The 144,179-nt window shown below is 40.3% G+C and overlaps 4 protein-coding genes and 1 long non-coding RNA gene across 15 annotated transcripts; 4 read left to right on the top strand and 1 right to left on the bottom strand.

The window, feature by feature from the left end:
• Positions 1-31,519: 31,519 nt before the first annotated feature.
• On the bottom strand, positions 31,520-38,419 carry LOC120737330. Of its 2 annotated transcripts, XR_005696729.1 has the most exons (4): positions 38,043-38,419; positions 37,737-37,867; positions 35,963-36,025; positions 31,520-31,799 (listed from the first exon to the last, which is right to left on the bottom strand). It is a non-coding gene; the product is annotated as an uncharacterized LOC120737330 (long non-coding RNA). The 2 variants fall into 2 exon arrangements; XR_005696728.1 differs by having other exon boundaries at positions 31,520-36,025.
• Positions 38,138-47,424, top strand: zfp64 (zinc finger protein 64 homolog (mouse)). 5 transcript variants are annotated; one of them, XM_040037964.1, is made up of 7 exons: positions 38,138-38,155; positions 38,821-38,919; positions 39,189-39,252; positions 39,330-39,473; positions 40,518-40,580; positions 40,671-40,922; positions 41,029-47,424. In XM_040037964.1, exons 4-7 carry the CDS (start codon positions 39,395-39,397, stop codon positions 42,438-42,440), a joined length of 1,806 nt encoding a protein of 601 aa, XP_039893898.1. In that variant the 5' UTR covers positions 38,138-38,155; positions 38,821-38,919; positions 39,189-39,252; positions 39,330-39,394; the 3' UTR covers positions 42,441-47,424. The 5 variants fall into 5 exon arrangements, with proteins under 5 accessions (XP_039893898.1, XP_039893895.1, XP_039893896.1 ...); XM_040037961.1 differs by lacking the exon at positions 38,138-38,155 and adding an exon at positions 38,202-38,285 and having other exon boundaries at positions 39,085-39,252; XM_040037962.1 differs by lacking the exon at positions 38,138-38,155 and adding an exon at positions 39,085-39,113 and having other exon boundaries at positions 38,606-38,919.
• Positions 47,425-56,729: 9,305 nt separating this feature from the next.
• Positions 56,730-72,191, top strand: sall4 (spalt-like transcription factor 4). Of its 3 annotated transcripts, XM_040037955.1 has the most exons (5): positions 56,730-56,748; positions 65,066-65,213; positions 67,273-69,705; positions 69,787-70,094; positions 70,205-72,191. In XM_040037955.1, exons 2-5 carry the CDS (start codon positions 65,147-65,149, stop codon positions 70,640-70,642), a joined length of 3,246 nt encoding a protein of 1,081 aa, XP_039893889.1. In that variant the 5' UTR covers positions 56,730-56,748; positions 65,066-65,146; the 3' UTR covers positions 70,643-72,191. The 3 variants fall into 3 exon arrangements, with proteins under 3 accessions (XP_039893889.1, XP_039893890.1, XP_039893888.1); XM_040037956.1 differs by lacking the exon at positions 56,730-56,748 and having other exon boundaries at positions 64,955-65,213; positions 69,790-70,094; XM_040037954.1 differs by lacking the exon at positions 56,730-56,748 and having other exon boundaries at positions 64,955-65,213.
• A 2,444-nt stretch (positions 72,192-74,635) lies between these two features.
• LOC120737363 (probable phospholipid-transporting ATPase IIA) lies at positions 74,636-110,053 on the top strand. The gene is made up of 28 exons (XM_040038004.1): positions 74,636-74,820; positions 77,197-77,341; positions 80,585-80,698; positions 80,896-81,004; positions 82,024-82,082; positions 82,998-83,049; positions 84,036-84,130; positions 84,430-84,510; positions 85,386-85,461; positions 85,910-85,986; positions 86,217-86,377; positions 86,478-86,620; positions 87,223-87,335; positions 88,009-88,218; positions 90,472-90,633; positions 91,211-91,303; positions 91,421-91,504; positions 92,464-92,634; positions 94,046-94,144; positions 96,681-96,770; positions 97,025-97,169; positions 98,730-98,794; positions 100,738-100,893; positions 102,313-102,377; positions 102,582-102,690; positions 102,781-102,838; positions 105,675-105,878; positions 108,305-110,053. The coding sequence occupies exons 1-28, from the start codon at positions 74,753-74,755 to the stop codon at positions 108,439-108,441; spliced, it is 3,141 nt and encodes a 1,046-aa protein (XP_039893938.1). The 5' UTR covers positions 74,636-74,752; the 3' UTR covers positions 108,442-110,053.
• Positions 110,054-116,709: 6,656 nt separating this feature from the next.
• On the top strand, positions 116,710-135,864 carry nfatc2a (nuclear factor of activated T cells 2a). 4 transcript variants are annotated; one of them, XM_040038008.1, is made up of 10 exons: positions 116,710-117,266; positions 118,977-119,898; positions 120,005-120,173; positions 122,515-122,717; positions 122,806-122,978; positions 124,638-124,778; positions 126,625-126,680; positions 126,776-126,935; positions 127,035-127,715; positions 133,946-135,864. In XM_040038008.1, the coding sequence occupies exons 1-10, from the start codon at positions 117,209-117,211 to the stop codon at positions 133,999-134,001; spliced, it is 2,619 nt and encodes an 872-aa protein (XP_039893942.1). In that variant the 5' UTR covers positions 116,710-117,208; the 3' UTR covers positions 134,002-135,864. The 4 variants fall into 4 exon arrangements, with proteins under 4 accessions (XP_039893942.1, XP_039893941.1, XP_039893940.1 ...); XM_040038007.1 differs by lacking the exon at positions 116,710-117,266 and adding an exon at positions 117,319-118,598 and having other exon boundaries at positions 126,776-126,908; XM_040038006.1 differs by lacking the exon at positions 116,710-117,266 and adding an exon at positions 117,320-118,598 and having other exon boundaries at positions 127,035-127,709.
• The last annotated feature ends 8,315 nt before the right edge of the window (positions 135,865-144,179 follow it).

Here is a 144,179-nt window from a genome sequence, read left to right as displayed (position 1 = left end):
TTTTGATTTCTATGATTTAATTGATGTTTATTAAATAATTAATTTTCTTTTTTATTGAAAGATATTTAAGACTTGAAACCAAGTTTTCAGAGGTTTTAAATCCTCCCTACTGGGACATTAAAACCTGACACTCTATCTTGTTGTTTTTGGGTTGGTTTGTTTTTTGTTTTTTGAAAAGTAAAATAAGCTGATCATGATCAGAGGGTAAGGTGAATCAAAAGCACTAGTCATAATAACGTGATCATTATTCTCTTGAAGGGATGCTTGTTTTTCTCTTTTCTCTCAAACAAAGCTTCGTATAATTCACGGGCTTTTCATGTTGCAAACACAGGGAGAGAATTACACACAAACAGCAGGTGAAGTCACAAAAACAAGGCGAACAAAAGCACCATGAAACAATGCTGACAATCCAGAAGTCATTCCTGACCAGGCTCACTCACATGCATGACTCATGTCCAGCATGTCATGTCAAGGCCTGGCATATAACACGCTGGCAGAAAGCCTCACTTGAAGCGATGCATTACATGAGTGTTACGAACAAAAGCAACTTTTACGATTCCGATTATTTAATCTCACACATTTCAGAAAGAGAAAACTACGTATTGGAATCCCTGTTTTTTGGAGGTTTTTTTTGCAATAATATGATCTTTTAGCAACAGGAAATCATTTAAACTAGCATGTATATTTTTTTCTCTTCAGACATTCAGCCCTATAAATAATCAAGGCCTTCTCCGATCCTTGCAAGTAATTATCTGTGTTCTCTGACAGCCACAGGCAGCAGCAAACTGACAGGCCTCCATGAGGGAGATGTTGTGTAAATTTTATGAGTGACAAAGAAGATTAGTAGAGTGACTTTGTACATGTAACTTTGACCTCCTTGGAGCTGTGCATGCAGGAAGGTGAAAGGGAAGGCAGGAGAGGAGACGCCCATGGATCCGCTTCTGTGCGCTTCACAAAAAATCCACATTTGAGATGAACTGCTAATTGATTTGTTGACGAATAAAATGTATTTTCTGAGCAAGATATCACATAAAAAAACACTTTTGACGACACGTCAGTTAGATTTCTTCTGTATCTAGCAAATCTGAAAAGATGTGTATCATTTCCCAAGTTTCCCAAGCGTATTTACATCAGTCTGTTGTCATATTTTGGCAGACGGGGTTTGGATATTGTGTTGAATTTGGGGGAAAGCAATAGTTTTCCACAGATATAGTGATTCTGGAGAGGCACTCATCAGTTAAATAGCAACCTGCCTCAACAATTTCTGTCTCCGAAACTCCCCCTTTATCATACACCTATTGTGTGCTGCTCGAGACAGACAAACCCTAAGCATTCTTTGCTCTGATTTTCCATTGATGGTCTTTCATATAGTGAGTCTGCTCAGAGAGGCTTTGTTCCCTATAATTACAGGGAATGTGATTTCAGCACGAACGTCTGTCTTGCCTCGAGCTCTGTGATTGTCAAGGAGATTTGATGGAGGTATCAAGCACGTGTGAGTGAAGGGGAACATGGTCGTGCCATCACACCCTTGTGTTTACCCCGAGTGTCAGAGGGCTGATGTCACCCTGGGAGAGAACAGAAGAGGCGGGCCTTGGTGAATTCCTCCACGTCTGTCTTTCTGTCTCTCCGGACATGTTATGGGGAAGAGATGATAACAGGGATGTGCGTGGAGTTCAGCGGCCACGCAGCGCTGCAAATCTCCCTGGCCATCTTGCACGGCTCACGCTGTTCAAACAGGTTCCACGCCGGCTTGTGTCTTGTCTTGTCAAGTGGCTGACATTCTGATTTAATCAACATCCACGCCTGCCAGATGAATTAGATCACTATCAAAAATGCACAGGGAGCGCCATGTCCCTCACTTGTCAGAACCAAACTCATCTGCTAATTTATTTATTACATTCTCCATGAGAGGAGCATTATAACACTGTGTGGGCTTAAGGTTGTCTGTCCTTGGTGCTTTGTTAAACTTGGATGAGCCCCAGGGACTTTATAATTCTATCTACAACTCGCATCTACTGAAAACACATAACGGTGGTCTGAAGAAGAAAAAACAAACACGACATTCCTTCCGCCTCTCCTCCGAACATCCGACAGCAATCTGCTCTCAGTGCAAAATGATTCCACTACTATGTTTTAATTTCCACCCTATCTACTTGTTAATAAATCTAAAATGCAGGCACTCCAAATAGAGACCCAGACATTCTTTGTTTTTACGTGATGAACGACTTGGAAATGTTTAGACATCGATGTTGATTGTGCTTCTCATGGAACACCGCGCCTTGTTTTTTAGCTTGCTGCAATGATTAAAATAAATGGGGAGGATGAGTGCACGCAGGCAAAGCAATTGATAGCAGCATGATAATATAGAAACAGCTGAAAGGGACTGATGTGGTGTTCGCTTGATGGTATCAAGGAGAAACTGCTCATTCTCAGAATGGAGATCATTTCTGGAACTATGTACTTTGTGAGAAAATGCTTTCTCTTATATATCACTGAACTCGGGCTTTTTCATTAAATGCGCTATTTTGTTCAATATTTGAAAAGAGCCTGTGCCGGGGCCTGAATGGATTGAATTGATGTTCATTGGACAACTGTATATCAAAGTGATGGCCAAGTCTAAGAAATGACAAAAATCCATTTCATTTCAAGTTTAACAGAATTACTGGGCTTGATGCCGCCTGTGAACAACTACCAGAGAAAGGAGAGAAGTGTGCAGGGATGGTTCAGTGTGTTGCTAATGAAAGTGTATGTTGCATGAATTATCAGTGGGAGGACGGCTGTGGTTTAGCTGAGCTGAAGAGATTCAGATTGAGATGTCCACTCACGGCTCACTGGTTTGATATTTCCATCATCGACAGCAAAGGAGACTCTGACAGTTGGGCTGCACAAAGCCAGCTGTTTTCATGGTTTGAAGCGTCCTGAACGTGCACCCAAGTTGAAGGATTGGTAGGAGATTATTAAACAAAGTGACACCCAGAACACAGGCATCCACAGTTGGAAAATCACTGGGTGTCTCTCTCTCTCTCTCTTTCTCTCCTTTTCCCTCTGCCGTTTGCTTTCTGGCTCTCTAATTTTGGAGCTGCAGCAAAGTGCTCCAGCATGTTTGTGTCAAAAGTTCCAAATTGAAAAGTGTGATAAGGTAGGAGCAACATTAAAAATAGATAAACACACATCTCTGGACTAATCTGAGGGGAAAAAAACAATGAACAAGGTGGGATGAGGATCATATCCCTGCTTATCAAGTGATTCGAGAAAAACAGGGGAGATTGGATCTGTCGTCGGTCCAATAGACTGATGTCCTGAAATGACTCTGCTATGACTAAATTATTCAGAAACATTAACTCAATAGGTCTGCTTTCTATTTAAACAGACAATGCATCAGGTTAGGAGAAGATACATTAAATACACAATATACATTAGTACCTGAGCTGACAATGATATTTTTCTATTCATAATAATGAACGCTATGATAATGCTGAACAGTTTCTTTGATTTTAACAGTATTTGTTTACTAATTATTCACCTAAAATACAAGATATGGGGTCATTTAAGTGGTGGTGAAGCATCGGGGATAGCTGATAAATGTATTCAGTTTAGAACTTTTATAGTTCTGTGCATTGAATTTCACAACTTTACCTCCCACTTGCCTCTTAATGTAATTTAAGTAATGTATCATGAGTTCACATCGGCACAGGTTAGGTGCCTTCAGGTGTTACACTTGAATAGAAATATTTTATTCATTATCATTACTGCGATGCCTTTTGTGTCTTTATTGTTCTCTGGATGTTGTTGAGTTGAACATTCAAACTTTGGTTACAGAATGAACGGTGAAATGGTGTGAAGATGCTGTAATGATCGTTGCAGCTATAAGGCAGCACAAAGTTGTTCCTTCTTTTACTTTATTTGCACTCCAAGTAGCCTTGATGTTGCGGGGGTACAAATATTTTAGTAGAATTTTATATAGAGAGGCTTAATGCTAATTGTTATCAGTTACTGTTCCTCCAGGAATTCTTGATAAACACTTTTATTCTTAATGGGCAGCACAGTTTTCACAAATGGTACAATAGTGGTAACTGGAGACCAATTTAAACATAACAAACAAGTGAAAAAAAGTCAAATAACATGTGCGTGCAACTCTACAAAATAAGACAATAGGAATGTTAAAGATGCACCAACAGCGTAATTCTGGGCAGATGTGAATGTTTGAAACTACAATTTGATCAATAGTTGGTGCTGACACTGATTTTATATGTTTTTGTTTTGTTTAAGTCATTTTTATTTAGCCCATCACTGCAGCTGCCATTAAAGGCATTTAATGCTTTTGTGTGGGATAATTCTTCCTTTGTTTGTGAAGCCCTTCACTATAGAGCAGCACAGTGGTGCAATGGTGATCACTGTCACCTCATAGCAAGAAGGCCTCTGGTTTGAATTCACCAGTCAGCTGTGGCCTTTCTGTATGTGGTCCCATAGAGTTACTCCAGCATGGTTGTCTGTCTTTCTGTGTCATCCCTCTGATAGACTGGTGACTTGTCCAAGGTTTATCCCGCCTTTCACCCTATGATAGCTGGGACAGGCTCCAGCCAACTCGCTCCCTAAATTAGACTAGTGGAATAAAATAGATGTGACCAGCATTTAGAATATGAAATGAAGGCCAGATATCTGACTCTGTATACTGACAGAGAATTAAGAATTATTTAATTACGAATTAAGAAAGTACTTTTTGGCAATTTGATATTGCTTTGTTATTCATCGGTAATCAAACATGCAATATTGTTTCTGTTTATGAAAAATTGCTTCAATCTCTTAAATATCAGGGTGGTGGAGGAGAGTTATGACGAAATATTTCTTTCACTTTACTTATAAAACTGCTTTTGTAAAAATATAAAGAAAAAGAAAGTGAAAGAAACAAAGAAATAACAGTTCTTGCCGTGCGCTAATTGTTTCTGTAACATTTCTTCTTTCAGACTAGCAAAAATTTCAATCTGATGCGCACAATTTCCTTATTTTAACATAAAACTTGAACTTGAAATTTTACAAAAAAAAAAAAAGAAGTTTAAATTAAGGTTATCATTGAAAGACATTTCACTGTAATATTGGTTTATTAAAATTCATACAATTAAATACAGGCTATTTTCTTAAAATGACACTCGGAGCGAGAAGTTCCCAGCAGCATGTAAACATAGATCAGACATTCCAGTTTATTCCTGTCTAATTTTTAAAGGTTTTTGCAGAAGATTTTGTTTATATAGGCCATGAAACAGAGCTTGATTTACAGGGGGGAAAAAAACATGATTTTTTCTGTTATCAAAAATCCATCTGTAAACACTTTTGACTCTAATGAAACTAAATGAATCAAGGATTACAAACCTGGTTTTATCCAATATTCAATATTCTGAAAAAGTAAATGAATTAGCCCAAATTTATAGAGATGTCTCATTTGCATCTTAAAAATTCTAATCTTTACATACTTAATAAACCGGATAACTTTCATGGCGATGAGTAAAATACAACCGATCGTAACATGATTTTTATTATTTATTTATTTTTAAACTTAAACAAAGCAAAGTAGTAAAAGTTTAACTTGTTTGCTTTACATGACAACTAAAAGTTGCAATCATTTGTTTTATACATTAACACAATCACCAGATAGAGGAACTGTACAATGGTAATCACTGCAGTTAACTATATGAGGCCATTCGTGTCTATTGAATAATATCTGGTGTACAGCAGGTGCTGCTTCATTGTTTTCCGTCCAGGCCGAGTTCAGGTCATTCCTGAATGTGATCTGAAAAACGCTCAGTCCTCAGTGATGCCTCATACATGCACTGAAAACAACAAAAAAAAGCTATTTGGCTTCTGTGGATCAGCATTCTTCTCAGGCATGTGTACGGGAGTGAAAATACAATATCGTTTTGGAAGATGCTTGCATTCATCTTAGAATGAGTCTCTCAACCTAAGCCTCACTTTTAGCCACCTCACAGAAAAGAAAGAAAAAAAATCTTGAGGTTTAGGAAGAAATGAAACCCCCAGCGCTGCTCACTCATCTAAGAAACATTAAATGTACGGTTTGTTTACCCGCATGTGCACTTATGAATCCCAAGGGTGCCGCAACCTGTGTATAACTCACCCTTAGGGCCTTGGAGTATTTTTCACTATGAAATGAAATTTTATAGCATGCGAGATTAGCCGACACTAATGCAAGGTCAAAAATAATAGAATCAATAGGCAGGCTTGGCGATGTTAACATTTACAGAAAATAATGGGCTGAAAAGCGCTGTTGAAAACAGAATGAAATGACTCTCTGCAGAATTCTTATTGATGGCTTTTCATTATTTCTAATAATTTGACTTTCTTTTGTGTGCTGTTGCCGGGGGTATGGCCCTTGCTTTGGCACTATGGTTTATCTCTGTATGTGTAGGTGTTTGCGTGTGTGCACTTGCACTCGTGTAAGTGCAGGGGCGTGCATTTGTGCTTTCATGTGTGCACGCACATGTTTTATGGTCAATAAACAGCTATTTTCTGCCAAAGTCTTTCAGCTGCTGGTCAGATCTCTGGTTATAATGTTCCAATAGCAGTTTGGAAGATGAATCTCTGCAGATCAGCCAACTTTGTAGATTTGGGCCTGGTCTCACATTCAGAAATGGACGATGTTTATTGCTTCTGACAACACTCGCTCCTTCAGAGAATGGGCCAACATCAAATGAAGTGTCCAAGATAAACCCAAACGAGTATTCTCTGTGACCTCATGTTTTATAGTCTATTGGAGTAGTTGCACTATCTGCAGCTAATTCAAGTGTGATTACAGGGGGGGTCTGAGATCCCTCTCCAATATAACCCCGCTCGCCGCTATTGTCTTTCCCTCCGACTAATGAAAATAATGGTTATGAATGTTTTTGGTGCACTTTGATTGTCACATCAACTGTTTTTATTGCTGTCATTATGGTTTAACATCGCACTGTTAATTCTGTTAATTAAAAAGCTGATTGCTTTTGCCAGTCTGTGATCTCCATTTGGTGAGTCCATATGGTAGAGATTGCTTGTTGTAAATTTCAATGAAGCCTTATCACAGCGTTGCTATGTATAATCAAGCAGTACAAGTGCTTGAATTGCCTAGAAACCCCCATCATCCTCCCTTGCAACTCTTGTCCACAACTTCACTCAAACTACCATTTTCCTCAAATAGCTTTTGTTTAAAATCACTAGAGAGATTAAAGGGCCATTGTTTGTAAGCTAAGCAAGCGCATTTTAATGCACACAGTACAGTAGATAATATGGGATTGAGATGATGGCATTCCCATGTAAATTTAGGGGTGGCGTTTCCAGTTTAAGAAATGCAATTAAATAGAAGCAATAAGCACATGTAGGAAGCAATCCGGCGTATTTACGCATCAAGAAGCACTTAATATACATTCAAGTCAAATATATGTATGCTCTCTATGCACATGTGCTGCACACATAACAGTTGTTCATAGCTCAGCAGTGATGACCTACTTCAGCTGGATTTTTATTTGTTGTTTGCTTTAGTGAAAAGTCCCTCAGTCCACTCCTCTGTCTGAAAACACACTGGTTAAATCCCTAAAGGATGGATTAGATTTGCTTTTAGGTATCAGCGTCTAAATGTTATGTTCAATATCAAAGCGCAGGCAACCAAACAAATCAACCAAGCCAGAAGATCAGTGTACGCTTCTTTGAGAATTTGCTATAAAATTAAAACAAAAACTGTGTTGACATTAACACAAGTACTTGGTATGTGGTTTGTTTTTACCAGACCAGATATAGTTTTGGGACATGCTGTCAGTGGGATCAAAGCCTTGTTTCCTGTATCTGTCCTAAGTGCAAGTTTGTACACACAGATAAGAGAGCTCAGCTGCACTGGGCACCGCTACAACAAAGTCTGGGATTAAAATGCCACAAACATATCGTCCAATGTATTTGGAAGCTCGATGACAGCAAAATTATTAACTTTAAAAGCAGTCGTGACCACGTTCCCCGCGACCACGCGACACAGAACGTAACCTCGGAGTCCGTGTTGCTACGCCGCCCGACAATCTGACTACATGTATTCCAAACAGAGAAGTTTTCATGATTGATAACAACATAAAACACAGCATTCTGGGTGAGCCACATAAGTCTTGTCATCGCAGGTCTTTGAATTCTTGACAAAGCTTTTTCCAAATGATGTTCTCATGTGCGTGGAATGTCCGTGTTTACAGAAGAGACAGGGAGAGGGTGCACACATGGACGCGTCTGCCCTCATCAAGCCTGCTCGGGAGTGGACGTCTATCAGTTCAGAAGTCAGCGACTTGCACGAGTCACCCATTCTTCATTTAATTCCCTCTGACAGGCCCGGGCTCTGTCTCTTCTCTGCAGTATTTACAGCGGTGGAATCTGTTTATGTCACACAGATGTAAATGTTTATACTTGATGAACACTGGCTGAGTTTTTACAGTCCGAAAAGATGTGTACGGTTTTGAATGTGTGGAAATAGTTTAGCTTAATTTACTGTCATCATTAGGAATGTGAGATCTGTCTCAGACACCAGTTATTGCTTTTAAGCATGGTGCCAGGTTTACATGTTTAATCGTGGTCTGTTTGTAGTGCCAAATCCAGCAGCGTCCTTGTTAGGCTCTCGTTTGCAAATGCCAGCTGATGTGGAATAAATTGGGTGGCTTATGGTTTGTTTTTTTGTTTTATTTTTTTTTATTTCACACGTGGATAACTTTCTCAGCAAGTTCTTCCTGCCGCTACACATAAAAAAAAAATAAAAAAAATCTGTTTTGTGGAATTTTGGAGACAACAAAGTAAATGATGGGCGGTATTTAACGGATAAAATTATACATAATGGAGTATGATGATCATAATGGTGAACTGTACATATTGTTGTTTTTTTGGTGAGGGAGCATAGAGGCAATAGCAGCTTTAGGCAGAGCACTGCAGTCTTAATTTGTTAAAGTCATTGTCCTGAGCTCTTTTCAGAAGGCGAGCTATTTATCATTTAGGCGGCCGTTATTTTTAATGAGTCTGTTATCATTCATTTTAGGGCATCCCACCTTTCCTTGACACGGATAGTATTTCTTTTTATATAGGACATAGGATTTATGTCTCCCTCTCCTATCAGCCTCTCTTCCTCTCTTGCCTGGCTGAGCTGTCGGCTGGATGGCAGTTTGGGAAGGTGCACATACCAGGGCCACAGGGCTCATAGAGCTCAAAGTATATCTTGCTTATACAACAGAAAATATGGACATTATGTGGCCCTATCCTTGCCTGTTATGTTTTTACAGAAGGTGTCAGCTGGTGCTTCAGTAGAGAACATGAGACACTTTTCCATTTTGGAATAAATTTTGGAGGCTGGATTAAAAAATAAAAGTATAATGTGGGAACTGAAACCTTAGAAAGTCAGAAATCAACAACTCTAGACTGCTGAGGGATCCAACAATGGCGTGTTAAATTATAATAAATATACTTACATAAGCTGTACATACAAATCTATTTAAGATCAAATGCTACCTTTTAAGGCTTGACAAATGAAAGAATGATTGTAATTATTTAAATCTACAAAATATGAACAACCAGCACATGTAACATTGAACCTAAGGAGGCATTCAGACATAAAACAATTCTGTCTTTTTCTGCTGGCTTTTTTTCCCCATGTACTGGTGAGATGATAAGATACATTCAAGGAAGTCAAGCTGAAGTAAAACATCAATAAATTTCAAGGCTTATCGGATGTCAAAACACTGCGCTGCAGTTTATAATACTCGAAGACTGGGTTTTATAACTCTGGAAAGTTACTCTGCTGGTAATGTTTTTCTTTTTTTCTTTCAGTCATCTAGCCAAACTGTGGGCTTGCACATATGTGATAAACCAATGGTGTGCTCCAGCAGATGATATTACACTGCACTAGAACCCTGCTGCATCACAGTTTGTTTTTTCTGTGCAGAAATAATATTAGTGTGAATATGATGTGCAAACTATCTGGAGAAATATTCGCTTTCCTGGAGCTATCCAATTTGTCGATTACAAATACATATATTTAGCCATACAGTCATGTTAAATGCATGCAAAAGGCTCACATTTGCATGTGGAAAATTACCACACAAAGATGAGGCATCATAAAATAATAAATCTCTGAAGTAACGCTTATTCTCAACATTTTCTGCTGCTGTTATTTTCCTTGCTAACAGATTGTGCAGGTATGTTTTGAACTGAAGTGCATAAGTGCCTTAAACTTGAATTCTTTCTAATGGCATGCAAGGAACAAAAATAAGTCTGATAGCATGAAAGACAACAGGAAAACTTTTGATCTATGACCTCAGTAAACACTTTCCTGAGAAGTTTATGGTGTCAATTGTGAGTTTTAAAGTGTTACTGAATACGAGATGACACTTGTTTTGCAAGTTATTGCCCCCATTACAGACAAAAAAGAAAATAAAAGTACACTTTGATGTGGACCTTTCTTGCAATTGACAAGTCTCTATGGCATAAGCGTGCAATGTTCCTCGGTTTATCAGTCAGATCGACCGCTCGCTTGTCTCGTCTGGTTTAAGTGAGATGGTGAAGGCCAAAATGCTGAGGTTGAGGCTTCACAACAAGACTTCACAAGGCTAAGGTCTAATCGAAATGATAAGATCAAAAAAACCCTGATGAGGGTGCCTCCACATGGCAAATCTTAGGAATGAAAAATGACTCGAGAACTGATGTGCCAAAAACTACAATTCCTCAAATGGCCACTTAGGCTGGACTTCAAAAAGTTAGCTTGAGCTGCCAAAACGTTCAGCATGGCACTCTTGTTTTGTAAAAATATGCAGAGAAGGAGGAAGTTCTCCTCACTGTTATTTTCATATCAGCCAATGAGCCATCAATTGTCAGTTTGCCAATGAGTTTCTTGGAATTATAACCATGGTGTTTTTTAATGATAGCAGACTCAACCACCCGAAACATATTGTTGAAATTTCACCCTTTTTTCTTAAGACCGCTATCTTAAGGTGTTTGCTGCATATACAAATTATGGAGCAATTTAAAATTATGCTCCTCAACTTCTAGTATCACATCGTCTACTGTACATAACGTCATTAAAGGATGGCTAAAACTCACAAGGGATAAGGTTGTAAATAAATTTGCATGCCACCGAACTACGGGCAGCGCTGCATTAAAAACAGATATGATTGCACCATGGAAAACTCAGACACGGGCTCAGGAACACTTCCAGAAATCACCATTCCATTCACATATGCAAGTTAAAGTGTTATCATGCATCGAAGCACACATCTGTGAACACGATGGATTGATGCAAAGTGGAAAATTGGGATGAGACAAATCAAAATTTGAAATTTGTACAGAAATGCGTACATGGACACAAGGTATATACAGGTTTTAGGGAAATGCTTTCAATTTAAAATCACAGCAAACTGATGTACCCTATTACAAACCCTGCTTAGCGAGTGCTAGCATTAGCTTATGACTCCAAATTGCACTTTTCCTTAACAGTATTCTGATTATGAGACGTATCACTGAAGATGTTTACTAATAAAGACAATTTATAATACCTACCACTAAGTGCCTATTTCTTAAGTACTGTTTTAATTATTACACCAGCCATTGTACTCTTGAACTACTTTTGCAGTTACTCTTGCTTCCTGAGTGCTTGACTCAGTTCCTAAATAAATGTGTCACTGCAGTAGTACTGCACTCCCCACGGTGGATGTACGTACATATACAGTATATATCTTGGTCATGTTAGCAGCAGACACGTGTTTGTATTTGTACATTACTAAGTGTTGGGCTTTGATGTCTGTTCCCTGAAGTGTTGATCTAGGCCATATGTAGAGCTGGCAACAAACTGTAATAGCAGGTGAAAGAATGTGCACTTGGCATCTTTCTCACACTCTCGGAGGCACACACAGGACATTGGCTCAAATTTTCTTGCTATAACAGAAATGACCCGACAGGTTTAGCGCAGCAAGATGTTTTCTGCTCTGCTACACTTTTGGGTGGTGGTATCAGGATGTCCGTTCGGTGCCAACACTCAGTTCCTCCTATGTTGTTACAATGCATGTCTATTTGTAGGACCTCGACAGAATCCATCTTTGCATTCCTGCTTATGAAAGTGTCTTAATCTACCAGACGATGCTTACTGTGAAGGCCCGAGATGTGAAGTGGGATAAAGTAACAGACTGTTTCAGGAGATAGGCAAAGCGCCCTTCGTCGAAAGTTACCGCCAGGCAGCCGGGGGTAATACATCACAGCTTTTGTGAGGACAATGCTACGAAGCCAAATCCAAGTACAGATGCATCATAGTTGCACAGTGAGCATTTTGTTACAAATAATGTTGTCATCAATTTTCATCTTTTGTTTAAACATATTAGTCTTTTGGACAAGATAGGTCATATTTCAGCAGGTTGATAAATTTTCTCCCCTCTCCTCTTCACAGAATGTGCACTTAATTAATTACACAACCTTTAATTGGACAGATTATTCCTAATGGTGGTACAGTGCTAAATGTACAAACTCTGAGAGGGCTCACAAGTAATTATTTTAATGCCACTTTCTCGCCTAGCTGTAATCAGTATATTTCAAATAATTAGTATTTTTCACAGGATAAGGTACAGATGCTCTAAAATAGACAAATTACATTTACATTTGTGTGTTGGATTTCTGTGCAGCTGATGCCTCATCTACTGCATCATTTCCATGTGCCGAGGCTTTACTGTGTTAAGGGGCGTATGATCACCCCTTGATATTTTACGATATCTGGCAGTATTACCTCCTGTTTAATTACCTCGGTAATGTGCATTGATGTACATGATGGATTTTTACGGAAGCCCACTTCTTAACTATCGGATGCGGCGATATGAATGATCGTCACTGCTGCGGTAGTCTTAAGAGATAAATTAATAATTGTGATAGAGGAAGCGGAATACAATTAGCAAATGCATCTGCGGTCAACTAACGAAGATAAAAACGTGCATGCTCGCGTGTTTTTTTGCCACGTAAACTGCAGATATCAACACGTCATTTCACGTTGTTTAAATAAACACACTTAGGCTTTTTGACCTCAGCAAGTCAGCCGAAAGAAGCTCTCCATATTCATTTAACTGAAGATTACACGATATGAGTAGACAAACAATCTTAATTTAGCTATAAGTCGACTAGTATACACAGCGACTGTGGAACAATTTAGGGAGGAAAGAGGAGAATGATGGTGCTGTAAAAACTTCACAGCTTGACTCTGAGATAAGGAAAGAGTGGTTAAACTAATGGCTGAGGCCTGCTTTGAGGGTGCCCAGGCCTCAAAGTCATATAATTCAAAGCATGTATGTCTGCCTTGTGCTCATTACCATGACTGATCATACTGTCTTCCAGTATCCTGCCCGCCTGGCACCCAGGACCTGCAGGTGGTACTTTATCTAATGTCCATGTCAATTTTTCACAGAAATTTTTTGCAGCTAAGCAGTCCGAAATCACAGCTTGGCAAGGAACAAAGAGCAAAAACATTTACTCAAATGAATAGTTGAACAACTGCATACAGCTTCTGTTTTTCTAAGGTGAAGACAAACTGCAAAAACGATGCAGTTGTACAGAGGTCTATCAGTTTATTCTTTTATTGCGAGGAAAAGACTATTTTTTTCGGTTATAGTGGACAGTTTAATACTGTGAAATGTATTCCATGCATTTATATATATATATATATATATATATATATATATATTGGGGGGTTTTTTTGCAGCGAGTGGCCCAGTACCACAGCACTTGTCCATTCTGACAAACCCTGATTTCATTTATCTAAGTGCTAAAATGTCCAAAATTCATGCGTCACTGGCCATCATTTTTCCCTTTTCAGCGTCGAAGCATCTTTTTTTGTTTTTCCCTCGTTCTCCCCCCTCTGTCTCTTGTCCTTCTCTTTTATTGCTTTGTACAGCAAAGCACCATTACTGATCCCTTCCAAAGCACAAACTAAAAATCTATCCCGTTGTCATTTGCTGCACCGTGCCATCTATCATCGGGGGTGCTTGGCAGCGTCTCCATACGAGAGAGGAGGTGCTGGAACAGGAGGCAGAGTCAAGGACTTTCACGCGCAACAAAAAACTTGTCACAATTATTTATGGCTCTTGCTGGGACACATAATAGGACACATCAAACTGCTGTTTTTTTGTGTGATGAGCGCCCTCACATCGCTGGCTCCCTTGTCGAAGTGGGTCACAGGCATCTCTTGCCTTACACATACAATTTCCAAGACAATGGCGGAGCACTTGGGGAAGTGACAGTGACAAATACTGGAGCCCCCACAGAAAGCTGGGCAGGCTGTTACATGAGTGATTGCGCCAATAATCATGCGGAGTCGTCACGTGTCTGTGGAGCAGGAGGGAGATGGGCAGCAGGGGTGGCAGGGGGTGGGAAGAGGCAGAGTGAGTGAGAGAGAGAAAGAGAGAGAGAGAGGGAGTCTATGAGTGTGTGAATAAGACAGGGAGGAGCTGAGGGGGGGGGGCAGCAGGCCTGTGTAGAGAAGTGGCTAACAGGTCCTGGCAAATCATTTTTTATTTCCTTATCATCCATCTCCCACTTCCTCCCCTCAGATGAGTTGCTGCTAAATGACTGTCACTTTGGACGGTGCTGTGATATGTTCTGCTGTAGCGCCCGTAATTGGGAAGGGGTCACCAGTGCCTGTTTCTCTGTGTGACCTTTCTTAAACTCAGCCGCCCAGGGAATTGGGCAGAGCCTCAGATTAAATTACTTCTCCAGCGCCTCGGCCCTTCACCTTAAGTGCTGGCACTTGGCTCCAGTTCATGGGAAAGAAGCCCCTTGTTCTCGCTTCAGCGCTTCAGGCACCGAGCACAGACTTGCCCAGTTTGCCAGCAGGAGCTAACAGGAGAGACACCATCGGACTATAAGGCTTAAATACTGGTATACGATGTCTTACAGATACACTTCCAGATACTGCACTGCACTCAAATTGGATCACACTTCAAGAATTCCTTGTGAGATGTCCTTTTCTTCCTTTTTTTTTTAAAGCCAGATGATATAGGATGTAGCACAATATGCAGGCTAAAGTAATTACTTTGTTTCTTCTATTAGTTTCTGCTTTTGGTAAACAACAACGAAGAGTTAAATGTGAAATCATCATCTCGCTGTCAACAATATACCCCCACCGCCTCTCTCCCGTCACCACTTAAAAAATGGCACATTGACCTGACACAGCAATGTGAGGAGAGAGGCAGCTATTCACTGCTCTGTTAGATATGATATAATGAGACGCCACCGCGCTGAAAGACTGACAGAAGAAAAAACACCACCCAATTGTTCTCCAAACATTGTGGGGACGTCTAAATAAAAATGTCACATTTTGGCTCGCTATCATGCAAATTAATGGCATATCTGGCTGTAAAATAGACATTATGTGAAATCAAATCATCTCAGAAGACATAAAAAAGCTCTGATCAAGTGTTCGTCCTCCCCTTTGAGAGCCTTCAACAGCTCGACTACCTCCTCAATTACTTTGGGTGTCAACAGACAGCTATCTGCAACGAGGGCATGTTTTCCCACATAATGACAACTGATAGCTGGTGTCAGACAGGTTATGCTTTTCAATTTGTGTCTGGCAATAATAACAATTACAGCTCATGCAAGTCCTCATTACCTTACAGTATGAATTCATTTTGCTGTGCATATTTCCCAAAACGCTTATGTCCACACCCGTCAGCTGAGACGGGCAACGGGAAGGACAACACAGGATGGAAAACAAAATGGTAAACTTTGTTATGGTTGACCATTAACTTTAAGCAGGATTAGCCCTGCCAGACCTGCCTCTGATTCATTTTGGCTACTCAAATTGTCCTGCATTTACAGGGTGGGGTCCTGTTCTAGCTACCAATCCAGGAAGATTAATGGTTTAAGGAAAATATGGCAAAATTAAGGCTGCCGGCTGTTCGGTGACACAGATTTTCCCGTTAGTGGAGAAGATCTTATTGCTGTTGAACTAATTATAACATGAGTCTTTATTTCAGCATCTCTGCAGCATGCCAACAACTGCAGTTGTATTCATGCTGAGATGAACAGCAAAATTTTCAAGCTCTTGGCAGTGCAATTTGCACTAAAACAGGTGGTGTGGTGAGGATTTTAGGATCGAAGCACAATCTACCCCAAACAGACAAATATGTGAATGCGATCTAATAACATTTGTAACTCAGTGCTACGCTGTGTGTTTTAGAGTAAAAGGGGCATAAGCAGGATTACGTGGAGAGAGTGTTTCAGAATAAAAGTCCCATTCATTTGTGGCACAGACTCAGATTCATTGAAAAGAAGAAGTACGGCTCAGTTAAGCAATATCATAGATCCAAAACAAATAGTGTGAATTCAGCTTGTTAACAACAACATTTAGTTTTCTTGGAGGGAAAGGCTCTTTAAGTATTCCACTGAAAAACATTTCTGAATTTTTTTTTCTTAAAGAGACCAAACCAAAACTCATGTAATATTCGATTTCTTTAATTTTGACAGATGAATTCTATCTCCTTTGACTCTTGTGGCCTTCAGTCACCCCTAAAAGGAATGCACCAAACCCTCCCTTAATACATCAAATTATAATGTAGCTTTAAAAGTAGGTCATTACAGCAACAGTACATCCGTAAACAGTAAAAGATGGCTGCGTTGAGGGTCAGTGCTTCTGTCACTGAGCTGCGGTAGCTCATTTTCCCAGCCTGGCATCAGCCCTATAAGTCACTGCCCTCAGTCTGCAGACTGCCTTTGCATATACAACAAAGACAGACATTTCTGGACACAATTCAGTGCTCCATGGTACAAGGCCCACCCACTCTGAAGTGCTTGTTTTCCCTTCATGACATGTGCAACGGTATTGTCCATCTGGCAAGAATTTCCCCAAAAAGAAGGAAGAAAAGAAAAGCAGAAGAAACATTAACTTGTTAATGAAGTTTGTATCTTTCAGTCTGTACTTTTAACCTATCTAGCAACTAATCTGAAAACTTTCCCTTACATATAATCTTTTTTAAAAAGCCAATTAAGAGTATACAGCGTTTACAAGTAGCTCTGAGACTGTAGGGACTGCAGTGCCTTGAGATAAAAAAGCGACCATGTTCACATCTTCATTTACTGTTGTAGTATGCTAACATTTTCTAATTAGATCTAAAGCTTTGGGTGTTGGGAACATCATAAACCAAAGAGATGACATTTGACCTGATGATTACACCAGATGTAAAGTTAAGGGATTGCTATATTTACTACAATTCATCATGAGCAGGACACAGAAAGGGATCTGCATCCCAGATGAAACACAGTTAAGATATTTAAGTCTTGAACAGTGTGGTAAACCAGTTAACCAACATCCAAGTGACATTTCCATACGCAGAGCCATTAAGCGTGGCTAAAGAAAGTCACTGTGGGGTGAAGATTACCCAGAAAAAACAGCCTTTATGTGCTTGCTTGTGGTTCTCATTCCCGAAGAAGACAAATGAGACTTTGCTGAGCTCACTGCTTGCCTGGTTGAGTCTACTTGCACAAACCTGGCATGACACTATTCACTCTTCTACGTCACCCCACATGGCTGTAATTTGAGTTTGGTCTATCAGCTTTTAGGATCAGCTTCAGACCAGATCAGGATTAAGAACACAGAGCCAAAGTATAATCACTATAACAAATCTGTCAGACACAGAATTTGTTCAAAACATACTAATGAATAGGTACTGGTATTCATAATGCTTTCGGATATTACTCTTCTTTAATTAAAATTGACAGCAAATATTTTTCCACCAAAGTGGTGCCAGTGCCTAATCTCAAATTACAAAGCTGGAACCACTAATGCTGGTGCCTGTATAATGGGTTTTCTTCCCATAGAAGTAACCCCAGCTTCTGCTTCATAACACATAACCAGCTACACTCTAGCGCCCACCTGCAACCGCAGGGGCTAAAAAAATTAAATCAACGCAGTGGTGCCATAAACTGCAATTCCTCTACTGGCCACATGAGGCCTGCTTCACGGCAAGTCGATCACCAGTTTCAATGTTTTTAAACAATAACTTTTACAGATTGGACCTGTATGAATCATCTCCTCCTTCACGATAACTGTCCAACTCCTCCATATGAATATTGATGAGGCTTAAAGTTAGGGGCAAGGCTGTTTTGATTGACAGTTGTGCCCACATAGGCAGCTGGCTGCTAAGTGTCACCTCTGCAAATTCCATTCACTGGACATCTTGACCTTGTTTATGCTGTTTGTGCTTTATCAACTTATGTTATAAAGCATAAAATGGTTGCATCTTTCAGTTAATAGGAGAGCGGAAAATGAATTTTGATTACTATGACAGTCTCCTGTCTTTTGGAGGGGGTTTGCAACAACTAGTTATTACTGGCAGCCCATCGAAGGCCTGAAGACCAGTGTGCAACCCTGTGGCAAGCACTGGTAGCTGACTGGTTGGTGAGCAGATGTTGGAGGTTACTGGCAGTCAAACAAAGACCATTCACCTTCAAAGAAAAACCTTGTCCTTCTGAAACATGTTGGCTGCAGTGTTAAGGCATGAAAACGTCTACTTTGAAGGCCAACATTCCCTGTTTTTAGATTCTGCTGCACTTTTAAAAGTTCCGCTACTGCTTGGTAAGTAGTTGGCGAGTGCAGACAATTTCCCATGCAACCATGCCAATCTGTTGGTAACCAATAATATTGCAAGAAGGTTTTTGGTGAGCCACACCCTTTAAAACCAACTGCACTTAGCAAAAGCCAAGAGCCTTCAGCAAACACTTGCCAACCACTTGGGGAATATACCTTCCTAGCAAGTACTTGCTGCCAACTGGTCTCCAGGCCTGACAGAGGCTTTTCAGGCAGATGGTACACCAGACAAAGGCTTAACTTTGTTGAGAGCAGGGGTTTAATATATGTTTACAGGTAGTTTTTGTGTGGTGTGACTGGAGGTAAATGCCAGCGTGTTCAACAAGTCTTCCAAAAGATAGCCTCTTCAAAATGTTCATGTTCAAATAATGTTTTGGGGAAGTTAATCTGAAATGATTAGGAATTATTTGAAGTCAGTATTAAGTGATTTAAGTGGTCAGTGCTGTGGAGTGTTCCAGGGATTTAACATATTCCTCCAACGTCTTTCTTAATTCTAGTTGACATCTTCCCGCGGAGGGATTGCATTGCACTGGCATCCGTGTGTGTCTGCTCCTTTTTAAGCACCATCCATGTGTGGCCAGAGCCCCACTTGACAATGACGCAGAGTGATGCCCCCTCAAAAGCAGAGAAAGAGGAAATCTGAGATGAATCACGTCCCATGGAGAGAAAATGTGTTAAATAGTACTTGGACACTGCAGCATGATAATTTTCTATCACAGCAGCCTATAAGTATCTGACAAGCCCTATGCTGACTCGGCAGTCTGTTACAAAATGGCAGGCGTGCCCTTTTATCTCGGTACATGTTTCACGGCAATTGGACAATCAGCCACTGCAGTGAAAATCCATAGTATTGATCGGCCTGTATCTTCTCTATAATTCTCCACCAGGAAATCCCTGATGACAAATTATATCTGCACCAGTTTTTGATTGGTGCTTTGATGTAAGCGATCTCCAAGGGCAGACTGAGGAACTGGTTGAAGCTTTATTAACTGAGTCTAAGCTGGCTCTTCCTCGTCTCACACCTGCCCAAAGCCAGACCTTCTGTCAGTCATATCGCAGGCAGACAGTCAAAACCGCTTCAGTGAGTCGGAATATACAGCTGCACATACAGGCCACCTAGCATCATCACAGAGAGACACGCAGGCCTACCGGTGGGAGGGATAGCTGGCTGTGAAGGTGACTGTCTGCCTCCTGTGTCTAGACTTGAAGAGCACACACACACACACACATATGCCAATACAAGCGTGGCACAATAAATCTTGCATCAGATATCGCACAACTTTTTCCTGTTTATTTCAGGAAAGTCATTCCTGTATTTCATTACAATTTACAACATGTATACTGCATTTTTATAAGTCTATCCCGAGATAGTCACTGCCTTTTATTATGCCTTTGTAAATTGTGCTGCAGTGTTAAGTTTCAATTTACTGTCAGTGTAAGCGGTCATTTCATTCAAGCAGCTCCTATTCTGTTTCCCTTGCATCTGCCATAATGGCACTGCTACAGTGGAGCTAACCGTCTCCTCCAATCTGCTGTTTATGAACGCAACGCAAAGAGGTAGAAAAGGCAGCACAAGACAAATTAAATGTGATAGTGTATTCTATTGATTCTAAACAAACACAGGCCTTTTCTCACTCTCTGCTTTTAGCACTTGACGTGTACAACGAGCCTTATCATTATGCACACTGTACTACTCCCCTTTTTCCTCAGTTGATCACCCTGACCACAATGCATTGCTCAACACCGTGGAGTGCACACATCAAGAGGCCTCTTCTAATCCTGGCGGGGTACTTAGCAGGCATCAAAATTGGCGAAGAACTTTTCCGAAATCCACTGTCATAAATCCGATGATTTTTGAAAGGAGAAGAGGAGAGAGAAAGCCCTTTATTGGAGAGTCGGGTGTGTGTGCTGGGGGGGTGGTGGTGGATAATGTTGGACATAATCCAGCCTCTGACAGAGGAGGAGGGGGAGCCAGCATCGTTTACAGAGAGGCATATGCTCCCTCCCTTCACACAGTCATGAACTACAGCAAAGCAACCTTTTACCAGCCAGTCAGAGAAGGATAATCTTTCCCCTCGTAGCACAATGCAGGAGATTACATGGAGAACATGTCAGTCTGCACTGGATTTGCTAGACACTAGATCTCTTGTCCCTATCGATTTGCAGGCTGCTCATTCATGTTTTCACACGGGTCTCACAGGCAGAGCGGCCAAAGGCATATAGTTAGGAAAGCAGCCATTCTCTCCTTTCTGCTCTCTTACGCTCTTTGTATGATTGGGTGCTTCACATTGTGTGCGTGCGTGCGTGCGCGCGCTTCGGTTTGCACCATCCTTTGCACATACATGCTCGCAACAGTGTCAATGTAACACCTGCTCCCGGTAAATGCGTTTTGTAATCACAGGACAAGTTAACCTCGACACCGCAGACTGCAGATGTTGTAATCCCTGGTGCTATTCTGTCGCTGTTGATTTGCTTCGGCGCAAGCACAATCATCGCCCTCATTTTAGGGGTTATAGTTTTCCCTAAAGCTTTGCATTATTAATCAATTATTACATTGCGCCCCCACCCCAACCCCACACCCACACCCGCTCCCCAACACAAATAACAGAAGCCGCTACGGTTTACACACTGCTGGGCCCAGGTGGTTAGGATATTGACCATTATAAACTGGGCTCCTTCCTGTTTGTTTCAATATGCATCACAGCAATTTAAATTACAAAAGCAAAGCTGTAATCTAAAGCGGCTCGGGGAAGCATAAGCAGTCGGTTTATCAAACACAAACGTGTCTAAACTTCAACAGCATTTTGGCAAGTTATCAAACGTTATTTCATGTTAAATGAACTGTTTCTTATACAGTGCTTTTTACACTTTCTAAAACATGATTCACAAATTCATACAAGTACTTTTTGACCTATGCTTAAGGGCCTTCTATCTAACATCCACACACCGATGGATGGAACAGAGAGCAACTTGACGTTAGTAGCTTGCCCGACGATATTTGGCATGGAAACCGGAGCAGAAGCCAGGGAACTTTGTGATTAGTAAATGACCTGATCTACCTCCTGAGCTATAGCCTCCCCCAATTGATTTCCTCGTCAGCTGTTTGTTTTATATATAATGAAGACATATTATTCTCATTTCCACATTAGCTACTCTTTGTTCTACCAAAACTGTGGCTTTTAGCAGACCCTCTGTTCATCTGCTACCTGAAACAAGCTGTTTTAAGTCCTTCCCCCCTGCCTATAAGACATTGGGTACCTTTTGCAAACAGAAGGTTTGAACCAAAGGTGTGTGGGACTAAGTCAGGGCTGTTTTCCAGGGATATCCAATCTTATCATAGACAGCTAAAAATAAAAATTAAAAACTGTAACAGTCTCTATTTAAGTTGTTAAATCTAAATAGGAAAAAAAGAAAGTGAAAACTAATGAGAGTAAAACAACTAAACTAATGAAAACAACACTATACTGAAAGAGTTCATTTTGTAGAAACTTCACCCGACCAAAGTTTTTGATATAAACTAAAGAAAGTCTTTGGTGTGTCTCTTGGTCCTGAATGACAAAATCCCTGCATCTTTTATGCAACTTTGAGGAGGGCAGATTAAGGCCCACTGCAGTAGACTTTGACAGAAGAGTCCCGTGGACTCACAATGCCCATTTTAAGGAGCAGAAAACAAGAAGTCCTCACTCATGCGTTTCTCAGTGATCAATATGCTAACTCTGGGAATGCTAAAATCGAGGCGGATGCTTGACAAAGATGGATAGATTTGCACCGTCCGTGAAATGTCACTGATTCAGTGGAGGATGTCACCTCAGGATCGCTCGGCTGTGTGATAAGCCTGACACATCAGCTTGGGGTGGAAAGTGGTGTGGCGCCACTCTCTCACTCTCCCTTCCTGTCAGAGCAGACGGATGACAACGACCACCGCTGCACCGAGTCCAGTGGGACCCAGGTAAAAATGAACACAATTAAAAAATGGATGAGTTGCAATCTGTGGAGAAAAGTCAATGTGTGGGGTTTCGGGTGGTTAGCGTCTGAGTGGTCGCAGAAAAGCAAAATCATTAATTCCAAGTGAGGGCTGTCAATCTAGATTTGACAGAAACACTCTGAGCTGAAAAAAGTTTTTTTTCGTATTATTTATTGATTACTTGCATGTCTGAGCACTTCTGTTTACTTGCAAATTGTAATCAAATTTCAGCACGTTAAACTGCTGAATACAACCACCTTGACATACTGTAGCGCGGTAAGTCCACACTCGCTGTGATCTATTCAGACTGACATACATCACTTTCATTTTCAGCACATCAGACACTCCTTGCCAGAGATTTCACTGATAATGGGAACAAAGCTCTGTCATTTTCCATAGATAATGTAATTGCCATAGCGAATGAGGCCATAAAGATGGCAATAAAGGTTTTAATTTTACTGCCTTCTTCTAGAATTTGACCCTTTGTGGTGCCCATATTTCTTCATGCCCCAAGGCAGGTGCTCTGAGACTCTCTATTTGTTCAAGATCAAAGGTCTGTCCAACAACAAGCAGCACTGACAGGCTGCTTTGGCATATGTTGGGCCTTTCTATTGGACCACGGGGAAGGTGAGAGAGCGAGAGGTTTCTGTTTTCTTCATCGCTCTGTCAGAGGGGCACATCTCTGGGGACATTGGGGCAGTTTGTGTGGTCAAAACAAGAGAGTTACACAAGGGGAAAAACAGCAATCAACAGAGTGGTACTTCACGCTGACCCATAGCTTGACCTACTGTCAAATTCTCCACCTTCTTCTGTTCTGCTGCTCCCTTTTGGCTGATTTTGACTGATTGGTTTTGTTTTGTCTTTTGTTGATCCGTCTTCCTCCTTTTCACTTCTAGGTAGCAGGTATCATATCTCATGTGGTATTCCCAAAGACTCTGATTGTAATCCTGTTGCCTTCCGAAGGAAAAACACCAGAATCTGACAGAAGACAAAGCACCATCTAGCCACAGGATCCCGGGTAACTAATAGCTCAGGTCAAAGTCTGTCCTTTTATTTATAATCCTCAACAACATGAAAGATGAAGGGGTAGATTGAGATGCATAACTTCACCCCCTTTTTAAGCAGGAAGCCCACAGACACCAAAAATGATGAAATGCTTTGGCTGAGAGGTAAACTATTAATAGACTCCTCTACCTGAAACTGTCATTGTGATCCCTGCTCTACAGCCCTGCATCCACACCAGGAGCACCTTCCCGGGACCTGTAAAGGGCTGCTGAAAAGGACTATCACATATGCCGCGGTGCACACGGCAGCTACTGTACAGACGGCAGCGCTTATCCAGAGACCAGTATGCTTCATAATTGATAGTAGCGTGCATGTGTCAGTAACTCAGTGGGGTAAAAGCAAAGTGTGGGCATGCAGATATTTTATTTTGTGCTGATTCTGGATGTATAACTGCAAATCTCCACAAAAGCCTACAATGTTGTCGAGTCAAACAGAGGATGACAGTAAAACAAGGACGCAGGCATTTTTCATGGCCAACTAATTAGCTATTTCCCCTAAGAAGAACAATAAGAGCTCTTGTGTGTGTCACTACCGTCTGCTGTGCATCATGAATAAAATGCCCATTTTAAATATTTTGGGGACAACTTTCCGTATGTAAATCAGCCAACAGTAAAGTTATGTCAGAGGAAAAGTCACTGCCGATAGCAACTGCATTCCACAAATGATCATTTATTACCCGACACTATTTTTAAGGTGGGAAATGGCAGCCTCCCTTTGTCAAATCTAACAAGGGAATAGCTTTCAGGTGCTTATACCACTATAACTCATCTCTGTGACCTTTTGAGCAGGAATTAGGGCACTTTCATCCTTGCTCAGGTGCTTGTTGGAGTCCATTAGCATTTTTAAAAAGTGCTACAGAGTATAAAGCAAAACAGGGAATCTTTCATTAATAGACCTAGTGAACTTTAGCATGTTGGGTAAATTATGTAGAATCAGCCGATAAAGGATGGCTACAGCATTGCCGCAGACTTTAAAGCAACATCTTACTAGCATGAACTGGGCGGTTCATGTGACTATATTTCCTAAAACTCTCTCTATTTTTGCAACGTATTTAATATGAAAGCTAAGATCCGTGATACCTTCAAGCGCACGTAGCAATCATGAGTTAATATTTCCTTGCTTCAAATGTTCAGTACCTCTTTTATCATTATTCTCCAATTCAACATGCTCCTCCTTCAGGGAAATTACATAGCCAACCACCTAATCCCAGTCGTGTTGAGTGCTATTCTACGCTAGCAGACCAAATTAAACATCTGACTGAGATTGCTGAGAGAGACAGAACACACAGTCTTCTAACCCATTCTCGATTTTTGAAGCTCCTAAATAATTCATAGATAAAACAAAACACAACAAATACCTTGAGACGTGTGCTACACAGTAAGTTAATCCCACAAAATGAAATAGAACTTTATCTTGGAGCTTAAATTGAAGCAATACTGTGATATTAAAGTGTGAAAGAGAACACAAACACTGCAACAAATTACAAAATACCAGGGGGACCGACAACAGTATTACAGAGGACAGCCAAATACCATTTCATTTTAGAGTGTGGGACATGCGGTTCAATATTATCGTTATTGTCAATAAATTGTAGCATGCAAGCTAGTTTGAGTTATCACTGCCTGTCTCACATATCAAAGCATGGGGTATCTTTGATAATTCGCAATTGTGCGTTGTCAAAAAATATCATGCAAGAGCAGCAGAAGCACTGAGAATAATAAAAGGGGGGGGGGAAAGTTTTGTTTGGGCCAAGCATGAAAAGTACTCCAGAATCCTAATGCACCAGATTGTGTTGAGATGTCATACCTTCTGCCGTCTACTCGTTTTGTATTACCACTTTCCCTGTGATCAAAAGCATTAATCTAAAAAAAGGCGATATCTGAGTGCAAATATCATCTTTATGTGGCCATTACTTATTAATCTTTATGTTCATTCCGGGGCCACTAAGTCATGTCACCTAGATGTCCTCTGAAAGCACAGGGGCCGACAGTATATTGAATTACATGTTCCCCTATTTACTGGAAAAGCAGGTCTTGGAGATAACAAGAAAGGTGATATTTACAGTAGCCTGCAGCAGTGTGATGTGTCCTGCCAAATCACAGCTCAGGTGGGCCAAGTAACTTCTTTGTGCTAGGTGGGAGGATGCGACTATGTTAGACACACTGGCAAGATGCATTTTTAAAGATCGCTCTCATATCAGTGTGTTTAAAAGCAATTCATATAATTGTCTGTGAAGATGAGCAACTAAGGTTTAAGTATCATTTTGATTTTCTCCTGTTTTAGATTGTCTCCTGTAACGTGCAAGTGTAGGACAAGCATGGTTATAAATACCAAAATTAATGATGTCTGAATTCCATTTAGCTACTTTAGTTTCAGGCTCCTTGTATCGTGCACACTGCCTCACTGATAATCTGTCATGGCTCACTGGAACAAAAAAGAGCCAACGCTTTGTTATAGGTAACACCTGTGCTTTTACAAACAGTCATATACTTCAAGTTAAGACATGGTGTCCAGTGAATTTCCTCAAGGATGCCAAGGTTTATGTGGCAATAACCAGACAGTTGTATTAGGTTAATTAACACATTTTCTTTAAGCAGATAGATAGATAGATAGATAGATAGATAGATAGATAGATAGATATTTTAAGTATTTGGTTTTTATAGTCATGCAACATAGTGTATTATCAAGCTCAGCTCAGCTCACAAGTCTGGTCAGTAACATTTTTGGAAAAACTACAGAAGATTAAGCATGGATTACAACCAAAACAATTACTCAATTAGCAGATTAGTTGATCAACAGAAATCAAAACAGCAAGAATTCATTTATTTTCAAATAAATTAGAATTGCCTCCTCACGTCTGTAACTCTGTATGCCTTCCTAGACCAGTAAATTAGCATTTTTCACCCTTTTCTGTATGCTTTTCTAAGCTCACAGGGCTAAGGCTCATATGTAGTCGAGAAATGTGTTAAGTATATTCATCACTGGCCAATTAAGCTGATTCTGACAGAGCCCAAAGTTGAAGCCATGACGGTAAACAATGCAACAAAAGTGAGTGTTGATGCAAGGATGCTACAAATTCTAAAACATGGATGCTTCATAGACATCTTTAATAGAGCAACACTGTAAAGCCAAAATCACCTAGGTGGGCACCTGAGGTTATTGATATTAATTCAGTATATGATCAAATGTGAAATAAATTCACAACCTATCCTTCTTTTAATAAGTAATGGTTATGAATAAGTATTCTTGCACAATATTCTGACGTAACGGTGAATTGACCTTTAACAATTTGAGCGTAAAATGTCATCCCATGTGTGTAAAATGTAGAGCCGACTGATTTATTGGCAGGCCAGTATTACTGGTGAATATTAGCTATTTGCTGATCTATCAGTATCAGCATTTATAACTACCAATATATTAAAATGTGAAAGTACAGGGGAGACAGGAGAAACACCCTTCAATCATAAGTGTGGCTGTTACATGCTTTGTCCACCAGTGGGCACTCTGTAGCATCCCTGTTGACAACAGGTGTTTAAAACGCTACAAACACTCAGCCAATCTGAGAAAAGTCAAAACATAAATGAGCAAATAAATAATTATAAATATAAAATGTCAGGGAAAAAAATAGCGATTTGTCAGGATATCAAATTTTTATATAAATTTTTAAACCACCAAACATCATTATTTATTATTTATTATAATATTTGGAGAGTTATTTGGTAAAATGGTACCACCATTGTTAGAAGATTACTGAGTTATAACCAAAAAAAACATTTTGTCAAGGTGATCTTGACCTTCAAATACCAAATTCCAACCAGTTCATCCTTCAGCCGAAGTTCATGTTTTTGCAAAACAGTTTTTTTCCTGTGACTTTACAAGAATGCTGCCATGATGAGATATCAGCGACCCTGAGATTTGAGTTCATGCATGAGTTTGAGTGAATATTTGAGCAAGGTTGGAAAAGATTATCTTCAGGCATTCAAGAAAGACACATTTCTGTACAACCTAAAAACAGTCATAGGTGTCAAAGTTCAAGCTTCTGATTATGTTACATGAAAGTAAAGTGATAACCATTATGTTCTTTATTTTTGGTTGAACTCAAGTCCACAGGTGTCATTTTTGCCCTATAAAGTTGGTATTTTTCATCATCTTTTAATTAAAAAACATAATGAAGATATTAACCAATTTTGGAGGAAAAACACTTACAGTCCTTTATAAGAAGTTTTTTTTTCACATTTTAATGGTTACGTGAGAACACGTGTTGGGGTAGTGTTACACTACACATTCAGCATGCATAGTGTACTTATCGGCTGACTTCAAAGTTGCAGCTATGCACCTGTTTAATGTTGTAGTTCTTTCCTACCGGCAAATTACACAAAACATAAATCCAGATTTAACTTGTATCTCTCTAACTTTATGTATGAACAACATGACTGATTGGCTTTTATGTACATATGGAGCCAGTTCACAACAATAGTAGTCTCAAGGCACCTAAAGTAAGCAGTAATGGCATATTTTCACTTCATTTCATTTTGTCTGCCTTGAACAAATAACTTCTCAGTTAAAATCATGAGTGTGTCAAGACCATCACAAGTTTCACACTTCATTTTTATCTTATTAGACAAATTTTAGATTTTCAAATTTGTTTATCTGCTGCAAATATCACATCTCAGCATGGCTTTGATCACAATTACAATCAAACTTGTTACATGCAGCCACATATAGATGAAACAGTGCTTTCATGTATTCGAGAAATATGTGTAACCGACACGGCACAACTTCTTTCGGTTCTTTATGGCAATGCCACTGTTATTGTTTAGAAAGCCGCACTTTAATATAAACAGATCACAACGCCATGGAGCCTGCGTCTCCTTACTGCTGCTGCCGACTATATTCTTGCACGAGCTATTTCTACTGTAGTTTAAATCATTATTTATTAATCTGCAAAAGTAGCATATTCAAGTTTAGGTTGGACATGTGTTCCTTGTTAATGTAACTTTTGACACAATAATACATGCCGCACGACTTAATTATTTCTAATGATATGTGCCTGATACAGGCAGTGACATTGTGGCATATGAGCGAGAGCACTTTATGGTTAATAAAGTGTTTTGATCATCATATACAGGACTCGGGGAAACAGGTGCAGATGAAACAACTGGAACACATGGTGGAAGCCAGAAGCTCAGCACACCTGTTCCCTTCCTGCTAAACAGCCTCGCAGTGGATCGTCTCTGGAGCACAAAATAGCTTCCATCTCACACACACAGCACACATTTCTCCAATTCCAATTGCTCAGAGATGGAGAACAGACATTTGTCCCTTTTAGGGCCAATAGCAATAGTGATAAATGAAAGCAGGACTCTTTCTCTATGCTGCTGGAAGATCTTAATGCATTTTCCTCTGGTCTGTGTAGACAGAGCACTCCGCAGGGAGGGAGGGGAGGATAAGTAACTATAGGAGGTGGTAATGGTGTTGGTATCGGCTGGTGTTGTTTGCCCTAGCTGTATTGAAGCGATGGTCCCCGAGGAGCCTGGCACAGGGAGCTGGGTTTGTCAACCTTGTCTGAGGGACTTAATATGAAAACAACACTAATGAGAACCATTTCCATTGCTCTGTTTATTTTCAGAGATGCATTGAGCGGGGCATACGCACGGCTCAGTGATCGCACGTTGCATTGCATTCATTATGGGGCCCTGGATGGGCTACTGATACATTACACACAAACACACTTATAATTGCATTTTTTTATTGTTCAGTGCTACTTTTAATGCTGCACTGAAGCAAAATGGGCTCCATCTGACCAAACACAACCGTAACGTTATGCATCTGGCTGGCATCTTTTATCCTTTTTAGAAACACTTACTAAAAACTAAAAATCTGCCCAGAAAAAAAACCCACTACGTCTGTACATATACTGTCGATTCTATAGTATGTGAGGAGGAATTCTCTTCATCAATAAATGACAAGCTTCAGCAGACAAGTATCATTTCCTCAAGCAAAATGAATCCTCCCGCGTCCATCTATTCACTCACAGACATGCCATTTTGAAAATCTCTCTAAAGTGACATTACTCTAGAGATTGAAACCACTATTTCATTGAGCAGAAAATTGCTATTGAATTTGGGGCTGAATAATTGGAAGCTATGTTCCAATGCAACCCACAGAAAAGGTGGAGTTATGTTTTATTGTCACACTCAAACCAATGACATTCTGAAGCTGAGCAGCACAAATGGTATGGGTATTGTTGGACGGGACATTGCTCTCCTTTGTATATGAGCCATATCAAGCAAGGAGTTGGAAGGCAATTTGGAAAGGATGCAATTCACTTTGAGCTGAAAGAAGGCCATGGATGGCATGAAAAGATATCAGCATTTTAAGGGAAAAAATCTGAGCATTCAGCTGTGTAGTTCTATGTTTGTTAAAGCCTAGACCAAACATTCATTTTCAAACATGTTTGCTGTATTGAAAACCAAAGAGGGCAACATTTTTCATCCAAATATATTTTTTTTCCTTGCAAGAAAATACATTGTAGAGTCTGCAATTATAAAAGCCTGAATTAAATATTTTGATACATAAGCTGCTTCTGATTGCATGTATCTACATCAACAGCAGGGCTCTACTCCTTAAAAAAATAGCACTTGTGATAGCGGCCACTATTTAATAGAAGAATAACTGTTTCTGCTATCCTCTTTGCTGTATTTTGTTTTTAGTTTTGTGGCACTTCCTCTCCCTTCCTGCCCCTCCTTTTATCCAGTGATCGTTTTGTGAACCCTTTACCCTGTCATTGGTTTAGAGACTCCAAATGACTCTCTGTTTCTGCAGAAGACTAATTCATCCCCTTTCCTCCCTCCCTTGGCCACTGGCAATACTGATGACCACCAGAAAGACGCACACACACAAGCGTGAACACTTTTCATACAGCTAGACGTCGGCGCATGCACGTACACACTCACACATACACGCACACACTGATGGCTGCTGTGGTGTGCTGGTGTAATGTGCTTTGTTGTGTGAAGGTATCAATCAGAGGGGAGCAGATTATTAGAGTGTCTGAAAGAGATCAAACAATGTTGCCGTCTGCACCCACACATGGCTGATTTACAGGCAGGCAGATAAAGTACTGCAGCTCTCTGTCAGGGGCTACATGACGGCTCGCCGCGCTCTTAGGATAAATTATTGCAGAGGCCCGCGGTAATGTCTCTCCACCTAGCAACCAGCCGCTCCAGCCGCTGCCAGGGGAGCCCTGCTCGTCTGCCATAATGGCACTGTGTCCGGGGTCAGCAGTTACTGTATCGTTGCAGAGTAGGAGGGATATACACACATGCACGCGCACGCACACACACACATATATATAGAGAGAGAGACACACACACATCCTTGAATGCAAGCGCGTGCAGGTTTGAGCACTGTTTCTCGTTTGTCTCTACACCTGCCATAGGAAGCAATGCCAAAAGACACTCAGGGATGACTACAGGAGGACTGAGTGGACACAGGGGAGGTGCCGATGTCTCGCTGCAATTTTGCAGCAGAGCAACATTTTGAAAAACTGACACCAAGGTTCCAAACAAGACAGCGCTGAGGGGAGGGGGGTGCCATTATCAAAAAATAAAACTTGGCAAAAACATTACAGAAAGCCATTTGTAACACTAAGTCTGATCTCACTTGTGCGATTGGCCAAGAGGCGATTGTATAGACGCGTTATTTCATAGTACGCTCCAACTGCTGCTGTCCTTAGGCTGGCATGTAGGCCGGCACAAAAACAATCACTTTGTGACTGATAAAAGCCTCAGAGGCATATTGACATATACCAGTGACTTTTAGAACAAAACACAGTACCTATTTGATCCACTTTCTGAAACAAGACTACATATTTTGAGCTGTGCTTTAGTAGACAGTGACAAAGATAGATACATATATAGAAATATATATATATACATATATATATATTTATATTTATATAGACAGACAGCAGGAAATTGAAATGAATAAGTCACTAACCTGAAGTGGATTTCACTTACAGATGACACATAACTATTTTATATGTCGCTGAGCTCCTGGCCTTTTATTTATTTCAAGATGGCATTTTTTTTTTCTGAACACCGAGCAAGGTCAGAGTAAGTAAAATTCATCCGAGGAATTGGCAGGAAAGAAACAGGGCTGCAAAAAGAAAGCAGAAAAACTATAGTGAGATGCTAAAAGATAGATGCTGTCGATTGAGTGTAATGAATATTTTAGTGAGGTTTTCTCCATTAGAGCCTTTCAACAGTGTATTTCTATATAAAAAGAGGAGGGAAACTAAGAAATAAAAACACAAACAACTAAAAAATACATTTTTCCTTTTTCTTGAACCATGGCGGTCCACATCAGGAGTTCAGAAACTGGCTTTGGCTAGCCGCTCTGCCATTTCAGTGATGACTGGGTGATCGCCTCCTCCCTGCCCCCTCCCCCGTGTTATCTCGCTCAAAGCAGTGCCATCCCTCCATTGTAATAATGCCGCTTCCCAGCAGCCCTTGGAATGACCTTTCTTTAATTAACTGCATCTTGATGAGCAGATCTACATAGAATGTGAAGGTTAATTAATGAAGTATCACTGCTTAGTCTTAAAACCATCACCTAGCGGATGACAGCCAGCCCACCACTCTCAATTTTACCCCCGATCTCATTAGCGATGTAAGGCCAATGGACAGCTCGGCTCTGGCCAGTGGATCTCAAATAAATTGTATCAAAGATGGGCCCTTTGATATCCTTCATATGGCTACGTAACACCATATTCTGACTCTACACTTTGAATAATATATGAGAAATACTCACAAATACACACTCACATTCTTGCATCACATAATGTGTTCATGTTTTTCTCTGAGGTATGAATCTAGTCAGCAAACGCATAAATAATTCAAATGAAGGTAAAATAATATTTCAATTAAGATCCATGTAATCTGTTTCCTGCAAACAAATACATGATGGATGGTGATGGATAATTCTTGTATTATTGCACAGTTTCATCTTGATAAGCTTTCGGTTTCCGTGTGATTTCATTTCAGGGCACATTTCAGCGTTGCTTATCATCGCAATTTGGAAAGAAGATCCACATTAGCGAATGTTGCCCGACGACTAAAAGTGTCTAAAGCTGGTAAAAGATGGGACGATGATGACTCGGGGTCTACGGTTACAGCGAATTTCCCAAAACTGGCTGCACTCACACAGCTTTTTGTCTATCCATATCCATCTATCACGCGGGAGGATGAGGTGAGCTATCGCCCACGTATGCTGAGCACTCCTAGCGCAGACACTAGGTGGACATGCAAGACTATCCATCACCGTGGAAGCTTGGTTTTGTTGCCGTTGATTACAAGATTTCCCTCCTGGGTATCACCGTCCAGGAAAGCCACCTGGGCTCACTTACCTCCCAACTTGCCCTGGACATTGGAAAAGTGACCCGAAAGTATCCAAGATAAGAGAAGTTTTCTGACCCCTTTCATTCCGAATAAAAGCCTCATTCCAAAGGTGATGATTTCATTCATTCATTGCACCCAATCAAATGGTGCACATTATCCTGCTGTGAACATTATCCTGTTTCTTTCCATGTAACGCTGTTGTCTATTTAGATGCACATGCAAATCTCCATCAGGAGAACCGCTACTGTCTCTGTATGAAAATTCCTCCTGAAAACAGAGAAAAATGATTGAAGCTCCCTCTGTAACCTTGTTCCAGCCCTAAAGTCAAAGCATTAATGCATGACTTGGCGTCGGGTAGCATAAGAAGCACAAAACAGCTTCCACAAAACAGCAGAGTTTGACAGGTGCGTGTTTATCCTTTTTATCCAATATCTGCAGGATAAAGAATAAAATATGACAAATATACTCAGGCCATCTGGATACGGCTAAACAAGCAAAGCTACCAGTCTCTATTTGTGTCTGTTAGCACTACAAAGTTATTGATTCTCACCATTTACCACTACAACCCTTTGACAGCAGACACAAGCTCATATGTTAAAACTGGCATGGCTGACTTCATGACAAGCTAACAAAGAGTGATAACCCCCTGGTGTCTTGTTGCTGTCTGTGGTTTTATGGAACACAAAAACAAAAGAATAACATATAAGCAGAAATCTCTCCACTGCTTTTATATCCGTGCCTAATCTGTATACTGAATGACAATGATTTCCAACCCTCATTTATGGATCGAGTCATGAAGAAAGACGGAGTAAAAATCCCATTTTGTTGCCCTTAAATTGTTAAGATTTTGCCAGAGTAAACTCGATCCCTAATTGGTGTAGCTTTTTGCTACCAGTGATATAGTGTCACACCGTCACTGATGACTGTCAGGTAAACTTTCTATATAGAAGTATTTCTCCGTTGAAGCGTCTATCTGATTTCCCTTTCAGCACCTCGAATGACACCCCGCTAAAAGCTGGCACAATACGCTTCCCGCACACAACGCTGTCACCAAAGACAACTTGGGAGAAGCGAGTGTTTTGAGAGTTTGAAACAAAATAGCTGGTGCAGCATTTCCCCATTTCCGTCTGAAATCCTTGACACCAGAGGATTTACAGTGAAGTGAAGTGAGGTGGGTGCTGTATGGAACGAGCTGTGGGGGCTGCGTTAGCCGGGGTGGGGGGTGGGGGTCCGCACTACATTCGTGCTGACAGGGATCCTCCCTGTAGCGCATGCTTTTTTTCCATTAGTTCCTTACTCACTCTCTTGCCCTCCAGACCCACAGAGTGAGGAAGATTTAAGTGGCCAGTCAAGAGAAATCCCCAAGGTTTGGCAGGTGTGAGGTCTGGCTTCATTATCTACAGACACCTCTGTCCAATTATGAGCCTTGCTCCCTCTGTGACGATGATGATGCTGTGTATGTGACTATAGGTGTGTGTGTGCACGTGCGTATGTGTGTGTGGAGGGCATGAATAAGCCGCCCTCATTGTTATCTGTCTAACTATCAAGATTCTCTCTTCCATTGTGACATCATTGACAATTTCACACAAAAAAATGTATGCACGCGCACTCATACTCACATATCACAACCACGGACACACACGCGCACACAGCCTGCACATGCCTTTTGTTTAGATTTAGCTCCATAGATCGGCCTAAACCTGAAATATTCGGCCCATGGCCTCATTTCCTCCTCTGCTCTACTTGGAAGAAGAAAGCAACACCTGAAAACTACCCGTGCGCTCACAGTAACGGTCACTTCCCACCGAAAATAATTAGGACTCGCGATAAAGAATAACCAAAGGCCCATAATAAATTACACACAACAATCCTGTGATCAAAAGTCTCACTGGTTTTGATACATCTCCATGGTTTCTCCATTTTGCTGACCCACTGGTTCCAAAATGTCAGCTACTACAAACTGGAGCAGTGCCTTGTAAGCTGCTTCAAACAAGCACAGGGGTCTCTTTCTCTGGACTGCTTTTGGACACCCCCTGCTGACACTAAAGTGAAACACAACCTACAGAACCTTCTTTCCAAAGCAGACTGCACTGATAAACATGACAGAACAGATGACAAAAATATCATCTATTTTAAGAGACGTGCACCTTAAAGATGGAGAGAAGAAACCTAATTATTTATTTGCTACTACGGCCACATTTGCATTAATGCATGCTACCACGCTAGATCTTAATACTTGACAATACAGACAATTCTAAACTACATTATTTTTAAAGTGGGGGGGGGTTACATTTTTGTCTTAATTTATATCCCAGCATGTTCCTTGGGATTGCACACACTCCTCCCAGGGCTATGGCCTGCTATTGTCTATGAAGCCACATGTACCCTCTCCTCTCTGGTTTGCATGCACTCATATGCAGCCCTATCATCTGCATCACTTGGCAGATACAAAGAGCAAAGCACTGATTTGCGTGTGAGCATGTGCGCCTTTTGTGTGTAGCACGGCTGCACTTGCTTGCTGTGCAAATGTGTGTGTTTGTGCGCATGCTTGTGTACAGTGTCTTTTTTTTCTTATATGATAAAGTGGGAGTGTCGGAGGCATCTGACGGTTCCCAGACTTTGGCTCTGCTTTATCTGATGCTGAGATGGCAGCTGTTGACCAAAGGAATTCATACATGTGTGTATAATTTGTCTTGTGGCTCAAAACAAACTCGGGACATGGGACATCTTTTAGCCATTCAATTTGACACGACACAAACCAAAGGTCGCCGTGCGTGTTTTGGTTTCCTGAGTTAAGGACTGTCTAGAAATAGAACGGGCAACAAATCTATCTTATTTTCTTGGAACTGTACAAATAACAAATCATTAACATATAAGAACAAATGCGGGTTGAAGCAGGTTGCAGCACAGCTCTGAACTCACCAATTTATTTGCCTCCTCTTAATGATGATAATCTTAGGACTGGCGGCAGCAAATGAGCTTCGCCTGAAAAAAAAAATTGCATGAATTAATAATGAGCAAAATTACTCAAACTCTGCACACCACAACCTGCCGCAGCACGGTGGGCAGTGGGCCCTAAGGTGACAAAGCTGGGTAAATATTTTATGTCTAAATATGATTTTGGGGTCCTGAGTCTTCTGTCTGACAATGCTGCCCTTATCCTTGCAGAACATGGGTAAACCATTAAGCTTAGAGGAGACTTGGAATCCATCGGCAGCTCTTATCTGGATGCAAGCGAGAGAGATCAGGTTTGCGTGCAGCAGTCGGCTTTTGAGGCTTATGTCTGTGAAGTGAGTCGACGGTGTTCTTTGGGTGCCCTCAGGTGGAAGCCTGGTATAATTGCTGTTGACAACCTACAAGTCATTGTGCAATTAAAGCATCTGCCGCTCCTGTGTGGCAGTGGGCTGTGATGCCTTGTGACAGCTCGTAGCCATTAAGCAACTGTAAGCAGCTGGCGTGCCTCGGTGGGGGAAAATAATGTGACAGAGGCACTCCCCCCTATTGTTGCCCTTGTCTCATTGGGGAAAAGAGGGACATTACATCACTCACCAAATACACGGGTGTCTCAATGAATGGGAAAGGGGCATGTCTACAAATTAGGACTGGCACAGCTGGATGTCCAAATGATAGTTTGTTTCTGAATGCAAAAACTGAAAGTGCTTTTATTGTTTTCTAACAAGAGATGGAAGCCTAGGGAAAACACAATCAAGACTATGCAGCGTGCTCAACCAGGAGCTATTGGAAATTAATCAAATAGTGAACTGATTGATTAGTTCAAGTGAAAACAATGACAACAATTAGATAATTCAAAGTTTATGGATTTTTTTTTTCTTTTGTTTTGGGTTTTTTGGGGGGGATGTAAAACAACAAATTTTCATTGGTTTCAACTTGTTACATGTTTTTCTTCTTCATATCACTGAAATTTAATATCTCTGGATCTTAAATTATTTTGAGCAGAAACTGAAACATATAAACTGGGAAAAACTGTGATGAGCACTTCTTGTTACTTTCTGATATTTCAAATCATTAAGTGGAAAAATGAACTGCCCAAATAATAAATGACTACAATTGTTGTTTGGGAATATTTTCACTGCGGTTATTGCAATGTTTCTGAACTTAACGAAGTGACCAAACTGCTCAATCATACGAGAGAAAGAAGAATCCTAAGCTTCGAGTGTGAAAAGTGAAAAAAAAAAACAGATTTACAGTTCTAGATCAAAGTAGGGAGCATTTTGGCCAGTTCTTCACTGCTGGGAGAAGGGCGGGAGGGACATAAGTCTTTTTTTTTTATTACACCACCACTAAATCATTTGGGTGTCACATGTAAATGTGGTCTTTTGATGTACATTTAAGTATACTGAATTTGCGAGGGAGGGGGGGATTTATGTGAATGCAATTTGCACACTCTTTAGTCAGATGCAATTATTTATTTAATTAGCTCATTTTCATGTCTCCATGTCTCCTTCTGAGCTGTGTCATCAAATTTCAAACTGCTAAGAAAACAGTACTTTGTTAATAATATCATCAATACATTTACCATATCACTAACTGAACATTTATGGATTATACGTGACAAATCATAAGTCAAATAGGGTGATAATCAACTAGTCACATTCATGTGGGTAGGCTATGAAAGGCCTTGCAAGTCTAAGTGTGTGTGTTCATGTGTCTAGTGTACTTAAATATGTGTGTGTACCTCCTGTCTGTCTCAAGGATTTGCTGTTTCAGCAGGGAAGGAATCAGTCCTATGCCTTTGCCATGCAGGAAAGTCAGCGTAAGGAAATTCCTGAGCTTCACAGTGGCAATCAGGCAGTTAAGGACCTGCCACTGAAAATGGAGCTGTATGTCAGTCACTTTCATGGCTTATTCACACTAGCACAACTGCTCTGGCATAAAAAAAAAGAGGCATTCTCATTCACTCACACCAACAACCAAGCAAATTGCCCTTACTTGAAAATGGTAGAGCATGTATATTTAAGTAGCCTACCATCTGAAAGCTTACCTTGCACACGAGCAATACTCTATTAAGTCGCTGCAGGCACCACAGCAAGTGCTAAGGCAACATTCTGCTGCCTAGAGTAAACAATAAAGCTAACTGCTGATTTCCGTGCCTACGTAAGTTAGAATTTGACATTTATATGGCCCAACAAATAGTTTCAACATGCATGTAAAAGCCATCGTTGCCTCTCTTTGTGACATTTCTAATAAGTAGTAACCGTTTTGGTGGCTTTCTAGGAACAAAGAGGTAAGCTAATAGCTACTATCCTCTCCAAGTCAACTAATGCAGCTACTCGTTAAACCTTTAAATAATATACTTTCTGTTTTTAAAGAATTTTAAATTTTGAAATCAGATTTAGTTTTGTTCAGCATCTGGAAAGCAGAGCCGGGGGGGCCGGGGGCACCACCACACAATGATGTTGCGTTCAAGTGCTCATAAATACGCAATTTCAGCTTTTAAAATCCCGGTTAAATAGATATTGGTTTATTCTAAATAGGACAGTCAAACACTAAGTCAGATAGCTTTATTAATAGTATTATTTATTGACTTATAAGTTGATTTGGGTGATCAGACTTTGTAGTTTGATTTTCCCACGTTTCTCAAAGCAGCATATGACGACACCAGCAAAGCCTTGTGCGGTTGCCGCAAACCCAACGCAGAATGTCGTAAAACGTGGAGTCGGCAGAGAAGTGAAGTGCTAGTTCTATTGATATGCAAACCGTGGTAGATTTCGCAGTTGGAAATAGGTAGTGATGTTTCATTGGCTACTTTTTGACCCCAGTCGGCATGTTTTAAAACTACAATGGACGAAGCGAGGACACAGAAAATGAGCTGATCTCCAGCAAAACCACCTCGAAAATGGCTGCATACACCGCTGAAGGTAAAACAAAACAGTTGCTAAAATTCATAACTGGAAGACAAATCTATGATATCACGATTTAGCTCCAAATTATTGTAGCTATCTTGTAATTACTTTCACAGATGTACATTATGCAACGTCCTATGAAGTCATTATTTCCTGTTTTGTGTTCTCTGCCATCCGAAGTGGCTGCAGGTCATTCTGTGGTGGTGGAGGTGAGCCCAGATATCCACATCTGTGGCTCCTGCAAAAAGCAGTACAATAATTATAAGGTCTTTCTCGCCCATAAGCAAAATGAATGTTTCCTGTCCACACCTGACACCCCAACCACTACTGCCACATCCACTCTCACAGGTAACATACTCCTCTTTCTGCTTTTGCTGTCCATAATTTGAATGAAAAATTGACTTTGCCTGTCAAATTATTTTCAGACTCCAGCACTGAGTTTATTTTTGAGGAGACCTACCAGACCTGTGTTGTGAGAGGTGTCAAAAAGATGACCAAAGCCCCAAAGACACCTTCCAAAAAACTAAAACCTGCCCTCACTTCAAAGAGACACAGCTGCTGTTTCTCAGGTTGGTGCCTCTTGCTGCTGATGAACACAGATCTTCAATCTCTAACAGGAAGGACTGCACTTCCTGCCACTCAAGCCCCATACCATTAATAGCTGTAAAAAGTATTTGCCTCCTTCACTTTCCTGTTCCATATCATCAAACAAACTTTATTAAGTAAAATACGAAGAAAACCCAAGTATATACAAAATACAGTTTTTAAATGCTAATTTCATTTATTATTTATTAGAATAAAAAAAGCTATCCAAAGCTGCCCTGTGTGAAAAGATAATCAAGCAAAGTAATCCATAAATAACAAAATTACACCCAAGAGTGCATCGATGGAGCATCCAGGGGGTCACAAAAGAACCCATCTAAGCATCTAAGGAACTCTAAGCCTTACTTACCTCAGTTAAAGCTAGTGATCATTATTCAACAATAATAAAGAGACTGTGCAAAAATTGACTTTAGGAAAATATTCTGTGGACTGACGAGACAAAAGTTTAACTTTTTGGCAGGTTTGCATCCTGTCACAGCATTTCATAAACAACATCATACCAACAGTCAAACATGGTGGTATTGTGATGGTCTTGGGCTGCTTTACTCCTTCAGGACCTGGATGACTAGCTATAATTCAAAGAACCATGAATTCTGCTCTCTACTACAAAATCAGTTTGGCTTGTGCAGCAGGACAATAATCCAAAAAACACATTGGCAAGTTCAAAATTCCATTCCAGTTTTGGAAAGTGCTGTAAAACAGCCACCGCTGACACAAAATGCTGTGCATCAGCAAAAAATTGAAAAGAGAGGCAGTAAAGTAGAACTAAAATGTACAAAATGACACAAGTAAAAACAACCATAACAGAGTTTTATAAACGCACCCCCACAAATTTATGGGCACAAAGCATCAACAGAGTGACAAATAGGCAAAAAAAGAAGAAGAAAGAAATCGGCAACTTTTTCACAGCACTGTATTTATTTAGTACAGTGTTGATTGGACTTTTCACAAATGCAGAGGCTGCACACAATTTAAGAAAATGTTTGTTTGTTTTTTTTTACAATCTACAGGTTGCACTTTCAAGACACAGTATGGCCAAAAAGACATGGAGCGACATCTTAAAACTCACACCGGTACGCAAATGCTTTCAAAATATGTTCTTCAGTTGCAAAACCCCTTTAGAGTAAGGTTTAACCCCAGTTGTTTTTCTGTCTGCCATCCAGGTGAGAAGCCATTTGAATGTGAACTGTGCCACAAACGCTTCAGTCGGCGGGACAAGCTGAACATGCACAGCCGCTCGCACACAGGTGAGAAGCCACACAAATGTAAACACTGTCCCTATGCAGCAGCAGACAGCAGCAGCCTGAAGAAGCACCTGCGCATCCACTATGATGAACGGCCATTCAAATGCCAGATCTGTCCTTACGCCAGCCGCAACTCCAGCCAACTTACCGTGCATCTCCGCTCTCACACAGGTAGGTAGCCAAAAAAATCCAAAATTGTCAGCAGCTGTGTGACAGTTGTAGCTTAGAGACTGGTATTAAAACTGGCTTTATTTTGTTTATGTATTTATTTTCTAAGGGGATGCACCTTTTCAGTGCCAACAATGCGATGCAAAGTTCAAAATAAACTCAGACCTGAAGAGGCACATCCGGATTCACTCCGGCGAAAAGCCTTACAAATGTGACTTTTGTGAGTACTGCTGCGCCATGAAAGGAAACCTGAAATCGCACATTCAGATCAAACATGGTACGGAGAACTCCTTTCAGTGCGTGCACTGTGATTTCAAGTGTGCCAACAAGACTGCTCTGCGACAACACTTGAGAGAACACCAACCCACTCAGCCCATTCAGTGTTCCAAGTGCACTTACTCCTGCTCCAGCAAGGGGGCGCTCAAGGTCCACGAGCGGATCCACTCTGAAGACCGCCCTTTCAAATGTGACTTCTGCAACTTTGCCTCTAAGCAGCGCAGCAATCTTGTCATTCACAAGAAGAAGTGTCAGTCGGATAAGCTTGAAAAAGGCAGCGGTGGGAAAGGAGGCAGAGGTGGAGGCAAAAATTTAGGCACCGACTCTCCGAAGCCTGTCAGCTCTCGGTATCGAGCCAAACTAGATGCAGCTCGAGCCTTTTGCTGCGACTCGTGTGACGCTTCGTTTGTGAGGGAGGACTCCCTGCGGAGCCACAAAAAGCAGCATCGGGACACTCAGAGTGTGTTGCAACTCCAGCTCTCTACCCCAGCAGAAGCAGTTAACTTGGTTCCCGTTACCATGTCACAAACCAGCTCTGAGCTCGAAGTTCCGATCCCGTGTAACCCAATGCCTCCTTATAGTAATACACAGCTTAAAATCATTGTATCTCACCCGTTAGGCCAGGATAACCCCTTGCTCTCAACTGGTGGCGATGGCCAGAATAAGAGCAACATGGTCTTGCTTAGCCCAGAAAACCAGGACATGGTAGTTAACTCCATGATCCAGCAGGTCAACCTGCTGGCGCCTGTACAACCACTCGGTTCATCCCAAACCACAGAAGCCACTCTTGAACCCCAGACTGTCCTCCTGACTCAACTCAGCACCGACGATGCCAGCAACCCGCTCCACCAGGCCCTGATGCAAACGGCCATAACCGCTCAGGACTCGAGCAGCAGCACACAGACGTTCATCACCACCTGCTCTGAACTGGAGGGGCTCAATGCTTTGATCCAGGAAGGTGGCACAGAGATTACTGTGGTTACGGAAGGAAACTCTGCTTTGGTGACCACAGCACCTCTGCCTGATGTGGACATGTCCAAACCAGCAGAGATGGTGACGGTTGAGGAGAGTGCCTTACCCTGTGAGGAAAGTGCATTACTGGTGCCAAACATCAGCCTGGGCAGCCAGAATGTGGTCATCCACGGCGTTCCACTTATAGTGTCTCCTCAGCAGAGCACGGTGGATCAGCTCTCCCCTCATGCACTCTATTCCAATTCACACACACTCGAAAGCATCCCACAGTGAACAGCGTTGTGTGTTTCTGAAAGTTAAAAGACAGTAACTGCATCATAAGCTATTTCTCTGCTGATAGTAACTTGTAGATCTAACGGTAACCACTAAAATAGCAAGACTGTTGGCTTTGGAGGTGTCGTTTGTTTAGTCTTAACATTTTAGAATAAAACATCAATTTTAACATTGTTTCATGCACTGTATTTTCAAGTGTTATATTTGCAGGCATCAAAAATTGAAATTAAACCATATTTCAGTTACAATATTTAATTGAAATCAGGTTTAATTTAAAGCAACATCATACAAAAAAAATAAAAGAATAATACCGCAAATTAACAAAATGTGAAAGTGACTGAATGTATTTGTATGATGTATTTTTTATGTTTGTCCATTAGGTGGCAGCAGAGTGATGAGAGTATATAATGAAACTTGCTCTGCTTTATGGAGTATTCAGACTGTAAGTGTACTGCTGCCCCGTAGTATTGATTATACATATTCTGTATGTATAGCTTTTGTTAAAAATAAATATTTTTTTAAAGCCCTCATTCTGAATCTGAAAAAGTAGATGTCAATTGTAGAAAGCATTAGGCTGCATATCAAGGTCTTAGCTTCTAAAAGGCGACTCGCATTCCCGATAGATTTTTCAATAAAGAGCCAGTTTTTTTGCTTGCTGCTTTCTATTATTCTTCCTATTTTTACATTCAGACTTAAGCACTTAGTATTTGCAGAGAGCGGATGCTGCACCTGAATAGGATTCTCCTGTGTAAACACTTGACCATTGATTTCTTTCTGGTCTCTGAGCACTAATGGCTCTGCTGAAGCAGACTCTTACATTTTCTCGCTCAGCATGGCCACAAACTCAGATGAAGTGGTTTGATGGTTTAAAAAACATGTTTGCCAGCAACTGTAGGTTGAGAGAGTTGGTGTCTGTTTTAGACAGGGGACTCTAGCTAGTAAGGGTATTACTGTAGTGTGTGTGCTTTAACATTGAAAATATATGAAAGATGGCTTTTCTATAATATCCCCATACTACTAATTTTCTTGAGAAATGCTGCACTTTTTTATACCATTGTGTTTCTTGAAGGTTGTGTCTTTTTGAAAGTGCTAGCCAAGACTTGTTTGATATGAAATGACTGCTGTGTCTGTCAATAAAGGAGCAGGAGACAGCTACCTTAGCATAAACAGTGGATATGGAAAACAGCTAGCCTAGCTGGGTAAGAAAGCGTAGTTACTTATTTTGTGAATTCTGCTTTGAACTGAAAATTAAGGGTGCTAATTTGAGACATCCTTATGAAAGGGTTAGGCATATTGTTTTAGAGACTTGGGTGTATCCAAACTATGCTAATTGTGTGCTGATTGGTTAGAGTGCTAGCTTTAGCCCACATTTGCTAATAATTGTTTTACGTGTGAATGCAGTATTTGACCTATCAAATTAAAATGCTACACTTATTTTCTGTTCACGCAGGTCCTCAAACAACAAACATGGTAGAAATCTAATCGTTTGAAATATAACCCATTGTATAACCCGGGATAACTTAAAATTTCAACTTCAATTATTTCCAGTGACAGAAAAAAGCTTCCATGGATAACAGTGCTAACTTTTAATAAATATGACGCCACCACCAGATGCCACAGAAACTACTACTAAAATCTTATTCGTAGATGGTGGTTACCATGTTTGGTTTTTGTTTGTGTATTTATGTAACTTAAGCAAGCTCTTTAGATTGTTTGCTGTGCTTTTTCTACTATTTCTCTATTTTCTACCTTGAAATTAAAAGACAGATCAAAATACTCATTTTGGTCCTAAGTAGAAGGGAAAATCTGAAGTTAGGTTCTGTTTCTTGTATGATTTAAGCAACATAAAGCCAGCTTATAGTGAAGAATGTACCACAAAGAGAGCAGCATGCAAACACTAAATCTGCATCAGTTCTGCACTTGGGTTGCATTATGAGTGCCTGCACTCAAACTCAGATTTTTCGAACCACTCTGTGTCACCTCTTCTTCAGGTGGAACTAGGGGGGAAAAAATCCTGAAATTCCATTATGCATGAAGATGAGTGTTATGTGGGAAAACCACAAAGCACTCTGATGTATCTCTTTGATCTATTATCTAACAGACTTCCAGGCCATAATCCTAAGCACCCTTGAGGAGGACAGACCCTTTCTTTCCCCCTTCTCCTCTTCCACATGTGACGTCATAGCTGGGTTAAGTGCCTTTTCTATGGGTTACAATGTCTTAAGAGCCCTACTTGGGGAGAAGGTTTGAAGAGAGTTGATGTTATATTTATTTATTTTATTCTGTTTACATTTTTTGGAAAAATAGTGAATTGGTTACAGTATAAATCATACCCAATTTGGTCTGTAAGCTTGTTTTCATATTTCAAAGCTAACTAGAGTGCATTCTCTTGGCAAATCCTAAAGCTTTGCTTGCTTTTCTTTTTTTGATAAATGCTAGGATGAGTTTAAAATGAAGCTCTTCATACTGTATAGCACTTCTGTGTTCCTTCCTTCCTGTGTTTGAGATGCCAGCCTTTGAATGGGGGCCATAAATGGCTTCCCAAAAAGCAATTTCCACTCACAGCTGCTTAAAGAAATCGTAACTTGTGATGCATTCCTTCTGGACATAAATAGATCCAGAAAGGACCAGGTGATGGAAAGATGGACAACAACCAGAGCAAGATGACACTTTGGCAAAAAACTGCCGGTGCTCTAAATAGTGTGAAAATGGTAGTAAAATAAACCTAAATGAATTGAGTTTGTTCACTTCTGTCATCAGAGGTAGCTATTAATCAGCCACCGAGTCCAAACAGTTTTTCATTCCTTCAGATACAATCTGTCCCTCGGTTCAACAGTGCATCTCTGACCTTTGGTTTGTTTGCACACAATTTGCAATCCCATCAGTAAATGGCATTGAATGCCTTAATGAAATTAACTGATTGGCGAAGTATTGATATGGATTTGTTTTTCCGATGCAGGCATCTTTTGGCTGTGACACTATTGACATCTTAAGTGAATTTTGATTTCTTAGTGCACTGGAGGCTTTTATCTTGTCTGTGTTCAATTCTTTTTGTCTTTCTGATAGAAAGTCATGATGAAAGCGGTATGTGATCAGCCGAGGGACAAAAAGACACCTCAATTTGCTTTTCTGAATGCAATGTGATTATTTGCTGAGACATTATTAGGCTATTGTAGCGTCTACGAGAGGAATCGATAGTATCACTTTAGGGCAAACTCTGGATTTAAAATGACTTTGCCTCTGTGGGTGGTTGTATATTTCACGCTGCATGTTTGTTCTTCTTTAATGAACTCGGGCACAATTCAAAGCTGCTCAAATTTGTTCCTTTGATTCTTGAGTTTTTCACACTCTCTCAAAGCTTTGACACTATTTTGTGGTATTTATTTAGCATTTGAGTGTTTGGGGTGTTGTTTTTGTCTTTTGTCGTCTATCTTGGGCTGTCAGGAAGCATTACTCTGACAGGCCCTTTTGTTGTTGTTACTTTAAGATTGAAAGCAGAGTTTAAAACCAGTCCTCGGGGTGGGGGCAGCAAAATAAGTATAATTTTGAGCCAATAGGCATGGCTGCAGTGGGAGCACAGGAGCCCATAAAAGTCCTTTAGTGGACAAAAGAATGCTACAGTATCTCCTGCTCTTCAACACAGAGCCAGTGCCTTTTAAAATAATGTCTTTTATTCCTCTGTGACAATGTGGGCTTCACCGTTTTGCAGCGATAGCTGCACGTAATCTTGTGAATGCAAATAACCGGCTATCAGCTTTTGTGATTCAGGAACAAAGACATTTAGCTATTGTTTTCCTGTCTTGTTTCTGTGCCGCTAACCCTATACAAATGCATGTTTTAATGATTTTGGCCGTGCACATCAGTGCCATATATTCAAAGGGAAACAAGCACTCAGTTGTTTTCTTTTATTCCATATATGGTTGGATGCAGGTTTTGCTGGGAACCCGAGCCAAGTGTTAGTCTTGGGCCATCAGGTTTGCCTCTGCGCAGATATGGGATTTGTTTTTTTATGCTCGGTTTTGCGACAACCTTTGATCATTCTCATATGTCAGCATGTTGCTTTGTGTGTTCTCTGTCCGCATAGTCTCATAGTTTGCAGAGCAGCACAGTCAGTTTTTGTGTGCTTCAACATTTGTTTTCATCAGACTGCCTTTATATGGTGAATTGATTGTTGTTAAGCATTCCATAATTGCAGTCATAGTAAGTTTGATAATAAGAGTATTTGTACAAGTACTGATGTGTTTATTATAAGGACACACTGGTTGTTAGTCCCTGGTAGGAGTTGCTTTTTACACATGTGGCTTTTGAATCAATACTTATGTGTTAACTGTGAATATTGTCCTCAAAGAAGGAACAAAACTGTTGCATAAGCAAAGAAACCTATTTACAATTTTAGAAATTCCATTGGTTTTCAGCAGATGCCTATGAGCAAGCAAAATATTTTCTCTGTTCACGCATGCCTTATCCTAAAACAACAAACACGATGGAAATCTAATCTTTTGACATACAAGCCATTGTTGTGTGTGCGTGTGCGCGCACATGCTTGTGTATGCGCTTAAGTCTTTGTTTACCATGTGTGCTTTCAGAGTGCTTAATGCGCACAGATACTGCTGCCTCAATAATTCTTACACAATGGGAAACACTGAAGCCTTTTGGTGGATCTGAAACACTTCACCTGAGAAATGTGGGGGTTTTAAAACTGCATCCCCGTCAAAAATCTCCCCAGTTTTTATTCTTTTTGTGTGTTTGATGTATTTTACTTAATTAAAACATTTTCTTTTTAATGAACTGCAGAAATACTTTTATATTTCTAAATCTGTTGTGGTGGCCCTACATACATTTATTGCATCCTACCTATAATTTCTTCAGTGTATCTTGTTTGTGTAATAATCATTGTTGATCATTTACTGCACTGCAGGAGTCACTGACAGACCCATAGAAATGTTTGAGATGCTCAGGAATGGAATGGTGAAGGGTTGAAGGGTAAGATTTAGACTCTTTACTAGTATTAATATTAAAATTAATACGATAGAGAAGAAGACATTTCCAGTTTTACTGTTACTAGTGAAAAAGCTTTGGTGAACTGGGGATGGCCAGCCTTTTTTTAACCTTTAAATAAAGTTGTCTTTGTGCCACCATAATGTCCACCCAACCCCATGGAAAGTCATAGCCTGTCCATATTTGATGTTTGTTTGACCCCATAAGGGCACGAACCTTGGCTGATCCTTCATCTGAGGACAAAGCTTATGTTTGCAGTGACATCATAAATGCCTGCTCAGAGAAAACAATGGCTGATGAATTTAGCTGGAGTCCAGCACACTGGACAGCAGTGACACGGAGACGTTGGCCGAAACTTCCAGTGTCATGGAAATGTTTCAAACAATGACCAACACCTTGGCCAAACATGCAGAGTACTCCCAAAATGAGGGGAGCTGTAGTCTGAAGAGATCAAAATGCTGTGGCTGTTTTAGGGACAGTGGCAGGGAGAGCCTGAGCACGGCTGGGATCATCAGGTTATAACACCAAGTGTTTATATGAATCTTTGTGACTGTTGGAGACAGTCAGGGATGGGGCACTGCTCCTGGGGGAAGAAAGACACTTTGTTTTTATAGGCTGCCTGGAATGTGTTGAGGACTCTGGACATCTGCTTTATTAGCATATGTGAATCTACCCCCAGCTATGTATCTGCTGGTGGTCTGATAATGGATCTTACTGTTACTGATAAATGTAAATACAGACTAGGATGACTGGTTTGCGTTTTTTGCGCCGTTTAATTAATGGCTTTATTTTCATAATAATGTTTAGACATTTACATTCGAACCCCTGACTAAAGCATAGGAGGCAGGCTTTGTGAAATTCATGCTTTTTTTTGAATGGAAGTTGGGTTTTTTCCCCCTGTTTTCTCAGTTGCACTACTTTGCTGTTTCAGTCTGGCTCTCCTGCAGCTTATTGGTGTGAAAATTCCTCAGAAGCATTCTCAGAGTCATTCTCGGGTCGTTACAGATGCACCCCACCCATGCACTCATACCGGCTCGTGGATTACCATTTTCTTTGTTAAGCTAATTGCATTGCATTGTGTCTGTTTAAAAATCAAGTAGGGGGTATGTGAGCCTATGAATGAATGCACAAGGACTTATCTTCACATGTAAATTAAATAATTGGCATTGTTGGATATGATTTTTAAAATGACTAATCGATTAGTTACATATTTTTTTTCTTGCAATTCTCTGCTCGAACTCGATTGTATTACCCTGTTATGAAGTCGACTCGGGTTGTTTCCTGCTATCACGTCTTCATGACAGAAAATTAATTAGTTTATGAATAATGCACCATTTCGCTTGCGATAAAGATCATGTGGCAAAGTGCCTTCAGACAGATATCATCTATTAAATAGACCAGGCTCGTGTAACCTAACACCTTGTGGGGAATGCACTCAATCAAGCCTATTGTTTCTGTTCACATACAGTTCCTTCTGTGAGATAAGTCTGACCTGGCCACGGAGATAACAACAATGCCCTAAAAGCACGGATGAGGCATTGACTGTCAGCGCCACAGTTAGCAAGATTTCCACCCAGATTCATACGCAATTCAGGTTAGGCAAGCAGCTGCGGTCATCAGAGGTGCAATAAATTAACTTAATAAATAATACAGGGAAAGTAAGCCATTGTTGCTAATATCACATTATCCCAGACTAATATTCAGATTCTTAGTCGGGATGTAATTTAGTGAGCTGGTGCCTGTGGTGTGATTCATGCAGCAATTTGATCATGCCACCATTTGAATAGGCAGCATAAATATTATGGCACAGAGGATGTGAGTCAGGACAGAGAATCCAGTTCACTGGGCCATTACTTGAGTTGAAAGGAAAAAGAGGAAGTTGGTTTGAAGATTTGTCACCATCAGATCTCTCTGTTTTAGAAAGGGGGTTGGCTCAACAAAGCTCAGGAATGTGAAGAAAGATCTGGGTGTTGGGAATGTTTGTTCCCATAAATAGGAGCGACTAGTCGCCAGTTTCTGGGTGGGAAGAACAGCTAATAATACTATGCCAGCTGCATTATTATAGCTCCATTATTAACTGATATAATACAGAGAATTTTAATTTAATGTACATAAAATATATATAAAATATATAAATAAAATGATTTCATAATGTGGGACAAAATAGTGGTGCCAGTATTTGGTGGTTCCAATCAACTTTCTTTATTTCTAACAAAACCTGCTTCAAATGCCTGAATATGCGTTTTGTTTATCTTGATCAGCAGGTTTAGTCTGTTGCCACAAATCTGCAGTGCAACAGGTTAATCAAAACTGACCCTTTGTTTCGTGTCATCCTCCTAAAATGCAGATGTGGTTGTCTTGTTGTATGATTTTGGACCTAAATTCCTGCTAGAAGCTCCTTTTGAGGCAGTTGTCCATGCTCAGCCACTCATCACTGGTGGTGGTTGATGTATCCATCTGTGCCAGCAAAGGGGAGCTAATCCCTGACAACTGCACGCCTCTGACACCATGTGTGTTGCACTGCTGGTTGTGCGATACAATAGCTTCTCCTCTTTTGTCCTAGAAATTGTTTTAATTAGCCCCACAGCAGGGAGAAGTCGAAAACATAAGATTGAGACAGTAGGATGGACAAAAGTACACAAGTATGATAGTACAGTATTGCAGATGACAGTCAGTGATATAATTGAAAAGGTGAGTGATGTGAAAGCAGCAGTGAATCAACTTCAAATATTATAAAAGCATCTAAATGTTTATGGATAACTGAAACTTCCAAAGCACACGATGCCTTTTTAAATCATAGTTAATTATGCTTATTTTAAAATCAGCTACTCTTCCTAATAAAAATTATGACTTTTAGTATGTTTTATTTATTTATTGTTCCATTAGAAGTATCGTCCTGTAGTTGAATAGCCAGAGACTAATTTAAGTGCGCATTAATGAGTATTTCATGAGCGATACACCCACTAGAAAGTTTTAAAAAGCAAATTACTTTAAAACTCTAGAACCTGTTATGCTTGCTAAACCATGCTTAACAAGTGCAATGTAGGTAGATGCGTGCATGTGGGGGTGTGTGTGAACATGCATGTGTAGGCTGAGATAAGCCACAGCCTCATGCGATCACTTGTTCCACCACCGAGACTTGGTGGACCTCCCAGCAGCCGACGAGAGGTGCGCATGATCTGAGAGGATCATGTGACCTCTAAAATGCCGCAATAATCCAATATCCATGTCTGTTAGTTGTGCGCGTCACTTTCTGTTGGAAAGTTAATGCTCTGAATCTTTGTGGAATGCCAGCCTACGTGTTAACTTTAGATATCGATAAGGAGAAGACGGGGTCGTCATTTTAGGGCAAAGGTTGCCTTTAGTTTCTGTAGATTAAAATGGAGGTTGAAAAACTTAGATTGGCCATTTATGTAAATACTCAACCCCCCCCTCCCAGTTTCTGCTCTCCCAAGTCAAACACCCATCCCCCTCAGACTCTCCTCTTCTCCTTGCCCCATGAGAGGCGAGATGGTGGAGGGGGAAGAGAGACAGAGATCCCAAACCATCTGAATCCCTTTTAACTAAGTGGACTGAGAGCAGTAGGGCAATTATTCCACCATGATGCATTCCTTTTCAAAAGAGGATGCCATCACCGTGCAACAAATGGAATGCAAGCTGTGTTATGGCCAGTGAAGGAATGCCACATCCAACTCACAGAAAAGTACATGAAAGAAAACATTAAATCAGGTGCTTTAAAAAAACTATATAAGTTGAAGCGTTATATAAATTTATTAGGACCACAATATAAAAACAGAACAAAACATGTAAAGCAAAAGACATTACTTGAAGTTAAGTAGTATTTATTATGCAGAATCTCCTCAGTCGGGATGCTGCTGATGTTAGCAAAAACAAATATCAATCAATCAATTATGATTGGTTAAGATGGAGCACAACTAAAATGCTTGTTACAAGTAACTACAGTTCCTTTTAACCAATATGGTCGACTAAAAAGTAAGATGTTTTCCCTGAAACGCTGCAAAAACAAGTGTAAAATAGATCAAATAGTGACATTTGAGTGAAAATCAAGTATATGGATAATAACTAAAAAAAATAAAACTTCTGTATAGACAACAACAGTCTGTAAATTAGGTAACAGTTACAATGGCTCAGATTGCTTTGTAACTGATTAATTCATGTTTAAAGCATATTTCAATAGATTCTCCCATGTTCAGAGCATGAATGCTTGGATAAACAGTGTGTGGTTTGTGGTAGCTGACCACAAGCTGTTAGTTTTCCTGAGATTTGATTATCTATCACTTACATTGTAGGCCAATTTCCTCCAACTATAAACACAAGCTTAATGATGAAAAATACAGCTGTGTGGTGTTTGAATGGAGAAGCCTACAATTAACTAAGATTAATAACAGCGTGCTGTGATGGAGCCCCCCCTCATACTCGGACCCTCAGGCAAAAGTTCTGTGAGAAAAATTTTCTCATTTTCAGTCGCAGCGTCAAAAGGGAAGTGTTTTTTTAAAGGTTTGCCGATCTGTCTGTTTGGAATTTGAAGGCTTTATTTTTCTATTTCTGTCAATTTTAAGCTTTATTTTACAGAAAATATAAGAAAAAACAGCAATTTTTTTTTATGATAAATCATTTATTAACGCCTCAAAGCAATGTTTGCTTTTGTAGTTTATTATTGTTTTATTTATAATAACAATGCTGTTAATTCTTTAAGAAGATATAATAAAAAATTATACACTTTGTGGTCATTAAAGATATGATTTTAGTCTGGCGGGGGTTCTTTTCCCATACCCCACCTGTAGATTGTGCACCGCTGATTACTCCAGACACCCTTTCCAGGTCCACTTCTTCAGTGTTTAATGGAGCTCATCGTCCCCTACTAATTCTCTCACCATTTCCCCTGAAACTGGACACTCTGCCACATGTATCATCCAATAGCACCTTTCTTAGGAAGTGACTGGAGCATGGAGTGAGAGCTTTAGCACTTCTTTTAAAGAGTAAGACAATAGGAACAAGACAAATTTCCAACTGAGCAGCTGTGTGGTGGAAAACACTTGCCTTTGTGTAGTCCTTCCCACAGTCGCATAGGGGCTGTCATATGCTCAGCATTTGCTCAACTTTTTTAATGGGTTTTTGAATGCATGTGGGGTGAAACCAAACACATCCTTAGATGTGTGAAAGTCGCAGGGTATAAAGACAGATGTATGAATGCTCAGTTCCTATTCTCCCACCTCATCTCTGTAATGATTTAGTGCCTGTTTAAGAAGAATCGCCTTTTTTGTCATATAGCCACAGATGTTTCCGCCCATCTGTCTTATATTTATGGCTGATAAAGCAGTATATTTACATTCATCCTTACAGAGTTAGATGGCAGTAGTACATTTGTAAATAATAGTGCTTTGTATCTATATGCTAAATTGCTAGCTTGGTTCAGATCTGTAGGAAAAAACAATGTGTCTTTGTATGTGACCTCATTGTTCCTTGGTTGAACCTAAGTCCATCTGAAAGCCTCACCACTAAGCAGCCATCTTGGTAATTCCTCCAGGTATTTATTTAGAATATTTTTTTATTGTTAGGGAAAATCAGCCACTCTTTCATAATCTCAATTCTTTATTTAGCAGTGAAAGCTATTGAACGTGACACGTGAAATGAACGCAAATTAAATTTCATTTAATGATAAAAATTAAAATCAAGAGTTAGGATCTATAATATATACTATATATTATTTAAAAAAGCTTTTTTTTTTAAATATACCTTGCTAGTTTTAATTAATTTTGCTAGCATTAGCTGACAACCATCTTCTCTAAATGGGTCACTAATGTTATCAAAAAGAAAAAGAAAAATGTAGTGGCTTCCTTTTGGGCATTTCATAGTGGCCAAAATGCCCCAAAGGGCTTTAAAACAGTATTTGAGGGTGTTTGTTTAGCTCATTGGGTTGAGCAGATTGCATAGATATGCTATAAGTCTGAGGTACCCGGGTTCAACTCCATACCAAGGCCAGTCTGCTGTGTTTTTCCCCTGGTCTTTCTCACAGTTTTACTATTTCTTCCCCACTGTCAGCCACCAAAATACAGGCTTTAAAAACAGCTGTGAGGTTAATATGGTCTGGAAGTGTAGCTGGTCATTCTACTGGTCATTAGATTACAGGTGCTAACCCTGGTTACGACCCAAACTTCCACAATTATTCAGTGATATCTCAGTGGCTAAATGCCATCTTTTATATGCAGTTTGTTTGTTTGCTTTGCTTTAACCGTTGGAGAGACTCAGCCAAACATGTTTCTTTCTTTGTATTCATGCTAAGCTATGATTTATGCCGTAGCCTCATATTAACCTTACAAACATGAGTCAAACATTCAATAGTTGAGCAAGAAATCAAAATGTGTCCAATTTTAAGTTTGCAAACGGGAAACAGTAGCTTGAAATCTCTGCAGTCTGTGTATGAAACTTCCCAGTGTCTGCGTCGTGTTAGCAGGCAGTTTCTGTGTGTTGACACACAGAAAGCAGTCAGTTAAATGCGTCTGCGAGATAACTCCAGTCCGAGCCTTTCATCCTCTGGACATTTGGACGGAGGCTCAGACAGGTCAGGGTTAATGACAGGCTGTCAGTGCACCTTTAATGTACTACGTGTTGAGTAAAGGCCGTTTTCTCATCCGCACATAGATAATGGTTTTGAAAAGAAAAAGGTCAACACTGATAAATAACTGGATTTTGATCATCAAATATTGATGAAAAACAAATGATTCATGTCCCAACCTACACTACCCAGGTGAGTTCATATTTCATATCAGTGTAACCGACCTCTCATCTGTCCTGAAAAACATTTCCTTTAGGGAAGTCTGACTGTAATGGAATACTAGTAAAAAACAGAAGAATGTGCTTTAATTTGTCAAGGGGATCTGAGCTGACAACTTTAGTAAAGTCCACTATAACAACCTTCCAGGGCCCCTGACCTAGGGAGGGAGTGACCCCTGACCTTATTTGGGCCTCTTTTATGAGGACTTTTTTGGCTGAGCCAGATGGCTAAACTATCAAAGGGTTTTTTATGAGAAAAATCTGCAGGCAAGGGTGGAGTAGTATATTTATCTCATTGTCTGGAGGACCAAGCCTCTGTAACTTCCGACTAGATCGGGTAGAAAGAGTTGAAGACGAGTTACATAGCAGAGTGTGCACGTGGGAACCTACGCACTATCGATGAACATACAAAATATGAATTTGTAATTATTGAACATGAGCTCCATTCTCATGTTTTAAGCCACTGGAGTTGGTTCATTAGACATACTTTTATATTTATCTGAAAAACATATTCATGCACACAGCATCCAACTATACAGTGCCATGTGTTTGCAAGATATTTAACTGTCTGGTCTAAAATTTATTATTAGCAATTTCTTGTTTACTCAGTCATCCAGTCTGCAACCAATGCAAACAGCAGCAGCCAGCGAGGAAAAACGACTCAGCAGCTCAAACAACCTGCTGTCAAATAGCGACCGGCAGCAGAATGAAATGAACAGCCTGTTGTTGAAAGAAGCTGCTGCTCTTCTGAAACTTTTTACAAGTAATGCAAAACTTGTGTATGGACACATGTTGTAATGAATCCGATGTGTTGTTTACTAAAGATCAAAAATGTGTAGAAAGCAGGGGGATTTGCATGTTTGGGGAAAGGAAGAGTTGTGTGTCCCAGGGTCACTATAACTTGCTCTGCTCACATCACTCATGTTGCATCTTTATGAGCGATGGCCTGTTTTGTTGGATTGAGTTTCTGGGGAAGCATTTAGGGCCCGTCTATGAGCTGTGCAATACAGGAATAGATTCAATATTCCAGTAAATGTTTGACGGGACGTGAGCTGTGCATAATCCGGAGCACGTGCTTGTACGTGCATGAATCGGACTTTAAGCTAATCATAACAAAGCTACTTTATGTGTATAGTTACACAGGTGAAAACCCCACTCAGTAGCGCCTTCTTATACGCTCGGGTCGCACAGCTGTTGTAAGCATTGCCAGTTTGTTGTTCTCTACAGAAACAAACTCAGCTGTTCCCTCTGAGCCCACTCATCATCATCTTTGGACTTCTGTATAGACAGAGGCACAAAAAACAGTAGACACATGTATCTAATGATTAGTAAGAAAAAAAAACAGGAGTTTTAAAATAGATCTGAGACCAGATTAGTCATGTATATTCAATTAAAATATAATTTGAAGGATTTATATATAAGCATTCACAATTGTTCCCAGATTCAAGATGAATTATTTATGAATTAACATCACTAATGAATCATTTATGTTATCAATTTTTATAACAAGGGTAACCTAAGCTGTGGTTTGCCTGGTTGTTTTAATGTGGCCATACCTTCCCCTGATTGCACTCAGGGGTCGAGTGAGATCTAAAGTAACTGGAAGCAGTTAAAATAATAGGAGCTTACCATGTGTTTGAGGTTATAAGAAGAGGAGGAATGGCCTCTTTACACAGAACAGCCACACTGAGGACTGCTGATGTTTACTTCAACATTTGGAGGACCTGGAGAGTGTGAATGATGAAAGTTTCTTTAAAGGGTTTTCATCAGGCAGGTCAAATCACAGTGCTGCATTACTTTGCATTGTATCCTGCCTCTTTGTGTTAATTTTGCATTATCAAAAAGCTAAAATCAAGTAGTCGATAACAATGACAACAGCTGAAAAGCAGCCGCTGCAAACAGAAGAAAATCGAAGCAGTTTTGGTTACTTTCCTCTGTCAGACAACAACTCAGCACATGTACACACCCACCTGCATTCAAAAATAGTCATTCTTACATAGATTCCACATAAGCTGTCTCCTCCCATTTTCATTCACAAAGAAAAGCGTGGTGGTGATGGTGGGGGGTAGGGGGGCGTGGCTAATCTTTTTCCAAATTTGTATGAGTCACTGAAAGAGCACAACAGGCATGTGCCATGTGCTGCAGAGAATGCCACTTGTTTTCCAGCTACAGTGGGAAAAAAATCACTTAAAGTTTGACTGAAACTGTTCACCATACAGACGTTTTTCACTTAGGCGTCCTTTCAGTTTAGCTCTTCGCCATTTTGACTTCACAGTTTGATTTGTGTGTCTTGCAAATGAGCTAGAAACCAGATTTATGGGGGGGATCCTTCACCTTAAGAGGGTTTTTTTTCTCCTAGTTTCACTGTTAAATCTCCTAAAGTTTAGAACACAAAGACCCCTCGGCGCTGACCAGCCCACCCCGCAGATGGCCAGAGGATCAGAGACTGTCAGCACGCTTAAACGAGCCAAGAGTCGAGGTTCCAGCCCTGCGGGGAGGACGGAGCATGAATGGGGTATTTCCACCAACTTCTATAGCCCCCCGCTGGGCATTTGTAAAATGATTTGTGGCAAATTTGTTTAATCAATATGGATGCGGGGGAAGTCTAAAGTCTTTCTTTTGCCTTCTTTTCCTGCCTGTAAATGCATCATTGGTCACTACCTATGATGACGACAAGATTACTTTCTGTTTATCTGTGCTTGCATGTGTGTGTGTGTGTGTGCATGTAAATGCTAAATAGAAGCATACCTGAGAGAAAGCACTTATTTATCAGTAGTTAACTGGATAGGGCAGGGACTCAAACAAGCAATACAAGTTTGAGTGCTTCATTGCAGAGAGTTTCTTTTTAAAACATCTATTGAATGTTTGTTCTGAAAGAAAAATCCACTTTCATGTGCTCTAGCTGAATTTTATCGTTTTCCCCTCCTTTTAAGTTGTATTTGTATGAATCAATAAAGTAATTAGTGTGATACGCTGCAAAGGTTGGAATGCAGCTTGAGAAAATTTTGTCAATAATTCGTGGAAAAAATAAATAAAACTGATGTCGAGAGCTTAATAAGCCCTGTTAATAATAAATCCTGTTTTTAGATTTGGGAGTTTTATTTATATTAGGAGTCACCAGCTTTAGGATCTTTTATGTGACTCTACTAAGCACAGTCATTAAAAAAAAAGTGTCTCTTCTGTATTCGGTCTGCATGGTGTCTTTGCAGACACGCAGGTGGCTTCGATCCAATTCTTCCAAGGCTGCTGTCTAGAAATCAAAAGACAAAGGCACTATAGGGTTTTCTCCTTTCTATCCAGCTTTTAATTTACAGTTTTGCTTGTTAAAGAGTAACCCCACCCCTTTTCTCTCTATACTTCAAACAATTCCTTATATTACAGGAGAGAGTGAGGCTGTTTACATCCCTCGAATTCATTGTTTTTGCTAGAGGAAACATTAAAAAGTAATTGCACCATAAAATGTATACATTCAGTCTGAGAATAATAGATACCGTGACCTATGTCCTGCATTTTATCCTGGATCCTATGCAAAGTTATTATTCACAGCCCTTTTCAGATGCCTGTTACTGACTCTTCCTCTAAATTGTTTGCCATTATAAACCTTGCAAAGCTCATAAGACCATTTGTCACACACCTTTCAACTCCACTGACTCGAATGAATTCAGCACACTCTCCAAATGTTTCTTTTTTTTCAAACTTTCTATCTAAACTGTCACAGCAGAGCTTACCACACCACAGCCCCTCCACAGATGTTGGCAGAATTCCTAATTTTATTCTCTTTCTCTCAGCCTGTCAGTTTTGAAAGGGGGAAGCAGGACAGAAAATAATCAGCAGAACATCCCATAAGTCTCTATGTGAGGGCGGCAGATGTGGGTGTGGAGGGGGGGAGTTGCCACTGGGCCTCCCCAAAGACCCATCTGACTATTGTTCAGCAGAAAAGCCATTTCTGTGGTTGCTATAACAACCATAATGCACTCTTATCCATGTTCCTGTGCAGTACTTGTGGTAGTATGAGATCTGATTTTTTTTAAACTGTATTCACAAGAATGAGAATTAGCAGTCTTATTCAATTATTTTTTATTGTAATTTTTTAATCAGAGTGCTATTCAACATGTAAGCCTGCATGGGACAAGAGGAAGATACTTCTAATAAGTTTTTATGAGCACACAGTAATAAGAACTATGATATTTAGGCTGCTCGTCTTACAGGAAATGCGAATAGATTTTTTTTTTAAGTGCCCCCAAGTAAATACTATTGAATACAATAGGCAGAAGCCGAGGGGATAAACAGTTTCATTCAGTGCTCACAAAAAGCCGTCAGTACATCTGGTACGTCAGGTCCACGGCTGTCTTTGTCTGCAGCCACTGTAAACCTCCACCCAGAGACTCAAAGCCCACCAGGTGTTTTAAAGTCTGTGGGCCACCGCATTCACTGTCAAGTGCTATAGGCTGCCAGTTTCTTTTGTATTTAGAAAAGATTTACCCTTTCGATTCCCAAGGGCCCTTTAGAGTGCTTTCAGCTGATGGTAAATCTACCACTTAATTTGCATTTAATAATTTACTTTTTTTTTTTTTTTTTTTTTTAGATCTGGTTGCGTTGCCACTAGTAATGCAAAAATTAAAGGTTTATTCCCAGATATTTATAAAAAAAATCAGTGTCTGACAATGTCAGCATTATGGCAACACTCAGTTTTGTCTTCTCATATTTAAGCAGTTTCAGGTTAATATGATTTTATATGTTCAATAAGAAATTCCAGATAGACTTTCTGCTTTTTTGCAAAAACTGAGCATGTGTGTCCGCATGATATCATTGCTGACACACAAAGACGTGTTACAGTCATTAATGTTTCATTGGCACCATACCATACATGTTCTCATCCCCCATGAACCAGATGAGTTAGTTTCGTCTTCAGGTGACACTGAAAACAATGTGATCTTCCAAAAGAACACAATAAGAGAAATGTTAGAATTAAATTATTTGTACATAGTTTTCCCTTTCATCCCGCCGCTTGAGAGTGATTATTCATTAACTTAAATGAACATATATATAACCAAATTTGGATGGTGTGCTGTACTGCTGCATAACCATTATATTCTCATAAGCTAATTAGAAGTGCGAGAGGACTGATATCCTGCAGCCCCTCTGCTCACCACTTCCCACCCTGTAAATCTTTATGGCCCTGACCCAGATTGCATCTCAGATTTGAATGATTGGCCCCCTGTTGACTCACAGCTTGATGTGGACTGCCCAGCTCTCCCTATCTCTTTGTTTATTGTGTCGCAGATTCTTTAAGTTTGACCTCCTCATCCCCCAAACTATAATTCCTTTAGATAATCCCATCAAGATTTGTAAATTAAGAGTGCTTTATTGTAATGCTTTTCTCCCTGACATCTTTATTTTCTTAAACAGCGTCTTAAAAATGATATATCTGTGGTTGTGCATTAACTTCTTTAATGTGTAACTTCAGGTATTGAATCTTATTATTGCGCAGATTTCTTTATTGTGGCTCTAACTAAAAAAAAACGAGAGTGAGAAGTGGACACAGTGGGGTTCTATTCATACAGTGAGCCCTTGTTTCCCCCAACACTCTATTGTTTATTGATGAAGGCAGTTGTCATAGTCATGCAATAACAAAAGCCTGACTATTGCTGTGTTTACATCTGCACAGGAACCACTGGGCAATTCTCCATTAAATTACAGCCATGTGTGGGCCACTGATCTCTCCCCTCACCCGCTAGCCCCTGTGCCACAGACACACACATTCACACAGATCCCACACTCAGAGTTGAGCTGGATATTAAACTGTTGCCATCACTGTAGACCAGGACTTAACAAATAAAACCAACACTGACTCATTTTGTGATCAGCGCCTGAAATTGTTTAAAATTGTGTGCCGAAACAGTTACTTCAGTTTGGGCAGAAACTACACCCGAAAGCTAAAATCAAAGAATTCACGAGCAGAGTAGAAGTTGTTTGTGGAATGCTGTAGCACATAATCTCCTCAAGCCCCTACCCCCATCCTCTCAGTCAGTGGTGTGAGACAAATAAGCACTCATCTCGCTATCTCTGAAGACACAGATCTAGTTTAAAGAGTTTTTTATACTTCCTGTTCCACCCAGGTGTCATAACAATTTCCGGTTAAACTCTTTACATGGAAACGCGTTTGTTAAATTTTAACTTTTTATAATCAAGTACCCCCGATGAAATGGTTTTTTTTTTTTTTATATTTACTTGAAATGGTATATATTTGAAATTTTATTTTAAATGATATATTTTATATATCCCAAAATAATTAAGACACCTCTTAGAAAAAAAAGCTAGACTCACACTCAGTGGCCCTTGAAGAATGCACAAATAAGTAAACATTCTTTGTTTAAAAAGCTTAACTGCTTTTATTGCACTAAATGCACACAGATGGGTCCTGTTTCTCTGAAAGGTTCACATGTCCACTGGAAATGTCAGGTTTCCACACTGCAGGCTGCATGTTGGACCTGGACTGAACCTGGACTTAACTTCACATTTACGACAATGACAGAGAAAAATTTCCCCCTTCAGCAAACAAATGTCAAAAGAGCCTTTTAGCGTCCAGCTCTGCACGTACAACGTTCTGCACAGTGAAGGTCAAATTTCCAAGAAGGGTAACAAAACGTGCAGTCCATTTTTGAATAGAGAGACAAGTTGTTGTTGTTGTTGTTGTTTTTTTTAAAAAGAAAGAAATTATTAGAGACAACCCGTCTACATCTATGGAGAAAATTAGCCAGCTGGTTTATCTAATAGGCTCTACATAAACAGAAACATTCACCGGGAAAAACAATATTGGCACAGCCAGCAAACATCCAATACCTTTCACCTCAGTGCCCTCAGCCTCTATTCTAGGCCGATGCTACCAAACAAAAGAACAAAATACACATGTTCATGAAAAGGAGGACATTGCAAAGGGTGTTTGCTGATCAATAACGAAAACAGTCGGACACTATAGTAATTGCAGAGAGCCACTATACTTGTATTTTCTAGATAATGCCATGTTTAGGTGATTGAAAATCAACAGTGGCAGGGAAAATGACTGTATAGTCTTAAGAAAAGGCACATTGATTGCCTTCAAGCAGCGCTCACGTTCTGATATGACAAATATGAAGGGGGAAATCACTGGACCTAAGTAACAAAAAAGGTCACCCAAACTGTTTTCATTTTCTTTTCCTATCCTCAGCGTTGCTTACCCTTTCCATGGGACTCAAGTCTTGCATGAAAAAAAAACCTATTCCCCTTTGTCCTTTGTGTAAATTTAATGACGTTATTTATGACTACAAGGGAGGAAATGTTTTAAGGGGCACCTGAAGAAAGCCATCAAAGGATAAAATAATAAAACAGGATCTGGGAAATACACTCATAAGAAATCCTGATGTCAGTGAGCAAGAAGCTAGTCAACCATTAAAAGACTATTTGTGGTGTCCTGCTGGTGAGAAAACATCTAAAAGGGTCAGGCACCCTGGCATGGTGTTTTTTTTAGGTCTTTACATAGAACAAAAATGCCATTTTTCCCTTTTGCTTCTCCAGTAGACAGTTAATTATTTGCAATCTAACACGTGTAATGTCGGTGATTTAATCAAGGAGCTCGGGAATGACACTCAAATGTCATCAAGAGTGTTGATGAGGGTCATGTCAAAGAGATTCATAGCTAATGATACTGCGTAGTAGCTTTTATGTGCTATGAGCCTTTAGGTTTTATCACAAGAATGCACAATTTTACAAAATAATATAACCTCTACCTTTTATTTTAGACTTGAATATATAGAAAAAAGTCAAACGTGGTGTGTTTTCTTCAAACTCTGCAAGCTTCTGTTTATATCACTTTATTTGACAGCAAGGAAGAGTAAAGGTTTTCCAGAAATAAAGCTAAAAAACAAATCTGCTTGTTTTGACAGCAGCACTGATTGTCACACTGAGGTGAAATGGCTCACCCTTCCCCGATTGCTCTGTGCCTTTCATCTTTTACTGAGTCCTAAAAAACACATGTTCAATTCACAATTCCTGAGTAAGTGTCAGGCTGTTATTGTTTGTCCGCTGCAAGGTCGTCGTAAAGCTCATCGAGTGACACATCTGAGAAACTTAAAGTCTCTCTATCCCACAGCACTCTCTTGTGAAAAGACAAGGAGGGGGTGAAAATTAGGCCAGGATATAGAAAATAATAACTCAGTAGTTACTGTCCTGAGGCTGTTTTCAAGCTGCCTTGTTGGCGGTTTATGAGACCTTCTGTCACCAGTGTAGATATACTATTGTCAGATACATGACCTGGTCAAGGACACAGTATTAGGTTTGCTTTCTGCGTTCGCTGCCTCTTCTACTGCCGTTTCTGTTTTCTCAAAAATTACATAACTGAAACTGAACAGTGCAAAATGATCACTATAGATTTCAGGCACCAACAAACGCGTGTAACCTCAACACAAGGCCATTGAATCTATATGTCTCGATGGCGTATTACATTATACAAAGCAAGAATGTGTGTCGAATAGAAAACAGTTTTTAGTTTAATTCACTGGTATATTTAATTATGATTATTTACTTATGGGACTTTTTTTCCAAGCAGTCAGCCATTTTTCCAAATTTTACAACTGTGCACAGTTTAAGTTGAACGTTGAAGAAGCAGCATATTGAAGTATGGTTTCTTATTGGGGCTATAAACTGTCTAGACAACACTCCCCTCTTTTTCACCTTCAGCAAGTCCCTTAAAGGACATTTGTTTATTTGAATATAATGCCGTGTCTTTGTCTCACACTTATCAGCTGTGGCATTATATAACACTTACTGAGGCATTTTAGAGTGATAGAGAATGGTAGAAAGGCCAGTATCACCAAGAGTTACTGAAACTTTGCATACCCTGTAGGTCATTTAAATGATATTTTCTTAAATGAACATCAGCGCTTTCTCCTAGTATCAATCACTCTTTCATGCATGGAGCTACTTGTTAAAAGGAAAATCCAAATTAAAAATGTTTCCTGAACTTATCAGGGTCAAAAACATGTTTTGTATAAATACAAAAAAAATTGAAAGGATACAGTGCAAGCTGATCTGATTTTCACATAGGAAGTTGCATGAAAACCAGCCTTAACTACAGTGTTGCGGTTTATACTTTTGTTTTTTTGCTTTTCTTAAAACTTTAACATTCAAGCCTCAATCTATGAAGCATGAACACACTTGCCCTAACTTGCCTAATAGACTACAAGATCTGCATTTATGTGTCAATTGTGCTTCCACGAACAGTTTAATCCCTTTACAAGCTTTATATCTGTATGCCTGTTGCTTCTTTTCCTGTCAACATGCATAATTTTACTCAAAATACACTTTTGTCAAACTACAGTGACCTTCACTGTCCTCTATGAAAGCAACACTTTAGTATGCCCTTGGTATACCAATTAATGTCTGCATGAGTTAATCTGCGAAAAAGACCTACAAATAGAACTCCAAGGTTACACTACAACCATATTCTGTTATTCCTATACTTTGCCCCACACACAGTCTGCAGCAACACTGTGTGTTTCCACCGGAACATATAGCAAGCACCCTTTAGAAATCTGTGGGTGACTGCTGTTGTGTGGTGAGCTATAAACATGCAGGAGGTGATCACTGTGCTCTGCATTAATAAAGGTTCCCCCTTTGTAAATTCTCCTTTGTGATGTGTAGTGAACTTCCTGGAATGTTTTTTCGGCACACCGACTGTGCCAACAATGTGAATGCTAATGTGAAGCAGGACCAACAGAGTCATTCCAGCATCATCCTGATCCCATAACAGAACCCTTGTTTTTTTTTTTCTTTATTTTGATTCCCCCCCCCTGACAAAACAACATTATTATGGCGAGTACAGCAGCAGGAAATACAGTGACAGATTCAGCCTCTTTAATAAATAATACACCACTGCAAATGGTTAACCACTCACAGCAGTTAGGGACATCACCTAGCATCACAATAATTTATTGACCAGCTCCTTCAATGCAAAACCACACATTTTGAGCTATTTTGAAAAAAGAGTTGCGTAGTGGGGGAGCTTGACCGTTTGGCTTTCTCATTCATTCAAATATAACCAACAAGACGTTGTTTTCATTTCATGTTTGACTCTGTTTCCTGTTATGGCTCAACGGTATCCTTAGATGACTGTGTTCCCTCCATTAGTGTACATCCTTGAGACAAAACTGCTCTAACGTTTCATATTTAGGAGATCAACATTTACTAGTGCACAATATTCTTTTTTAAAAAGATTAAAGGGAGGGGCACTTACATGTACATGGTTATAGCCTATGTTTTGATGAGCATAAACTGACTTTCTGTAGAACTATTTTGCCATATTTCCCTGTAGGAACATCCTACTTAGCCTACAGTGATGCTATTGGATACAAAACGCTGTATGTAAAATATGTGGAGTTTCCTGGAAAGGGATGGCCAAAAACCCATAAACAATAAGTTGCTTTAATGAAAATAAATGGCATAAAGTAGGATCGGATCATTAAATTTCGCTGCTTTGAGTTTAAAGTCAAGGAAACAATATTTGGCTGAACTCTCGGTCGCCTTTGTCTTTCTGTGGCAGGCAAAATATAGTTTTCCTGAACAAGGAAAAGTACTATAAGTTGGGTGTTATTAACCCTGCCTCCATCCAGAGCGCCATCCACTAGCATGGCTCCTCCCGCCCCCTTCTGGCACTCCGCTCCGCTCATCAATAGGGAGCGCATTTAAATAATGTGTGAGCGCTTGGATCAGAGCCAATCAGCTGTCAGGGGACCGTGATAAATCGCAATGCATTATTGATAATAATAATTACGTTGACATGCGCATTTCTACTTCAGGGGTTAATTTTCCGAGCCGAAGAATCTGTTGAAGAAGGGGAGGAAATTTGTCTGTAACTCTTTGCTCCTGATGGTCGCACCATGTCGCGGCGCAAGCAAGCCAAACCGCAGCACATCAACTCCGACGAGCCCGGATCGATGGAAAATGGTAAGTTTACGCAAAAAGATAAGCTTGTTGGCAAGAAAAGTTAACATGTAGGAATGACACAGTATCGACATTTTATCTAAAAGTGTGGAGAGGGGCTGCTTTTACATTGTCCTCCTCGCACTTTGACCTGTTGCTGTCCCTCTCAACTGACCGGGGCTAAAACTTCGGTCGAGAAGCGACACATTTAGAAATCAGGTGCTCCACGAGGGGAAACATTGTAAGCTTTCTGTCTCTCTCTTTTTTGGTAAAGGCCGAAAAGCATCGTTTATTCTTGGCTCTGTTTTGTCTTGTTTCGTTGTTTATATTGACGGTTTGATTCTAATGAATAAATTGAGGTTGTTTCGCGGACTAAATTAAAGACGGTAAAGTACTTTGAACTTTTTGTTGATTCATTGAAGGGCACGTTGCTACATTTTGGATTGTTTACGCTTTTTACATTTAGAATAATTACCTAATTTGGTCAGGATGCCTGTCGTGTGTAACTTTATTTCATTCACGTATTGCCAGCTGGTTTTACTGTTAAATTTGAATCGGCTTTTTTAGATTTTGCGCAGTACCTTTGACTCTTTGTGCCGGATTCCCATAGGTATCGTTACAGTTTATTCTGCTGTAATTATAATTATCCGTACTTTCTGCCCCTTGTAATTAATAATTGTGTAATCTGGCGAGAGTTTATTTGCAAATCTGCGCCTCAGTTGGAAGTTTCAGACAAAGGTACCCAAAACTGTATGAAATATGACTCTGTAGTAAGCCGACCTAAAGGCAATAAATCCCCCAGTTTAATGCATGACTGTTTCCTTTCGTACATATGTGGAGAGGTGGGGGATGGAGCAGTGGCCTTTTTGTGGAGACTGGGTGGGGGTGCGTTTTGGTGTTGCCATAAGCAAACTTCAGCGCCGCTGTAGCCCTCATAATTAGAAAACTTGGGATGACAAGTTTTCCCTTTTTCATGAACTGTAGAGCATAAAATGCCAAAAGGTTATGCATGAATCTTATTCAGCCCGCATAAGCTGAGCGGTTATCTCTGACCTCCTCATGTTGTCCACCAAAGGTGATCACAGGAGGCTCATGCGCCGTCAAGTGGCGAGCGAGTGTGCTGCGTCCTGTAGTTATCTAATGATGGATCCGCTCTGATAAGGACTTTTTTTTTTTTTAGTTTTAAATGCTGCTAAGCTGCATCATGGGTGCTTTTCCAGTCGACGTTAACAGTGTTGCAGAGCCATAGTTAGCGCTTCCTCGTGGATCAGAATGTAATGCTGTTTGCAAATTTTTCGTGACACCGCCTCAGTGCCGCCTGGTGAGCAATTAACAAGTCCAGCAGATTCCTTGGGCAAATGCAAACAGGTGGTCTACCCCCCATTCTTCCAGCCATTAGCATTTAACAATACACCCAGTTGTGAAATGGTCTCTGGTTAGCACACAAATTAAAATGCTCACTTGGAGCACTTATCAATCTTTCAAAAGACTGAAAAATGCTTGGGAAGTTTTTTAATAAATGTAAAGCTGTCTTGGGTTTGAGCCATTCTCATTTATACAATATAAAACCTGCAATTTAGAGAAATTGTCTCTATTTGTTTACTGTGGAAATAAGATTGATCTTTAACTGGGGTTAGTTTAGTGTAAGGTGTTTCCCTTTTTTTTTTTTTTTTGGTGGGGGGGGGTCTTTTTTTTTTTTTTTTTTTTTTCTTTCAGAATCTAACTTGAGTGTAACTTGATACTCAATCTGTAGCTCTTTGTTTCTGTGGACATTGTTCTAGGTAGCCAAAGATAAATGATTGCCCTCTACAGGCCCTTTGGACAATAGAGCAATTCACAATTTTTACAGCCTGGTGCAGTTACCTAGAGAGAGTGGACAAAACAGGGGGGGACCCTTTTAGATGTGATGGTGTGAGCCAGTGAATAAGTACATTACCCCAAATCAGCAAAATCTCAGATCTTGACAAATGAACAAAACATTGTAGCCTTTAATGTGTTACAGGAATTACATTATTTGATTTGACGAACATGGTTGTAATTGTATGAGAAGTATTCATGTAAATATTTTATTCTCTCGTTGAAGGGATTCATCAAGGTGATTCCGCTGAGGAGATTGGAAATGAAGTAAAGAGGTTTAGAATGGATGAAACCAGAGTGTGCACCAAGTGCTGTGCTGAATTCTTCGACGAAGAAGAATTTCTTGAACATGAGAAAAATTGCACAAAAAGTCAGCAAGTGGTCATCATGAAAGATGGAGACGGCAGTGACGAGCCTGAGAAATATTCACAGGGTTCTTCTGAAGGCCTTGCCAGTGATCACGAAGACGGCCACTCCAGCAATCATTCTCCATCGCATGCCAACACAGACCAGCTGGAAAGATTGGAGGAGGAGTCCAGTGCAAATGCAGATGATTCCAGACACCAGGATCGGGGAGAGATGTCTGCTAGTCCTGAGATGACTTTCCAACCCTCCCCGAAAAGGCAAGATTCAAATGTTACTCTTGAAACCATGGCTGACACTAAAGTGGCCGTTTCCCAAATTCCTTCAAACACTTCTCAGACTTCACAGGATGCCATGCAGGCCATTCCAGTAATCCTGGAACAGCTAGTGTGCCTCCAGCAGCAACAGCTACAGCAAATCCAGCTCACCGAACAGATCAGAATCCAAATAGCCATGATGGTCCCACAGAGTCTCCAATCATCAGTAGAGTCAACAATGGATCCTCTGAGAGCCCTTGGTGCACATCTCTCTCAGCAACTGTCTGCTGCAGCAGCACTGATAGGAAAAAGAACCGGCAGTCAGAGCCTTTCCATGGAGAAACTAAAGCAAGGTAAACTACCTCTACCCACTGGCATGTCTCCTGCTCTGAATGCAGGAATGGGCTCGATGACATCAAACACAGACCTTTTAAAGGGTGCTCCAGATCTAGCCGGACGTTTACCAGTACTCATGCCACAGTCTTCAGGTGTTCTGGGTTTCCCTAGTGTGTTCAGTGGAGTCCAGGCAGGGATCGATGCCTCCAAAAAAGTGAAGCCAAAGATGCTGAACATCCCACCGGAATCAAAGAGTGGGGACCCACTATACAAGCACAAGTGCAAATACTGTGGAAAGACTTTTGGCAATGACAGTGCCCTCCAGATTCATTTGCGTTCTCACACCGGGGAGAGGCCTTTCAAGTGTAACATCTGCGGAAACCGTTTCACAACCAAGGGAAACCTCAAAGTGCATTTCCAGCGGCATAAAGACAAATATCCTAACATCAGCATGAATCCTCATCCTGTACCCGAGCACCTTGACAATATTCCGACCAGCAGTGGGATTCCCTTTGGTATGTCCGTACCCATGGATGAGTCAAACATAACCGAAATGAAGCCTGTGCCAAGTCACCCAGCGGCTGTTTTCAGCCCATCATCCATGCCAGGGTTCAAAACATTTGATGGCTTTGGGGGTGAGCCATTTTCCCAGAGACCCTCGCCATCAACAAGTAATGGCTCCCCAAATGTTTCGTCTGTGTATGGCCAAGACGTGGGCCTGGAGCCCAACCAGAAAGATGCTAAAGAGATGCTTGGAGCATTGCACCACATGAATGGTAATTCTCTCTTAGGGGAGCAAAGCTCTGGAACAGCAAAACTTCAGCAGATGGTGGATGGACTGGAGAAGAAGACTGGTGATCCCAATGAGTGTGTGATCTGCCATAGGGTACTGAGTTGTCAGAGCTCACTCAAAATGCATTATCGCACACACACTGGCGAAAGGCCGTACAAGTGCAAAATCTGTGGCCGCGCATTCACCACAAAGGGTAACCTCAAGGCTCATTATGGTGTGCACAGGGCTAGCACTCCTCTTAAAATGCAACACTCATGCCCAATCTGCCAGAAAAAGTTCACAAATGCAGTGGTTCTACAGCAGCACATTCGCATGCACATGGGTGGGCAGATCCCCAACACCCCCATGCCAGAAAACCAGTTTGAACCAGCAGAAGCAATTGTGCCTGCTCTCCCAGAAGAGAAGTCTATTGACGCCAACGGATTTGAAGCCAGCATGGAAGATCAAGAGCCAGAGCTTAACAAGACAGCAAATGACTCCTCCAGTTCCCTGCCATCTGCCGCTGAGGAGCAACCACAGAAGCTTGCAGCCCCTGTAATGTCCAGCCTAGATGTTTTGAAGAATCTCTCCAATGCTCTTGCACTGAAACGACAAAATAGCACTACTTCAGAAAGTGAAGGAACATCCAAAGAATCCCCACCAGCTCAGAGAGAGCAGGAGTATCAAAACGGCCGTAGTCCCTCCATCTCAGACTCGGCTGCGTCTTTTCGCTCCTCTTCTCCAGTTAACAACATTAATGGCAAATCTCCTCAGCCTGCTCTTGATGAATTTCCCCAGAGCGGGTCAAAACCAGAGTCAGATGACGCTAAAGATGAGTCAAGTGGCGCACTTGACCTCACAGCTTCCAGCAGCTTCACCCCAAAAGCAATTAAGGAAGAGCCTGGCATGTCTTTTTCAAATGGAGACTATGGTAAGTTTACAAGTTGAGTGAAGTGTATTAGATGCTGTCATCTTGAATGTGTAGACTTAATCTTCAATCTTTCTGTATTAGTAGCTTCCAGTAACATGCCTTTCATGAGGATACCACCAACGTTGGCCAGTCTAGAGATGAAGGTTCCCCCAGAGAATCCTCTGGGCCCTCACGGGTTGTTCAGCTCCCATGTGCCTCAGGGAACAGCCATGCCCTCCTCAGTCTCCCCTGCACCACGACGATCAGCCAAACCACATGTGTGCCATGTCTGTGGCAAGAACTTCTCCTCTGCCAGTGCCCTGCAGATCCATGAGCGCACACATACAGGAGAGAAGCCTTTCGCCTGCCACATTTGTGGCAGGGCTTTCACAACGAAGGGAAATCTAAAGGTGAGTCATCACTTGTCTGAGAAATGGTTAAATTAGGCATTAGAGTTCATGTATATAGATGATGTACTGAAAAATAAGCGTTTTGGGTTGTTTTTTTTGTTTTTTTTAAGGTTCATATTGGCACCCACATGTGGAACAACTCATCAAGGCGTGGCCAGCGTCTGTCTCTAGATAATCCCATGGCGTTGATTGCAATGACCCCAGATGCAAAGATGATGCCAGAAATGATGCAGGCCCCCAAAGAGCTGGTCGCTCCTCCGATGAACTTTGACCCATCTCTGTGGAACCAGTATGCGACTGCTACCTTCAGTGGTGGCCTGACCATGAAGACCAACGAAATTTCTGTCATCCAGGGAGGTGGCATCCCACTCCCTGGGAGCCCTGCTGGTGGGCCCCTGATTGGCTCCACTGGAGGCCTCATGAAGATTGATGGATCCCACTCAGGCTTGCCTGCCACCATGGCTGAAATTGAGAAAAATGGCTCAGACAGTGTGCCAAAATCACAGTTTCCACATTTCATGGAAGAGGGCAAAATAGCAGTTAATTAGTTTCCCTTGTCTTTCTTTCTTTATCCATCAGGTAATAAACACATTCACTTTTGTGAATGTCTCTCTTCTTTATTGAGGTACAATCAATATTCTGAGAAATCCTTGTTGATTTGCTGTTAAATTGGTTAAAAATGTCCAATTAACTTTATTGCAGCTATTTTCCTCCTGATCTCAGTGATTCTTAAGTGTTATTACTAGTCAAATCTGTATAACTGCTAGGGATGCATCAATACAACAGCTTATTATTTTTTTTTTTGAAGGACATTGACAAAGAAGACTTGCTGATCTTTCGATTAATGTCTGTGTCTATTGTTGCATAAACTTTGATGGCATGATGAAGCGCTGAAAAACTTTATTAATTTAGTTATAAAAAGATTTCTCTGGTTCCCTGGTACAGAAGGGGAGGAGAATGACAATATCCCAAGCTCATGATTCCAGTTGGTGCATCCCTAAAAACTACTGTAGTTGTATTTTATTTCATGTAATTATATATGCGGGTATTTGTTTTCTTTTTTTTTTTTTTTTCCCCAGTGAGTTGTTTTGTTGTCTCTCCAGAAATTGAATGTATAACTTACTTGAAACTGCTTTAATTCAAGCCTGTCTCCTTGATACTTTTGAAGGATTTTGACTTTAATAGGAAAATAACCTGAACGTGCCAGCCTGATGAGTCAGAAATAATGACGTATTTGACCACATGTGTCCATACTACTTCCCCCTCCTGTTGTGTGCCATAGGTTACATGATATTGTACATATTTGTAGTGGTAACTGTTATTAGCTTGTCTGTAATTGAAGAGGCGTTCTGATCAGATTAATGTAATGGGCAATGCAAAAAATCTCTCAAAGTGCAACAGTTCAGTCATAGCTGAATTTTTGTTGCACTGGCGCCAGGATACAGTAGTTAATAACTTGTACCCTTTTCCAAGTGCCTAGTCTGATTTCATGGCACCATCTGGTTGTAACAAAGGTGCTGTTTGACTTGAGATATTGTGTTGTGACATGGCATGTATATCACATCTTTGTCAGCTTACTAAAATCATTTTTTTACACCCACGTAGTCCACTTCTACAACTACGGAGTAAAATTTTGTTGGCTGAGCTCTGAAGGCTATCCCATGCTTAAATGTTCTCATGCCTGCACTTTATTTAAGGTTTTAGTTTCATTTACATTGTATAGATACATTTACGTCACTGCTTAATTGTACTGGCTAAAAGGGGAAGAGGTCAAGCCAACATTTGTATGTGTATTTCCTTCCTGTAACAAACAGCTGTTTACGGTAATATACAACTTGTAGCATGATTAATTTATTTATATTACACAGTGCTTGAGTTTAGGGGTAAGTTCTACCTCTCTTAGATTTTAGTTGTCCCACATGCCCCTTACACTCAATGCAATGCTCTGTACGTTTCTGGGTACATTGTTTAGTTTTGTTTTGTTTTTCCGATAATGCGATAAGATTTCTCACTCTCAACCTGCTGAGTTGAACAGTAATGAATGTATGTCTGACACTTTACACAACTCAGAATGGTCCAAGTGCTTTGTAGGTCCCTGCTGTACATTCCTTATTGATATGCATTTGCCAAGTTGTGCCTTTCTTTAGCAACCATGTCAGAAACTGCTTTCAAGTTGTCTCTACAGTTCAAGTAATGTTGAGCCAGTTTGATCCGTTTACAGTGTAAATATTTCTTCTTCTTTTTTTTTTTTCAAAGGTTTCCTTCACATAAATGTTTTCTGATTTTTGAAAAATAAAATCAGGGTGACTTTTTCAACATTCCTCCTGTCATTACTTCAAAGATCATCGAACTTTAGCGATGAAAATAAATAAATACATTTTTAAAAAGCCTTAAGACTAGACAGCATTGTGCTAGCCACACCTCTAGGCTCATATTTATGGCTACACAGGCTTGTTTGAATGTACATAAAATCCCTTATTTACATAAATTCACCCTTCGATAACTACTGCAATTTTTATTTTCTTTTTCTAAATTCTCATTTCCCATCAGGAGCTATTAATCCTTTGCCAGTTTGCATTCTCAACGAAAAACTATTTGCATCCCCAACTGAAGCATGCTGTCCAATCGTCCATTTTCGGTAATCAGCACAGTGGCCTCTTCCTGAGGAATTTTGAAATGATCCATTAGTTTGCATAAGTCTCCCTATGGAATACAAAGTAGTTCCAGGCAAACAGAGTGAGCAGATATACAGAGAAACCTGTAATGCAAAAATACAGAATGGCAATCATAACCGTCAGATGTCTTTGTTGAGGAGAGTTGTTTGCATGTCAGCTCATTTTAATAGTACCTTTTATGCAATATCATTTTAGATTTTGTAAGGGCTAACAAAAAGATGGCTCTGTAGTGTTGTGGTTTACACATTCACCCTACCAAGCAAAAGCTCCCCAGTTTGAGGATACACAAATCCCTTTGGGGATGTGTCAGGAAGCACATCTAGTGTAAAAATCTGCCAAATCAAAACATGCAGAGCTACCTGCTGGGAAAAGCCTTGTGGTTAAGGAAGTAGCATTACAGACAACAAAAAGATACAAAGATAGTGCAATGTTTTATGCGTATATCTGAAACATGGCGCACGATAGATGCTTTCATAGTGGCTGCCTTTTCGCATCATTTTTTCAATCGACTCTTTCTCTGTCACAGGCTGAGGTCAAAGTTGTGGGATGCAAATTTAATTGCTGTAGGTTAAACTCATTATACAAATTTTACAATTTGCTACAGTCGTTTAAGTTTACCCTTTTGTCCTTGCTCAAGCCTTTTTAAATAAGCACTTTTACAGTCTTATGAGATCTCTTCTAATGTGCTCAAAAATGCCCCAATAGGCTGATGACTGGCCCATTTGACTGCATTACACTGGGGTGTGTTTTAATATTGGACGCCTGGATGGAAGGATGGATGGGTTCGATTCAGTTTTATTTACATAATGCCAAATCACGACAACAGATGCCTCGAGGTGGTTTTTATTGTAAGGTAAAGACCCTACAATAATACAGAGAAACGCTTTTGACAGGAAGAAACCTCTTAGAACCAGGCTCAGGGAAATGGCCTTCTGCCATAGATGGATGGATGGATTGAGCGATATGTGTTAATCACATTACAGTCTATCAGATCACATCACTTTCTACTCAGATTGTTTGTGGGTATTTTGGAAAGATGCTGAAATTAGTGAAAAACAAATCAATACCACTCCTTTCCAGTCTTAAGAACCATGCTGAATAAGAATAGTGCTAGCGAATATGGGTCATAAAAACTGCACAAACCTGTGTTTGGAGAAAAGCCTTACTGTCACCCAAACCATACCCCAACTGTAAAGCACAGTGGAGAGAACATCATGGTTTGGGGCTGCTTTGCTGCAGGCTTTGCGGTCATCAGGTAGCATTGAAATTAAAACGATAACATTTTATTAAACATATAAACATTTATCAAGTAAAAGATATTGTACAGCTGAGTATCAGAGCAGCAGTCCTTGAGATGGTCCTATCAACATGTCAGAAAAATGACAGAAATAATGAAAAAGGAAAAAACAAGGGGTTGGAAGAGTTAATAATAAAGCCAATAATTTTTGATTAAAAAGAGAAGACTCCTCAGTCAAGACAGTCCAGAAATACTGTATGAAATTCAACAGCTTGTCTATTTTAATGTCAAATAAAATATATGGCACTTAATTCAGCTATTTAAATTTTTTAGTGCCAAATTTCACTTGATAACTGTTTGCTAAAATTTTTTGTCTCTCTCGATTTTCTTTAAAAAAAAATATTTTTTTTTACTGTATTTATTTCTGATGTAATGTGTCCTGGATTTCCTGTACTCCTCACTGTGTCTCGTTCGTTTTTGGTCTTTCCTGTGCCACCCCATTGAAAAAAAAATACTATTACTAGTACTATACTATTAAAACTAAAACACCTTATTTGAAAAAATAATACAACAAGTAATAATTAATGACACGAGTGTGGTATAGTACTCCAGTGGGAGATTGGTTTGCTTGGTGTAGCACTGTCCCAGCACTGCTTCCCTGCTGTCACTCAGGGAAGCCTCCGCCCAGCAGCTCCACAGCCAAGCGGACTCCTTCCAGCTTCCACCCGCGACAAGGGGCTGCAGGAATGACCGACAATATCCCTCTACAACCCGTGAGGCGACCGAAAAGACACGACAGTAAACACAGAAATGGGTAAGGGCGTTATACAGCTCGGTATTATCACTGTGAAGCCATTTGTTTACGTGCTTCGCTCGTCGCATCTCCTGCTGTCACTGTAGCGGTTAAAAGTGTTTACAGGAGCGCGTCGACATTGTCTCAGAAACCAGCTAAGCAGCTTTCTGGGTAAAATATAACAGTACGGAGGGAAACATAAGGACGAGCAGCCCGTAGATGTACTAATAAATATGATGTAGCTATTCATTGTAGCTTTGAAACGGCTAATGTTAGCCGGACACATCCTTGTTCCGGGGTTGCAGTAGCAAGTGCATATTAACGCCCATTGTCAATATTTGCTCGCCTGACATTAAGTTCAGGCTGTCTGCCCTGATTTAAATACATTCTGCCCCTAATTTTTACATACGGACGAAGTGATCCTCTGTAGTGTTATTTGACCACCACAAAAAGGGGCAGGCCTAAGAAATAATGATGGAGAAAGTGGAGAGACACAGTGCTGAAATGCTTCCAGCAGACTGATCAGGCTGCCATGGTGATGTCACCTCCTGTTAGAAAGACTCAAGATCCTCGAACGAGCTGTGATGGTGCAGAAATAAAGGCCTGCATATATACAAGGATGATGGGTGTATGATTTCTAGCTGGCAGTGTGATATATAGTGACCATTAGTGCAGCCAGTGCACTTTCTTTGCCTCCTACAGAGTGAGGCATGCCAAGGCGAGGGTTTATTTGTATAGCACACTTGAATAAGACATTTGAGGGCCTTGCACAAGTCTTTAATGATATCAAAGAAACACGTATAAGTTGGATTTGGTGTAATAAAGTAAAATGATTGAGAATTAGAAGTACATGCTTTCTGTCTAACATTCACACACATTCCAGTGGATGCCCAAAACATTATACCTATCTGCTTCTCGTTGTTTGTGAGCTCTGTGTTTTTGAGATTATGTTACATAAAGAGATTTTGTTGTTTTCCATTAACTAAATAATCTAGAGCCTTTAAGCAAAGGTAGATCATGACTATTTCTTTGTAAAGCTCCTTAGTAATTTTTTTAATTAAAGATATCAACAAACTAGTCGGTGCTGTGTCTCAGGAGGTCGAGTGGGCTTTTATATCAATATTTTAAAGTGATCTTTATAAAAACACTGATGGAGTGGGAGAGCTCTGTATAAAGCACTTACACATTTAATTTGTATTTAAAAATTCGGGATTGGGCGGATTGTTTGTTTCCCCCATTTGTGAAAAAAGGTTAAAAAAAAAAATATGAGAAAAAATAATTAATATAAGTCTTTCATCTCTCCATCACGCTATCTTTGAACTTTGTTCCGGCACATAGTTCATCCAGCACAACGGATAAACATGGCAGCCGACATCAGGAAAGGTCATCTCATTGCTGATAACAGTCCACATTTAGGTGTCCCATTTATTAGTGAATAAACAGCCACTCTAACGGTTGATGTAAATATAGAATTATACAGAAAGACTAAAAAGCATTAGAAAAATAATCAGTTGATATACAGTACTAACCTGTATTTTGATAACACGTACATGTAACACTCATTAACATAAGGGAGAACATTTTGAATATGTCAGCTTGGGTGTTTTAGCTACTTTTCACAGGTTAGCATAATGACTGCTCATTATATATGCCTGATACTACTCTAAACAGTTAATTAGGAAACACAGTATTGCATAACAAATACAATTTAAATTGTCTGGATGGGTGGGTTTGAATTGCCATTGCACCAAAGTCAGATTAATGGCCTGTGTTATGCTTTCCATGTTTATTCTTTCTATGTCTGCAAGTATGAGGGGGTCTACTTGGTTCCAAGTGACGTAAATATTATCACTGCAGGGTTGTTGAATTATTGCTACGGTGCTATGATGTTTTTCTTTTAATTTGTCAGGCCTGGCAGACAGGATATTGTTGGCATCTAAGACTTGAGTCATCTGCCATAAAAGTCAAATATGTTGTTTACAGTTAGGTTCAATTATTAATCGCAAAGCCACTGAGCTGTTCGTTGGATTTTACGAAATGCTTTGTTTTCTTAGTCTGAAGGGAGTGACCAGCTTTTCCAAGATAAAGTTAATATTTATTTTTCACGGCATGATCTTTCCAGACACCTTTGGTCATGGGTCTGTAGCTCAGTGCAGTCTGCGCTGTGGGATTTGGCTACAATAAGCAACACATTAACAAGAAGATGTGAGAGGAAATTCATTAGGGTTACCTCAACGCAGCTCTCTCAGGGTGTGGAGAGTGAATTCAAATACTTCCCAAATATTAATTGTCTTTTCGTCACATAATAGTCTTTGTCTTTGCATCCTTACTACAGAATCAAACACTGGAATTAAATGTGAAGTGTTACTTGTGTCTTCCATCTCCTCCTCCTCTCAGGTGCTGCCCGTGGTCGAGATGCTGTGGCATGGGTGACTTCCGTCCCCGCACCGTGTGGCTCGGCCACCCAGAAAAAAGGGAGCAGAGGTACCCCAGGAATGTCATTAACAACCAGAAGTACAACTTCTTCACCTTCCTGCCTGGGGTTAGTGCCAGTCAAAGGTCACCGCTTCACCTGCCCTTTGTTTAACCCCCCGAAGCCGTCATCCAGCTCTTTCCTCCTGGTCATGATTCACTGTCTGTTTGATCGGCACATTTTCAGAGCATCATAGGATATGTCTGTCTTAATTGATATTTTTTAAATCCTCCCTGTTGGTTGCTTGTAATGTAAGTATGCAAGGCATTGATGCTCATTTCAAATTATCCTGCTTCAGAGTATCAGGTTTGGTTTAGTTTGGCCTGCAGCTAGTAGTTATTTTTTAGCATTGGTTGAAAAATGACAGTATTAATAAAAACACTAAATAGAGTAGGGTGTAATCTGGGTTCATCCACCATAACCAACTGTAAGTATTTAATGTCATGTTTTGTTAATCAACCAAAAGTCACTTTTACAGGAGTAAGCAATAAAGAGAAGCAGAAAACAGTGAAGTGTTTGTTTTATAAAAACAGCTGACTATAAAGAAAGTGACCGAGTGATGCATCTCCAGATAAGATCAGGTCCTTATGAATGGCAAGTGCTTTTTTGGTTCTTTAGTTTCCTATAAGAGTACTGTAGTCTGTCTTTATGCTTACACTAAACCTAACCCAAAACATTGGATGATACATGTGAGGATACGAGAGATACAAGCCCTGATATGCAGGACGGGCTTGGTTTGTGAATTCAATATTAATTACTTTATTCCGATTGCATCTAAGTAGTATAAAGAGATAATTTGCCATTTTTAAACAGTACAATGTTGCATATTCGAATGAATGAGAGATGCATCATAGTTTCAGCTACCAGCTGACCAGCGCCTGCGCAGCACCAGGTCTTATACAAGCACTTTCTTGATATTGCGTGACAGATGTGACTTTGGTTGGATATTGCATGGAAGGCAGTTACCGAGCTATGTGCCTTTGATTTTTGTATTTTCCCTAACTTATTTACATATGTATTTGTTTTCCAGGCATTCAGTTGTCTTAAGATCTTATTTTTGCTTATGGAGTCAGACGTTGAAAGTAGCTCAGATTTGTTTGTAAAGCAAAAGACAAGAGCAAAGCCTTTTTGCATTGCAAATCAAGATGCTTTTTATTTACTTTGGTTCATGTGAAGAACTTCTTTTCTCTAGATCATATTTAAAACATATTTGTTGCTCATGTGCTTTCCTCTTGGAGGAAAAGTTTTTCTGGTAGTAATCTCACACGCTGATGGTAATGAAACTGAGCAAAGCTGTAGTGTGTGTGTTGAATTTTAGACTGACGCTGGCAGATGAAAAGTAGCCATATGTGTTTGCACATTGCTCCATATCTGTTGGTTCATGAAAAGATTTGTACGCCTAACTGAAAAGTGTACTTCTTTAGTAAGGGTGCGTGAGATGCTTATATGAGCTGTGAAATTATACACCTATAGATGCTGCCAGATTTGCTGCAATGCTACGTCTGTAGTTGTTTTTTTCGAATATTGTGTGTAAATGTGGACAATGTTGCAGTTAATTGTGGTGTTTTTAGTTCTAGATTTAGTATGATTTTTTTTCCATCACCTAAACATCTTTTAACTTTGATTTTTAATTCATTCAAAAGGATACGATTGCAGTGTCAGATCATTTTCATTCTTTATTAATTTAGCGCGTTAACATATTGCCAGTTAAACTGCTATTTTTGCCACTTTCAACTCTGTGTCGTTGCATTTCCTAAAAGGCAAGCCTTTAGCTGTTTCTACTGCATCTCCAGGCTGTTCTAGACATTCTCGGACAGAGGTAATATTCGTGTAATTACACAAACGGTCAGACATTCAATGCTTTTTAACCTGCCAGCTATGTGGAAAAGATCCAGGTGATGTCTGACTGAAGATAATAGGCCAGCAAACTCACAGCTAGTGGTCTTCCTATGCTCTGGTATACTCAGATTGCATCGTCATCTCAACCAAGAGAGCATTTCCGTTAGAGAGAACAATGTCTTGCTGGGTGCTGCATGTCAGTAATAGTGAAATTGGTGGCGAGTCCACATTTTGAGGCCTTATTTTTAGTGTTTTGGACGCGCCCATTGTCGTTTTCTAAGGCTAAAAATCATCATGTTTGCAAGAGAGGGTGGAGTGCTAAGTGCTGCATTTGTAAACTGGATGAGTAAAAAGTACTGATGCAGATACCTGATGATTTATAAAAGTAGAAGACCGATAAAATACAAGGATATCGCTCAACAAAGCTGAATCACAAACTTATTGGATAAGCTGTATGACAAAGCAGCTCATAGTATTTGCCAGAAAATCCTGTTAAAAGTAGAAGAGAGGTTCTGCTCAGTGAATTAACTGAGATGAGGCCAAGGAGACAGCAATCAGCTATAGCTGCTTGTGTGGGCACACTTGACAATCAAAGACTCCACAGCTGGGATTTTAAGACTTAGCAGCATCCAATATGGATGTGTTATTAAAGAATTCATGCAGCACACATTTGTTATGGAGGAAAAGCTACTGGTTGAGACCATAACCAGTTTTTGTTCAAGCTTGTAAACGTACTTTGTAATGTAATTTTTAAGATGGGAAATGACTCGCTTTTGTAGCCAGCCTCAAGTGGTCATTAGAGGAACTGCAGTGAAAACAGATTTGTTTTAAATAACATATTATACTTGTTACACAAAACTAAACATAACGGAAAGAAACTACAAAAAAAAAATCCTTCAGGCATACTCAAAGGCATTTTCATTGATGATCAGATGACAAATAAATTCTCTATTAAGTCACATACTGTCAAGCAGGAAAGTAGACTTTTGAGGGGGAAGGTTGTGACATTGGTGATGGTGTATGGTTGAGGCAGTGAGTGAGCATTTTCCTGTTTTGTTTTGTTTTCTGGGAAATGGCAGCACATGTTATTTTTGGGTAAATTAAACCCTATTTAATATGAAAGCTGCTTTTATCTACTCCCTTATTCACAAGAGGTCCTCATATCTGAGCAGCATTTTAGCAGATTTTTACACTAGATGCCCTTCCTAACGCAGCCCCCGGGGGATTTGTGCCTCCTCTCGGGATCCAACTAGGGATTTTTTGCTTGCTAGGCAAATGTGTACTACACCATGAAGCTCCTAAACCCTACTTAAAATAATACTTGGAATTCTGTTTGTCACAGTCCTGGTTATTATTCTTTGTGGGAAAGCCAGAAACTGAAAATCGTGTATATTCAACAACAGCCTCCATATGCACGTTGCTTTGCGAAACTGTGAATATTTCACTCTTGATCCTTTGCCTTTTTGTTCTCAGGTGCTGTTCAATCAGTTCAAGTACTTCTTCAACTTGTACTTTTTGCTTTTGGCCTGCTCTCAATTTGTCGAGGAGTTACGCTTAGGTGCTCTCTACACCTACTGGGTCCCTCTGGTATGTGGCATTTCACTTACTGTTAATCATTAAGGTCAATCAGCTTCATTTTCCATTATTTGTGTTCCTCTTCAATGCTTTTTTAAAATGTACTTTTGCTGAAAATTAAGGTTTAGCTATTTCTTTTCACTTCCACGGTTGCAGCACTCACATAAACTTTATTAGTTACTTTTTCACTGTGACTTGTCACTCTCCAGGGTCTTGTTTTGATCATTACCATCATGCGAGAGGCAATTGAAGAAATTAGGTGCTACCTTCGAGACAAAGAAGTGAACTCTCAGATTTACAGCAAGCTTTCAACAAGAGGTAAGAACTGAAAGCAGGTTTTACCTGCGTCGATTTCTGTGTTGCATTTTTGTTTTCTTAGCAAACATGTCTATTAACTGTAGGAGGTTGGTCCTGTTAAAACTTATTGGGGCTGGGGGAAATGGTGGGTAATTCAAAGCAGAGATGTAAAAGTGTACATAAGAGGCCTTGGTATAAAGTGCTACTAGCAATAAAAAGCATGGGACCTCTTGTGGTTTCCATCACTTTGCCTCTTTGATGTGGCAGCTTGTTTTACCCATAAACACAATGACTGGTTGCCTCCATGGTGGCAGCCCCTCTGCATATTTTGTGGTTTATAGAAACTTTATGGTGTCAGAACTCGGTGTACTGGTTGCAGTTATTTTGTCCAAGTTCCTTTAAATTGTATGTTTATGAATACACGTGCGTGAGATATTGCCATATGATCAGTCAAAACCATCTAGAACCTTTCATCACTTAATGCTTTTCTGCTAAAAGCTGTGGTGTGAAGTGTTACCGAATAGGTCTTTTTTTGTGTTTGCGTGTAAAATGTAAAATGCATTTGTAGAGTAAAGTTCCATGAACCCGAATGCATAGCGATATTAATGTGCTTTAATGTCTTACATATGCAAAGCTCAGAGGTCACGGCAGAGTTCAAGGGTCAGTGATCTCTTCCAAACAATTTTGCCGTTCATTCCAAGTGGAATGAAAGAAAAGGCTCAACTCCCCCAGCATTCTTTCAAATCTTCATGGAGACTTACTTTCCCAGATTCACTCAGGTGACTAGTGAGCCATGCAATTCGCCCAGAGGTCTGGGTTTTGTGAAGACATATTTGCTGAAAAAATACCACATTCTCTCACTAGCTTATAATTAGGGAAACTTTTAAGACAAAAATCTAAATGTTGGGTGGTCTAGATTCCATTTAAATTCTTAACTACATGACTCACATAAAAGTTTCAAATAGCTTTGTGTATGTGAGACTTTAATCAACATTCAAACTTGCCAAACACTTAACTTTATGTTTTCTTCTGTATTTCAGGCACTGTGAAGGTTAAAAGCAGCGGCATTCAAGTTGGTGATCTAATAATTGTGGAAAAGGTTTGTTGAAGTTTTTTTTTTCATCCACATCTGTGAGTAGTTTTGCTTTTTAGACCTGTCAAGTTACCGTTTATATGACAGCTAGTAATGAGGGGGTTGTTAATCTTCTGTGCTCCGCTGGTGACTGAGGTGAAAAGAGTTAGTAAAGATTTTGTAATCTTGTGATCAATGCTGAGTGTCGGCCTGTCAGACTCGATGCGCGCGTGGCATATGTGAACATGAAATGCCTTTTAATTAGATCTGAAATACAAATTCAATTAAGCGCTTTAGTTTTATCTCGAGATTTCATTTATAGTTTCTAGTTCGATATCTGTGTGAGTTTTGGATCTGCTGTGTTGCTCCCCTCGCGGACAGACTGGAGTCCCTGAGGTCTTTGTACATGAAATGTGAGAAGCGTGTTCTGTCTTCAGTTTCCAGCGGAGGGCTTCTCTCTGAATCACTCATTAAGTGCAGTTGAGGGAAAGGTCACACATGTTGTCCTACACATTTTGCTAATATGACCGAGTGATTCCGAGTCATCTGGGTTACAATTCACAAAGTCATCGGTGGAGGTGATGGCAAAAGTTTTCAAATAAATCCCACTTTGAAAAGCCATGCGACTTGCTTTGTTAAACTGCTATTCATCACGTGAACTCATCTAAACAGTTAGATTTTGCCAAAGCGGTCATGTGAATTTAATGTGTAATATCTTGAGTGAAATGGCCGGGTCAGGCTGAGTGTAAAAGCTGGCTTGGGTCCTTTTAGGGCCATGACAGAATGATTTGCTGAGGGGCTTAATATTTTTGACTGACTGACTGTTGGTAATGTGGCACATGAAGTGAAAAAAAGTCACAAGAGCATAAGGAGGTAGAAGGAAAGTATAGAATCAGGATGTAAGGTTCACGCCATTTTTTTTCTTTCTGCCTTTCTTTGTAGAACCAGCGTGTTCCTGCTGACATGATCTTTCTAAGGACCTCTGAAAGAAATGGTAAACATCTGCCGGTCATTCATCCATATATCCACAACAGGCCGGCTGGGGAAATGAGTTGTTTAAAAAGGCGCTGAGGTGCAGGGATTAGCCCTGAGCTGCGACAGGAAGTCCTACATTGTATAAATCGGAACCGTGACCACTACTAAGTTATCACTCAAAGTTACTGTGGCGAGTTGCCACGGCCACATAGACAAAACATTGTTTGATTTTCATCTTTGTCTCTGACTAATTTTGTCTTTCAAATGAGAAGATAATGACAAAGGAAAATCAAGGGACACAAAAAAAATCAAATGCAAAGAACAAAAAGAAGACAAGAGGGGAAGATCCCTCATCTGAATAATCAAATATGGATTAGTGTATCATTTGTGGGAGATGACACCAAACATTGACTAAGGCGGTTTAAATTGAAATGCACAGGCTGCTGCTGTTTTATTTATAGCCTAGAAATCCAAATGTGACTAAGAAAGAAACGCTACATGCTTGTTGTTGTTGCGTCTTCCTGTTGGGGGAAGAAAAACATCAACTTTGTTTTACTGGAAATAGTGCTCGGTTATCTCCCATTCCATGTGGAGGCCATTAGGTCAATTATGAAGGGCCTAGGATAGGATTTAGAGTTTTGGGCAGGATGACTCATGCTGGCCAGTGGGGGGGAAGGGGTCTGGTAGACGCTTCCACTTCTATCCCAACAGCAATAAACTGCTCAGTCCTGTTCCCAGTAGTCAGTGTTCATCTGTGACCCCATGTTAAAATAAATTCACACATAACATTAACTTAAAAAATGGATGTTTATTAGAAAAGATGAGAATATGATGAACTCGCAGTCTAGCCTTGAGTATGGTTGATAATCTGTTGTAGGCAGTGAAGTGATCAATAATGGAGCTTATGAGTTTCCTTCTTTGAAATAAAAACCTTTCTGTTGTTGCCCCCTAGAGGTGACTGTTTTCATATGGCGTCAGTAGCAGCTCTTGTCCTCTCTTTTCCAGGCTCCTGTTTCCTGCGGACTGACCAGCTTGATGGAGAGACGGACTGGAAACTACGCCTCCCAGTGGCCTGCACGCAGAGACTACCAACTGCTGGCGTGAGTTGTAAACTGTAGATGGAGGCTGGCAGTAACGATTCGACTGGAAACTGAATGTTTGCCCTGTTGTTGTTTCTCTATTTCTTTTTTTTTATAACAACTAATAAATGCAAGAGTAATTTGAACTGAGAGAAACAAGTCTTTTATTTAGCCACTACATGCTAAGTTAAGTATGCAATCTAAACATTAAATTCATTAATAATTGTTGCATGTACAATGTTCTGCACCATGTAGGACTTGTAAAGCCTTTTCTTTTCTTCTTCAGGTAATTTTAATTCATGTTGTCTAATCTCTCACAGGACCTTCTCCAAATCAGATCATACGTGTATGCAGAAGAGCCAAACATTGATATCCACAACTTTATCGGAACCTTTACCAGGGTAAGTGGTTGCATTGTTACGCTGAACCCTAATCTCCCTTCAGACATGTTAATCTCATCTCCAACATATGAGTCTTTGTCACGTTTATGCTCGAGCTGTAACAGAAACCTGTGCTCGACTTTGCAGCACACACAAGTCTGAACTGAGTACAGTGATATCAGTGTTGTTAAATGCCCCTCAACAGAAGCATGCAGAAAGAAAGATGCTCATTTAACTGTATTTGTGCTCTCAATTGTTGTCTTATAGAACACAATTTATTGGTTTCATCTATAAAAACTGTGAAAGTGACACTTTTAAGTTGTTGAATGTCTTATTTTAGATCAGGAGCTGTGATACAATAGTGACCTCTCCAGATTGTACCTCGCCTGTCGCCCAGTGATAGCTGGATTAGGCTCCAGTTTCAGCAATCCTGAATTTGATAAATGGTTGAATAGATATTAGATCAGACTTAAAAATGAGTTTCCTTAAAGCGTTTGAGGACCCCACCACAACAATCACTCAGCTACATCGATTAAAAAGTTGAAATCCTGCAAAACTCTTAACATATAGCACACCCCAACAAGTAAAAGAGTCCAAATGTAACTTCCTAGCGCTTGCTGTGTTATATATTCAAAAACATTGAATGTCTTGATGCATGCTCAATCATCCAGGTAAGTAAATCTCCAAAAGTTGATTCTGTTCATCTGACGTAGCGTTTTGTGGGAGAAATGTTTCGTCACTCATCCAAGTGACTTCTTCAGTTTCAGCTGACTACTAAAACATTGAATGATAAAACCGATTAATAGGTTATCTGTGGCTCAATTAGGAGAAGCAGGGACAAGCTGGTTTCTGTCCTTAGTAATCATTCTGCATGTCTGTTGTATCAACTGTTACAGGAAGATGGAGACCCACCAGTTAATGAAAGCCTCAGCATTGAAAACACCCTGTGGGCGAGCACTGTTATTGCCTCTGGTAAATATCTGACTGGTGGTGCATCTATAAAGCTGTTAATATCCAAGTAACCAGGACCTGCGTGTTCACTAAAGCACTGATCCTTCATAGCTGTTGATTTGATGGTGTATCTAATCAAATCTACACTCTGGAAAAAAGCCCAATGAGGTAGCCCTTTCTAAAAAAGCAGAGGCACCGCTAACTATAATTGTAAAGAAAGTGTGCTTCGTCTGTGGGAGAGTGAATCCACTTTAACCGGCACAAGCATGTGTTGTTCATTAAGCAATTAGAAATCTGCGTCCTCCATTCAAAATGTCATTCTTCATTTGGAAAAATCTATTCATGTCAAGATTATAAGTCTGGAAAACATCTTCCTGACATGCTGTGTTTTATGTTGTACCTTTACTATATTGCCCTGAGGCCGTTTTTTTGGTCTTTTTTTTTTTTGTCTCTGCCTCACTTACTCCAGGCACAGTGGTGGGGGTCGTGATTTACACAGGCAAGGAGCTGCGCAGTGTCATGAACACCTCCAACCCTAGGCACAAGGTACAGTAGTGTAAGCCAGAGCTGGAAGACAGAAGTCTGATCATTTAATTGCATGAAGGTGTTTTTCCTAGTATGTGTTTTTTTTTAATACAGTATATGTGTGATTGGATTTAACTTAATTATTCAGATAAATTAATTTGTTGCTTCACTTATTTACATTTGCATTTTGTCAGTACACCGATCTTTTATATTTACAGTAAGTAGATGCTTTATGTTTGCTTCTCTTATAGGTTGGTTTGTTTGACCTAGAGGTGAACTGTTTGACTAAAATCCTGTTTGGAGCCCTGGTTGTGGTGTCACTGGTCATGGTGGCCCTCCAGCACTTCGCCGGCCGTTGGTACCTGCAAATCTTTCGCTTCCTGCTGCTCTTCTCCCACATTGTGCCCATTAGGTCCGACTTAACGCTCTTTCTTAATGGCATCTGCAGTGCTATGTTATATTTACATGTGAGGAATGAAAAATTGCGTGCTTCCTTGTTTTATCTGATGCAGTTTGCGTGTAAATCTGGATATGGGAAAGATGGTTTTCAGTTGGATGATTAAGAAAGACTCAAAGATCCCTGGGACAGTGGTGAGGGCAAGCACCATACCTGAACAGCTCGGACGGATCTCCTACCTGCTGACTGACAAAACGGGTAACCTAGCATACCGTTTTTTGTTGACCTAGTTGAGCAGTAACACGAGAGGATAAAGTGGTGAGGATTTTCCTAGGAGGTATTCTGTAAGACAGAGTTTAGCTGTTTCCTACCCTGCAGCGTTGCTATGCGGTGGGTTTCTTGCTCCCTGAGACTTACAGGACCTTTAAATCATAAAAAATCAAAGTCTCTCATCTTTACACACCTTTAGAGCATAACACCTCCACCAGTGAACCTCCACAGGCAGGAGGTGTTACTCGTCAGATTTACAGCCCTCATGCCTAATAAAATGATCGGCCATTTCCACATCCAGAGAGCGATAAGGCCAGTGGGGTCTTCAGGTCACACTAATGTATGTGTAAGTCCCCTGAAGTCTTTTTGATATACTGGCAGAAATGCTTTTAAAGTAAGTGTGAGGATACGGAGGTTGTGTGTAGTGTCAAATGCTTCTGGCATTTTTCTGGTCACCATATGTGGCTGTTACAGGTGACTGATTGTTGTTTGTTAGTTAGATAATTTAATCTTTACAATAGGGTCATAATTTGTGCTGTCAAGCGTGATAACTTTTACTGTTTAAATGTCTGTAATGTAACTTTCAACAGGAACTCTTACCCAAAATGAAATGGTGTTCAGACGGCTCCATCTTGGAACTGTGGCATATGGGATGGACTCAATGGATGAAGTACAGAGCCATGTGTTCAGTGCCTACACGCAGGTGAAAGGTGTTATGTGTATCTTAAGAAGAAAAAGTGACTAAATTGAGCAAACTGTGTCCCAGTATTCAGAAGAGGAGATTCAAATTTAAAAAGCTCTTGAAAGGATTAAAAAAGCAATTTTTTCTTTTACAAAATGTATTAGTTTGTGATTATTGTTCAGCTGAATGCTTCCTGACCTCAAATGACATTCTTTATCCCTCTTGACACCAGAGGTTAGTAGAGCAGGAAACAGGATTAGCCCACAAGCGAAGCACTGACCGGACTCCTTTAATGACACCGTCATTAACCCTGAGAACATGCAGCCTTCTAAAAATAGCAAATTCACAATGCAGAAGCAAATAGTTCATATTTACTCTACACATCTGGTTATGTTTACAGGCTGCTAACATAGCGATAATGGAAACTGTTGAAATGAAGAAGCTAGTTCCTCAGTCTGTGAAACATTTCAAGTGTTAATGCAGCTTCCTCACAAACCCTCAGTCACTAGTGGCCCATGGTTTTTTGATCTTTTTTTTTTAAGTTGACAGTACTGATAATTAGCTCTGTTGGCTAGAATACTTCCCCTCTCTTGACAGCTGGCAACAGTGAAAGACTCACATAAAAGAAGTCTGTTAAAACGTTTATATTCTTTGTTCTTCTTGCACTAACAGTACCTTCTCTAATTCTCTTCAGCCCACCCATGACCTTCCAGCCTCCAGGGCTCCAGCAGCCACTAAGGTTCGAAAAACCATCAGCAGTAGAGTTCACGAGGCTGTGAAGGCCATCGCCCTGGTGCACAACGTAACACCCGTGTACGAGTCCAACGGCGTGACGGACCAGGCCGAGGCCGAGCAGCACTACGAAGACACTTGCAGAGTCTACCAGGCATCCAGCCCAGATGAGGTAGCCAGTCCAAGAAAATGCTGTTTTATAAAAACCTATAAGGCATATAATGATATGCACATTATTATTGTGTAAAACAGGGGTGTCCAACTCCAGGCCTCGAGGGCCGGTGTACTGCAGGTTTTAGATCTCACCCTGGGTCAACACACCTGAATCAAACGATTAGTTCATTACTAAGCCTCTGGAGAACTTCAAGACATGTTGATGAGGTCATTTAGCCATTTGAATCAGCTGTGTTGGATCAAGGACACGTGTAAAACCTGCAGGACACCGGCCTGGAGTTGCCCACCCCTGGTGTAAAGCTAGTAACTAATATAAGTATATTGTGGTTGTTGTTACCTCACTTTGATCTGTACACAAATGATGACTCTAAAAGACTGTTTTCATATCAACGTGCTGAAGTTGAAAGTGTGATTAGACCTTCATTATTCATTCATCAGATGATATATGTTAATATATAAAGCTGAACTCTTATTTTTTGATGTTTCACTTTGAAATGTTTAAAATGTAGTTACTCTACCCAAACCTAAGACCAAGAGCAAAACAGGGAAGCAGATTTCTGCATATAAGATGCGTAGGTTTGTGTTTTTGGGCAAGGCCATTACAAGAGTGTCTGTATTTCTTGAATAGGGAGAGTCTCACAGAAATGCTGTCCACACTGATGTCCTTGATCAGTATGAATTCTTTTGAACATCAGGAAAAAGGCTGCGGACTTCGACTCGATCCATTTCCTGCCATGTAAATACGGATTTCCTTAATGTGCTCCTCAGCCCATTGCACTTAGCCCCCTCTGAGTTTCCTTCTTTTTTTTGTGTGCGATAGCACATTTTAATAGCACCCAATACACTATGTGGTGGTCACCAGAAAAGAAAAAAGAAAAAAGTCTAGCATCGGTGGTTTGCGTTGTTGGTAGGAAATGGAGCCGTTTTATTGTTTTAGGTCACAATGGATAAAACAGTTGGCTTTGAGTTGCTGAGACCTGAAAGTTGCATTCAGTCAGTTTGATACAATCGAGGCAGATTCAGTTTGCTTTGCAACAGCTTTCAGGAAGTCTTATTTATAGATCTGGTTTTGTGTGTGAGCACATTAGATGCAATGTCAGTGACTGTTAAATGTATGGTTTCTACTACTGTAATGTAAACTGACAGTTTGCCACCATCCGCATGCAGATGAAAGTAGTTTTTTTTTTTTTTTCTTTTTTCTTTTTTTTTGTTCAACATTTTATTAAAATTTTAATAAATGTTCGTTTGTATGGTTTGGTTCAACGAGGAGTGAAATCTGAATCACTTTGCTTTCTGGCTCATAAAGAACATGTCAGCCATGTGGTGTTTGTGAGTCAAGCCATCTGGGTCAAGCATTATTCAGTCCAGTTACAAATGGGCCGCTAACTCAGATGCTTCTATTATAAGGTAGTGCTGTTGTGGCAGACACCCGATCCCAAAATTCCTCCACAGTGAATATTTCTAGACTCTGACTAAGCATAATCTTCATACTTCCCAACCTGTATGACAAACACTTCAGTAGTCAGAGCTTTGATGACGCTGAAGCATTTCTGGTCAGACATTTTTAGGCTATGTGGTGCATATTTCCAAAATAAGTAATTTTGGTATCCCAGAATCAGTGATTTTAAAGTTGTTGTAGGAGCAGAGCAGTCTCCCTTGTTGTCTGTTATCTGCATCTGTTTGGCTTCTCTGCTGTTCGTCCTGGCAGAAGATGGATGATGAATTGGGAATGTGATCTGGTTTCTAGTCTGGAAGTTATTGGGCAATGCCATCTCCCCTCATTCTCTCCCCCCCCACCCACACACACCACCCCCGCACACATGCTTCTATTGTATTAATGGATGTCGTCTGTTGTGTCCTTCAGAAAGGAACAAGCAGAAACTATATTTTCAGTTAAGAAATGGACATCTTCCCAGTTTTTCAATCAATAGTCTTAAGTGCTGAAAATGCTTGAGCTATTGATGTTCTCTGACAGTCTACTTCAAAGTGGCCTTCGCTGTTTTCTGTGTAATTCAAGTAATGGAACATCATATTGACAATGCTTTTGCCATGAAAATAATAAAATGACCCAGGCAGAGGTCACTTTCTCTTAATGGGTTCTTGAATGATGATAATATTTTATTTGGTAGAAATATGTGTTATTAGCTAAAAGCTACATATTTTGCCTTCTTATTGTGCTCTATATATATTTAGTGTCAGCTGTGCATTTTAATGACCGCTCACTAAAGCCTTTACACTGTGCTTTTGATAGGTGTCGCTGGTGCAGTGGACTGAGAGCGTCGGCCTTACACTTGTAGGAAGAGACCAGTCATCCATGCAGCTGCGGACCCCTACTGGCCAAATACTGAACTTCACAATCCTTCAGATATTTCCCTTCACTTATGAGAGCAAAAGGATGGGGATTATAGTCAGAGTGAGTGCCAAAATTAATATTATTACTAGTTGTTAGTGTTAGTAGTGGCTGCTGTCCATCTTGCTCAATATATTTTGATACAAAGGAAATGTACTGATTTCCTCACATCTCTATTGCTTAGAAATTACTTTCAATTACAGTCAATGTAGGTCAGTGGTTGTTGCTATGATGTTGATTCTTGCTTGGTGCTGACTTTAACAAGGAAAACAAACGAAAAACAGATTTGTGCTAAAGTGTATAATCTGAGAAAAACCTCACCTTGTGACCTCTGACTAAGTCGGATGACTAACTTTATTATTGCTGGCTGGGATATTGCTCAGGAAGCCAGGGGTTTTTAAAGTTGACTTCCTCCTGATAATATTTTCAAACACTTTTAAACTCTCTTGTGGATACCAAAATAAGTTATGAATTTCTAGGCAACACTAAATAATAGAATGGCGCACGTGCACTTTGGCTTGTGCACGCTGAGTAGAAATCCCCCTGCAAGAAGCAAGGCTGGGTAATCATTGTACCAAATATTAAATAAAATTTTATGTACCGTTTGCACATGATAAAGCACAAATCAATGTTTTTCTAGGATGAATCAACAGGAGAGATCACTTTCTACATGAAAGGTGCCGATGTGGTGATGTCAGGCATCGTCCAGTATAACGACTGGCTGGAGGAGGAGGTATGCTTCTATGTTTCCCACGAGTCATGCCGCATACCTGATGACACTGATTTTAATCCTTTCAATAGTAAATCACATACTTTTAGATCACATGCAGATGTTGTCTGTGTTTTCTAGTGTGGGAACATGGCGAGGGAAGGTCTGAGAGTCCTCGTGGTTTCCAAAAAGTCGCTGACAGAGGAGCAGTATCAGGATTTTGAGGTAACAGCCCTCCATGAAATTGACCTACAGCAATCTAAGACAGAGCTCAGAGTTGGGTTTCAGATTCAAGTATGAGAAGACGGGGCTGTTGAAGTGTGCTTAGGTTTACGAGCGTTGTTATACATGCATTGTTTGGTCCCTGTCTAGTAAAGCCATTACAGTTTCAACAGTGTGATAGTAAAACATGCTCAAGTTACATTAAGCATCTGTCGACTGACAAGCATTACACATGATATTGATATTTGGAGGAGACATGTTCAGCATTTCTAAATGTCAAAGTGTGTCCTTGGGTAATTAGACTAACCTCTGACCCCCCCTTCAGTATTTCTACCCCACTGTTCCTCACATACACCAGGCCCCCCTCATTGTTTGAGCAGGGCATGGCTGTCTTCCCTGCAGTTGTTAGCCCCAGGCCTATTACTGAAGTGTATAATTGAGTGAGCAGAGCTGGTGGGCAGCAGTGAGTCACCAACTGAGTCACACACAGAGTTTATGTTCCTGTATGAGTCACACTCAGATTGTTTTTGCTTTATCTCACTCACAAATTGCCCTCGAGCTGAAATGCTAAAGATGGGAGTTAACTGATTGATTATGTCTGTCCTGTATGCTGTAAGTACAGTGTGCTGTATGTATAGCTATTTTGTTTAACAAAGCTATATTTATAGCTTTCAGGGCTGCTTGACAGTTTACATTTATACACAGATTTTTGTATTTTGCTATTTTTGTATTTAAAGTATCAGTGCATTTAGGATGGTATATAGTAGGTAGACTGCAAATTTGGCCTTATGTATGCACAATGCATGACATATTCCTAGCTCATTTTATTCCTTATTTGTTTTTCTTGACTCTCCTGGCTGACAGCCACATTCCTGTTTTCTTCTTTTACTCCTGGCTGTTTCACTTCTTGCAGTAATTTCACAGTATTTAAACTTTCTTATCCTCCCACTACGACTCTCCAGGCGCGGTACGTGCAGGCCAAGCTCAGCGTCCATGACCGCTCTCTGAAGGTGGCCACAGTGATTGAGAGTCTTGAGATGGAGATGGAGTTGTTGTGTCTGACTGGGGTGGAGGATCAGCTCCAGACTGATGTCAGGCCCACTCTGGAGATCCTCCGCAATGCAGGCATCAAGGTCTGTGGGGTGGGGTGGAGTGGGTAAATGGCCTTACAGTGCACGGTAGCAACAAACTAAGAAGACAAGCACATATGTTTTTCATATTGGCTGTATGTATCTCAATACAGCCTTCATTTTTTCCATCCCTTAAACTTTAAAACTGACACTTTAGTTATTTGCTGATGATTTTAGATGTTCAATTCAGGCGATGTCCACACTAGCCCGGATAGATTTGAAAATGGCGTTTTCGTGAAAACGTTCCGTGTCCACATTATCATTTTCGGCCAAAAACGCTTACGTTCCAGTACTGCGCTTGTGTGAAACGCACGACGATTCGACCTACCTCATTTCTGTCAGCCGTTTATTTACTTTCTGGCTCTTTGAAACGTCTTTTGAAACGCAAAATATTGAGGAAAAGCACCGAGTTTTTTAAATGGACTAACAATGAGGTGGAGTTGTTGCTGCGAGTAACACAAAAACAGCGTTTTCAAATGTATCCGCTTTGGAGAGCGTTTTCAAAACGCTGTCTCAGTGTGGACGGAAGGCCAAAACGGAGAGGAAAGATTCGTTTTCAAACGAAAACGTATTAGTGTGGACACGGCGTCAGTCTTTGAAAAGGATGCTCTTTCCCAGTATGCTCTTCATAGGTGCTAAAGCACAAGCGTAGCTCACATGTTTCACACCAAAAGGTAAACAAGAGGCACTTAAACCAAACTTCAGAAAAAGTAACAAATCTCAGTTTCTCCGGTTTATTGTGACCATGGCAACAAATATGATAACGATTCAACTTACAGTCTTAAGTCTTTACTCTAAGCCCGTTTTCATCCTCTGCTTTAGTACAGCAGACAGAAATAGAGTCAAATTTCTTTGGGTCATGGCATTTAAAGCATTTTAGAAAATCAGCGGCTGTGCAGTTTTCCAAAACTCTTGACAAACTACTGAACATGGAGTCAGTTTCTTCTGTAAAAAGTCATCCAATAAAAAAATAAATGTGTGTGTTTTATAAATAAACCACACGAACAGAACATTGCTTTTTAAAAGTTACCACTCATGTAATTTGTTAAAATGAAATTCAGCTGTGTTTGGGTGGAGTCAGAAATGTCAAGATCTGAGGATAAAATCCCCCCAAACCTTTTTTGTGATATTGATGAATCAGCCATGTCAATTCTCTTATATGCAAGATCCAAAATACTAATGAGAAAGAATTTGGATGCTGTGATACCAGTCTGTGTGATGACTTGTGTTATTTTTGTTTGAAGCACAAGATCTAAACTAACACTGTTTTTAATGGTAAAATTGCTCCACAGGCTTTGTCTTAAAAACCTGTGGAGCAATCTTTACAGGCTTTTATTATCAAGATGATTCTCAAAGTCTTATATCTGGGTTTAAAGACACTGGAGTGGGATTTCTGTCTCTGTTTCCTGTGTAGGTTTGGATGCTGACCGGAGACAAGCTTGAAACGGCCACGTGCACTGCTAAGAACGCCCATCTGATCACCCGCAACCAGGACATTCATATCTTCAGACCAGTAAGTCCAGGAAACAGACCCGTCTTTCTCTTGTGCACATATCTAGTGGGTAATAGTTGATTTTACTCCAGGGCTAATGTCAGTTCAAAGCTGCCCTGACAGTTTCTTGAATCTGTCAACCCACGGGCATCCAGGCTCTGTGACCAAGGCCCATTAGCTAGTGGTCATACAGCCCAACACAACTACGCATGCAGGCCGAGCCAGCATCCACAGCTGAATAAATCACCTCCCACCAGTGAAGGCATCCAAGCCACTGTCAAAGAGAACAAACAGCCCTTCGCTCAAACAGAGGAGAAACCAGCTGAACCACTCCCAGAGGGAACATGCAGAGGGCTCACTTCCTAATTTGTTTTGCAGGTTTCAGGCACTGTAGCTGCTTTGATAGTCCCCTTCTGCCTTAACCTCTGGATCCATGCCAGAGCAGAAGGAGCGTCTGCCATATAGGAAGGTTAGAACTTGCGTACAACTGTGGTTACTGGAAGAGAATAACAATGGTTGGCAGTGCTTAAAAACCTCTGTCACCGGGGGACGGGGGTGTGCTGACTGGGCCTGCTACACACACATCTGGATTAGTTTCCTGGTGGCCACCAATGGCCTGAACTGGACTGACGTATGAATTGTCAGTGGTTGAAGGATATTCATTCCAGAGCATAGCTTTTGTTGACAGATTAACACCATGCCTTGTCAGTGCTGAATTTTTGGAGAATTTGAGTCTATATTTGAACCTGACACAACTGTTAAGAAATTCTGTTTATTTTTTCAATTTTTTTTATGCAGGATATTATCCCGTTTCCCCTTTCCATTTTTCTTTTAACACACCCTTTTAATATTTGCATTGTAATACATCAACAATACACTACAGGCTAGTTGTGTGCAAATGTAAGGACAAACCCTGAATAATTTGCATATGCATAATTTTCATTTTAACCTCCTCTGTGGTAAGTATAAAAACATTTTTACAATAGGGGTGAAATTACCTTATGCCTTTTTTGTGTCAACACATGCCTCTTTAAGACACAGTGCTCAGCTCAGGTCAATAATTTTACTTTTTAATTTAATCTGAATGATCTTATGTTCTTTCAGTTCAGTCGTTTACAGTCTAGTTTTTGTGATATTAAAATCTTCTAATATTTCTAATATTTTCTAATATTACAATTTTAAGGTTTTTTGTACCAGCCTTGCCTGCATCTGTGGACTCAGTTACTTCTTTTTCAGGTCGTGTGTCACTCCCGTTCTCATAAATGCAATAGCTTTTGATACCTTTGATGGAATTTAATGAAATATACTCACTTGGACTCAGAGAAAAACTACTTATATTTTCATGGGAAAAGGTCAAAGTCCCTTTGACGTAATGTTCTTAGTAATTACATGTGGCAAAAACATGTAACTGTACTTGAGGTACAAGATCAAAATTGGCCTAAACTCAATAATTCACAATCTATTTATGGTAAATTTTTATGCACTTGTCTAACAGTTGCATTTTCAGTCTGTGCGGTGTCTTTTAGTTGATTATTTGGCTGAACCTCCTATGTCTTTGTGCTCTTCTCATCTGCTTTGTGCTGCACATTTTGTATCCAAATGCTCACTTTCACTGTGACATCATCTTGTTCTGCAAGAAAAAGAAATCGTGCAGTTATTCACCAGTATAGCAATATTTCACATGTGGTCAGATGCTCAATTTGTGTCACCAGTATTTGATTCTGACCTCTCAATTAATAATCGTAACTAAAGATATTTTGTAAGGATGGACAGGCGTGGATATAAAGTGGAACTTGACGGTTGGAAACAGTAAGGCTTTAAACTGAGTGAAGTTTCAGGCTCATCCTGCTCTTTACTTCTATTCCCTACATCAACCTGATATCCGCCTGTAGGCTCCACAGAAACATTTAATTGTCACTCCAATTTTATTTCAAACACAAGTAGAGATAGGAACCTATATGCCGAATTATACTTGCTATTCAGGAGCTACATGGTGCTGTTTAATAAATTAAACATTTGCATTTATATAGCGCTTTTCAAGGTGCTTTACAATTCCACTACAATTCCACTATTCATTCACTCTCACATTCATACACTCAAGCTACAGTCGTAGCCACAGCTGCCCTGGGGCAGACTGACAGAAGCGAGGCTGCCATATCGCGCCATCGGCCCCTCTGGCCATCACCAGTAGGCGGTAGGGTAAAGTGTCTTGCCCAAGGACACAACGACCAGGACAGAGAGCCCAGGGATCGAACCGGTTACAGATGCGCTTCCCAACCCCCTGAGCCACGGTCGCCCCCTCAGTCACACAACTCACGAGTGTGAGTTGTGTGACTGAATTCTAGTGTATTTAGCTGGTTGAATGTCAGCTAGGTGTTTGGTTGCTCTAACATTTGTCATTGCTGCAGTTGGAGAGAGACAAGCTTCCCTTCTTCTGTCTGATAACAGAGAGACAAACATGCAAAGCCTGGCAGATTTTCCCCTGTGATAATTCTACATTAGAGTGTTTTGTTGGGGCATACAAGTGCATTTAACAATGTGGTTGCTATTGGTATAGGTGACAACACGAGGGGAAGCCCACCTGGAGCTCAACGCTTTCAGGAGAAAGCATGACTGCGCTCTGGTGATATCGGGGGACTCGCTTGAGGTAAGTGTGCCACTCAGACTGTCTAACCCACATCCCATTAACTTATATCTCCTTACGAAACTTTGACATATATTCTGCATGAAGCGTGCACAATATATCACTCTGGAAGTGGTGTCTGTGGTTAGAGTCACTATCTCAACCACAATAGGAGCTAAACTGTAAGTTGAGTGGAGGTATTCGAGCGCCACAGCTGAAAGCAGTTAAATGTGGGTGCCTGAGTGTTTTATCTGTCCATTATGCTGGTTTTCTTGCAGGTTTGTCTGAAGTATTATGAATATGAGTTCATGGAGCTTGCGTGCCAGTGTCCCGCTGTGGTTTGCTGCCGATGCACCCCCACTCAGAAGGCTCAGATAGTCCGACTGTTGCAAGAGCGCACAGGCAAACTCACCTGTGCAGTAGGTGAGTGGAAAATTTAAACTGGGCCAGCATGTTTTTCATTTGTTTAAAGTTCTTCCTTGCACTGTTTTTTTGCTGTTGTTGTTTGTTTGTTTGTTTTAGTTTTAATATGTGTTTCCAACTTTATAATGTTGTTATGCTATTATAATAATGAATAATAATGAAAAAAGCTATATCTCTCTCTATATATAAATCTACATCTCTCTCTCTCTCTCTCTCTCTCTCTCTCTCTCTCTCTCTCTCTATATATATATATATATATATATATATATATATATATATATATATATATATATATATATATATATATATATATATATATATATATATAAATAAACATACACACATTAGGGGTGCAACAATACTTGTATCGATATTGAACCGTTCGATATAGTGCTTTCGGTACGCATATGTATCGAACAATACAATTTCTTTTATTTATTTTATCAACTTTTCTTCTGACGATGCTGTCTGTGTTGAGAGCTCAGTGGATCTGCGTTCGACTACTCCGCCTAGGCTGCACTGTCGAGTGCAGATCCACTGAGCGCAGCGCAAGCTAGCAAGACAGAAGCTAAGCTCGTTGCAACATGGCAACTGCCTCAACGCTGCCCGAAATTGAACCTCCCCCACCCTCATTCAGATCTGGCGTTTGAAACTATCTTGGTTTTCATGTGAAGCATGACCCTGATGGTAAGCGCGTCATGGACAAAAGTAAAACAGTATGTCGGATGTGCCACGCAATGCTCAATTGGTGGGAACTAGTGCGTTAGCGCAGTTAGCTCGTTAACGTGTTGGCCGTCCAGCCCCACGCACAGGACGATTGTTAACGGAGATTTGCCGCCTTATGGCGTTAATGTCATTTTAACGAGATTAACACTGACAGCACTAGTGGGAACACAGCGAATATGACTGCACATTTACGCCGACATCATCCTAGTGCAAAGACAAGTGGAAGCAGACAAAAACAACAAGCACGCATGCTACAAACTTTACCCGAGTCATTTAGACAGCCGTTAGCACATGATTCTCCTTAAGGGGACCTGATATGTTTAATATGCTGCTGAGAATATAGCCCAGAAGAAGCGTATAGTATAGCTTTTATTTTGGAAAGAGCCATTTCTCTGTAATAAACTCTCTTTTCCAAAGATGAGTGATTTCTCGATCAGATAGATTTATTTTTTTATTACTTTGTTGTTTCAGCAACATTAAATTTAAAAACTGTACTTTTGAGATAAAATATATATTTATAATTTTAATAAATGACAAATTAAAAAGGCATGAACATTTTTTTGTATCGAAAAAATATCGAACCGTGACACCAAAGTATCGAACCGAACCGTGAATTTTGTGTATCGTTGCACCCCTAATATATATATATATGTATGTATATATATGCGTTGCTCTAAATTGCAGCCCAGTGAATTTGTAGGAGCTTGGATCTCTTAATGAGGCCAAATTAAGGGAGTGTCTTGTGAACATGCACTTGATACTTTCACTAAAAGTTTGTATTAGTGAGTCACTGATGTGAATCCTGACACCTCTATGGCTTTTGTTTTCTCTTAGGGGATGGAGGAAACGATGTCAGCATGATCCAGGAAGCGGACTGTGGCGTGGGAGTGGAGGGGAAAGTAAGACTCTCCATCTCATCGCTTCACATTGACGTGCCACTCGCACAGATTTTTGCTTTCTGTTTCCTGTCAAGATCTCTCTCACATTCAGAGAGTTGTAAAAGGACATGCACACAGATGATTCCTCTTTTTGAGGAACTATTGTGTGAATAGAGGAAACAAAATGACAGGATGCTTTGTACTGTATATTTAACATAAAAGTAAGAATCTCCCATCAGCCCGTCTCTTCTACTTCTCATTGTTCTCTCTGAAAGTTGCCTGTCAAGTTGGTTAGTATGCTCAGACATGGATCCTTGTATTTGTGACAACAGTGGTATTACCGACAGCAGACGGTGCAGCTGTGCTCCTGGTTTAGTCTTTACTCTTTACTTTTTAACATAAAGTAAATAAGCATATTAAAATATGGAGTTTAGTACAGCTGACCTTAAAAGTTAAAAACTGCTCAATAGTTGACTGTAAATTTTATCTTTATTATGAAGAGAAACAAACTTACAAATCTGGTTGCAAACTAAAAGATGCTGTAGGTGACATACATCAGCAGGTCCCCAACCTTTTTTGCACTACAGACCGGTTTAATGTCAGACCATTAAGGTGTCGCACATAAATACAACAAAATAAAATGATACGACCAAGACAAAAACTGTGGTATTTTGTAAATATAATAATAAACGCGAATTCACTGTGTAATTGTGTAACTTTATTAACGGCGTCCTCCTGAAATGCGCCAACAACAATGAGAGTAACATCCTCCTCTCTGCCCCTTAATGCTCTTTGGTTGCTGTGGTAACGTGTAAACATTTCTTTCAAAATAAGACACACAACTACAACACGGGAAAAGACCCAGGGAAACCATAATTTCACACCCGGGCCTCAACTCTCGTGGCCCTGTACCAAACGACTCCACTGATGTACACAATTTATCTTTTCCGCTATCTTCTGTGTATTTATCGTCCATCGCTTTTCTTAACTGCTTATCCGTATAAGGTTTCACACAGCTGAAGCCTGTCCCAGGTGATATTGGGGCGAGAGGCTGGGTAAAGGATGACAAGTCCGAGACAGGGCTATCAGAGGCAACCATGCATACTCACATCCACACCAATGCAGATTCTGTGATTCTCAGGTTTTTCTTCTGCTATGTCCAAATTGAGAAAGTTCACACCACAGTCAATCAAGTTTTTCCTACAACTTTTTCTCCATATTTTTAGCATGGCATCGTTGTCCTTTCTCCAGTGAGAACCACTGATCTAAGCTAACATGTTCAACTTTGGATTATCGGGGAGATTCTATGCAGGCACAAAGAGAACATGAAAACAAATAACAGCAGGCTGGAACTCAGAAACCTTTTACTGTGAGGAAATGGTTGCTTACTACAGTACCACCATTCTGGCAATGATGCCCCCTATCCCAAAGATTGTTGGGATAGGGGGCATCATTGCCAGATCTTAACTCTCTCATTTCATGCATACTGCATAGACAAACTCGTTCAGACTAATGTACATAAAAAGCTGAAAACCCATTTGGATTTTGGAAGGAAGATGGTGCACTTGGCATCTTAAATACATTTTTTCCGTATGTTCCAAACATAATCTTATGATGGTAAATAAAAGGTGGAAAACTACACAGTTATTCCTGGGCTGCTTGTCAGAGAGGAAGCTAAAGGTTTAATAACAGAAAATCTGCAGTTCTTCTATGAAAATCCTCTGGTTCTAACATCTCAAACATGAATATTTGCTTGATTTTTAAACAGGAGACTTATTATCTGCAATGCTGCTTTTTGTGATTTTTGTATTGCTAATTATGAACTTTATGCTTATTGTACCTTCAGTCTGTTTCCCCCCCCCAAAAAAATCTGTTTTATTTGTACAAAATCAAAATCAAAGCATGCTTTTCAGGTCAGTCTTTGCGCAGTATGTCCTCAGTGTCCTCTGCTGTGTGTTTGGCAGGAAGGAAAGCAGGCCTCTTTGGCTGCCGACTTCTCGGTGACTCAGTTTAAACATTTAGGCCGTCTCCTCATGGTCCATGGGCGGAACAGCTACAAAAGGTCTGCGGCCCTCAGCCAGTTTGTCATCCACAGGAGCCTGTGCATCAGCACCATGCAGGTAGACTAACAAATACACAGTGTCGTATTGGTTTGTGTGCATGAGTCATGTAAACATCAAGCTGAATAACTTAGAACTACAAGTATTTTCCACTTGCTGTGGGATAGTTTCTTGTTTTAGTTTGCAAAACTGTCACTACTTTATATTTTACTCCTTTATCAGTCTCCAGTTGTAACAATTTAGGTAATGCACCACACACTTGAGAGGGTGCTTTTTTCTGTGTTAAATATTGTGCTGGTAATCAGGATGTCAAGATATTTCAGTATGTTGTGAATTAAATTTAACCTTCTAAAAACAGTAAACTTCAGTGATCTAGAGATATTTCTCTTTTCTTTATTTTCTTTACTCCCATGCTCAACTGCATAATGTCAAAAAAAGGTTGAGATGATTACAAGCAAAAGGACTGTGTTTAGTGTTTGAATTTAGCTAATCGGTTTGGCCCTTTTCTGCTTGTTTGTAGCCAAAACCACACTGCAAAAAAAGTGTATGCAGCCTTAAAGTTAATGCAGGGAGGTGTTTTTTGTTCTTACTCACAGCACCTAAGATCTAAATGTAGAGAGGATCAGTTTGGGGAGAGGCAGGGAGAGGTTTCAGGGGTGGTCTTGAAAGGGCGGGATGCATGATGACTCAGAGAAGGCAGTCTGTGGTGCCCTTCTAAACTGCCCCCACCAGGCCTAACAAGTCTGTCTAGTTCCCATGTCCCAGTCCAACATCAGCCCCCGCGGTGGAGGGGCAACCCATGACTCATTGTATCGTGGACTTTGGGGTTTTGGGGAGGCCTTCCTCCGCATGTCTCACAATAACACCAACCACAGCTGGAGCTGTGACCTCTCCAGTTTGCAGCTGTCTGACTAATTGACATCTCATCATTTTAAACTGTAGAATTTGCCATTGTAGTCCAAGTATTTGCAGTAGTTTGATTTAGAATGATGTCCTTGTGGTCACCTTTTGATTTTTGTGTTCCCACAGAAGGTTAATGTTTAAGCTGGGTTTCTTTTAATGGGGCGTATTACGCTTTCCCTTTTTTCTTTTTTTTTTTCATAGAAATGTTATTAGAATTGGTGGATGGTTATATTAAGGCTAAAGCAGTTACCCTTAAAATCTCACATAGTTATATCTATGAGCACAACCATACCTGCTGTTCAAGTCTTCTGTTGATGGAGGGCAGCCTATCAAAAGCTTTTAAAGGAAGGCGTAAGGAGCTTTAAAAATCAGTTTTAAACTGTGAGTCATGCAAAAGTACTCGATTAAAAATGAGTATAAAAGGCCTCCTTTAATGAAAGTATGGTGTTTTTTCTGTCATGGAGTTCAAATATCAGTGTGTCAATGTTCCAATACTGCTTATAATATCATTTGGGTGTTGAAATGAGAAAAATCTCAGATAAGAGTTTCTCATTTGTTCTTCTTCTGTTTCTTTAGGCAGTTTTCTCCTCTGTTTTCTACTTTGCTTCAGTCCCACTCTACCAAGGATTCCTGATTATTGGGTAAGATACACGCTCTGAATGGAGATGACTTATCAAGAGAGCATTTAGCTGCCTTGTGTCCCTGGCATTTCCTCTGTGTTAAGACTATTGAAATGTTTAAAAGGGGAAATATGCAAAATCTTACAATGAATGATTTCAACCAATTTGTACACGTGACATTTTATCTGGGAAGTATTCATCACACTCGATTTTTGTCTGTTTCAGCTATTCCACTATCTACACCATGTTCCCTGTCTTCTCCCTGGTGTTGGACAAAGATGTTAAGTCAGAGGTTGCCATGCTATACCCAGAGTTGTATAAGGATCTTTTGAAGGTATCTAGTAAATGTTCGCAAATTAACTATTGCTGTGCAGGCACGTAGCTTTGAATCGGTGAATATGAACGCACTGTCTTCTTTTCACAGGGTCGACCACTATCTTTCAAGACGTTCCTATTATGGGTTTTAATAAGTATATATCAAGGTAAGAGAGAGTTTGTGCAAACTGCTGGCAATGAGTCAGTAATTCTAAATATACTTAATTTTTAAGTACTTTACAGCATCTAAGCTGTATTTCAGGTCATATGTTTGTTTAAATGTTTGTATCTGTACAAGACGTCTACACTGGCAGACTGATGAGTCACTCCCCGTCAAACAAACAAGATATATTGCTTAGGTTCATGACTTATCACTCTTGAAAAGCCCACACACTTTCTTCTTTTCTTTAGGGACTTTGTTAAAGAAAAACTTGAGGTAACTTTCCGACATGGACCGTTGCAATGAAAGCTGTTTACGCGGGCATTCTAAACTACACCCCGAAACCTTTTTTGTCTATTTCTGTCGAAACACTGTATATCCAAGCAGTGGTAAGGGCGTTTTTTGCAAACCACTTCTGTGTGTTTGTATCATTCTTCTCTGTCCTATTCATGCTTGTATGTTAAAGGAGGCACGATTCTATTAGATAGAAGAGTGCTACTGTTACTGGCCAAAGATTACTTTGGAAAATCTCTCATAACAACCATAATATGCAGGAAATGCTTAAATGTAATGGAGTTTTAAGGAGGTAATGAAGTGGGCTTTGTTCTTCTTATATAAGAGCAAATTTTTCTCTTTTAAATTAATATTTTGATTAATTTATTTTTTTTTAGTCTCTGTAATAAGCCAAACACATTGGCCACTTTATTAGGTACACCTTGTCAGCCTACCTTAATTCTTTACTGCGATGATTCAACGAGGCGCTGAAAACTTTACTCTGAGATTTTTGGTACATATTGACAAGACAACATAAAGTAAATAAACAGTTGCTGAATCTCCCATTTCTCCACATCCACATTGCAAAGGTTCTCTATTGGGTTGATCTCTGCTGACTTTGGAGAACATTGAGTACAGTGAACACGTTGCGATGTTCACAGTATTTGAGCTTTGTGACATGATGGTGTGTTATCGAGCATCAGAATCAGCATACTTTATTAATCCCCAAGGAAATTATGTGGTTACAGTTGCTCCAGTATAAATAACAGAAACAGACTAGACTATTTAACAATATGTTACAGATTTAGGAAATTTAAGAAATAGCACAATATATACAAATCACTCAATAATTAATATCAAGGATTGACAGAGGTGATTGCAATTATAAACAGGGGTGCACATAAGTGGTCCGCAGGTGCGCATTCGCTGTCAAAATAAAAGACGCGCACCAGATAAGAAGTTACAACGCGCGTTTGCGTACATAAGATTTTCTGGAGGAGGACAGACGTTTGTTTAGAACTCTTAAAGATGTTGAAGAAGCAAGCGCCTTTAAGCAATCACCTTCAAAGAAATGTCAGAAGGAGTCGGAACTGCAAAAGAAGCGCGTATTCTCGGAAAAGTGGTTGCAGGAGGTGAGCTGGCTTCAAATAAATGATGAACGCGCAGAGATGTGGTGCAGAATATGCCGTGAAAATCCCACGCTAGCGGACAAAAACAGTGCCTTTTATAAGTACGTGAACGCGCGTTGCAACTTGTCATTTGGTGCGCGTCTTTTATTTTGACAGCGAATGCGCACCTGCGGACCACTTATGTGCACCCCTGATTATAAATCAAGAATTGACAGGAATTTTACATAGTAGAAAAGAGCATGTGCAAAAAGGCTGTAACTATTGCAGTGTTTACAGTGTGTTAGATGGAGGAGCTGTACAGAGAGATGGCCACAGGCAGGAATGATTTTCCGTGTTGTTCAGTGGTGCTTTTTGGTAATCTCAGTCTCTCACTGAATGTGCTCCTGTGGCTAGCCCGCATGTCGTGGAGTGGGTGGGAGGTATCATCCAACATTGTCTTTATCTTGGACAACATTCGCCTCTCCGACACCACCTTAAGGGAAGCCAGCTCCATCCCCACAACATTACTGGCCTTACGGATCAGTTTGAGTCTGTTGGCGTCTGCAACCCTCAACCTGCTGCCCCAGCATGCAACAGCATAGAGGATAGCACTGGCCACAACAGGCTGATGGGAAATCCTGAGCATTGCCCGACAGATGTTGAAGGACTTCGGCCGCCTCAGAAAATAGAGACGACTCTGGCCCTTCTTGTAAAGTGCAGTGGTGTTTTTAACCCAGTCCAGTTTATTGTCTATGTATACTCCAAGGTATTTATAGTCCTCCACAATGTAGAGGATGGTACACTGGTGTTATCGTCAGTACCCAGCTAGGCAGTGACATGTAAATGAAGTGTAGCTGGTATCAAAGCGTGTCTGTTCTTAGCATGTCAGCGTGTCGTACATTCAGAGATGCTCTTCTGCATATCTTGGTTGTAACGAGTGCTTGTTTGTGTTACTCTTCCCTTATTGTCACTCGAAGCAGTCTGGCCATTCGTCTCTGACATCAACATTGCATTTTATCCTAGAAAGCTACCATTCGCTGGATATTTTCTCTTTTTCGGGCGATTCTCTGTAAACCCTAGAGGTGGTTGTTTGGGAAAATCCCAGTAGATCAGCAGTTTCTGAAATACTCAGACCAGCCCTCCTGTCACGAACAATGGTGCACATTCAAAGTCACTGTAGTCACACAAACATGCAGACACCTCCATTTGGATTCTCAGTTTGAACTAAGCACCTCAGTTTTCCTTTTATTCAAAGCAGAAGTTTCATTATTGTCATTGTTATATGATGAGATTACCATAAATATTTAATATCTTCATTGTCATTATTTTAATAAAAACAAATTGTATCAGTGTAATGTTAAACAGCTTATTTCAAACTGTGGATGAGCTGAGGAGGTGGATCAAGTTAAATTATCACATTTTTAAGCTTTAATTACATTAAGGCCTCTTTTTCCTCCACAGGGAGCATCATCATGTATGGAGCAATGCTGCTCTTCGAGTCCGAATTTGTCCATATCGTTGCCATTTCGTTCACCTCTCTTATCCTGACTGAGCTACTGATGGTGGCTCTGACCATTCAGACATGGCACTGGCTCATGATAGTTGCCGAGCTCCTGAGCCTGGCTTCTTATATCGCCTCGCTCGTCTTCCTGCACGAGTTCATCGGTAAGTTAACACGATCGCACACAGATGCCTTTATCAGACAAAGAGTGCCTTTCAGGCTGAAGCGCTGTCTAATTCATGGGGAAGCAAAGGAAAATGCATTCATTTCTGAATTGATTTCACTACAGTGTTATTTTGGTTTTTTGCTGACCTTGAAATAGTACGTCAGCAGTACAGAGACCCCGCTCATTCATATTGTGTCTCTAGTGTATAATAAACAGCGGTATGCTGAATATTAGGAAGTCCAAAGCTGACTGTATTGACAAATTCTCCTGGTGTGGACGACAGTCAGGCATGCTGTAGTATCAAAGAGGAAATGCCTACAGTCCAGTTAGTTTCCTGCGAGCTTCCAAGGTTTATGTGTTTATCACAGCAAAGGTGTGTTAGAGAATATTACCCAAAAAAAAACAATGTTCCAACCAAATAAATAAATTTATAGCCATTAAAAATCTAAAAGAAAAACATTCATAGAACAACAGTTTATTGCCCTGTTGCACCCACACATTTACTTTAGTTGACAAACAGTAAGGCATTTTTAGTTGTGCCATATTAAGATTCGTGACATACACAATACTGTGACCAAGGGCTCTTCAAGGTCTTATTTTGAGCTTTATGTGGGGTGTGGAGTTCCATTTTCAGCCTGCAACCTCGACCACTGAGGATCATGACTGGCATGTGGTCAAGAATACCCTTTTGGTACACGTTTTCTCCCTCTTCAAGTCAGACTAGAATAGATTTTAAAGCCTATTCTTCTGCTGAATGTGCAGTTTACACTTTTAATTGGACATTTTCCAGGGTTTATTTTTCTGTCTCCTGCATTCTAAGCATTCTGTACCCATATGGCTTTAACTCAAAAAGACTTGGTCAAGAACTCCTGAAGGAAATTTTGTTCTTTTTTTAAATATGGAAAATGTATACCATAAAATTGTAAACTGCGAGGTGTGCATTTCCAGTAAGACACTGATAGGGTTCGGGGGTACAGATGGTGTGATGTAAGGCAGTGTGTGTGTGTGTTGTGTGTGTGTGAGTGTGTGGGTGTGTGTGTGTGGTGTGTGTGTGTTGTGTGTGTGTGTGTGTGTGTGTGTGTGTGTGAGGTATAAGTGCATGCCAGTGTTATAAAAACAATAAGAAGTAGTTTGGCCTGCTGAAGAGCAATGAGCAGCATAGAGGCTACTTCAAAGCCTTATTGATGCAAAAATGAAAGCAGAAGCATTATACGCATTAAGTGTGTTTCAGTGTGGTCGTGCTTTCTGAGATCATCATGGTCTCATTTCCTATTTTCATTGCACAAAGAATAGTTTTGAAGTACAAAAATTATGTAGCTTTATAACCCCACATCCTGTCTGAAAATCCTCTCTTATTGTTTCCATCACTATCTAACACTGTAACCGTTGTCTCTACACCCATGAGTATAAGATAAGATAACCTTTATTAGTCCCACATGTGGGAAATTTGTTTTGTCACAGCAGAAAGTGGACAGTGTAAAGTTATATAGCAAAAATTAGAATACAATAAGAATAATATACAGTACACAACTGTACAGAATAGAATCAAATAAAATACTATATACAGTAGAATAAAATATACAATAGGATAAAAATAGAATACAAATGCTGTATACAACTGAGTGAAATTACAACAGAATAATAATATGCATCATTTTAATTAAAACACCTTCAAAACTATTAAATTCCCTTAAACATAGGTTGGAGTTTCCTCAGTCTTTTTAGCGGTGTCACCACTTTACTTACACATTAGTACACGTTAGCTGTTAGCTTTTAGCTTTTAGCATTAGCTAAAAATGAAAACACCACTTAAAAAATTGTCAAACAAAACAAACAAACCCTGGTGGTTAGACTCAAGGTCAAGGTCAAACAAGGTCAAACAAGGGGAAAAGTCATTTTATACCCATTGACCCTGAGGGAGCACCAAGTCTTGCAATACACTGAAATTCTGAAGGTGATGAAAAAGACCTTGGTAGCCAGCATTCAGTGTGTGAAACTGGGAGGATGTATGTTTAAGGACAAAAAGAAAAACAGCTGCTGTTGATGGTTGAAGTTAGTGTCTGGAAATACTTAAAAAGCAAACTGCACTGTGTGTGAATGTGTTTTAGACTTTATTCATGTGCATTTCTATTGCAAGTTTGCATTTTTATTAAAAGTCTGGTCTTAATTTTCATTCAAAGTGGCATTGAAAAGGTATTTAAAATTCTGTACCTGCAGACACCCTAAAACAACAACAATCAGGTTGTAGCCCAGACATAAAGAAGTCAGAACTGAACTCTTAACACAGCAAAATTAGCTGAGTTGCAGGTGCGAACAAGAAAAAAGAGAAAAATGTTTTCCCTCCTGAACTCTTGTATGATGGTGGGACATGTCTGTTTGTATCCTATAACAACGATCTTACCTTTACCTCTTTTTTTGTGTCAGATATTTATTTCATCACCACCGTATCGTTCCTGTGGAAAGTGACTGTCATCACGCTGGTGAGCTGTCTGCCCCTGTACATCCTCAAGTACCTGCGCAGACGCTTCTCTCCACCCAATTACTCCAAGCTGACCTCTTAAACCAAGGTCTCCTCCGAGAGGTCTCAGGATTTGTTTTTTGCGGGAAAACACAAAGATTTTCCTCTCTTTGAACTGCAAACCTGCACCTTGACCAGAGAATCAAATACAGATAAACGCCCTTTAATTTTCTCTGAAAAACTCTTGTTAGAAATGTCAAATGTAGACCGAGTCGACAGGGACAGATTGTTTACTGGTTGGGAGAGTTTGTGTCAGTTTAAAAACAACAACAACAACAAAACTGTGTTAATTGCATGTATTTTCATGAAAGGACAGACTGATTGATCGTTATTGTGAAGAGCACCTGCAACAAATTGTGGGATGGATTAGATTGACCAGCTTAGACTGGTTTCAGTTGTCCTGTCAGCATTAAAAACATCCCTAACATTAATATACCTGAAACCATTTAGTCTGAATGTAATAAATGCAAAATACAAACAGCTTTCAGTGAATTTTGCAGGTCCAATTTGTTCTATATTTAGGAAATTACACTGGAAAGTTCATTCATTTAGACATCTGTAGATGTATCACTGGTTTTGCAAAGGAATTTGGTCTAATTTCCAGTTCCATCTTAAATAGTAAATTAGTTTTTAATCTAAGAACTGGAATTTGACGTAGCATTTTCACTCAGGACTTGGGTCACACTCTCCTTAAACAGTTATTTCTAAACAGAGTTTGAGAATTGTACGGTTACGGTTAAGTTTGCTGGCTAGACTGCATAAAACAGACGTCTGCAAGTTTGTGCATTTGTTTATGCGTCACCTCGAAGCTACATCCCAGCACGGCGGAGGTGGTGTGGTAGTTTATTTTAGCATGACCCGTGGTGTCTGATGTTAAATCTGTCCTTGTCTCATTGTGCGGACCCTGAGTTGTTATTGTTTGTGGAGCGTGGTCAAAACGACCACAAAGGAGTGCCGGTTATTTGCAGCCGAGCCTTCCGCCGGGGCTCCCGACAGGCTGTTTGTTCACAGGAGAATGCACAGTCTCTAATGTGGCCACTTGGGCAGGCCAGCAACGGCCACGCTTCAGCATTGCATGATGACTCACTGTAACAGTGACCTAAAGCCATAACTGAAAATACCCCGGTGACCGGCGTCCAGCCGCCACCTTTAATGTCAGCTAATCCAGGGCCCCCTCACTTCTCACTGCAACAACAAAAAAAGGGATCAAATCAACACACTACTCATCCAAATGTGAATATTGTCAATAAGTATTAGTACTGCACCTTCAAAGAAAAGCTTCACGATGCTACACTCCTCATATTTCATTTCACTAGTGGTGTGATGGTGGACTGTGAAAAATCAGCAGCTAACATGACCACATTGTTTCAGTTTTAAAAAGGCGTTACTTTCCTCTTATGTAATTAATATGTCAGTATCCAGGGTGCCATAATTAATTTTGTATGCTAAATGGGAATTTCAGTCTTCACTGACTACAGCAAGCTGTTTGCACTGAATCTTTTTTTTTTGTACAACTAATTAGTATATTTTTATGTTGTAATTGAAGTGCAGAGCGTAAATGATGCTAAAATGGTTTGCTTGCTTGTAAATAACATAATTTTTAATTTATTGCCATGTTTTATTTAACAATGTCGTTTGCACTCAAATGAGCAGAACAAAAAAAGGGAGAACTGTGCTGATGTTAATGTTGTGATGATAATTAATAAACATGTTTTCTTTAATTGTGCCATCCTTGGGGATATTTATTTACTTTTACTATTCTTCTTTGCACCATGATTTCCAGACGATCCTGATCCTTATATCTTAAAGATCTCAGCTGATATCTTTGCCGAGCCAATCGCTCACATTTTTAATACGAGTCCAGCTCCCTACCTAATATTTGGAAAGCTGCCTCTCTTCTCCCTTTCTTTAAAGGTGGAGATCATCCTGAAATCTTTGAATCTTAGGTAAGTTTGCTATTATAAAAGTTTTTAATCTGCTTACATTTTAAGGTTATTTTCAGTCTGGTTTTACAACTAGGGACAGTATAATTACTGCTGCTACAACTGTGATAAATGATCTCATAGGTGCCGTGGGCAGGAAAGTACACTGTGCTGTCTTGTTTCTGGATCTAAGTCATTTGATTCAGTGGCTCAAGGATTGCCCCTGAAAAAAGCACTTTAATGCTACTCTTGGTCCTGAGGCTGTTAGGCTAAAGGATTTTGAAATTATTTTGTAAATTGAACTCTGTGTTTATGTAGAGGACCCTAAATTTGTTAACCCTAAAGTTAACTAAGGGTGTGCCGCAGGGCTCTATTGTGGGGCCTATTTTATTGCCTTGTTTTATGAATGCTTTAGTAAAGAACATTCCTGCGAAAATACATTTTTATGCTGACGATACTGTCATGTACACACATGCTGCCTCTGTGGGGCAGGCAGGCTGGATTTCACTCATTCATTACAAACTGTATTTAAAAGTGATTTTTAAATATTTAACAAAATTTATGTTCCTGCCTGCAGGAATTTGATGATTTGATGCAGGAATTTCTGACATCTGATGGTAAATGAAGGGGTAAACTTAAACATGGATATATATTTGCTGGTGAATTTAAAAGCATCACAAATGAGCACCACTTTAGCTCAATAGGTGAGCATTTCCAGAGTGCAGCAGCCCAGGTTTGAGTGTGACCCTTGGCCCTTTGCTGTGTGTCTTCCCCCTTCACTGGTCTGCTATCTAATAAAATAAAAAAGGCGATGAAGGAGATTTCTTGATTATTTTTCTTGAGAGGCCACTGATAAGACTACTTGTATACTCTATTTTATGTTGGTTTCTTTTAGAGCTTTTGAGATGTTTTGAGTAGATATGGCTGCTACCTAAGCCAGGCCTCTCCTGCAAAAGAGATTTGCTCCCAATGCGACTTCCTTCTTAAATAAAGGTGATAACTGTAATCCCTTTTGCTCAGCGTTGCCTAACCAAAAGTCAGTGGTCAGCAACAGGCTATGATAAGAAGAGTATATAAAGAAAACATTTGTGAATGAAACTTTCATGCTTTCATTTCCTCTGAGCGATCCTTGTTAATGGAGTTTGGATTGAAACCAAATTATGTTTGTCTGCTGAAGCAATCCTGGCTTCTCTGGTTGTGTTCCACTTCAGTTTCTGATGAGGTGCAAGTTGCACAGGACACACAGAGCCTGGATGTTTGGCTCTCTCTCACCAGAGGAGGGAGTCCCTGGTACCTAGAGACACTTCTGTTTTCCATTCATGGTCACGACCTGCATGTTTTAATCTCATTTCAGTATTAATGAGAAATAATATAACACAAAATATCATCTGACTTTATTAGAAATATTATCACAGCTCATAAAATCCATAACTTGGTGGAAAACGCATCTGTTTTAAATCAATGTCCATGCTCTGTGAGAATTTTTAGAAGCAACCTTATTAATTGTTCATGTAAGTTAAAAGTGTTTGTGTTTGCTTGACATTTCAGCTCAAGGATTAAACAGGACTAGATTCTCAGTCATAAAACCTTTTCCTTTTTTCAAAATGCAGTCAAGCGCCTCAGAACGGCATGTTCAAATTAAAACTACAGTGTTTATCCAACTTTTTTTTTCTTGTTCCATGCCCAAATGCGTAAGTTATACCCTTAAAAGAAACCATTTAACTTAATCTGTCCCATGAAAACTGAAATTCCACTCCAGAATCAACAGAGCTGCCTGCTAACCTCAACATTTTGGTCTTTCCTCCTGTCCCGATGCCAGCTACAGAGCTCCTGCTGGCTCACTGCCAAGTTCACTATCCAGTTAACAATCTCAGTAAATCTTCAAATTAACATTTAGCATTTCACAAGATTTTGACTTTAAGGCTTTGAAAATAAAGGTAGCATATAGCTTTTATGTAACAGATCTAAGCTAATTACCACAACATCGCTGCATTTTATCTTTGGCACTTCAACACATGAATTTGTTTCCAGCTTGGAAACATCCTCCACACAGCTCCCAGTGGAACAGCGCAAGAGAGAAGCAGACTATCATGAATCTGCTACAGAATATACCACCAGCTGTAACAGGCCCCTGACTAGAGTGGTTAATACAAATGATAGCATGGAAACATGTGGGATCTATACCCAACTTTAAGGCCAAGGCAGCCACATCAACGAGGTCCCAAAGCCATTGCCAATTTCCTACAGACAACACTAACTTCTGCTGCATGGTTTCAGCCTGAGGTCAGCCTTGCTTCTGGATTGGTTAAAGGCATAATGAATTCGCGCAATAGACCAAATTTGAATAACACTCCTAGGATTATAGCCCACATTAAGCTTACCTGCTGAGCTGCTTTGAAAAAACAGAAACCATTGACGGATTATTTGAAACGACACAAAATAATGAACACGCCACTGCAGATGAATTGTTTACTACTCGCTGTTATTGCTCTGTGTAAACACTGGATTTTGGCAATGACAGGCTCCTCACAGAAACTTTGCAAGGCATGAACACACACCCTTCTCTGACACTATTTATAACCCTGTGGGCCTGGAATGCTTTGATTTGTCTCGGCACCCACCACTGTTAAAGAAGGGCTGCATATGTGTTTCGCTGCCTCTCCCAGCGATCACTAATGACATTGGGTAATACCTCCCAAACTAATCAAACAAAACCGCCCAAAACACTTTAAGACTTTCGTTGCAGTATAAGTAAAAAAAAAAAAGGAGTGATTAGTTGTGATTATTGAGCCCAAAATACCTTCAATTGTTGTTATAAATGGAGTTGTAATAGGAGGAGTAAGGTTTTTTTTAGCTGCAGTTTTAGATAGGATTTATTTAACTTTGTTATGACTACCAAATATTGACTTTTATGCTTTCATTTTTGCACTGATAATAGATAGAGAGAGAGATCTAATGAAACACTGCTGAGTTGAACTGGAAACTTCAAGACGACAGACAGAAAGAAGTGTCGACAAGGGGGGCGATGTTGTTTCGTGAGATTTTATGTGGTGCTGAAAAGGGGAAAATCCGTGAGCTGCAGTCTGCCACTTTTCCACTGGATTTAAGACACTTGAATTCTTTCTACAGACATTCCAGTATTGATCAGAATCCTATTACATAATGAGCTGGTTTCGTCCAGCGTGGATGTATGTAGTTTCCATGTTAGTGGAACATATTAGTTCATTTGCACGATTTGGAAAAAGAAGGACAATGTTTTCCACAGATCTCAAGTTGTGGCAGGAAGGAAATAAAGATTCTTTATTGCACAATGACAAGGCAGCACTGCCCAAACTGAAATCTTGTCAGTAGTGGTCTCGCCAGCTACCGCAGCACTTGTCTAATATCTGGTGATACTTGTGAAACACATTCTAATTTTTTAAGGCTTCCACATCATTAAAAGGCGATCCATAAATGTTTGAGGTGTGCACTGACAGCTTCTGCAATAAGTTTTGAAAATGATTCCTTTGTGCTAATATTAAAGTCATATTTATTTTGCTTCGTGTCACTTCACTTAGATGTTTGACTTGACAGAAGAATGTGGGGCGGGGGATTCAACTGGGTACCTTCCATTCTTGCAGAGACTTGCTATCTCCAGTCTTTCGAGATAGCAACTTAAGCTAACTGCCAGTTTTCTCTGGCCTTTTTTTTTTTTTTTGCAGGGTACCAACATGTCAGTGGTGTCAGTCTTCTCATATGATTGTTTTTTGGTATTTAGCCATTGTTTGCATGCTTTAAACGGTGTATGACATGGACTTAAGCCCACTAAAACTAATAAACCTGTTGATATACTGTTATGTTTTTAATTTTCTTTCTTTGTTATGGTCTGTATCCTGCTGCTCACTTGAGAAAATTTACAGTTACTCCACTTATTGTCAAGAGGTGAAAAGTTCAGAGCTATTGCAAAATAGAAAGCAGCTATACTTTACCTGGCAAGTAAGAGAGGTGATCAAAAGACCCAAACAAAGTCAAAAGTCCATGCTTTTCATTGACCCCTGAATTTCCTGGGAGAGCTTTCCATTGGACAATTTAATATTTCCATATGCTTGGTTTTAGGAGCTCAGCGGCACATGTTACCCTTGGAAAACTCTAACAGGGCAGTGCTCTAACCCAGACAACTTTACCTCAATTAGCTCTTTAACAGTGATGGAAAATACTGCATGACCTTGGAAAAAGTGGGCTCATGAAAAAAAAAAAAAACGGAAGTGCAAACTCGACTGTCTGGACACAGGCAGTTTTCCTTTCTTAAGCCTGTGCCATATTCATTTACTCATTCATGATTTAAGTTGCATAAGTGTTCCGTAACAGTGGAGGAATTTAGAGCTGGTAGACGAGCCTGCTGGATGGTTACCCCCAAAACGTAGGCTCTGGCCACTGTGGTTTACAGACTCATTGCAGTCACCTTGTTTGCCCAGCTGTCTAGCACAAACTCCCTAACACAGACTGATCAATATCTCAATCCAAAATAAATCCTCTGATTACACCCCCCTCTCTCTCTCAAGTACACACATTTTCCTCTGACTGGCCTTGGGACTAATATGACTAACGTAAGCATGGGATCACTCCCTGAGGTTATACTGAGGCTCGGCATTCCAAATGTAGATGCAGTCTGAGACAAAGCAAATGTGCTTTTTAAATTTGCTTTAACCGGTAACGTTAACATGAACTGGACATGTCATCACTCCTGTGTTCCAGCAGCACAATGTGTTAGCTAATGCAATTTTAAAGGCTATATCTGAACTTGCTGAAAACCATTTTGCTAACTAAAGAAGTGAGACATTTGACTGTTTGAGCTGGAGCACCTTTGTGGGTTTGGTTACAAATATAGTCTCAAAATAGCCAAACACACACAAAATCTTTTGAAACACTTCAGATTGTTCTTATTATAAATGAAGACTGTTCAGTGCCTGAAAGAAATTAAGAATTTATATAACAGTGTGCATAATTCCCTTTACAGAAGAGCGCATATGGTGGTAAGTAAGGACTAGAATACAAAGATAAGTGAGAGGTATCCTCGCAGGTCCTCAACCCCTACATCCCAGCAGTGCTGTTCTTTGAAGAAAGTAGTACATTGTACAATGAAATAGTTTAAAAACTTCAGTTTTTCTGGCAAATTTTTATTTTGGGGGTATTTTGAACATACATACAAACTCCAGAGATGTCATAAGTAACACACTACACTTAATGCAGCAGAGTAGGCTTGAGTTCTTGGCACTGACACGGTAATGTATAGTTTAACTTGGCTCTTCTCGATGGCTTATTCAGCATGTCTTCCTCTCCTGGGCAATATGTGAAAGTCTTAATGTTCTATTCCCAGTTTCTTAATTATGCAAATATATTCTGGATAAACTTCAGCTTCTTAAAAACATCGCAATTCATCACATATGGTCGTGAAACAGTAGCGGTTTAGCAGGAGCACTGATCTACAACGTAAACTTTTTCTCTCCTGTCCAAATGAAAAATAAAGACCTTTTGCTGCTAGGGGTGATTTATGACGATAAAACTTCAGAACCATTCTTCCTGAACTTTTCTGTCAGTATTTGTTCAGAAGCTGGAAACCTCAGCAGGTAGATAGATGAGCCACCCCCCCCTCCTGAATTCCCAAGAGTGCGATTTTAAGTTTTATGAGACGAGAAAAACTGTGCTGTGTGACATATCATTCCTATTCATTATTTTGTGATTTATTCCAAAAAGATCACGTCTGGGAGTAAAAAGATGAAGTCTACAATGTAAAGTCCCATGTCTTTGTGACCTCAGGTGATCTCCCTCCACAATGCAGTGAATGAAGTTTCTTGGAATGAAGAAGTGAGCCTGTGATTTAGATGTCTGGCAGAAACCTTCATACATAACAAATCTTTAGCTCAGTTAAATCCAAAATAGCATTATTCTTCCTCTCCTCAAATGCTGGGTTATATAACTTCTATATGAATTATAAATGTGTCTCCAGGTCTGTTGGGGACACGCTATGTCCTGGTCTTGTTCAGATTTTTTCCAGCCAAGTATTAGAAGATGCAGCAGATTTCCATTTTAAAATGGAAATGGGTAGTAACGTCTTCCCACAATGGAAGCAATGGAATTCTCCATATTCCATGTTCAAAATTAGCCATAGCCTAAAAAAGGATTTAGTTTTTGCTCCAAAAAGCTACATCTTACTACTGCCTGGTCTCTCATAGTTCAAACTGAACTGTAGAAGAATGAGTAGGGTGAACTATGTTAAGTAAATTTCACGTAGCGTAGCCTGTGATTAGACTTCAGAGCTATTTTTCATTTTTCTCTCTCTTTCCTACAATGTCCTACAGTAATTTCTTCATACCCACAATGAGGTTCTTGTGTGCTACTGTCTGAGAGAACCGCAGAAATGCCTTGGCGCAGGAGCTGGAGACGTCATGGATTCCTGAGTGTGGGGCTTTGCAGGAAAGCCCTGAGTCTCCGACATGGACCAGCTCCAGGTTTCCATGGCAAAGCCGCACAAACAGGAGGAAACACTGAGGGAATCCCGTTATTTTACAGCATTGGACCATTATAAACACCCAGAGCGGGGAAGGAAGCCGCTCTCGATACTCAAGTAATCCTTATAGAGCTCTAGGAAGAGGGGCTTCATACCAGAGCCACTGCTGATGCGGCCGCATGTTTTTGAACAGAAAAGGAGTTTGCGCGCAGCTGCCGTGTCGCAGCCTTAACTTGAACGTCTACAGAGTTTTTCTTTCCTGTTTTACTCCGCTTTCAGCATTTTAACCGAAGAGTTTCTTCTGCTATGGTTATTAGAGGACACTAGTTTTTCCAGATATTTCTTTCTTTTTTCTTTTTCTTTTTTTTTTTACATTCCTGTTTCCAGTTTTTTGTATCCAGATGTTCAGAGAGACTTGGAGGCTGGCACAGTACCACACCATGAGGTCGATGGATCAAGGTACTGCTGAAGTGTTGTGATTATCTGGTAATCAACCCATTTGATTTTTAATTTATAGACTAGTGTTAACTAGTGTGTTCATGCCTGAAATGCTGCAGTCATTTGTCGGCTGTCTGTCTAACATTTCGGAGACAGCTGGGATGTTGGGATGGCGCTTTAAATCAGCATACAGCGCGTGCTTTTGAAATCACGGTCGCCTACAAAGTTTTGATTGCCATTAAGAATTACTTGTTGGATTGCACGATGCTGATCGGGAGAAAGAAGGGCACTCTGCACAAGTCTACCAAATGCAACGTAGCAAAGACTGATAGGCTCATGCAGAGATTGATTTTCTCATCAGTTAATGAAAACTTGAAGATGCTATCGTCTTCTCTGATAGGGATACACGCTTTCCGTCTTCATTAAGGATTTAAACAAATAAGCCTATAATCAACGATTTAATAAAGTTGTGATTTCTATATAACACCACCAACGAGATCAGAAAAATTAAAGTTTACTGCCGTTGTTTAGCTTTTTGCTGACAGAGCACATGCTATCGGTGTAAGGAACGCCCTGGTATGTGTGCTGCGTCGTGCGTAAATCCGGGGATACCCTCAGGAGAACCCGTGGGTTTTCAGTGACAATAAAACAGTACGTCACTACGAAATCCAGTTCGGGACAGGATTTATTGTTTGACGAGATAATGCATCAGATAAAATAAACGTTTATATTTTCAGCCATCTATCCTCTTTAATCTAAGTCCACGCAAAAGCGATGCACAACCGCGTTTTAATGGTAACTCAGCTTGACAGGTGTCGAACATAGTCGGCACCCTGCTATGTCACCATGTCAAACACCCGGGGGCAGCAACAGGCTGTGTAGCCCGTCAAATCAGTATTCTGTTTGATCTGAGCAGTTAATTCACGTCCAAACTGCACTTGCGCTTTTTGTTGTTTGACGCATCAGCATAGAGAGAAGGCGTGATCGGACTCTCGGGGATGAACATAAAGAGTTTGTATTCAGTGTGTAAATAGACCCGCCTCCGTACGAAAATAACCGCGGCGAACTGAACAGGAAACGTGTGCGCTTCACCTTCTGCTGCTCACCGATGCATGAATTGACAACAGGTTCCCCAAATCCACATCTACACCGCAATTCGCCGTCCACGTCCCTGCCGCTTCGTGTGAACTCAGAGGAGTAGTTAGGAAAAAAATAGACAGATGACCTCCTTTTACGACGAAAAAGATTTGGTGGAAGAGCTCAGTCGAGTCAGCTGCCCCGATGAGGATTTGCAGTTTGAGTACCTGTTTGAATATGAGCCGCCGTGCAGTGACTTTGCAGGGGGGCACCAAGGTTTGTCCGAGACTTTTCTTTTTGGCACTCTGAGTTGGCTTGCCTTTCTCTTTCTCTGCTGTGTTGACCACTAGCGAGGCCTTTAAAGTTGCTTAATGTGAATGAAATGAAAAATGAGGAAGTAAAGTTGACTTCGCAATGAGGATTCTGACGACTCGCCATGTGAAAAAAAAGTCAATATTTCAGCTGATAAATGTATACTTGAGCTAAAAATAACCTGCTGTTTTTGAAAAGAAACACGTCTTTGATTAAGATTCATTCATTCATTGAGTGATATTGGTAAAGAAAAACATGAGCTTTTCTTTAAAAACAAACATATGCCCGTTTCTCTTTCAAATGTGTGCATTGTAATAAATGTAAACATTTTGTTCCCTGCAGATGACTCCAACCTTGGACCCCCAAAAGTCCTCAGTCCTGAATCTGAGCAGGCTTACCCCTTGGAGGAGACCTCACCCTATGGTATCAAGTCGTGCAGCCCCGCCTACAGTGAGCACATCGAAGTTCTCACAGGATACGAGAACCAGGAAGCCAGAAACTACCTGGACAGTACCCGACCTGCAGCCTTGAGCCCTCGCATTGAAATCACCCCCTCACGTGAGCACTACAGTCATGGTCGGGACTCTCTGCAGAACCACCATCTAAACATTAGCCCCAGACCTACCCTTACTGTCCCGGGCCATGAAAACCTTGCCTACCGTGAGCCCCAGTGCCTGAGTCCTGCCAGCAGCAATTCCTCCACCAGCTGGCACTCTGAGAACTATTCTCCCTGGGCGTCACCTTGCGTCTCCCCAAGCAGTGCGCAGAACCCTGGAGATCTCTGCCCTCGATTGCAGAACATCCACACTGGCTCCCCTCGCACCTCCCCGGGCACCTCTCCTCACACCAGCCTAGGTGACGACGGCCTCGGACCCCGTTCTCCCTCACCAAGACCAGGCTCTCGCTCCACCTCCCCACAGGGAAAACGCACCTACGACATGTACAGAAACCCAGGATTAATCCCTGGGCACCGGTCCCGCAGTCCTTCCCCCAATAACGGCCATGAAGATCACAACATAGGCGCCCACTATACACACACCAGCCTTACTGATGCCATGAATGGTTTTGGCACCAATCATCCAAACCTGGTTCCCACTAAAATAGTGAAGACATCCAACCAGGTTTACACTCTGTATCCAGAGAATCATGGTGATGGGAACTACATGGTGTCCTGTGATCAGGACATAAAGACCAAACCTGCTGCAGAGCCTTTCTTTGTTATTCCTTCAGTCTGGCCCAAGCCTTTGGTTTCCAGCCTCTGCAGGTAAATTGGCAATGAAGTGAGGCTTCAGTCCGATAAGCTCCCACTCTCCATGTGTGTTTATTTATGCAATAATTCTATAACTTTATGAATAATTAATATTTTGCAGCATCCCTGTGGCTTCTCTCCCACCGCTGGAGTGGCCGATTCCTCGTCGCACCGACCAGTATGAACTGCACATTGATGTGCAGCCTAAACCACATCACAGAGCTCACTATGAAACAGAAGGAAGCAGGGGTGCAGTCAAAGCCCCCACGGGAGGACATCCTGTTGTGCAGGTATGGCCAAAAGCATCACTATAAAAAATTCAGTAAAATTCTTAAGCCTATGATTTATTTTTAAGTACTAAATCAGTAAATATGAATAAATCTGTTTTTTACTTTGGTGAATAACCATATGAAGTCATGTTGTCAGGGTTATTCATAAAAGTGCACATTCATAGTTATTTCCATTCCCATATTTTGGGCTCTACTTCAGTAGTCTAATGATTCACAGCTAAACCTAATCCTTATTTTTCTTATACTGGTCTGCCAACTTTCTTCCGATTGGCTGGCCCTTGTAAACAGGAGGTTTGAACACGGGTGGAGATTCTGTGTTCACATACAGAGCTGTGTGCCTCAAATCGTTGTATTACAGGTGTCCGTTTAACTGACATCATACAGAACCAAGCATAGAAAAAAGTGCCTAGAACAGTTTCTAGAGCAGTCTGAATTCTGTTATCGTCCACCGCTGTGACAGTATACACAACAGCAAAGTAAGGAATAAGGAAACTAGTAACAGTTCCGCTTTAAATTAGCCGTCCAGCTCGAGAGCCTCAGGCAACCCTGGTGGGAGGGCTTGCGTGTAATAGTATTTCCTACTCATTATACACTCGGCGGTAGTGGTGGTATTGTTGCCCGGGGTCATCTGTATGAAAATGAGTCTGTGTTAGTTATTGTGGCTACTGTCATGGCACCTCTCCATTTTTTTTTCCACTTTCTAAAACAAATTGAAATAGCTGCTGTAACCCCAGAAAAATGACGCATTGAAACCAGGGTGCACACTCAGGACAACCCTCGGGTCACTCATCAACTCTAACTCTCAGATTTTTTTTTTCTTTTTGGTGTTAAAGCTTAAAATAGTCTGCAATAGTGCACCTTCGCCGTATGGTTTTAACCACATGTACATATTTGTTCTCATGCTGTTCTGACTTCCTCTTACACAGAGTGTAAGAGGTTTTGACTGTGTGGTTCTTGCGTTAGCTGCGTTGAAGTATCGAAGCGTTCAGCCCCTATGTGTAGAAACTGAATACGGCCTGTGGTTATAACGATTGCAGACGAAAATGAAAAATACTAATATTTTAGTTGTTCTCTAGTCACAAAATAAGATTCAAATATCCACTTTAAAATTAGCCTTGACACAGTTACAGCTGGGGTCCATAAATAGATACAACTTCCTTTTCTTTGTGTTACTGTGGCAACATTTCACTGCTGTGTTTGTCTGTGACTGTGGGGACTTTGTGGAAATTAAGCTTCTAATGCTTCTTTTCCATTTTATGCCCATCCCCAAAGGCCTCACCCTGAGGTCAGTTCTGCCTGCTTTGCCCGGCCAATCAGATGGTCAGGCCTGGCTAGCCACGGTTGCACTCCTTCACCTCCTCTTTCCCTTCCTCTGCCCTTCTTTCACTCTCTGTGTCCCCCCCTCCCTCCTTCTCTTCTTCTCTTTGCCTCTCTCTAAGCTTCTTGCCCTCCACTTTACTTTTCCTACACTGCGCTCTGTCATGACTCACGGGTCCTGCCAATGCCATGACAACTGGCCGGCTGCTCACATGGCCTTTTGAGTGTTTGCAGTCAGCTTCCTTCTGTTTGGAGGGGAGCATGCTCATTCATGTTGCCATAGCTTCTGTTCACACTGAGCAGCTGCTGTCAAGCCTGACAGTTGCATCCACTGAGATGATAATTTCTTCAAACAAGTTGATTTTTTTCCCCTGACCGCAGTTAAACGGAGCTCTTTTGAATGGAAATTATGTTTCGAAACAACTTTAAATTAACTTTGCGTGTTGCAGGCTAATGGCAGAGGGACCCGAAGCCTTTTTTTTTTCCATTACCCACAATCCAATTCATGGTTGTGCTCTATGATAAAGGTTATGCACTACACAGTTTGCATAAAAACAGCATTTAGATGCAAGTTGATGCTTTGTGGTTTTTGCAGGTTTCCTTAGGAGGCAGTCACAGGTTAAAAGTAGCATCTCGGTCTTTTCATGTTCACGGTTTAATCAATATGGTACTTGTCATTTCAGCTAAACTTTAAAAGATAGAATCCCCGCTTAATCCTTCATCCCATCGGAAAGAACAAGCACAAGGCCGTAGGATTTGAGCTCTCTGCTGGCTTCCGTTCAAGGCTGCAGAAAAAAGACTCATGTGTTTGCACGTGGGTCTGACACAGATTTGCCATCACTGGAGGGGGGGGGGCAACATCTGGAAATGCAGAGTTAGAGAAAGCGGTTATGGAGAAGCACAACCAGTTAAACGTGACTGAAATATTTCCTTCGTACTGTATCTCTGCTTCCTTGCTTTCCAGAGGATGCTTTAAGTTAAAAAAAGAAAAGAAAATGACTGAGTGCTATTTCTTCGTTTACAGTTACATGGCTATAGAGGCAAGGAGCCTCTTGGCCTGCAGATTTTTATCGGTACAGCTGACGAGCGCATCCTCAAGCCTCATGCCTTTTACCAAGTCCACCGCATCACTGGCAAAACAGTTACGACCACCAGCTTCGAAAAGATTATCAACGGCACCAAAGTCCTCGAGATCCCGCTGGAGCCAAAGAACAACATGAAAGCAATGTGAGATAAGCATAGTGTCCACTTTTAAACCCCAGATCTGTCTAATGTTTTAAATATTAAAGTTCTGAACATTTCGTTCTCGTCGCAGCATCGACTGTGCTGGGATCCTGAAGCTCAGGAACGCCGACATCGAGCTGAGGAAGGGCGAGACGGACGTCGGTCGGAAAAACACCAGAGTCCGACTTGTGTTTCGCGTGCACATACCTCAGCCCGGAGGACAGCACGTCTCTCTCCAGGTGGCCTCACATCCCATTGAGTGCTGTAAGTAGCTGCACACGATTACATTTAACAATATGTTTTATTTTTGCGTTATTGTAACTACTAATATCGTCCTGATAGACCATGAGCTTTTTGAATTTCAGCATGTGCGCTTCCCATTGAGGTCAAACTGCTTTTCAAGAGTTAACAAAACTTCATACAAAACAAACATAAAAAAAGAACCCACATTCAAATGAGTTTGGAGCTTGCCTGATAGTATGAAAGACCTCTTTATGCTACCAGGGCTTCCATCCAGTTGGTGGGCACAGCATGTGTCAGTGTCTGTGTACCTGTTTGTATGTGCACAGTAGTAAAGTCTGTGTTTGGGTACATCAGCGAATGTGTACACAGTGTTATTAAAGCACCTGGTGTAATCAAAACTCAAACAAGAAGGGCCTTTATCTGGCTTTAATCAACACCCTGGTCAAGTGTTGCACCATCTGCGTGCAATATGCTCCTGCCATTGTAAAAAGTCATGATGCAGAATACAATATTATGTTGTAAGTATTTTTTTCCATCTGCTCGCGGATCACAGATAGGGAGAAACAACAGTTACTACCTCTTCTTTTTAAAAGGTGAATTTCTGAAAAATCATTGTATGTGAAAACCAATCGAGCGTAAAGCAGCGCACAGTAACACCTGTGCTGCATCTGTCAGGCGTATTGTTAAGCAGAGGGTCAGTGATGGGGTGTTTGAGGAGATGAGGCACCTGCTTGTGTCATCCTCTTTGTTCTACCCTTTTGCAGTGTAGTAGGTTGAACCGGCCGATTTAAAGGTCAGCGGCGTGTTTGTCAGTAGCTCAGTTCCCATCAGTAAATGTGGAGATTCAGCTGAACAGGAGATACGGCTGAACTGATGACAATAGGGCACCAGTGAGGAACTGTCTTGTTTTTTTAAAAAAAAGATGAATAAATGAATACAAAGCTGATGGCTACGGGAATATTATCTGTTTCCCTTTAACATATACATATTACATAACATGTCCATTTCCAGTTAAGCAGGTGTATTTCTTTCCGCACGTTTGAGCATTGTATGCATTTTTGTATCGGCCTCATCTAAACGTTCAATTCGGTTCTCATATTTCAATCAACTGGAAATATTTGTCCGATTGAATGATTTGACTGCACAGCACATTTACAGTTTTTTAGAGGTTGCATCATTCTTTTCGGTGTTAGTTTTATTTTGTTCTTTGTGTCTGTGCGGTACTTGATTGTAAATGGGCTCAGACAGCAACAACTCCCCTTTGCTCTTGCAGGTTGTGATTTGACTGATTTTAAGCTTCGGCTGATTAAAACCGAAAGCACTGGGTGAGATGGTTGAATGACTCAGCATCAAATGTTTAGTGCCAAACACTGTCACTTCTTGGTAATGAGTTGTTTTGCATTTGTGAGAAATCAATAGTGAACTTTCAGATCATCTGTTACATGCTTTTTTTTCCCTTTTCTGCAGTATTGGGCTATGACTAAAAATTGGTTATGTAGTCTGTGATATGTCAGAGCTGGGGAAAACTGCCAATACCTGCTGCATAGCGTCCAAGTAACAGCATAGAAAGCAAAGATGTTCACAAAAACAAAGAAAAACAGAAAATCCACACACTGGAGAAAGTGACACCAGTAGAAAGGCAGTAAATGTTACACGCCACCCTTTTGTGTGTCCCTGCAGCTCAGCGTTCAGCTCACGAGCTTCCCATGGTTGAGAAGCAGGACATGGACAGCTGCTCTGTTCTGGGTGGCCAGCAGATGATCCTGACTGGGCAGAACTTCAGCTCCGATTCCAAGGTCATTTTTATGGAGAAAACACAGGGTAAGCGGCATTCCAAAAACATGCTTTGCTTTCAAACCAAATCAGTGACTGAATTCATAAAATCTTTGTGGTGTCTGTCGATTTGTCAATTCCACTGTTGCACAACATTGTGTGACAGTAACAACACGACACGAACGACAACTAATGAGTCATAATTGGCCGTGTCTGTGCACGAGGTCATAGCTGTTACGTGTCTTCGCTTTCATTTAATAGATGAATCTGCGTGAATTATTTGCATGATCTGAAGGATAACGCTGCTGCCTGACTTCCTTTTGACCTTTTCTCCCTCACCTTCATGTCTTATCAGTCACACGGGCCTCTCGTTATTTGATCAATGGTGTCACATAAAAGTTTGTTTTATTTGTTGAAACAAATGGACGGAACAAAAGGATTTATTTTTAGCAGCGAGGAAGTGCAGTAATTTTTCTTGCCTTCTGACATTTTTACGCCAGCCTGAAGCATTTGTACTATGATTGGGAGCTTTTATGGTTCTTGTCTTAGGTCAAAGGTCAGAAGTTCTGTTGTTCTGGGTTTCCCTTATTTTGATTAAATGGCATCAATGCTGTATTTTTAAATCTACAGGCTACCTAAAATAAAACTTGGACATGCACATCGCAGGTGCTTCCCCTCCTCTCCTCCTTCTTCTTCTTCTTCTTTGGGGTTCCCTGCTGCTGTGTTATGAAACAACAGCAATGGATAGTAATACAGAGATGGAAAAAGAAATCTTACAAAGAGGGGTTGCCGATGTTTTGAAGAGTTTGTGTATGACACAAAGTTCTGGATCAGTGAGGCTGTGAAATCCCTCTGAATCCCTCAGCTGCTATTGGCTGGAGCTCCCCTGACTCCTGTGCTTGGACAGGGAAAGCTGTACGGAGAGAAGGAAAGCTTCTCTGTCCAAGTAAATTTTCTTTCTCTGTTTCCAGCTCCATTCCTTGCCCCCTTTCCCCCCCCTCCACATGCAATTATCTCCAAAAGTACACGCAGTCAGGGGTATCCCTTGGAGTAGAATTGCAACAAAATGCAAACAAATAGAAATGCCAAGAAAGCAGAAATGGTCACGTTTTGTAGCAGTGGAGAAAGTTGATCATAAAAAGAAAGCTAAGAAAAAAAGCTGTCAACATGCGTGGAATCCCCCCTTTTCTCCTGCTGACTCATTTTAGCCATGTGTTATTAATTCACAATCTGACAGAGGGTTTCCCAACTGCACTCCAAACAGAACTCGCTGCAGCACATGTCCTGTCATGTGTTGGGGCATGTGGAGTTTACGTTCGCAGGCACATGTTGTTTTCAACTTTTGCACATAAATGACAGCTGCATTTAAATCTGATGAAGTGTGAGATAACGTAAACCTTTACCGCCATAGATATAATCCAAGGTGTTTTACCTTGTTACGTTACTATTTAGTCGGCTCAGGACGTTCAAAAGTCACATGTCTTTCCGAACAATGGAAGGCTGCATGTGTGTTTGGGGTAAACCTACCGATCCTCTATCGTTGGGCGTGCGTTGTGGGGTAAGAGGAAGTGGTTTCAAAAGTGATATCATCTCCAAGCACAAAGATGCCTTTTCTGTCGACGTGAACTGTAACTCAAACGGGACTCGTGGGGACATACAGTAGATTTGTCTAATAATGCACGTCCCTACGTTTGAATTGGTGAAATAAAATAAGCAAAAATACACTTGAAAAAGAAAGAAAATTCATTTCTCAATCGTTTTAGTTTCACCGGTTTCCAAATTTACACGTTGTCAAGTACATCTGGAAGCAATCGACCTCACTTACCCTGTAGAATTAATTACCACATGTTCTTAAGTGTAATTAGGTTTTCGCTTTCTCTTTCCTTCTTTCTAGATGGGCAGCAAATCTGGGAAATGGAAGCAACGGTGGATAAAGACAAAAGCCAACCTGTATGTATTAAACATGACACTTAAATTCTGGATATCTACCCATTAGTTCAAATAAATGAATCACTTTCAGTACATAATAGAGCATTGTCTTGTAGAATATGCTGTTTGTGGAGGTGCCGCCCTACCGGGATGCATCTGTCTGCCATCCTGTCAAAGTAAACTTCTACGTCATCAATGGCAAAAGAAAGCGCAGCCAGCCTCAGCATTTCACCTACACACCACTGGCATGTAAGAATGCTGCTCAGCCTCTTTTTGGTATGCTTTTTTTCCACGTACTGTTTTTAAAGAATTATATGTAAATGATTTTCGTGGTATTGTTCACAGCCATCTTACTCATTTTTTCCCCCTCCTCAGCTCCATCCATTAAGACGGAGCCTATAGATGAGTATGAAGCAGAGCGCATGGGCTTTGCCATGCCTCAAATCTTGGGCTTATCTCCTCATTCCTACTACCATAACCCACGTGGCATTCTCCACCCAGACAATGGCCTGGTCTCTGGCATGGCTCCCTGCCAGCGCCTCAGCTCCAGCCTTCCAAACCAGGATGCACGTTTCCAGCAGCAGAGCCCGGCCATCGTGTACTCACGTGGAGGCAAGAGTCTGAGTGGCAGCCCTGCTATGTGGCAGACCGGAGGGATGATGCCTGACCCCCACAGATCGGTCCTGGTCCACACGGGCTCCCCGGCTCAGTCTGTGGGGCCAATCAATGCAGGTCAACACCCCTCTATCATCCAGTTCTCTCCCACCAACCACCACCTGATCCGAGCAGGTGAACCTCAACCCCTTACTGGGCCTCAACCTGACAACCAGCAGATCATATACTGCGATAGCTATTCCCCACAGGCAGCTGCCACCCATTCACCCACACCCCCCCAGGTAGCAGTAACCCACCCGCAGCACTACCCCACCGTGATTCAGCAGCAGAAAGGCAGAACTCCAGCTGGGACGGGGCAGATGGACGCTTCGGGAGATGGACAGAGACGAGTGACTGTCAAGGAAGAGAATTTGGACCAGGCCTACCTAGATGATGGTGAGTGTAAGTTAATGCTTTTATACTCAGTGTGAGTGGTCAATTGCAGCTTGTGTCTGAGTCTCCAGATTCAGGGCCAGACGTGATCAATAGGTGCAGTTCCGATTTGATAAGATCCACTAACAAAGATATGACTTTTCCCAAGAACAATTCAAGGATATTTACAGTATCTCCTTTTCACATATCCTGATCCAGTCTGTGTGTTATAGTATTCCTCTGAACAAAGCCAGCAGAACAAACTCGCACTGTTAAAACAATCCTTGCTGGGAGGTGCAGTTATGTTCCATTCAAGGTGGAAATAACAGGGATTGTGAGTCATATGTTTATACTTGTGCTTGTCAACCCCACTACCCTCTGACAAAATTAATGTCAGGCCACATCCAGCAGCAGGCATGAGGTTATACCTCTTCCTTAGAATTTCTCCAAAGCGTGCTGTCTTTTAAAATAAAACGAGCAGCTCTGAACGCGGTGCAATATTTTTCTTACCTTTGGTTTTTGTCAGCCGGGTGGTTTTTAAAGTTAGATTTTGCTCGTCAATGCTCTGCTCCATTCAAAAATGCTCATTCTGCTGGTCGTAGGGGTTCATCTGGCACTGGCAAACATCAGGAAATGAGCTTTTTCATGCATTAAAGACAGGGCGAGAGGGAGAAAAAAGTGTCACTGTGCTGACCGCTTGGACATGTTGACACTGTTATGAAGTGAAAAACAACTTCCATGGCAACCATTGTCAAACAGTGGAACGTGCTGCCTGGGAGAACTGGGGAAAGCCTTTTTGTTTGTTATAGTTGGCCAGGATTTCTCCTTGGCCCTATGCCCCTCAATTCTGTCGGGGAGCCCACCAGAGGTTTAGGTTTTTTCCGACCACGGGATTCTGCCAATCTGGCACAAGAAATTCCTATTTGCAGCTGCTGTCCTCCAGAGATCCCGCCTGATCCCTGTAAGATAGCAGGAGGGTGGAGGGTAGTTCGCAGGAAAAGGGAAGGAGCTGTGTGTGTTTGCACATGTGCGTGCTTCAATGGAAAAAATGAAACGAAGAAAAAAGGCTAGCAATGGAATTTGTGTTTTTTGGATGGAACTTGCAGGATTTTCCTCCACAGTAAACAGCAACAGGGCTGTGAGCTGGTGAATTAACAAGGAGTTAGAGAAATGGTCAAACTGGGGCCCTCTTTCATCCTCCCATCATCAAAAGCTGATGACGGTCAGTCATTTTCCCCAGGTGCCCCTGCTTGAGTTTAACTTTAACCCTTTATCTCATGAAAACTACTTGCAGTTCCTGGGATTAAAAACTGTCTTTTATTAATCTGAGCGTCAAGTGATTTTACAATTTTCAATATGACAATGCCAGTTCTATAAGTTCACACCATTCCTGAATGTAAAAACCTTATTAACCTTATGTAGCATTTGTAGCTCAATTGCTCTGCCATTGTCTTATCACTCCCAGCAGATGACAGGCCACCTACGCATGCCATCATTGCTATTTAGTGAGAAAAAGAGGGGGGATTACCCAAGAGTCAAAACATTTTTAGGGGGTGAGAAGATAGGTGAGGCAGAAAAAAATCCCTTCCAGTTTGAGTGGAAGGTTGCTGAAGTTTGATCCTGACCGCATAACACTCATTTATGTTAGGTAAAAAAGTCTTTTATAGCCCTAAGTGAGATTGTCAACATTACTCATCAAGCCATGTGTTAAAGTCTATAGTCATTTTTGAAAAAGAGGTGATGCCACATCCTGGTATCGTCACACTGTTGTGGTCCGTAACTGTCACATCTCAGAGGGACTTTAAAGTGTGTCAACTCCAGAGACGAGTGTTGAATGAAAACCCGATATTTGTTCTCTTACAAAGTGTGGCTTCTAATTTCTCCCATGCAGAGGGCTTGAATTTTTATGCCCTTCGAAAAGTTCCCGTGCCCTCTGCTGGTATTCAGACGTGACCGTTCTTCTGTTGACTGGTATTTATTTACATTATCTAGTCAACTTGGTGAAAGATGCCTGTCAGAGCCTGCCTTGTTATGAACCGCAAAGGTCAAGAATCACCCCCATCAGTTACTACATATCATATAGTTTGTCAGAGCAAAAAATAGAACAACTGGCACAGCGTACAAAGGCTGAAAGTGACAGATTTGGTGGGTGTGGAATAAAGCCTGGAGGCAGTGGAGCAGGTGAAATTGTTCCAGCAGGTAGAGATCAGCGCAGGAAAGATAAAGCACATAGCAACAGCCTGGTGGACGTGCATTAGTCTCAGCTCACTTACATCTCATTTGAAAGACTTAAAGACTCAATCGCGCCCTTCCAGATGCGATTATGCTACAATACAGCTTTAAAATCTGCAGTCTGCACTGTGTGCAATACGAATACGGTAATGCGAATTGTTTTTTGTTTTTTTTAAACCTGTCCAGTCCGACATTTTTAGCAAGCAGAATCATGGTCTGAATGCTTCGTTGTGCCAAACACATTTGCTTTGCCAAGAGGAGCACTATAGACTCTCTGTTTATTTATTTTAATTTATTATTTGCATTAATATCAGAGTGGGTATTATGCTGGAGCAGACATGGGGGGGAAGGCCAGGTTGGCTAAAGTAAGGAGAAGGTGGCGGAGGAATAGAAAAAGAGAGGAAAAAGGGGTGGGGGGCGACAAAGGTCTATTCAATTCAATTTTATTTATACAGTGCCAAATCATGGCCCTTTATATTGTAAGGTAGACACTACAATAATACATACAGAGAAAAACCCAGCAATCATATGACCCCCTATGATCAAGCACTTCGGTGACAGTGGGAAGGAAAAACTCCCTTTTAACAGGTAGAAAGCTCCAGCAGAACCAGGCTCAGGGAGGGGCGGCTGGCGTGACTGGTTGGGGTGAGAGAAGGAAGACGGGACAAAAGACATGCTGTCTAGGATGAATCTAACAGACATGCTGGGTCTCCAACTGCTGCATCAGCACCTGAAAGACAAAACAACCTCTGTTTGTTTTGTCTTTCAGGTGCTGAAAATCTGCAGTCTGCACTGTGTGCGGTACGAATACAGCAATGCAAATGTTTTTTAGTAACAAGTGAGGGGGGGGAGTAATTTATTTTAATTCAAACTGCTCCTGAATGCTAATGTGCAACAAAATGTATTAAACGAAAAAGGATTTAACACCTATAAAAAATCTTCTTTTTTTTTTTTTACTTAAGGCTCAATCTGACAGTTGGACTCTCATAGGAACAGAAAATGAATTATGGAGAAAATGTTTTCATGCAAATCAGATTCAAATCGGTCCCTTCATGCCAGCGTCAAGAAAAATAACAATAACACTCGCGAGCAGGTTTTTTCACTGTGTGTGTGTGTGAGCTGTTTCAAAATGCAAGCTTGTCACTCTAAGTGCTGACACACCAGAACTGCAGTTAGAATAGCAGTTAGATGTCAGTCCGATCCCTCCACTTTCTCTTTCCAGTGGATGTGTTTTTAGCTTCAGTGTCATTGCAGTGAAATAAGAGCTTCATTTAAATAGATTCGGTCATATGAAAATATTAAAAATACTGTATGTCCAAACATGTACACTGTATGAACATGCAGATACTTGCAGATGCACAAACGCACACATTCCAGCTCACAACAGGCAACTGAGTCAGCTACTGTACAGAGTTTCCCCTTTCTCTCCCTCTCTTTCTCTCCCCTCTCTTCCCACCTTTGGTTGGTAAACAGTCCAGCTCATTGGTATAGAACTCAGGAGCCAGACACTCACCTATTGAACAGACTAGTCTGAGTGTTCCCTAGGCCTGCCTCAAATTGCCAGTGTGTGCCAACCCTTCATTCGAATCAGTAAAGCCCCACTGTATGTCGCTCCTCTGTGGCACTCTTGCTCCTTCTCTAAGCTGGTTTTATACTCAGGAAAAATCCTGTGGCACTGCTGGAGAGATGAAAGTTTCTTTAAGGCATTGGGTGTCAGAGGGAATTCCACTACAGACTAAAATAAACAGGGAGGCCGATGTTGTGACGACAGCAGAGCATCCAGTTTGGCTACTCCTGCAGTGCTGGAAGTCTCAGAAGCTGCTTTGGCTGAAAAAATGCACTCAGCGCTGAGCTGCTCTTTCACAAAGGAAGACAAGGGAGAGGCTGAGAGAAAGAAAGAAAGACTGGGTTAAGGTTAAAGGTACTTTAAGTTTGTATTAGAATTATAGTTTGTATCCCCTAAAAACCACACAACACTCCACCAAAAACGAGTCAGAAAAACAAACCAAAAAACATAACACTACTCTTCCTAGCTTCTAATATATTTTGTGGTCTTCGGTTTGCTCTGTGCCTGCTCAGAAGTGCAGCTGTGTGGGTGAGATAATGTCAGACATTGTTTTACATGAGCTTAAATGTAGTCGCACCCTTAGCTTTGACACTATGTAAATTAAAGATGGAAATGGAACATACACACTTGGGCTGAACTGAGTTAATCTATCTTTATCTAAAGCGAGATGACAGTTTTTTTTCTAACACTGGTTAGAAAATCAGATTTGAATATTTCATATTCGTAGGTGTGAAGTTACAGAGGCAGCTTAATATATATCAACTTTTTTGTATTCTTGTCAATGGATAATTATTACATATGTAGCCCAATGAGCATGAGCAAGTCATTTTCTGTAAGGTTAGAAAGAAGGCAACTTATGTTAACCTTGGGTTCCCACAACACAATAATAACTCAAATGTTTCATTCATAGATGACATTTTATTGGGTTCATGTATGATTTGCTGATTTCACAGACACCGAAATACCAACTTTAATAGCAACAGTAAATGGCATAAAAAAAGTACATATTGCAACTTACTATTTTGTGTATTAGGAATAACAAGTCATGAAAATTATGACTGTTGTGCCATACACAAAAATGCAGATGTCTCACTATCTGGATCCTGCTGCTGTAGCACCGCACGAAGCTGCAGGTAGTTAATAAAATCAGAGGAAAGACTCCTACAAACAGCTGTAAGCAGAAAAACCCAGCATGTTTTTTATTCGAGTGGCATGAAATTAAAGGTAAAAATGTGTGTGAAAGTTGGGTATCCTTATAAATGACACAAGTAAACATATTATTCCTTGTTTGGGTTCTTATAAAAAAAATGACTGACAGCTTAGGTGACTGGTTAGCATGCTTTTATTCCCTAAGCTAAGCTAATTGGCTCACGACTGTAGTGGGTTTCTTGTTTACCCTGTTAATAAGGAGGCATATTTCCTAAATAAAACATCTGACTAAGGTGTATTTAATGAGGAATACCAAGTCAAACAGAATCAGAAGCATCCTTTTAAAAAAGAATGAAAAAAACAAACTCTAGCAGAAAACTATATGCTATACGAACTACGCTAGCTGGATAATCACATTTTAACGGTTCAATAAGCCAATCCTAAAATGAAGGCTATTACCATGGTTACAGAATCACAGGCATAATATGCTCTGTAATGGCTTTGTCACAGGCAAGAAGCTTTTTTTGGTCCTCTTTGAAATACTTTTATTACTCATCCGTCCTAATGACTTCCCCGGGGCATAGTGGAAGCAGTGGCACCAGCCTATAATGTCTGAGAGCCAGAGTGTACACAGCAGGCTGCCAGATAAACACCACAGCTCAACACAGACGGCATGGCATTTGTGAAGCAGTGACATATTACACATAGTCATCATTCCTAGCTTCTTAACGCTGAACTACCTAAGCAGGCAGGAAGTTTAAGTAAGACTATACAGCAAGTAGTTACACTTCCTTGTCTCTACTATTTGGCTGTTTTACTCAGCAGATAAAAACAAAACTCCATGAACTCAAACCTGTGCTGCTGAGAGAGATAAACAACTGCAACTATTATGTGTGTATTTATTAATATTTCGAATGCAAGTTGTATGCCCCCCCCCCCCCCCACACACACACAGTGCTCCTATTTTTAGAGCTGTGACACCATGAAAGTTTCCATTTCAACCCCCTTCCTCTGCTGTCGGTGTGTGTTTACACACACTTGTAATCGGCTGAGCAACAACCAGTAATTGCTTGCTACCTCTAGAGGTTACTCTATATAAATGCAGCATTTGTCTACCCTCCATCGACGCCCTTCACAGGATATCAGTCAGACTGTAAATTTTCTCACTGAGGAATATTTCCAATAGGAATGTTATCAATGTTATCAAAGTTTTACGTTGTCAGGAAGGCATTGTTTTCTTACCATTTGGAAATTTCTTTGTGAAACTGATCGCGTCAGTGTCTGATATCGCCGTCTTTATTTTTCTTTACAGTGAATGAAATCATAAGAAAGGATCTGACGGGTGTTCAGGCCAGAGGTCAGACATAGAGGAGGGACTCCAGCAGGAAATGACAACATACCCTTACCCCCCACCCCGCCGACAAACAAACAGACAGACATTAACGGGCAGTCCATCGAGGTGACGCATTTCCACTACCAATCAGACCTTCTCTTCCTTATTTTCGCTACCCATGGTGATAGAAATATGGCTGCTGTGTTTGTTTTGGATGTTTTCCTGCCATAAACATTTGGCAAACAGAAGATTTCATTTGACCCGTAATGTCTGCCATCAACACCCGACAGGTTTCCAACAGATAACACCACTGAGGAAAGGCAGAAAATTGTGCCTTACGTTGTTCATGATGTTTTTCAGGTGGAAACACTGTTTATAACCAAAGAGAAAAAACATAAAATGTTGAAGTCCACAAACAGCATAGCCATAATGTCCAGACAATAAAGCCGCACCGGTTTGCCTTATCATAAAAGACGACATCAACAGGTTAATGTCGCGATGTAAAGTCATCACACGTACAACGTTCTTTGTTTTTTGGTCATTTTTTCCATCCTTTGTGCACAAAGTGCGTGTTTTGTCTTTTTGTATGTATTTTTTTACATGTAAAGATTGACCAAAGCTTACGTGTTGATCATCTCATTTTAAGTGCAGTTTTCTTGTGAAGCGCACACTGCTGCCTTAAGCATATACAAATGAACTGTTGTGACATCTCCTAATATGCACTGTTTTTCAGAATGGGATTTCAATGTTTATTATTATTATTATTTTTATATATTATTTGTGAATAATGCACCGTTTCCTATTCATATAGTATATATTCAATTATATCCAGGTGCCAAGATAGCTTTATGGGGACGTGTGCTTCATTTTTAAATGATTTCCATGCACAATAGTTGAGGTTTTATTTCCCAATATTGCAGCTAACAATCTAACTTAAGTCTCACTCATGCAAACTAAAGTGAGATCATTTGATTTAATTTGATATTTTGTTCTTTTTTTTAAAATCGTAATAACAACTCAGCAACAAAATGTCCAAAGTTTAAACTGTGTATTGTTTTGTGAATAGCTGCATTTTGAATTTATCCACAATGGCCATCATTATGCTTGGAGCTAATTGCCTGTCTATTCAGAACTATTGTGCTTGCAGATGCAAAGAGCATAGAAATTATTTTCTGTAATTGCCATAAAACATAAGCACAAAATAGCTATACAGTCAGGATTACCGATGTGCTCATATATCTCGCCTTAAATAGAAAAGCACAAGTTTAAGTGTAATTCTGAGTGAACAGTAGTACATTAAATACAAAGTGCCAGTTATGTAACTCTAAAGCAGCAAAAATACATTAAAGTAAAATGTAGGCCTGAGTCGCAAGAGTTAGCACTTGATGTGGACCTATTTGATAGAAAATAACTATATTTTGTTATATTCGTAAAGCTAATATTGATCATTTAAGGATATTTCTCATTGAGCCAGTGCAGTACAAGTGCATCTGACATTTCTTGAATGTAATTTGTATGAAACACCTTTTCCCCCTTTTGTGTAAATAGTAAATAAAGCGTTAAGAGAAGTAATTTGTTGTCATATATCATTTTCTCTCTTTTTCTTTAGAATACACATATGTTGTCTTTGTTTTATTGCCATGTATCTTTAATCTGAAGGGATTTACATTAACCTTACCTATAGTAGTTTTATAGTATATTTTTGTCTGTCTTATTTTACATCCTATGGTAATGGAAATGTTATTAATACTGTCTTATTCAATTTTCTATGATGAGAATTGTCATCAATCTGTTTGAGCCTTTGTGCCTCTAAAAAATTAAAATTAAATAATAAAAAAAACTATTGATGCCATTTTTGTATTCCTGAATGAAGCAATAAATAATCCCGCCACACATTATGATGGTGTTTGTTTAAATGTGTCACTTTTCCTATTAATGGAGTGAATGAATAATTTAACATGCATTTAGATTCTGATCAACCTTAAATATTCTGGGCATATAAGCTAAAACGGTCTCTTCATTTTCGAGAGGAAAATTGTAAATTAATAGACCCAAAGAAGACAGTGACTCATCAACTACTCCCTTCCTGTCCTGCGCCAGGGACAGATGTAGTCCTATTCATCGGAGACTCTGTATGTTTGCTAATAGCTTATACGGAATGAAAATATCCAGAACTCGACCCTTTGAATGTCATGCGGTATTTACACGGGCACACGTGAGGGAGGACAGTACACACACAGTTTTGAATCCTCCTTCAAATAACAAATAACAACAAGAAGGGGACTCACATGCTACCCCGAGGCTGCAGTTGCTATGGAGATAGCTTGTTTGGTGTTCGGTCCGTTTCGGGAGGAGGGCTGTGTGAATGAACCTTGTGTTCAGGAAGTCTCTGGATATGACATCATCATGGGTGAAAAAGAAGCACGTGGGCTTCTCTGCATGAGGCGTCTGCGGCCCACTCGCGCACAGATATGCCTGGATGACTAATGTGCCCTTTAGCACTCTATGGTGTAATGAGTTTGGAGTGTATACAGATCAACTGTGTGAAATCGGTTAAGAATGAAATACATGATGAGCATGGCATTTCATTCAGCTCATTTTTGTGTTATTTCCAAAAAAAAAAAGCGCTCTGAGATCATCCTCACAAAAAGGCCATCAAGCTCAACTGAGCACAAAATTTATATTTTGTTAACTGCAAATGAAACGCCACAGGTGCATTGATATGGCGTTAAAATATGAGTAAATATGGCAGTGGAAGCTGCTGAGCAACAGTTGTGTGGAATAAAGGTGGCTTTATCCTCTTGCAGACACTTTGAAGACTCATATTTTCAGACATGAGTCAGTGTCCTGGGCTTCAGGTGAGTAACTGCTCCTCGTAGTATTGGGTTTAGTGGGTGAAAAACTTTAAATGCTATAAAAAATAAAGACCATAATTAGACATGATGCATTTTGGCAATAGTATGGTTTTATTTAAATTAAATATGCTTTTGATTATGTCCATTTAGCAGAACTTAAAATGACCAACTTTTAATCATAATCTCACTTTGACTCAGATGAAACACAGATTGGGAAATGACCTTAAAAAAGATTAAATCTGGTGTAAATATCGCGTATCCCAGCTATAAATGATGAAACATAACATGCACAATTTATAGCTTGTATTACAGTGACAGCTAGTGAGACCAGAGAAAACTAAAAGTAAATGGTGAGCTCTGCTGATGTCCTGCAGAGGGAGACAAGAACTTGTGAATGGAGTTCTGAAACAGGAGGGGCTGTTTGACAGCTCTCCACTGGAATCAAGAGACAGTTACTGAGGTACAGAACACAAGTACACCGTTTTTGGAATAATGGGAATACTTCAACAGCGTGCTTTGTATTTTTTCAACCACTGAACTGGCAAATTCACTCACTTCAGAATTGCAAATTGAATTTAACGGGGCACACATGAGCAGCTCACAAAAGCTTCTTTGACAAAGCAGCTGCATGCTTAATTTAGCCTTTTAAATACATTTTAAGATGTTATACCGTTCTGAAACCATTTTTGGCACCTAAACAGTAGATGCCGCAAATGCAGCTTATGAAATACAAATGCAAGTCTGAATCACATTGCTCTAAAAGGGGTTCAGTTTCCCTTGGATGAACAAAAAAGACTGAAAATTACATAAAAGAGCTGATGGGCAAAAATAGATTTGACAAACAGGAAAGAGCCTCTTTATGGTTAGCTAGAAGTGCACAGTTACAGATGTGTTTGGCATGGGAAATATACACAGCGGATGTCACTTTGTAATCATAACATAAGCCTAAATCATCAGTGTTTCAAGGACTCTCAGTGATAGGTTAGTAAGAGATGTGTGTGCTGTGCAGACTGTAAAACATGCAGAAATGTAAGATGTATTGAGATCTACATTAGAAAATGAGCTGATCGTTGAGCACACTGCAATAACTAATTTAATACGTTAAAAACTTTAACAAGTCTCTGCCTGGACAGTAAACTCTTAAAAGTAAAGCACAGTAAAGCAACTCTTAAGTAAACAACTTAAAAAAAATTAAGAGTCAGTGGCTGTTACATCAGGATACAGATCATGAACAAGACAAAAAATTAAGTCTTCCAACTAATTTACATGTATCTAACTCCTAAGTACAGTTCTGTCTATACATTTTTGCACATTTGTTGTATTCTTGCTCCTGTGTACCATCAACGTGTTTTAAATATAGCAATTAAGATATTATTGAAGTGTAGTCTTTCAGCTTTACATCAAAAGTCTTAACAAAGTCTAGTTTAGGAATTGTAGCCATTTTTATACATATCTGCCCATTTTCAGAGGCTCAAAAATAATTAGACAACTGACCAACAAGCAGTTTTAAGGGCAGGTGAGGCCTGCTTCCTTGTTGTTTTTCTTTTATGCAGTAAAAGATCTAGAGAAAAGATCTAAATGCAGTTTCAAGTGTTGAAACTGCATTTAGACATGTCAGTGTTAGTGGGTGTGGATGTGGGGGATCAGAGAGACAGCAAAAACTTTATGAGTGGCCAAATCAATAATCTGGTGCATTTATTAAAAGAAGGAACGCACTATTTAGCTCAGTAACATCTAAAGGCCTGAACGAGCACAGAAGGCTGCTAAAGTGGGTGACTGCAGAATTATTTCTTTGGTTAAAAAAAAACAACTCCACAACATCTGGCCAGGTCGAGGTGGTAGGTGCATTAATGTCAACGTCTACAAACAAGAGATGCCTCTATGAATGGACTTGCAGAGGATTTACAGCAAGGTGAAAAGTAATGGTTGCACTCAAGAACAAGAAGGCCAGATTAGACTCTGGCATTTAAACATCTAAACAAGCCAGCAGTTAATGCAATGCATTAACTGTCTATGAATTGAACCTGAAAGTTTTTCCACTTCAATCACATCTCCATTGTTTTATTTAAAATCCACTGTAGTGATGTACCGAGGCAAAACCTCAAAAAACTGGCCATTCTCCAAAAATGTATGGACCTAACTGTAAAAAAAACAGCATGACATATATTGTATGTGTCTGTATGTAACTTGTATATGCTATATTCTATTAGATTATTCTCCACCTATGTGACAACTCAACTGAGCGTCCATGGCTATAGTGCATAAATGTCGAAGGGAATATTTGCAGGGGCAGGAACCAGTCAGGTGAGGGCCACGACCTGAGTGGTAAAGTAGCTTCATGGGGAGCAGGCGTGCAAGAGGGCAGACTCAGAAAATGCTGGTTCTTTGTGTGCCGTGTCCTTCTTGTTCCTGGGACTGACTGTTCTGTACACTTGTTTTCAAGAGTCATTAAAAGTTGAACGCCTGTGGAACTTGTTAAATGTCTAAGTGTTTTTAAAGTTATGTAGTGACAGTAAGATGGGGTGAGTGCTGAGCACCTTAGTTTTGGAAGTCTTGAATAATTGTTGGAAACTGTGGAGTTGACTACGGTGAGAAGCGCTCACAATGAAACTCAACATACAAATAACTGTTAGTAATTTATAAAAATGCACAGAGCAAACTGTAATTTAATAATGTAATAATATTAACCTTAACCCCTAGAGGTTACTTGCTCTTGTTCGATGCGCTTCAAATTGTTATTTGACTCCAACCAATAAATTAAGAATACAAATTTGTTATAAGATGAACAGTGAAAGGGGATGTTATTTTTAAATGCCAAACAGTGATACAGTTAAATGCTTTGCTTTGTTTTAGGTGCGACTGGTTTGGTTACTGGGAGTCCACTCAGTTACAGGGTTGGTTTTTGGCTAGCATTGTTCTTTTCAAAGGTAAAATACCATCAGTGTTCCACCAGTGGGCGGCTGGCTTCCTGGCTGTGGTACAACTGTCTGTCCTCTCCTCTGTAGTCTCTTTTAGACTTTTAGTGTTTGTTCTCTGGAGCTGACTTGACAAACAGAAGGTTTATATTCTGCATTACTCATCAAGCAATTTGATACCTTATTTGATACCTCGATGTATTACCTAACATCCTCAAATTATATTTCGCAAAACACCTTCAATACATTAATGTGAAAATCCTGAAAGAACTGTATAATGCCTCAGGCTGCGTATCCTTGCATTCAAGGCAAATGAAACAAAATAAATGCTTTCTCAGTTGTGCAGATCAAGGCCAAAAACATCCACAGGCTGACTTTAATAGTCTATTAGACTTTATGTTTTGTCATCACTGGACAAAAGAAATCAATAATAACCTTTCAGCACAGTGTAATTTAAGTGCTCTGAGAGGGAAGTAGACTGGCGCACCTCCTTGAGGCTTTGTTTTCATGCTTGTAGCCTGTGAGGGACACAGATCTTATACACTTGATCAGAGAAATCATTTCAGGAAAGCAGATTAAAATAGTAAAAAGAGCAAAGCAGTTCGTGCACAGAAAAGGCTATGGTGGTGCAATGGGTTTAGTGCAGAGGAATTTCACCAGGGAGAGCAGAGTTTCAACCCTGTGAAGCCGTGAATTCAGGGTTGGCTTTCTGATTCCATAAGAAGCAGGTGCGTTTGCCTGTGGTCATGTCATTAATGGGGCTTACAAGAAAGAGGGATGAGCTTCGGCAAGGGTCTGTCTCCTTTTTAGATTTCGGGTGTTTGTTAGTTTTTTGCCCCACTAGATCAATATATATATATATATATATATATATATATATATATATATATGAATTGAGATCGTCCCCACCCAGGGACACCAATAGCAGCTGGATAGCTGATTTTATATATATATATATATGCTATACAATGAGCTACATCCCCACATAAATTTTTAGTGCCAAATGATAGATGTCTGGATGCAGAGCACATTTTAATTTACACCTACAGCGACAAAACAAAGGCAGTGAATGTGGAGAGCAAAACAAACTGTTCTAATGGTTCATTATCTATTATCACCAGGTGGCGAAATCCCACTCTTGCTCCTAGGTTAACAGTGACATCAGCTCTGAAGTGGTCCAGAGGCTCATTAAATCAGAGGAAACAGGCTCCTCTGGTAAATACAGCTGCCGCCCACCACCAGCACAAGCATCGCACTGATATATAGTTCATTTCTATAGTTCCTTCCACAGGAAGCAGTGTTAAAGGTCCTGTGTTTACATAATGCTTTCTTCATACTGTAGTCCTTAGGGGACTAATCGGGAGGATAACCACTGAATATATACATATATGGATTTATGTAAAATGCACTATTTTGAAACCGTGCTTAGTGACATCTCATCTGTTGTATGTCGAAGGCAAATATTTTCCTGAAGAAATAATAATACACTCAAAACACACTCAGCTGCAATCAATCTTTCCATTGTTATGATAGGTGTTTGCTTTGTTCTTTTCCTTCGTGTGCCGCCTTCTTTGCGTTGCAATTTCCTGTTTTTCACACAGACTTCCAGCATCTGTCAGTAGGTGTGTTTGTTGTTTTCAGTTAAAGGTGGGCATACATGTGGGTGCAGGGTTGGTGGTCATCTAGTTTTGCGAGCTTATGATAGACTTAGCCTTTGTTTGAAATACACAACATTGTATTGTTAATGAAGTCTATGAGGAATCGAATCCCTTTCTTTAATCATAAGGCTGATTGTAATACTTTCAAAACAATGCGACTGGAGAGATTGCTGTAATATTTTGGATATTAAAGATAATAAAATCATGAAAGTAATTCTGGTAAAAGCTTCATATTTGTGATTTAAATTGAATTATTCAGTACTGTGCAACTTTGAGCTGTGCATTTATACCATCACTATATTTGATGTTTTGAAACCTCACATGACAGGTGGATCTGAATGAGCAACCATGGGACACTGCAGACTCATATGGTAGCATCACATCACAAACTCGGTCGAAACTTAACCTTACCACGCTTTATTTTTCTTTTTTACTCTAACTTGGACCATCATTTACAAAAAAACCCATGGTGGATTGATTCAATAAGAAGTAACAACCAATTGAGACCAGGAAAAGGTTCACTAAGCTCATAGATGAAGGCAGCCAAAGAAGTTTCCCACAGACATCCCTGCAATCTCTGCAGTAGTTTTTGCAATCTGAGGAGTCGCCCCCTGCTGGCTATTAAGAATACTACACATTTAAGATGCTTCCACAGTGAATGAAATGGATATCTCCATTCACAGATATATTTAGTTGTGTTTAATGCTAATTATGTCTCTTGAACAATCTTGCTGATCTGAGCTGAACTTCTAAATGTAATTATTACTTTTTCAGTGTTGTTATCTAAGACCTAGCATTGTTGTAGACTGTTCTCACTGGCTTTAATTTTATGCTTTGACAATTGAAAACAGACATAACAGTAAAAATTTTCATACTGAACATTTTACCCTTGACATGATATTGACATGATGGAATTTCTGCAATAATTCTGTATCTTTACTACATTCTTGCTGCAAATATAGAATAAATGTGACTTTTCCTGCAGTGTTACAGGTGTCATTTGAGGGTTATGTGACATTTACATAAATATTTCTGCATTTATTGTTGTGGCAGAGGAGTGGGTGACTTCTGGAGCACACAATAGCTAATTTAATTTCCCCTTCTTGATTTTTCTAACCCACAGTTATGCTTAAAGTCATCAGCCCATGCTACTCTGAAGCTACAAACTACAGTAAGCCTTTGTGGTGCTATGGCTGATAATGCTATAAGACTAGTAGATCTTATCTATGACTGTTTCCTCCACTTTTCAAATTATTTCTGGTTATCACAGAAGCAGTAAGAACTTGATGGTGTGAAGATGTTCACCCACAATGGTGCTTTTTCCTTCTTTTTTTCTTTTTTTGCACTTGTTCCTGTCTAGTTGTTGTCATAGAGAGTGTTTCAGTGAAGTGCTACCAGTAAGTCAAGACCTCTGTTATGATGGACTCTCACATTTCACATGCACTCACTGCGTGGATGCCTCAGGAGAATAAAAATGGCATCAGGAGTTTTATCTCGGGAATCATCATTTAAATGTGCAGTTTTCAAGAGTGAAGCAGGGGAGATGTGCCCTGCAAAATCTGGAAAACGTGTATTTGTCCCTCTCAGTAAAAACATGAAAGCAGCAGAAGACATATATTTGTGCTATTAAAGCTTATAAAAATAAACACATATCCACAATAAATTGACACAGAAAAAAATAAAAATAAATTGTCTGTATTCCAGTCCTGCACTCAAGAATACAACTAAAATTGCCAGAACATCATTTATTTTGTTTTGTATGATTATATGATTAAGACTTACAGTCAGTAACTTAGACCACTGATTCATTCCAAATGTACTTATTGTGTTTACAGTAAGTTATGGTAATAAGCTGAATGATAATTTTCCCAGCAACTTGGATAAACACAGACCTTTAGCATTCAGTTGTATGTCAACACAATTCCAAAGAGGAAAGACATCAGCAACCATCTTAGAGAAGCGACTATTGCTGCCCATCAATCTGGGAAGGGTTATAAACATTTTCAAACAATTTGAGGTCCATTATTATGCACTGAGAAAGATTATTCACAAGTGAAAAATACTGAAGATGATCTTCCCAGTATGTCCTGGCAAATTTGCCTCAAGGTCAGACCATGTAATGTTCAGAGATATTGTAAAAACCTACAAGCTACATCCCAGACATCCATCAGGTAGCATGTTAGATGTTACAGTTAATGACAGTACAATTAAAGGCAATACAAAATAAGTATGTGTTTTTTTTAAATTGGAAATGTTGGCAAGAGAAAGCCTCAGCTTTATGAGGACAGACTAGACCACTGTGGAAAGGCTGTAATTGAAGGCCCCTCCCTGAACCTGGGTCTACTGGAGGGTTTTATTTTACTGTTAAAGGGGAGTTTTTCCTTTCCGCTGCTCATAGAAGTCAACTGGTAGTTGTGGTTTTCTCTGTTCTCTCTGTAGGGTCTTTACCTTACAGCAGGGGTGGGAGAACTCCAGCCCTCAAGGGCCGGTGTCCTGCAGGTTTTACATGTGTCCTTGATCTAACACAGCAGATTTAAATGGCTAAATTACCTCCTCAACATGTCTTGAAGTTCTCCAGAGGCCTGGGAATGAACTAATCATTTGCTTCAGGAGTGTTGACCCAGGGTGAGAGCTAAAACCTGCTGGACACCGGCTCTCGAGGCCTGGAGTTGGCCTCCTCTGACTTACACGATAAAAAGCTTTGAGGCAAATGTTGTGATTTTGTGCTATATAAATAAAATTGAAGGAACTTGAATTAAATTAATGGACAGTGCCACATTTGGTG

Source organism: Simochromis diagramma, unplaced genomic scaffold (genome assembly GCF_900408965.1).
Source record: "Simochromis diagramma unplaced genomic scaffold, fSimDia1.1 OVJJ01000061.1, whole genome shotgun sequence".
In the NCBI taxonomy this organism is placed as follows: domain Eukaryota; kingdom Metazoa; phylum Chordata; class Actinopteri; order Cichliformes; family Cichlidae; genus Simochromis; species Simochromis diagramma.
Note: the sequence above shows the minus strand (reverse complement) of the source record. Positions and strands in the feature narration are given on the sequence as shown.

Coding starts and splice junctions, on each gene's coding strand:
- zfp64 (XM_040037961.1), top strand. CDS start 38,898: ATGGCTGCATACACCGCTGAAG. Junction 38,920..39,084: donor GGCTGCATACACCGCTGAAG/GTAAAACAAAAC, acceptor TGCCATCCGAAG/TGGCTGCAGGTCATTCTGTG. Junction 40,581..40,670: donor ACATCTTAAAACTCACACCG/GTACGCAAATGC, acceptor TCTGCCATCCAG/GTGAGAAGCCATTTGAATGT.
- LOC120737363 (XM_040038004.1), top strand. CDS start 74,753: ATGACCGACAATATCCCTCTACAACCCGTGAGGCGACCGAAAAGACAC. Junction 81,005..82,023: donor CAGCAAGCTTTCAACAAGAG/GTAAGAACTGAA, acceptor TCTGTATTTCAG/GCACTGTGAAGGTTAAAAGC. Junction 82,083..82,997: donor ATCTAATAATTGTGGAAAAG/GTTTGTTGAAGT, acceptor CTTTCTTTGTAG/AACCAGCGTGTTCCTGCTGA.
- nfatc2a (XM_040038005.1), top strand. CDS start 118,466: ATGACCTCCTTTTACGACGAAAAAGATTTGGTGGAAGAGCTCAGTCGA. Junction 124,779..126,624: donor TTTTATGGAGAAAACACAGG/GTAAGCGGCATT, acceptor CCTTCTTTCTAG/ATGGGCAGCAAATCTGGGAA. Junction 126,936..127,034: donor TGCTGCTCAGCCTCTTTTTG/GTATGCTTTTTT, acceptor CCCCCTCCTCAG/CTCCATCCATTAAGACGGAG.
- sall4 (XM_040037955.1), top strand. CDS start 65,147: ATGTCGCGGCGCAAGCAAGCCAAACCGCAGCACATCAACTCCGACGAG. Junction 65,214..67,272: donor GCCCGGATCGATGGAAAATG/GTAAGTTTACGC, acceptor CTCTCGTTGAAG/GGATTCATCAAGGTGATTCC. Junction 70,095..70,204: donor CAACGAAGGGAAATCTAAAG/GTGAGTCATCAC, acceptor GTTTTTTTTAAG/GTTCATATTGGCACCCACAT.